The sequence below is a fragment of the Adiantum capillus-veneris genome, chromosome 4, assembly GCF_014529385.1.
Source record: "Adiantum capillus-veneris isolate H3 chromosome 4, ASM1452938v2, whole genome shotgun sequence".
Lineage (NCBI taxonomy): Eukaryota > Viridiplantae > Streptophyta > Polypodiopsida > Polypodiales > Pteridaceae > Adiantum > Adiantum capillus-veneris.
The window spans coordinates 2,760,335-2,904,513 of record NC_140934.1 but is presented as its reverse complement, the minus strand read 5'-3'; positions in this window follow the sequence as shown (position 1 = coordinate 2,904,513).

The following is a 144,179-nucleotide window of genomic DNA, read 5'->3' as shown; positions in this document are numbered from 1 at the left end:
AAATAAGAACACACATCAAAATTGAATCACTGTGAAAAGACTTTGGGGGGTCAAAGAAAATTAATCAGTCAGGCGATGATTTCATGAGAAATTCCTTTTATCACAGCTTAACTACAAGGTCTTCTAGGTATAGCCTCTAGTCAGCACTTGAACATGAAATACTTGGCTCTCGTGATTAAACAACTTAATTGACCAGAGAAAATTAAGAAGCTTACCCATGGTATTAATAGTCGATCTTTAGTGCCTTTCGACCGTTAAATTAGCGACCCCGGACTTGTTTAATTTTTTATCTTTACAACTGTTTTTGCATTTGATTATATTGCAATTTAATGTTTATTGCTGACAAATGGCTTAAATTCTGTTACCAATCAAATTGTCTGTCTACAATTGCATATGCTTTTTAATTGCTTATGAGAATGCAATTACTGTGCCAATGTTGTTTGATTTTGCAGTGACTGAAGGAGGCTAAGGACATTCATCTCAAAAGCTCTTCCACATCGACGAACACGCTTCAACTCAATAGCTTCCGAGGATGGAATCTACATCAGGAAGGGGGGCATGTTAACCCTCATGGCTCACGGACACCCTATCACCTATGACGGACGTTGTAACCTACGACGGACGTTGTATTATTTACTTGGTAGAGTCAGGTACCAGGCTTGTCAGTCCAATAGGAAAAGGGTAGAGTGATCGCCGATGAGAGGCGCACTCTAATTGGAACATTCAAGGGTTAGTTGGCTAAGCATGGGCGCCCTAGTGTGAATGGGGCGAGCTCATATAAAAGTCAACTAAACTTAAAATTCATTCATTCTCTCATTTGTGCAATTGAAGAGTGCTCTTGCTCCATCTTCTTCTTCTTCTTCATCATCTCTTTGTGTGTGTGTGTGTGTGTGTGTGTGTGAGAGAGAGAGAGAGAGAGAGAGAGAGTGAGTGAGAGAGGGAGAGAGAGGGAGTGTGTGGACGATCGAGAATTACGAAGGCACAACGGTGGAGAAGCGGTTGAGCACGGCACGACTGCAGCTTCTTCTTCATCGCGGCGAGGAATCCACCACGAAGGCGAGCGTAGAGCGGTGAGTGACACACCAACGCCATCTTTGAGCTTGCTAGTTTAGGCTTGTTGTGTGCTTGGAGCCATTTGTGGCTCGCACGCAGTATATCGGCAAGTTCCTTGCATTGACACGTGCGACAGACGCGCACAGAATGTTTTAGGCATAGAGAATCTTGCTCACTTAAACAACAAAAGACACTAGTGAGAATACCAAGGAAATGGAAGCAAAAAACATAAGTGCCACGAATGAAAAATATTACGCTAGAAGAGAAATCCTGGCTTGATTTGGTACTTCACTCACATGTATTTTCTATGGTACTAGAGCCCTAGAGGTTCCCAGTGTGGATGCTTTTCCTTGAGAAGCAAAAAGTCTCAGACATACAAAATACGCACACATGTCAAATGATTGTGAACCAAAGTAAAAGAAAAAAGGAAAAAAAAGACATTTAAAAGACTTCCATTGAGCTTACGGTTAAAATTTCAAGCTTTTGTTTGGAGTTGTGAGAGCTAGTTTGCTAATCAAAGCTGAAAAGCACAATTAGGGAATCTTGTATTTAGATCATCTTCTTAGCTTAGCTAGTACTAGAGTAATTGTTTTAACATTACTCATAGCTAACTTATTGATAAACTCACCCATAAGCCCAAAAATCTTGATTAATTAATTTCATCAAAGTGCACCTTTTATGTAGCCATGGGTCGGGCTTGTCGGACCCGCTAGTAGTGTATTATGTTATTGGTCGGGCTTGTTGGTCAGGTAGGAATGGTTAAGAGTGATCGCCGATGAGAGGTGCACTCTAAAACTGGAACCTATAATGTTTGAGTAAGATTGGCTAAGTGTGGGTGCCAAATGTAAACGGGCAAGCCCATATAAAAGTCAATCTAAACCTAAAATACCTCATTCTCTCATTTGTGCAATGCAAGAAGAGTGCTCTTTCTCCAACTCCTTCTCCGTATCCTTTGTGTACTAGTGTGTGTGTGTATGTGTGTGTGTGTGTGTGTGTGTGTGCGTGCTTGAGAGAGAGAGAGAGAGAGAGAGAGAGAGAGAGAGAGAGAGAGAGAGAGAGAGCATTGCGGCGGCACGATGGCGGTGAGGCGGTTGAGCGCGGCACAATGGCAACTCCCTCTTCTTTGCGGTGAGGAATCCTCCACGACAGTAAGTGTAGAGTTGTGAGTGACACACCATTGTCATCTTTGAGCTTACTAGTTTTAGCTAGTTGCATGGTTGGAGCCATTTGTGGCTTGCACATAGTGTTAGGCAAGTCCCTTGCTTTGATACGTGCGGCAGAAGCCCACACACATCGTGATTTGTTCACCTCTCTTGAGTTTGTCCCTCATGGTAATTCAGTTACTTGTGCCAACAATGCCTCTTATTCGATTCAAGGAGTTGGACAGATTGTGCTGATTGCAATAAATGACAGTTCTTTCACGCTTGTTGATGCACTTTATGTACCTGGGATCAAGAAGAATCTTTTGTATGTATCTGCACTTGCTAGACTTGGTTTTGTAGTCAAATTTGTGGATGACAGATGTACAATACATGATCTCAATTTTGGTGATGAAATTGTTGCATCTGGCATTTTATGATGTGGGTTGTATAAGCTCACTTTGTATGACAAGGGTAGGCAAAATTTTTCAAATGCAGTTTTGGATTCAAAGGCTATTTTAGATGCAAAACTTTGGCATGCATGTTTTGGTCATTTGAATTTTGCCAGTTTGCTGTGTTTGCAGAAATATGATATGGTTGCTTCTTTGCCGCCTCTTGCAGCACCTATCAAACACGTTTGTGAAGGCTATATTTTGGGTAAGATGCAGCGTTCTATGTTTCCAAAGGATGGTTTAGTTAGGGCCACATGCAGGTTGCAGCTTGTGCATAGTGATGTTTGTGGGCCCATGCAAACACCCTCCTTGGGATATTACCTTTACTTCGTGACTTTCATTGATGATTACTCTAGGCATGCATGGGTATTTCCGCTTAAAACGAAGTCCAAAGTTTTTATGTGCTTCAAACAATTTTTGGCTATGGCTGAAAATGTCTTGAAATGTACTATGGGCACCCTCTGTTCCGATCGAGGGGGGGGGGAGTATATGTCTCATGAATTTAATACATTTCTGGCTAGTTGTGGGATAAAACACCAATGTACAATTGCCTTATACGCCTCAGCAAAATGGTGTTGCTAAGAGGAAAAACAGGTCACTTACAAAAATGGCACGATGTATGGTCAAGAGTCAATCTTTGCCACATTCTTTTTGGCTTGAGACCATCATGTGTGCTTATGTACTAAATAGGTGTCCTATGAAAGCTTTGCAGTCTATTACTCCATATGAAGCATGGCATGATAGAAAGCCTTCTATTGAGCACATGCGTGTTTTTGGCTGTTTGGCATATGCTTTGGTGCCACAAACAGAGTGCAAAAAATTGGATGGGAAGGATGTCAAATGTATTTTTGTTGGTTATAGTGCTAAAAGCAAAGGTTACAGGTTGTATCATCCACAAACAAAGCGTATTCTGGTTTCACGGGATATTGTGTTTGTGGAAGATTTGTGTTCAGCCCTTGTTGTCATGTACTAGAGACAATAATGTAAGCTCACAGGACATTTATGACACTTTGTTGCCTCTTTTCAATAGGGGAAGTACGAATGTAAATTCCAATGAGGCAAATGTACAGCCTATGGGGGTTTCAAAAAATGTTACAAATCAGCCTATTACTGATGTAGATGCACATGATGTACTTGATGAGGAAAGGGGTGAAAACGAGCACGCTAGAGGTATGCCAAAATGGTTGGTGCATACATTGTGTGACAATAAATTGGATGCATCTTTTTCTAGTCGTACTCGTTCAAGTTCTTGCCATGCATCTTATGCATCAGATTGTTATGCTTTGGTTATGTCTATCCTACATGATGTTCAGGAGCCTCTATCTTTTGATGAAGCACATAATTCATTAAATTGGATGGATGCCATGCAATCAAAATATGTTGCACTTATAGAAAATGACACATGGACTTTATGTGATTTGCCTCCTAGAAAGAGGCCATTAGTATGAAGTGGGTTTACAAGTTGAAACGCAAGCCGGATGGTGAGATTGATCTCTATAAGGCTCAACTTGTTGCAAAGGGTTATGCACAACAAAAAGGCATAGATTATGAAGAGACTTTTGCTCCCACTTGTCGTATGACTACTATGCATTTTCTATGTGCATTGGCAACTCATTTTGGTTGGGATGTACATCAATCAAACATTGTTACTTCTTTCTTGAATGGTGACATATTTGAGGAAGTTTATGTAACGCAGCCTCGTAGTTTTGTCAGAGAAAGGACAAGAGGATAAGGTGTGCACATGTAACAAATCTTTATATGGGTTGAAGCAATCTGCTCGTGCTTTGGTATGAGAAGGATGGCACTCATTTGGTCAAACAAGGCTTTTGTAACAGTCCAATAGAAAGCACATTGTATGTAAAGCGTGAGGGTGATGTACTTCTCATTGTGGTTCTATATATGGATGATTTGTTGATCACTGGACCAAATGAGAGACATATTGTTGAATTTAAGGCTGATGTCAATGCTACTTTCAACATGAAATATTTGGGGCTGTTGCATCATTACTTGGGTATACACTTTAAGCAGTGTGATGGTGGTATTGCCTTGTGTCGGAAAAGTTACATAGAGACATTACTATGTAAGTTTTGACTTGAGGATTGCAAACCTATTGTCACTCTGTTAACCCTCGCGGCTCACGGACACCCTATCGCCTACGATGGATGCCGTATTATTTAATTGGTAGAGTCAGGTACCGGGCTTGTCGGTACAATAGGAAAAGGGTAGAGTGATCGTCGATGAGAGGTGCACTCTAACTGGAACATTCAAGGGTTAGTTGGCTAAGCATGGGCGCCCAAGTGTGAATGGGGCGAGCTCATATAAAAGTCAACTAAACCTAAAATTCATTCATTCTTTCATTTGTGCAATAGAAGAGTGCTCTTGCTCCATCTCCATCTTCATCTTCTTCTTCTTCACCTCCTTGTGTGTGTGTGTGTGTGTGTGTGTGTGTGTGTGTGTGTGTGAGAGAGAGAGAGAGAGAGAGAGAGAGAGAGGGAGGGAGATTGTGTGTGATCGAGCATTGCGACGACGGCACGGCGGCGGCGAAGCGGTTGAGCGCGGCACGACGACGGCTCCTTCTTCTTCGTGGCAAGGAATCCTCCACGAAGGCGAGCGTAGAGCGGTGAGTGACACACCCTTGCTCTCTTGAGCTTGCTAGATTAGTATGGTTGTGTGGCTGGAGCCATTTGTAGCTCGCACACAGTTTATTGGCAAGTCCCTTGCATTGACACGTGCGACAGACGCGCACCTTTTTTGCGCCGTTGTCGGGGAAATGCTATGCATTAAGCTCGAGTAGCACTCTGTGCTTCTCCGTAGTGCAATTTCAATTGTAGGAAAGGTAGGGAAGGAAGGTGTGTGTGTTGAGAAGAAGGATTTTATGTTGCTTCAGTGTATTTCTTTGTTAATGAAGTTTTGAAAGGTTAATGTGTTTTCTTTGTGCCAAGGTGTTAGTATTAAGGTTGTTAGATCGGTGTAATGTAAAGTAGAGTAAGTAGGAAGTAGATCTATGAGAGCTAATGAAGTGTGTTAGTGTGTAACAATATGTGTATTAGTTGTAAGTAGGTAGGGGGAGTGTGTGTGCGCTCGCGCGCAGGCCGCGGCGGCCTTATCCCTAAAAAAATAAATAAATAATAAAAATAAAAATTTTACAAAATTAAATTTTAAAGGTAGGACTGGAATTGGGAATATCTCCCAGACCCAAGTCCAAGCTCACGCTCAGGCTCAGGCCTCAGTCGCCCTTTAAAATTACGTATTTTAGCTTCACACGTAGCTAAAAATCGATTTTTTGAGGACCAACGGAGTTTTAGGTGACTAAACGTTGTGCTATAGAGCACACCACAACCCTCTGAGTGATACGCTCCTTTTGAGCTATCACACAATTTAATCAAAAAACTGATCATTAAAAAACATTAAAAAATATTAAAAAACGAGTAAAAATGGAGGCCTAAAAAAGTAAGCGGTTAACCTTCGAGGTTATTCGCCGTTGCTTGTAGGGTGTCAAAGGCACATGCATTTGCGCTCTGGTCGTGTGCTAGAGACGGAGCAACTAGAGAGAATTTCAACTTACGCGAGTTCTCATTATCCACCTACCTTAGGTTCCGGGTCCTCGGCGGGGACCCAAGGTAGTACAAACCAAGACCCGAACATAGCGGCTAGTGACTCTTCCTCTGACTACGAAATCATGGAGGGTTACCTAATGCCTAATCCTAATAGATCAAGCCAAGACATGCATGCCATGGGCCCACGGTCCGGGCCGAGCGTGCTTAGCCGCTTGAAGGAAACCTTTAGTAGAGCCACTCGCTCCGAACATGGAGCTAATGATGTAAATGAGGGGGGTGGGGAAGTAAATTTGCCATTACTGACCAACGTAGACCCTATGTCTTTAGAGAGTGTGCATGTGAATACTCCATTCACTGCACCTCCGGACTCTTCAGAGCTATTCCCCTCCAAGGTCATATTATTTGATGGTAGAAGCCTTGCCGAAGTGCAAGAGGTTGAGCGATATATCATTGTGGCTAGGAAAAAGGAAATTGAGAGCTTACGCAAGGCAAAGCAACGAAGAGAGTTAAAAGCGAAATCTCCTATGTCAATATCATTGGTAGGAGAGCAATCAAGTGCTCTTGAATTAGCGACCACTAAGGGTCAACCCATAGAGAGCCACATTGCATCTAGTTCAAAGGACACCCCTAGCACCTCTATCCTAGATGGAGCGTTCTTAAATGAGAACTGGGAGTACGAACTACAAATAGAAACTCTAACCAACCTATACACAGGTCACACCTATCACGTGGGTTGGTTAGATGTCCTACAATCCACAACGGGTGCTACTAGCGTGGAGGATCAACAACAAAGAATTTGTGAGGTCATCCATGGGGTTATTGAGTTAGAGAGGCAAAACCAGGGGATCCACATGCCTTCAACGGGTCTCATGAGATTCTTGGATACAGGGAAGGCTAAACAACCAACCTTATCGCAAATGGAGACTCCCTCGGTAAGTCCGATGGATCCCCCATATGTTGTTTCTACAGGGGTCTCGGTGCAATCTGAGCCCACAAGTGATAGATTTAGCTTTCCAAGTCTAGCTCATCTTTCCCTTGATGACACCACGATTACCATGCCTACCCCAATGATGGGCATGCTGAGAAACACGCCATGGAGATCATTTGTTAGTAAAGCACCACTACATGGTAGCACAATGCCTGCAAAAACAGTACCTACAAGTGTGTACCAATAGTATGCACCTATGGGTCCACATACTCATGTAGTCCCTACCCCTCCCATTGTTTCAACAACCTATGCTCCACAACCACAAAACCCAAGCTCTTATTTCCATGGGACCATACCGGCTAGCATTAGCATGTCATATCCAACGTCTGCTATGCCTAGGGCACATACGAACTTTGGGCAGCCACATGGCACAACACCGTACCAACCGTGGAACCCAAGGGCTTCCTATTCGCCAAGCCCAATGCCAATACCTACTCCACATGCAATCTCTGGAGCGCCTTCACCCATGGTTCTTGCTCACATAGGTGACTTGGCAACATTTGCTCAAGCTATCGGTCGATCTATTGCTGAGAATATGCGTAACACGCCTGATAGAGAGCCTAGAAGTAAGGCAGTACAAATAGCCAAGCTCACACAAAAATTTAGTGGACACGTGGATGTGCAAAATCATATCAAAGTGTTTGAACAAATATGTGATTCTCTAGGAGAACACAATGACTTGCATAAGAGTAATGCTTTAAGCCTAACCTTAAGTGGGAAGGCTGGGGATTGGTATAGAATCCTAAGGGTGGAAGAAAAAACGATTTACCCTACTTTCAAGAGACTGTTCTTGAAAAAATACATACGAGAGGGAGTGCTTTGGGGTGTAGCCTCTCAGCTCCAGAAAGCCCAACGAGAGGAAGGAGAATTGGTGAGAGACTTTATTAGTCGCTTAAAGCATTTGAATTTCCGTTGTAATCCAAATGAGTTCAATAATAATCAATTGCTTGATAGATTCATTAGGGGATTACAACACGAGGATATCTACAATGGCCTAGTCATTAGAGGTATCACCACTTGGGAAGCAGTCACCACCAATGCGATCCAATTGGAGGATGATTTAATGATTCAAGGAGAAAGAGTGTTTGTAGAGCCTAAATCTTTTAGCTCGCAAGCATCGGGGCATCAACCAATGACCCTAAAGCCTATTTCCAAGGAGCCAAAGATATCTGAGATGACTTTAGCAAATCTCACCAAGGCTATTCAAGAGAGTCTTAGAGACAATCGTGCTCCGCAAAACAATCACGTGTATCCAAGAAGGGAGAAGCAATGGTACTTGGTATGCTATGGTCGGCATAGTACCAGTGAATGCCCTACTTTTAGAGTGAAATTCAATGGGAATTGTAATGCCTGTGGGAGGTACGGTCATCAAGTTAAGGATTGCATAGTATTTAAGTACGCGATGGCCAATAGACCAACCTTAGCATGGACAGACACACCTCGAGTGCGTGCATTGATGCCGGCCCCACCTCTTGAGAAAACGTCACAACACATGGTCCATAGGGCCCAAAATGTTGTTCAAAAAACACCCTTACCACCTCTAGTGCTAGGACCGTAAGCACCACATCCGAGAATCACTTATGTGAATCAAGTGGGTTGTGAGTCATCTAGTGCTTGTTTGGAAGGTTGTGAGGAAGATATAGACCCTAATATTTCCTATGGGATGGATGCGCTTGAAGAAAGTCCACAATACTACATGGAGGACTATTGGGGACAAGTCAAGGGGACAAGTCAAACGTGTCTATCAAGTAGCTGCTCTTGCTGCAAGAGGCCAAAATGTCAATTACACTGCCAAGAGACCACCTCTTCAATGCTATGAGTGTGGAGGTCCACATCGTGTGGTCGAGTGTCCTATTAGGCTACAAAAGAACGCCACACTAATGCAAACCAATCAAGCAAGCACGTCTACAATGCCAATACTCATGTGTAATCGATGTGGCATACATCATTTGATTGCCCAATGTCTGAATAATCCAAATGCGCCAAAGATCACGCCATTAAACTTGATTGAGGTTACCGAGGAGCCATCACAAAGTACACATGTGGTACCAGTAAACGTACTCACACGATCGATGCTCCAAAAACAAAATTATATTCTTGAAGAAAGAGACATAGCATCAATTGCCCAATCTCAAAAAAAGAAGGAAACACGAAGGAAGAGATCGTAAAAAGCAGCAAAGTCAGACCCCACTTGAAAGACCAACATAGGAACTGGTGACGACCCCGTATATATGAATGACGCTGAAGAGGAATCTAATTCAGGTGAAACCATGGAGACCAAAACAACCACTAAGAAAGAAACCAACAAGGAAGATCGTCATGAGCCACAATGACCAGGATCCAAGAAAAAGATAGGAACTTATTCAAACCCTACAGAGGAGATCGAGCGAGTCAAGCAATTAAGGAGTTTGGTAGAAGATACCCAAAGGGATCTAGAGCCAGCACCTAGGCAGATCCAGATTACAGACACAATGTTCCCTATGCAACAACAACCTCAAAAAGCACAACTAAATTCTCTGGTCTCGTGAGCATGGTGGAGCTCATCCACGAAGGGGACACGTATTGTCTCTCGCTCAAAGCATGCCAACAACAAAACCGAGACTACACTTTCTCGAACCTCAGACACATGCATAGGATATACCAGGCCGTTGCAGGCTCCTCTGGCAATCACTAGTAGTGAATTTCAATGCATCTGGAAAGATTGCTCTCTAAGAAGTATCTAACAACCAAATTCTACTAACTGTCTCACTAAGATTAAGCTTTGTTTCAGCTGAGGAACATAGCGCACATGCTGTAGCGTGTATGATGCACCACTTGGCAAAGACAAAAGAATGTCTCATGCACCCTCTATGCCAAATTCCGAACCATCAACCAAGTGTAGACAACCAAAACTCCCACTAGAGAAGGTGCTAAACCGGTCACGATGTGGTGTGACATGGAAAACTGCATCCTTATCTAGCAACCAATGCAGAGAAGTGTCACTGCTCAAAGACATGTAATCAGGAGGAATGCTAAAAGAAAATGTGACATCACCATCACTGGCATATGAAACTACTGTTGTAGCATGTGTCAAAACCTCATGCACCATGCATAGATCTTTGTTGGTATCTCATACACCTGAAACAATGACACCTAATGTGCCCTGTGTGACCGCAATGCCAACAATACAAGTATCGACAAGAACGAGACGATCGTCTCTCAAAAGTCACTGTAATGGACTCTACATTGTCACACATATCTATAAGCATAAGTGAATGGCTAAGAACCAAAGTATGACGAGAAATTTGGGAAAAAATTGGCAGAGTTTCCCCTGTAAATTGAGCAAAACCTCAAGTATAATCTCAATCATATACCGTGCCAAACTAGCAACAAAGTGATAGGTAACTCGACCACTAAACAATGATTAAAAGCATGACCAATTGCATCGAAACGGACACACATATATGCATAAAACCAACTTCACAATTTTCAAACTCTGCAAGCATAAACTAGGACAAACTGCTCAATCGAGTGTAAAGCGCATAACCATATATGCAGGTAGAGAGAAAACTAGCACAAAACACATCCCACAAAAAAAACCTGTGAAATGTGTGACTGCGTGACTGTAGCCACACAAGCATACGCTAATCCTCACTCCTGCGAGAGTGGGTACAAGAACACCAAACTATGTCCAAATCGACAAAACCTATCAAAATCTGTCAAAGTGAGAGTAAACACTTGATCACTGTCAAAGTGGAAATATATCGACCACTATACCATCAGAGAGCAAACTTCGAATATGCATAAACCATGGCAAGAAATCTTGGGAAAAATCCGACAGAGTTTCCCCTAGAAACTGAGGAGAAACTCAAAAAAAGTCTCACCAAATTGCATAAAGAACAGACACATGGTGTCTCAGTAGAAAAATCCACAAATGGCATACATAGCACTACCAAAATCCTAGCAAAACAACTCACGCCTGACCGAGTGGCTCTTTGGATGTGTACCTGTGCAAAAAATCGCTGCAAACCTGTAAATCTACTACCTACAAGCTAACCACTCCCTATGTTGCAACAAACACAACCTTTATGAGTTGCGTCATATGTACTAAACCACTCCCTATGAGGAATTACATGAAAAGATGTACCTGAGTCAAGAACCCAATCCTGTAAAGCATAATCATCAGTGGCAACCAAAAATGTTGAACCCATGGCAAATGTGAGATAAATACCTCCATCGAAATCTTTAACAAAAACATTGCTGATCTCTTCAATCTTTATACTTCTTTCTTGAGTCTTACCTTCTTCCTGCTTCTTGTCTTTACCTTTCTCTTGTTTCCACTTTCGAGAGTCTTTCTTCATGTGACCCCTTTCGTGACAACGATAGCACTCAATTTCTTTTCGGCCACGTGATTTGCTACAAGATTTTCCTCTACGATTCTACTTGTTGCCCTTTTCCTATGATCGACCACAAACAAAGAGAGCATTCCTAGTGCCACAAAAAGCATCAAGATTCCTCTTGCTAACCTCTGTAATAAGAAATTTTCCTTCAACCACGGCACGTGTTAAACCATCAGGAGGTGTTGCGTTACTTATGGCTGTGCAAAAAGTATCCTAACTTTTTGGCAATGTAACTAGCAAAAACATTACTTTGATGGAATCGTCAAAATTCACTCCCTGCATAGAAAGGTGACTGAAAATTGTGTTGAACTCATTGAGATGGTTGCACATGGGTGTGCCATCATCCATCTTTAAATCAACTAACTTTTCCAGCCAATAAACGTGTGACGCTGCAATTTTATTCTCATATAGGTCACATAACTTTTTCCATAACTCATAGCTAATCTTCTCCATGTTTATATTGAAGTATACATTCTTTGACAAAGTCAGCATGATGGTGCAAAGCTCATCCAATGTCTTGCCAATCATACTCATCCATATCCTCAGGCTTTATCCCCTTCATCTTTATCAATCGGATCTGCTTTTTTTGTACTAAGACATTGTAAATGTGTTCCTTCTAAAATGGGAAGTTAGTGCCATCTAACTTCTCAATGTTGAACAAAGAGTTCTCCAACGATGAAGCCATCACTCAACAAGGAACAAAATTGGTAGATCCGTTGAACTAAACCTGTTTTTTTTTTTAGATTCTCCCCTTCAAAACTTACTTTTGAAACCAAAAACAAATGTATACAATGATTGAATTGCTTATCAAAGTGGATAAACTAGCAAGATAGAATCTCAAAAATTTATCATTGTCAGAGTCTCCGACTCTAGAAGGGTGTCTTTGACCAAATGAACACTATCAAACATACGCGCATAAACATGATAGCAATGCCAACAATGGTGGGTCAGCAGATGCACACCAACACTGTAGTAACCGCATAAACATACATCCTATGTTGATGCCAAAACTGTGGGGATGTCGAGGGCACGCTCCAAAACCTGTATTACCGAAAGGATCTTCACATTTGAGAGTCCCCCAACTCTAAAAAGCCTTACCACGACCCTAAAAAATAGGCTTTGCATATTTTTGTCAATACATAAACCACATAAGACCTTACATCAACAACAAAAACCCTTTTCTCTAACCGCTATAGCGATTTCTCATATTTAAGAGACCCTCAAGATCTTACATCCAATATGCATGTATAATAGAGATTGCAGAAAGAATCTGCAATGTAGACTTGTATGCAGAACAACTTGAAAAAGTAGACCACCTTATTGTTTGAAGTGAGTATCTCTGCAAAATTTGTAGAAATTTCCTTCTGCAAAATTTGCAGCCTGTTCTACACGACCTACAGGCAGTCTGGGCTGCGTAACTCAAAATTGGTGAGGTTTTCGAGAAAACTTTCTTCTACAAAGTTGAAGAGCACAAAAAATTGGTAACAAACGGAGAGAATCGGCATGAATGGAAACCTTTTTGACATACCAAAATAGATCTCTCCAAAACGTGATGAAGTTTTTGTTGCTTCCCTGCCCGCTTCCTTGTCGAGCTCCAATGGTGCTCTCCAATCCTCAAGCTTTGATACCAATTGAAGTGCATGAGCGAGAGAGAGAGAGAGAGAGAGAGAGAGAGTGCAACAATGGAGAGGGTAGAAGAAGAGAGGAGACACATGTTGTGTGGACTCCAAACACAATAGTGTCTGGGGTTTTGAGTCCTTATTGTTTTATGTAGAGTGAATGGTCAATGTTAGTTCTCCGTTAGTGTCCAGTCTCCCAACACTTAGGCACGACACATTGGGCTTTACCACCCCAACACTTGTAGCATCTACCCCCTTTCTATAGCAAAACAACTCCCACGGTAATCGTGCCTATCATCATGGCAACATAGAAATCATCCTCATGGTTGGGAGGAGGACAAACTATTGGAAACTAGCAAAGGATCTTCTTCACCCTGTCGTCAAAGGCTACTTGTGCATCTTCAGTCCATTGAAAACCATGAACGTGATGAATTATTTTTTGAAGAGGATACACATCATGTGAAATCATCAAACGGAACCTAGACAAAGACTTCAACTTGTGCACAAAGGAAGCCAGACCTATAGCATTTGTTAGAGGTTCCATCAACATCAAAGCATTCATCTTTTTAGGATCAGCCTATGTACCCTTTTGTGAGACCACATGCCCAAAAAAATGAGCTTATGGTTGAGCCAACTTGCACTTCTTGGGATTCAATTGACCACCTTCCTCATCCAATCTTTGAAAACATAGCTTCAACTTCGACAAATGATCGACTCTAGAGCTATAGCAACCTATGTCATCCATAAAAGCCCGGATAAACGTACCTAAATATGGCCCAAACACTCTGTTCATCCAATCCTAAAAAGTTGCATAAGCATTCACCAAACCAAAAGGCATCATGTTGTAAGAAAAGCAACCCCATGGAGAAATAAAGGTAGTCTTCAACTGGTCTTCCAAAGCAATAACAAATTGAAAATACTTGGAGAATGCATCCATGATCAAATACCTCTCATGGCCTACTACCTCATTCAAAATCTCGTCTTGAAACGACAAGGGAAAGAGGTTTTGCTTTGTAGCAGCTTTTGAGAATTTATAATCTACACACACTCTCCACTTTCCATTTTTCTTTAGTGTGGTGACAACAAGAAAATCCAGTCAAACTCTTGTATGGGATACACAATACCTCCCTCAATCAGCTTGTTGATTTCCTGGCACAAAGCCTCATTTTGAATTTGTCCAAGCTTTTTTGTCCTTGGCTTGTACCCATCTTCAATCAAATTTTGGTGTTCCGACCCTTTGGCTCCTCCTAGGTCTTTGTACTCCATAGAAAACAGACTAGGATACAATGCACACAACTTCACATAACCCTATTTTGTCTGCTTACTCAAATCTTCTCCCAACATACCCTCCACTTCTACTACATCTACACCAAAAATTTAGATTGCATACATTACTTGGAATGGGGATGGTCTATGGTGACTCCAAAAAAATCCGCATCAATCTTCAAAAGGCCATTGTTACTCTCCTCCTCTTCCATACATGTATAGCCTTCATCATACGCCAACTCAATTCGTACTCATAGCTTGTCATCGAGTCACTTCCATCACCTCTATCCATAGAATGAAAATGGCTTTCCCTGATCTTCAAATCTAACACTACTTACTTGCCTTTCTTCTTAGCAGGTTATTGCAACAAACATCTATAGCATAGCTATCTGGCACTAACATAATATATCAATACTCGTGGAAATGACTCAGATGGGGCACAAAGACTCTTTGAGGGTGTCAATCCACAAGAAGTAAACCTAGCAAGCAAACATATCAACTCAACAAGCTAACCATTACTCTCTGATAAAAAAAATATGCATATGCCCTATCTTGCCTCTCTAGGTCATTACACCATTTTGTTGACTAAACGAACTCAGACTATCACAAAACTTTAAGGGAAGCTATATTGGGCCTAAAGGCACAAGTCTACCAGGTGGCCATTTAACAAGGTACCAAAATCATGATCCATCATGTACCAGGTCATGAAAACTGCATTACAACGACAAAAAGATGTCTCCCTAAGGTCTATTAACACTCTCTTATGGGCACTCAAATCTACAGATAAAGCTTACATACGTGTAGTCACAAACCGCAACAAAAGTGGAAATTCTTATACTTAATTGAAAGATAAATAGATAAAGAACATGTCATAATAATCAATATATAATTCTCCTAAATGATTTTCTCATGTTAAACTGATCACTTAATATGGGGAAGTGCCAGGGGAGAAAAAGCTAGAATATTGGTTAAGTTAGTAGACTGGCCACATTAGGGATCCAAAGGAGGGAAAGTAGGGATCCAAAGGAGGGAAAGTAGGGATCCAAAGGGGGGGCCATCTGCAAAAGATCTATGTGCAACAATGGGCTTAAAAGACCCTAAGGTTCAACCCATTAAGACTTCCAAAATGCTAAGGTTCCAAAATTCAAAGGTTGTGTCCAAAGGTCAAACTTAGGAAAAATTGGATGCTTTGTGTGTGTCCCAAAAGTCTTTGTCAATCCCTACATAAGAGGGGGCGAGCCTTGCAAGTAGGGGATGAGAGAGAAACTCTCACACACACACACACAAGCTCCCTTTGTACACAAGGGGAAAGAGGGACCTAGCCCAGATGGCCACAAAGTGTACTCAAATCCTATTGGATGGCCTTGGAGGTGGACCAATGAGAATTAGGCTAGAGTAAATCTAGTTTAATTCATTTAAAAACACTTAATAAAAGAACCAATGAGAATTAAGCTCTCTAGAAGACTATTGGACAGTCTCCCAAGGGGACCAATGAGCATTCAACAGCCCAATGGCTTGCCTGATTCCTATTGGCCAGGAGGCAAAGGGTTCAAATGAGAGTTTAATTGCATTTATTAATTACCTAAAGCTCTCACAAAAGGGGAAAGGGGGACACATGTCAGAAGGCTATCATTTATAATGCTTAATTACCATTGGCTAGCTTTGGGGAGGTCCAATGAGGCTGCAACATGAGCAAATAGCAAGAGGGGTCGACCAAGAGAGAGAGGGGGCTGATTTTTCAAAGGCATTGTTGACTCACACACACACACACACAACTCATGTGTGGAAGTAAGAAGACTCTCTCTTTCTTCGCAAGCTTTAATGGAAAGCTTATCACCTACTCCAAGCTTGTGAGAAGGGAGGCCTACACCAACAACTCTTGGCTTTGTGATGCAAATCCAACCAAGATCCAAGCTTCAATGCATGCTCATCTCCTCTACCATGCTATTTACTAAGCTAAGCTATGCTAATATGAGTGATTATGTGAGGAGATGTACATCTTTCTCGTAAGAATAGTCCTTCTTCCTCTCAATCTACTCTCATACCCCGCTAGCTCTCACCATCTTCGAAGGTGTGTGAGGTCTTGGGTCTGAGACCGTGAGGGAATCGATGTTGTGTTTGATAAGTGTTTTGATTAGTGCATGGAGTTTCCATCTTCATTGCACTGGCTAGTCTTGAAGGAACATAAAGAATTGTATTGTACAATGTCTCTCTTGATGGGAGAAACCATAATACAAAGCCTTTTGGAGGGGGGACCGGCTCCATGCAAATCTGGTCCTCAACTATGGTTGATAGCTTAATTTCTCTCTCTTTTGAAAGTATTGTTCATGCTATCTAACTAGGTGTTATGCTTTTTGTTGCTCTCTCTCCACCCAAGCACTCTTGTTATTCTCATTAGGAATCTATTCTAATGAAATGCTCACTATGTTTATGCTAATTTCCGCTACACACAAGTTACTAGGCCATTAAATGCTACATTGGTATCAGAGCACAAGGTTTCTATTTTCTTGCTCAAGAAGGGAGGTCCTCAAGCTAGCTATAAATGGTTGGTATTATTAATTGCATGTGAGTAAGTAGAATATGGATTTTTCAGCCTTGCAGTGCACCTGTCTTCGTGTAGTTAACGGGGCATCATCGTTGAGAGCTATGGTCTTAATAGTGGAGTCCTACGGGGCTTGCATCTGGCTTAACCACTATTGAGCTATTAGAAGCTTGACATGAGCCGGTGTTGTTTTGGTGTTGAACGACCCTCTCTTCTATTCCTTGCAATTAATGGTATTCGAGCCACGGGTACAATAGCTTGAGTGCTTTTTCTAAATGGGTAAAGAGGAGTAGCAACTAGGGATTGAAGTGCCAAAGTACACCTAAAAGTTGTTAGAATGGCTGACAATAGTAAAGAGAGTGAATTTAATGTTGATAACTTTGATTTTGCTAATGAGCAAGCTACTAATGATGCCCCGATGCTTGTTAACTATCTTGTTTTTAGGCTTCAACAAGCCATGGGCAATCCATCTCTCCAAAGTGAAGTGCAATGGCAGCTCCCTGCTCATGGGATTCTCCAAGCTCCCCACCATGATGAGAGAACACCTAGGAAGCCTCCTTGTGAGACTTCCAAAAGAGATCTCTCTCCGATTCGGGAAGAAGAAGAGGATCCATACAAAGGGCTCAAGAATTTACTTCTTGATGATGTATCTCCTTCCCAAAGGAGAACTCAAGAGCCTCCACCGAAGGAACAAGAAAGAAGTGAGTCTCCCGCCACCTCGGCGTAGATGGCTCCACGAAGACGGCGGGCTAAACGCTCTCCATCACCTCCAAAACGAAGAAGACCATTGCACACTTCTCCACACCATAATTCAAAGAGGGATGACAAAAAGCAAGAGAAGAAAAAGGCGAGAAAGAGGACACTCTCTTCTCCATCTTCTTCATCCTCTTCCTCTTATGAAAGTGATGGTGAAGACAACAAAGATCAAGGTAAGAAAAAGGCAAGAAAGAGGTCACCCTCTTCTCCATCTTCCTCAAATTCTTCACCTTCTGAAGAAAGTGATGGTGCAACCTTTGATTCATAAAAAAGAAGAGGCCATAGGAAATCCTATGCCGCGTGGAAGAGGTCATCCAAGCTCAAGAAGTTCAAAGAGGGAGGGAAGAGCATCTCTTTCCTTACCTATGATGGCACCTTTGGTGCTACGGACAAAGTCTTGGCCTTTATCCAACAATTTGATGCAGCGTTCGGAGATGAGGGCTTCATGGAGTCCTCTAAGCTACTCCATGTAGCTATGCACTTTCAAAAGTCTGTCAGGCAATGGTGGTCTAGCCTACGGGCCAATGGTGAAGCTCCACAAACATGGAAAGCTTTAAGAGATTCCATTATGAAGCAGTTTTTGGCCACCGATGCCAAAGACAAAGTACTCACCGAGTGGCGAAGCTTGAAGCTCTCTCCCTGTGAATCCATCGACAAATATGTAGACAAGTTTTGGGACCTACAACTCAAAGCCACTGTCTTCAAAAAGTTGGATTTTGGAGAGCAAAAGCAACAATTTTGTGCGGGCTTAACCGAAGAAATGGCGGAGTATGTCAACTCCGAAAGGCCATGCACCATATCGGCGGTAATACACCATACTATGGTGGTCTCTCGAATCAATTTCCAAACGGGGGCTAAAAGAAATAATAAGCCCACGGAAAACAAGGGTTCCAACGAGCCTAAGGGGAAGGACAATGTCCAAAAGTCTCCTAAGGGTAACTCCAACAAAGCTAAAGACAAGGGAGTTTACAAAGGTAAAAACAAACTCTCTCCTGAAGAGCTTGAGCATTATCGCAAGGATAACCGGTGTTTCAAGTGCGGCAAACAAGGGCATGCGTACCGCGCTTGTCTCCAAAAGAACATCCATCATGATCCTCCTAGAGCTACCTTGGTCAAAATCCAAGAGGAGGAAACTCACCACAAAGGATCTCCTCTATGCCATGCTTGGGGAAAGGTAAGAGAACGTAATGCTTTTATTCTCTTTGACCCTGGTTCTACTCACAATTTTATATCTATAGAGTTGGCCACCAAGCTAGGCATACAAGCCTATGAGATGGGAGATGTTCTACCCGCAAACATTGCTTTCAAGGGGCAAGAAGCTTCAGTCACTCCCTTAATCGGGAAATTGAGGCTCCATGTCCAAAGCTATGTGGACAGAGAGGACTTCTTTATCTCTCCTCTCAAGCATGAGGATGTAATCCTAGGGACACCATGGTTTGATCGCCTGGCTGCCAATGTTAAATTCCCTAAAAGGAGAATCTCCTTTAAGTTCAGGGAAAAAGATATGTATATAGATGCTATGGAAATGGGTAACATTGTACCCATTGTACATACACCAGCTTTCAACAAGTCAATAAAGAGCTCTATTTTCGTGTACATGATTTTTATTAAAGATTCTCAAAATGAACCTAATGCTTTAGCAAAAGAAAATAAAAGCAACCAAAAGGAATTAGAGTTATCCAATTTTCTCAAGGGGTTTCAAGATGTCTTTATTGACGACATCCCTTGTGAGCTACCTCCTAAACGAGTTAATGATGACCATGCAATTGAACTTCTTCCAGGAAGTTCATCGCCTAACAAACCTCCTTATAGAGTTTCTTAAGCTCAACAAGAGGAGATTATGTGGCAAGTGCATGAGTTAGTTGAGAAGGGCATGGTTAGGCCTAGCTCATCTCCATTTTGTTCTCCTGTGCTATTAGTGCAAAAGAAAGACGGCACATATCGCATGTGTGTCGACTATAGAGCACTAAATAGGATCACTATCAAGAATAGGTTTCCTACTTAAGTAGGATTGACCTAAAAAGTGGCTATCATCAAATAAGGATAGTTGATCAAGACATTGTAAAGACTGAATTTCGCACCACGTTTGGTCTTTAAGAATACATTGTCATGCCTTTTGGCTTGACCAATTCACCAACCACATTCAACCACTTGATGGAGAAGTTGTTCAGGCCTCACCGAACCTTCACTGGAGTGTTCTTTGATGAGATTATCATCTACTCTAATTCATTAGACGAACACAAGCAACACCTCCAGGTAATATTTCAAGTTTTAAGAGAGAATAAAGTTTATGTTAATCGAAAGAAAAGTGTATTTTTCTTGCAAGAGATTCAATATTTAGGTCACATTATCTCTCAATATGGCATCCAAATGGATCCATCAAAGTTAGAGGTAATAAAAGGATGGCCTAAACCAAGGAATCTTCATGAACTAAGAAGCTTTATAGGTATGTGTGCATACCATAGACGCTTCATAGAAAAGTTCTCACAAATTGCGGGACCATTACATGACCTAACAAAGAAAAGCGTTAGGTATACATGGTCTGCTAAGGAGAACAATGCTTTCGAAAAGCTTATCTCTCCTCAACCTGTGCTTACACTACCGGATCTCTCAAAACCATTTGAGGTCCAATGTGATGCTTGTGGTGATTGCCTTGGAGCTGTTTTGCTTCAAGAAGGGCACGCCATACGCTATGAAAGTCGAAGGCTCGACCCTGTTGAGCAAGCTCTAGGCATATATGAAAAGGAACTCCTTGCAGTTCTACAGACTCATGGAAGCACTATTTATTGGGGACTCCTTTCATTCTGCGAATGGATCACCAAAGTCTTAAGTACTTCATGACGCAGACCAAGCTCTCCGACAAACAAATGAGGTGGGAAAATTTCCTTTCGCAATTTCTTTTTCATATTGCTCACATTGCTGGCAAGCATAATCAAGTAGCCGATGCACTCTCAAGACGGCCGAGAGTGAATGCGGTTTCCATAGCAACTCACAATGATCTATCTTCAATGATAGATGAGTATGCTATTGATCCCGATTTTAGAGATGTGATTTCAGCCCTTGCATTAGGGAAGAAAGAGGAACCATTTACTTTACAAGATGGTTATCTTCTCTATGGCAAAAGACTATGTGTTACTAATTCACTACGTGAGAAAGTAATATATGAATCTCATGCTCCTCCTTATGTGGGGCATAGAGGGATTCAGTCTACCCTAAAGGGAATTGAAACATATTTCTATTGGCCTACCATGAAAGCGAATATACAAGAGTATGTTTCTAAATGTGTGGTATGCCAAAAGACAAAATTTGATAGAGGGAAGCAACCTGGATTGCTTCAACCCTTGCCAATCCCTAATTCACCATGGGAGAGCATATCCATGGATTTTATCTTTGGATTGCCTAAGTCTATCCATGGGAATACGGGAATATGGACGATAGTAGAGAGGTTCAGTAAACAAGCTCATTTTATACATGTCAAAAAGACTATCAAAGCCCATCAAATGGCAACTCTCTTTATTTCACAAATTTTCAAGTACCATGGCTTGCCAATGTCCATAGTGTCGGATAGAGATCCTAGAATGACCAGTAATTTCTGGAAGGGTCTCTTTGAGAATTTAGGGACAAGGCTAAATTTCTCTTCGGCCTATCATCCACAAACGGATGGCCAAAGTGAAATAGCTAACCTAACAATTCTCGATCTACTAAAAGCCTATGTAATGGAAGTAGATCAAAGATCCCAATGGGAGAAGTACTTACCCTTAGTGGAGTATGCTTACAATAACACTGTACATACTTCCAAGGGAAAAACACCTTTTGAGGTAATTGAGGGAAGATCAAAAAGTCCCTTGCTACTTAAGGTACATGGGAAGATCTTCGCTACAGATGAGTATAGCCGAGACCTACAAGAATCTTTTCAAAAGATTAAGGATGCTATCTCTATCTCACAGCAAAGGCAAAAGGTTGCTACTGACAAGCACAGAAGAGCCCAAGCCTTTAAAGAAAATGATTGGGTCTTATTAAAATTTCCCAAGGCTCGATTAAGGCACACGATGGGCAAGAATCCTATGGGACACCAAAAGTACTATGCTAAACTAGCAAAAATGTACTATGGTCCCTTCTAGATTCTTAGGCCAATCAATGAGATGGCCTATCAACTCAAGTTGCCCAATCACTGGCTCATACACAATGCTTTCCATGTGAGGCTATTAAAGCCTTACAAAGGAGATCCACCTCAAGAACCAACTACTGAAGACCCACTGGAGATCGAGGACCAAGAAGAGGTGTTGCAGCCCGAGTCCATTCTCCGACATGAAGACAAGGTATTAAGAAGCGGTAAGACTATCCGACGATATCTTATTAAGTTTAAAAATTATCCTTTTGAAGATGCTAGATGGATGCAAGGCATACAATTAAAGGATAACCTAAACCTTGTCAATGCTTACAATGCTTCCCAAGAGTAAGCAAATGTACAAAATGCTAAAAATGAACAAAGTTTTTGTCTTATAAGACTCTCTTTTTCTTTATTGTGCACAAAAATGAAGTAGTATACATGCTTTAGATCATGTTTGCGGAGAAGACGCCTCCCGAACACCAAGTAGAGCTTGTCACTCTACTATGGAAGATTGATAGGACTAATGTGCAGACATGCTTGCGGCAACCTCAGGCTCTCAAGCGCCAAATGGACTAGTCATCCATTGTGAAACAATGTCGTAGGGTAACATAGGGATCCTCTACCTGCTAAGAAAAAGGACTCATGAATATGATTTATCTTCTCTACACCATAGGAATATGTAAGATTGATAGGACTAATGTGCAGACATGCTTGCGGCAGCCTCAGGCTCTCAAGCGCCAAATGGACTAGTCATCCATTGTGGAACGATGTCGTAGGGTAACATAGGGATCCTCTACCCGCTAAGAAAAAGGACTCATGAATATGATTTATCTTCTCTACACCATAGTCGAGGACGACTATGATTTCAAGAGAGAGGTAATGTTATAATAATCAATATCTAATTCTCCTAAATGATTTTATCATGTTAAACTGATCACTTCATATGGGGAAGTGCCAAGGGAGAAAAAGCTAGAATATTGGTTAAGTTAGTAGACCGGCCACAATAGGGATCCAAAGGGGGGGCCATCTGCAAAAGAGCTATGTGCAACAATGGGCTTAAAAGACCCTAAGGTTCAGCCCATTAAGACTTCCAAAATGCTAAGGTTCCAAAATTCAAAGGTTGTGTCCAAAGGTCAAACTTAGGAAAAATTGGATGCTTTGTGTGTGCCCCAAAAGTCTTTGTCAATCCCTACATAGGAGATGAGAGAGAAACTCACACACACACACACACACACACACACACACACACACACACACACACACACACACACACACAAGCTCCCTTTGTACACAAGGGGAAAGAGGGACACATGTCAACTCCCTAGCCTAGATGCCCACAAAGTGTACTCAAATCCTATTGGATGGCCTTGGAGGTGGACCAATGAGAATTAGGCTAGAGTAAATCTAGTTTAATTCATTTAAAAACACTTAATAAAAGAACCAACGAGAATTAAGCTCTCTAGAAGACTATTGGACAGTCTCCCAAGGGGACCAATGAGCATTCAACAGCCCAATGGCTTGCCTGATTCCTATTGTCTAGGAGGAAAAGGGGTCCAATGAGAGTTTAATTGCATTTATTAATTACCTAAAGCTCTCACAAAAGGGGAATGGGGACACATGTCAGAAGGCTATCACTTATACTGCTTAATTACCATTGGCTAGCTTTGGGGAGGTCCAATGAGGCTGCAGCATGAGAAAATAGGAAGAGGGGTCGACCAAGAGAGAGAGGGGGCTGATTTTTCAAAGGCATTGTTGACTCACACACACACACAACTCATGTGTGGAAGTAAGAAGACTCTCTCTCTCTTCTTAAGCTTTAATGGAAAGCTTATCACCTACTCCAAGCTTGTGAGAAGGGAGGCCTACACCAAAAACTCTTGGCTTTGTGATGCAAATCCAACCAAGAGCCAAGCTTCAATGCATGCTCATCTCCTCTACCATGCTAATTACTAAGCTAAGCTATGCTAATATGAGTTATTATGTGAGGAGATGTACATATTTCTTGTAAGAATACTCCTTCTTCCTCTCAATCTACTCTCATACCTCGCTAGCTCTCACCATCTTCGAAGGTGTGTGAGGTCTTGGGTCTGAGACCGTGAGGGAATTGATGTTGTGTTTGATATGTTTTTTGCTTAGTGCATGGAGTTTCCATCTTCATTGCACTAGCTAGTCTTGAAGGAACGCAAAGAATTGTATTGTACAATGTCTCTCTTGATGGGAGAAACCATAATACAAAGCCTTTTGGAGGGGGGACCGGCTCCATGCAAATCCGGTCCTCAACTATTGTTGATAGCTTAATTTCTCTCTCTTTTGAAAGTATTGTTCATGCTATCTAACTAGGTGTTATGCTTTTTGTTGCTCTCTCCACCCAAGCACTCTTGTAATTTTCATTAGGAATGTATTCTAATGAAATGCTCACTATGTTCATGCTAATTTCTGCTACACACAAGTTACTAGGCCATTAAATGTTACAGAACACAATGCACTTCTCTTGGAATTGAATTTGGATTACCAAATCAAGAGAAAAATAAGTTACAAGTTGTAGTTGAGTAGTTGCTTATAACCGTACAACAGAAGCTCTTCAAAAACTCAAAGATGAGATGTTACCAAGTTGTGTTCAGACTAAGGCTTTTGAGCTTTATACCTAGGGATTTCAAAATGGCCAATTGTTGGCTACTTGGGCTTTGGGCTCATGATAAAATAATATAGCTTAGAGTTTACAACCTTTTGGATCAAAATTGCATAAACTCATTAACAAGGCTTCCCAAGAAGAAGGATAAATTACATAAAAAATGGAGCTTGGATAAGGCGTAATCGACTAGGAGGGTGCTCGTCAACTGCATCGGCCAAATACTTTCCCCTTCCTACCTGTTGCACATCCCTTCTACTATATATGTGGTAGTGATGTGTGTGAACACAATTAGGACCATCGGGGCATTTTTCCCCTCAGTAGGAGGTTTTTTCCCTCGTGCATTGTATATATGCCCATCACCCTAGGGCTAACTTATCTTTCCATTGTGCACTAAGCACTATACTTTCTATTGTGTACCTTGAGATTCTTCATCTTCTCCAAGCTGTGTGTGTTTCCCTGCAAGCCTATTTCCAACAATTGGTATTAGAGTGAGTTGTGTCGTCACGAGCATAGTTGTTGGCATCACTGACACTCGCTTGCTCACTTTCTCCTATTTGGTTGAGCTTTGGTGAGCATCAACATGTCAACAAATCCTTTGGGTGTGCTCGTAGAGCTCAGTCTGCTCAAAATTTTCATTCAGGCTCATTTCGGCCTCCGTTTCCACTTTAAGCAATATTGCACATGAAATTTTGTCCTTTTGTGCAGAATTTTTTTTAGTGAAATTTTTGCAAAACAAGTCCCTTAAAAATCTTCTTTGGGTTGTTCTATATAGCAAGTGTTGGTCCTACTTCATTTTTTCCTCTTTTCGGGCAATTTTCACATCAGGTACAGTCACTCCCCCATGGCTAACAACAACACATATGTTTTCAAGATGTTTGATGGCTAAGGATAAACTAGATGTGGATAACTACCTGAGGTGGGCTTACATGATGCAACATGTTTTTGTGTCAAAGGGAATTTGGAATGTTGTGCAAGGCATTGATGTACATTCGCCTTCTGTGGATACAGACTCTATTGAGGATGTTGCTGGTTTTGGTGGCAGGACTATTGTTTCTAGAGTTGTTTTGCCTATGACTGAGCAATCTTGTTGGGATGTTAGAGATGTGCAATCTCATGCATTGATTGCATTATCTATGAAGCACACAATTATTCCTCACATTCGATCAGCTAAATCAACCAAACAGGCTTGGGATATTGAGTCTGGTCTTTCTGAGGCTAAAATTGCATTGATGCATTAAGAGCTAAAGTCAAAGATTATCCATGAGGAAGATGACATGGACACTTTCCTTGCTAGTATCAAGGATGTTAATGAGAAACTCATTTTTGTGGGTGAAGTCATTTTGACTATTCACCTGTGCAAACTTTTCTTGATTCATTGTCAGATTCTTACTAGATTTTTGCTAGTACTTGGAGACTTATGACCCAAGGAAATCTCGATGTTGTCAAGTTTGATGCATTATGCACACTGCTATTAGAAGAGTCACTTTCAAGAAAAAACATGACTAAACATTGTGCGGTTGAACACGCCTTTATTGCCGCTCAAAGAGAAGGCCGTAACAACAATGTAGCCACTTCTCGTGGTTCTTTAGCAAGTGGAAAATCGCATGTTCCTAATGCTTCTGCTAGCAACACCTCATCTAGCAATTCTGGTGAAAAGACAAGAAGAAGATGCATTGCCATTATTGCAAAGCTAATGATCACTTGATTAATTTATGTCCTAAATTGAAGGCAAAAGAGACCAAGAAGAAAGAGGCTGGTTCCCTATAAGTGCAGTTATTGAATCTTCTATGAAAGGAGATTGTGATATTGATGTAGATGTAGAGTGGGCATTTAGTGCAGAGCACACTTATGATCCTTCTGTCCATGATGCATGTATGTCAATTGCTATTGATTCACATGTGTGGTACTTTGCACATTACCTCACATCGTGACTTGTTTACATCTCTTGAGTCTATCCCTCATGGGAATATGGTCACTTGTGCCAACAATGCCTCTTATCTGATCAAGGGAGTTGGAAAGATTGTGTTGACTATTGTGAATGACAATTCTTTCACACTTGTTGATGCACTCTATGTACTTGGGATAAAAAAGAACCTTTTGTCTATATTTTCACTTGCAAGACTTGGTCTTGTTATCAAATTTATGAATGACAGATGCACAATTCATGATCTTATCTTTGGTGATAAAATGTGTTAAGTATGGAGCCTGATTTACCCTTGTAATTTTTTGTGGTAAAAGCGCACATTTGTAAGGCCCCCATTATGAGGAGAAGCCATCGTGCGTGAAGGAAAATCACTCACCGGAAACCAAAATTTTCACGGACAAGAATCAGGGGCAACTTTAGAGGCCTCGGGGGCGGAGGCCCCCGAGACTTTTTTTTCCCCGGAATATTATGGCCGGACGGCGGCCGGAAAGTGGTCGGAAAACAACTAGTCGGAAGTCAATGGCCGGTGGCCGAATTCAAAAGCGGACTTGTCTTCTCAAGGGCAGCCACACATGGGCGGATTGGAGAGTCCGATTTGGACTTATTCGCACAAGGGCGGCTACATATTGCTGTCTTTCATAAGAGAGGGCAGCCCTTTTGGCCTATAAAAGGAGGCCATTTCTACACACATTTCATTGTGTGAAGTTGATGCAACAAGGTAAGTGTGAGGTGGTGAGAGTGAAGCAAGGCGGGAGCTCCATTAAGGGTATAATCCCTTTGTAAACTACTTCTTGTTTTGAAGTACTAAAGCCATTGAGTGGCTGCTTTCCCGTTGACGTAGCCCACATTGGGTGAACCACGTATATCATGTGTACTCTCTCTCTCTCTCTCTCTCTCTCTCTCTCTCTCTCTCTACTCTATAATCTCGTGTATGTAAATCTGTCTCTCTCCATTAAGTAATCTACTCAATTATCTATTTAGCTACGTCTTATTTCCTAACAACTGGTATCAGAGCAAGGTTTTCTCGTAGTTAAATTATCTCAAGGAAAGGATTCCTTGAATTGAGTGGGAGTTATGGCGGAGGAAGGGAAGCTCAAGATTGAGAAGTTCAACGGCAAAAACTACCAACATTGGAAGATGCAAATTGAAGACTATCTCTACCAGAAGGACCTCTATTTGCCACTAGGCGGTCTTGCGAAGAAGCCCGCAACAATGGCAGATGAAGCATGGATTGTCCTTGATCGAAAGGCACTCAGAACAATCTGGTTAAGCTTGGCGTCAAAAGTGGCCTTGAATGTTTCGGAGATGAAGACCACGGAGGACTTGATGAAGTCACTTGACGACTTCTACGAGAAACCATCGGCATCCAATAAGGTATTTCTTATGAAGCGCTTGTTCAATCTAAAGATGGCAGAGAATGGTTCAGTTGCAGAACACCTAAATGACTTTAACACAAACATAAGTCAACTTCGATCAGTGAAAATCAATTTCGATGATGAAGTGCGAGCTCTCCTTATACTATCATCTCTACCGGATAGTTGGGACAGCCTTGTGATGGCTGTAAGTAATTCTATCTCTGGCACAAATACTCTTAAGTTTGATGATGTTGTGGGTGTTCTCCTAAGCGAGAAAATGCGAAGGAGAAGCACAGGAGAATCATCAAGTGTTGCACTATCAGTGGAAACAAAAGGAAGGCCTAAGGAGAGGTTCAAAAACCAAAAGGGTCATGATCGCTCAAGGCGGAGCAAGTCACGCACAAAGTCAATTCTTGAATGTTGGAACTGCGGCAAGAAGGGCCACATCAAGAAGGATTGCTGGTCCAAGAAGAAGAAGGAGACTGAGTCTCAAGACAACAAGCCAACATTGGAGGCCAATGTGGCAGGTAAAGTAGAGCAAGATGCTTTAATTCTCTCATTAGACAATGTGTCTAATTCCTGGATAGTAGATTATGGGGCTTCATTCCATGCGACACCACACAAGCAACATTTCCAAGACTACACCAAAGGTAATTTTGGGTATGTATACTTGGGAGATGATGAAGCTTGTGAGATTGTCGACAAAGGTACAGTTTTTGTCAAAACTGCTAACGGAAATGAATGGAAGCTTAAAGATGTTAGGCATGTTCCTTCTCTTCGCAAAAATTTGATCTCTACAGGACAATTGGACGACGAAGGTCACAACATTGCATTCGGAAACAAACGGTGGAAGATCTCAAAGGGATCTTTGGTGGTTGCCAAGGGAGCAAAAGTTGGTACACTTTACTTGTGTACTGTTAGCATGCAACCTTCAGCTTGTGCAGCAACTACAGAAGTTGACAGTGCGGTGTGGCACTACCGACTTGGGCATATAAGTGCCAAAGGAATGCAAATCCTTCAAACAAAGAAGCTTCTACCAGGTTTGAAAGAAGTGGAGTTAGAGTTCTGTGAAGATTGTGTTTATGGTAAACAAAACAGGGTAAAATTTCAAAAATCAGGAAATGAAAGAAAAAATAAAAAACTTGAGTTGGTTCATTCTGATGTTTGGGGTCCTGCAAGTACACCATCACTTGGTGGCTCATTGTACTATGTAACATTCATAGACGATGCGACTAGAAAAACATGGGTTTATGTCATGAAGAATAAATCCGATGTATTTTCCATATTTCAAAGGTGGAAAGCCTTTGTGGAGAATGAAACAGGTACCAAGGTTAAATGCCTCAAATCCGACAATGGAGGCGAATATTGCAGCCAAGCTTTTGAAAGATTTTGTGCTAGCAATGGCATTCGAAGGCAAAGGACAACCCCAAGGACACCTCAACAAAATGGGATTTCGGAAAGGATGAACAGGACAATCATGGAACGAGCACGAAGCATGCGGCTACATGCAGGCCTACCGCTTGAGCTTTGGGCAGAAGCTGTAAGTAGGTCTGTGTACTTAATCAATCGGTCACCCACAACGGCATTGGATGGGGGAGTTCTAGAAGAGGCATGGACAGGTAAACCAGTGAATTATGCATTTCTTAAAGTGTTTGGGTGTGAGGCTTTCATGCACATAGATAGAAGCCTAAGATTAAAGCTAGATGCAAAGTCCAAAAAGTGTTTCTTCATTGGCTATGGAGAAGGAGACTTTGGGTATCGCCTATGGAATCCTGAAGATGGTAAAATCTTAAGGAGTAGGGATGTAATTTTTAACGAACAAAATATGTACAAAGATTACAGAAAGAAAACAAACAAAAGAAACAGGTGATGAGTACATGGAGCTTGAGGACGGTGAAGTCTCAAGGACTGCAAACGGTGACAATGTGCAACAACGTCAACCAAATGAGGAGCCTCAACCTATTCCCCGAAGATCTACAAGAGCAAGTAGACCTCCAGAAAGGTTTTTTCCTTCCTTCAACCATCTCTTGATCTCAGATTCTGGAGAGCCGGAATCATACGAAGAAGCTATGCAACATGAATCCAAAGAAGAATGGACGAAGAGCATGCAAGTGGAGATGGACTCACTATATCGCAACCAAACATGGGAGTTGGTTGAGTTTCCTAAAGGTAAGCGGGCACTTCAAAACAAATGGGTGTACAAGCTGAAGGAAGAAGAAGGTGGGAAGAAAAGGTACAAGTCTAGGCTTGTGGTAAAAGGGTTTTCTCAAAAGAAAGATATTGACTTCAATGAAATATTTTCTCCTGTTGTAAAAATGAACTCAATTAGGCTTGTCTTAAGCCTTGTGGCTGCTCATGATTTAAATCTCGAGCAAATGGATGTAAATACGGCATTCCCTCACGGTGACTTAGAAAAGGAAATCTACATGCTTCAACCAAAGGGGTATGAAGTAAAAGGTAAGGAGAAAATGGTTTGCAGATTAAAGAAGAGCTTGTATGGTTTAAAGCAAGCATCAAGACAATGGTACTTGAAGTTTGATCGATGGATGTTGGATCATGGATTCACAAGATGCAACTCGGATCATTGCGTCTACACGAAGAATTTGGGAGATGGGAAGTTCATCATCTTAATGTTGTATGTTGATGACATGCTGATTGCAAGTGCTAACATGCAGGACATCAAAGACCTAAAAGAGGAGCTGTCTAAATCTTTTTCAATGAAAGATTTAGGTGCTGCAAAGAGGATACTTGGTATGAAAATATCAAGGGACAGGATGAAGAAGACAATAAAGATATCTCAAGAAGATTACATCAAGAAGGTACTTTTTGCATTTTGCAATGCAAAATGCAAAACCAGTTTCTACACCTTTGGCTGGTCATTTTAAACTAACGAAGGATATGTGTCCAAAGACACAAGAGGATATAGCCTATATGTCTAAAGTTCCATAGGCTGCAGCGGTAGGTTCTCTAATGTATGCTATGGTCTGGACAAGGCCAGACATTGCACATGCAGTGGGAGTTGTGAGTAGGTTCATGGACAACCCTGGTAAAGAGCATTGGCAAGCTGTGAAGTGGATACTTAGGTATCTAAAAGGGACAACAACAAATGCTTTGTATTTTGGAGGAACTGATATTTTTCTAGAAGGGTATGCTGATGCAAATATGGCAGGTGACAAAGATACTCGAAGGAGCACTACTGGTTATGTGTTCACGGTTGGAGGCACAACAGTAAGCTGGGCTTCAAAGCTGCAGAAAGTGGTTTCACTTTCTACCACGGAAGCAGAGTATGTAGCAATGACGGAGGCAAGCAAAGAAATTATGTGGCTTCACAGATTCTTAGAAGAGATTGGATTCAAACAAGACAATTGTGTCTTGTACAGTGATAGCCAAAGCGCTATCCATCTTGCGAAGAACTCAGCCTTTTATTCAAGGACAAAGCACATTGAGATGAGATATCACTTCATACGCACTCTTTTGGAAGAGGGACAGCTAAAGCTAGGAAAGGTGCATACAAGTGAATATCCTGCAGACATGTTTACAAAGGTGGTCAACAAGGAGAAGTTGAGCTTTTGCTCATCTTCAATCGGCATTCAAGGATAAGAAGCCAGAATGGAAAGCAGTCACAGGTTTGGTTTGGAGATCAGTCTCCAAGTGGAGATTGTTAAGTATGGAGCCTGATTTACCCTTGTAATTTTCTGTGGTAAAAGCGCACATTTGTAAGGCCCCCATTATGAGGAGAAGCCATCGTGCGTGAAGGAAAATCACTCACCGGAAACCAAAATTTTCACGGACAAGAATCAGGGGCAACTTTAGAGGCCTCGGGGGCCGAGGCCCCCAAGACTTTTTTTTCGCCGGAATATTATGGCCGGACGGCGGCCGGAAAGTGGTCGGAAAACAACCAGTCGGAACTCAATGGCCGGTGGCCGGTGGCCAAATTCAATGGCCGGTGGCCGAATTCAAAAGCGGACTTGTCTTCTCAAGGGCAGCCACACATGGGCGGATTGGAGAGTCCGATTTGGACTTATTCGCACAAGGGCGGCTACATATTGCTGTCTTTCATAAGAGAGGGCAGCCCTTTTGGCCTATAAAAGGAGGCCATTTCTACACACATTTCATTGTGTGAAGTTGATGCAACAAGGTAAGTGTGAGGTGGTGAGAGTGAAGCAAGGCGGGAGCTCCATTAAGGGTATAATCCCTTTGTAAACTACTTCTTGTTTTGAAGTACTAAAGCCATTGAGTGGCTGCTTTCCCGTTGACGTAGCCCACATTGGGTGAACCACGTATATCATGTGTACACTCTCTCTCTCTCTCTCTCTCTCTCTCTCTCTCTCTCTCTCTCTCTCTCTCTCTCTCTCTACTCTATAATCTCGTGTATGTAAATCTGTCTCTCTCCATTAAGTAATCTACTCAATTATCTATTTAGCTACGTCTTATTTCCTAACAAAATGTTTGTATCTAGCATTTTGTGTCGTGGGTTGTATAAACTTACTTTGTATGACAAGTATGGTCAGAATTTTGCAAATGCAATTGTGGATTCAAAGGTTGTTTCAGAGGAAAAAATTTGGCTTGCACATTTTGGACAACTAAATTTTACCAATTTACTGTGTTTACAAAATTTTGATATGGTTTCTTCTTTGCCACCTCTTGAAGCACCTTCGAAACATGTTTGTGAAAGTTGTATTTTGGGTAAGATGCAGCGTTCAAAGTTTCCAAAGGAGGGTTAAGGGCTATATGCAAATTGCAACTTACGCATAGTGATGTTTGTGGGCCTATGCAAACTCCGTCCTTAGGCAATTACCTATACTTTGTGATTTTCATTGATGATTACTTGAGGCATACATGGGTGTATCCACTTAATGCTAGGTTTAAAGTGTTTTTGTGCTTCAAGCAATTTTTAGCTATGGATGAAAATGTGTCTAAATGTACTATAGGCACCCTCCGTTTAGATCGAGGGGGGGAGCATATATCTCATGAGTTTAATGCAGTTCTGGCTAATCATGGGATAAAACAATGAGAATTAAGTCTCCTAGAAGACTATTGGGCAGTCTCCCAAGGGGTCCAATGAGCATTCAGGAGCCCCATGGCTTGCTGTTAAGGCGGTTACGCCGCTAGCGGAAGCTAAATAGCGAGAACTCAACCAACAACAGAATTTGTCAGACGAGGACGAAGCTTGACCCGCAGGCGCATGGAAACAACTAGGTGGGTGTCAAATCACCTACTCGACCTTCTAATGACAATCACTACTAAGGAAATCAAATCTAAGTTCTAAAATACGCAAGTGGCTGAAATCCGTACTATGAACGAATGCTATACGAAACAGGATCTAGAATCATTGAATCGATCTCAAACTCAAGGGGAATTCTATGCACTAGATAAGAACAACACCCTTAAGACTTGAACTGCAAAATCAACCTATAATCACTCCGTGCGGTAAACGCGTATGAAGACAGGCCGAAAAATACAGGTGACCGAAACTTGACCCCGATGGTACTAATGCGTAGCTCTACTCGTTGTGGTTCTATAGATATGCTGCACGCTCTATTTCGACACACGAGTTGGAAGAAAACTCACACCGAAGCTCGTAGGAACTTACCACACATAGAAGCCGATAGCGCGCACTCTTGGTATCAGTGCGTAGCTCTCGCCGTTGCTAACACAATGGCGGTGTCGCTTCTCCAATGGCGGCTCCGTAGCTCGCGTAGCAAGTAGATAAGACTCTCTCTCTCTCTCTCACTCTCTCTCAGACACAGTCACGGCGCTCCAAAAACTCACTTTGATTAATAATCTGAATCCCTTAGGTTACAAAAACTTTGGCTTATATACCTCAGCCTTGGAGGTGAGAACATCTCTAACTAATTACATCAGCAAGTGAAATTACTTCGGGATTACAAGCTGGAAACTCAATTGAGTCCCGTTACTTAATGAATGGCTCAATTCAAAATCAATGTCGGAAAGACATTTATTACAATCAATGGTTACAAAAATGATGAGTGTGAGCAAAAATGTGGGTGTGATCCTGTGCTGGCTCGCTCAACACTTCCCCCCTCCGCGTTCATGTCGTCCCTGACATGACCTTTATGCTTGGTCAATAAAGTCCTGTCGTCTTGAGCATCTGCAAATGTGATTCGTATCGCAGGTTGCCGATGGTCAAGGTTGGGCCGAATATTTTGCTTTCGTGGGTGAAAAATCCGGTGTAGAAAGTTCGAATGTTTGCATGTGGAAGCTAGGCAAAAACATAATCCTCTGGTATAGGAGGTCCAACACTTTTGGAGAAGGCTGCAATGAAAGGTCATTCATCATATCAGTCACTGTGTCGGCCGTCGATAGTAGACTCGAGGTCGTGGCTTTATCTGGCGCGAACACTTCAATGCAAGCTAAGAGAGTCGTGAAAATTTTCTTGAGCATCTGACACGAAAGGTCAGGAGAGCCAGTAAAGAGCTTGATGGTGCCCGTTAGGGTTTTCACCATGTAGGCTTTACCTATTCTCTCTCCTGCCTGTGGTCCTGGCATCCTTGGGTAATTAAGCCAATTTGGCTTCTTTTCTGCAATCCTGCCATGCTCTTTCCAGCTTCTGACTCTTGGCACCGGGCAGAAGGTTGCATCCTCCCGAATCTCCTTTGGTGCCTCTACCAAGTAGATGAGGTAGGCTGGGTATTTGTTCAGCCAACCTTTCCTCCATCTAGGCTGCGAATCTACAATCTTCTTTGATTGTTCCTCTTTTGTGATGTCGTCTTCGTAAAGAGCGGCATACTGCTCCTCCTCTATTCTCTTTTTCGTTTTTATCACTTCAAACTTCATCAAAGGGAAAGGTAGGCTGGGTTGCATCCACTCTTCATGGAGCACTTTTGTGTCTAATCCCTGAAGTCTAATGGAGATTAGGAGTCTCCTCTCCCATTCCATTTCCGCCTTGGCACTCTCCTCTGTTGACTTTTCTATTTGGTCATGGAGCATTTGTTCTTCTTCTTCAGAGATTCCTGAAGTTGAGGCCACCTCTTGAACTGGGGCTGGATCTTCAATTGTGGTTGCCTCTCCAGTTTCTGGTAGCTCTATGGCTGCTCCACCTGATCCTTCTTGTGGTGTCTCTGTCTCTCTTCTTTGTTGCTCTTGTAGATCTTGGAGCTGTTTGCGGAGGGTCTCATTCTCTGTTCTTAGTGTTTGATTTTCTAAAGTGAGCCTCTCCTCTGCTGCCAATGATCCCTCCGCCATGTGCAACCTTTGCACTTGCTCTAATCTTAGCTCTCTTTGTAAGCTTCGGACCTGGTCTTCCAGAGCTGGTACAAGAGCTCCCTCTTGTTCGGTTCCTGCTCTGCTAGCTCTAGGGGTAGTCCTGAGTCTAGTGATTGTTCTTTCTTGGAGCTCGACTCTTTCCCTTAGCTCAATGAGCTCATCTTTAGCCGCCTCCAAGTCGTCTTCCATCCGCTCCCTTGCTTCCTGTGCACTTGTTACTTCTCTTGAAGCATCGGCTAGCTGGAGTATCAAGCCATCTCTCTCGTTTTCCGCATCGTAGAGTGATGCTTTATGACTTTCAGATTCATTCATAGCATCCTCTAATTTCCTCTGCAACTCGGCTTCCCTTTGTTTGGCTGTCTCAATCTCCACTTCCTTTGCCTTGGATCTTTCTTTGATCTTGTTGAGCAGTTCATGCACCATGTGCATGTCTTTTTCATCTTCATCTGTCAACTCTAAAGCTTTTTTGGCCACCACCTCCACTGGCTTCGGCTCTTCTAGTACGTTCTGCTCTTCCAGTTTTTCATCACTTTCTTTTGTACTCTTTGTATTTTCCTCTGTCCCTCTCCGATCATCTTGTTTTTGTAGGGTGATCCCATAAACCGCCTCAAGGGCCTCTTCTTCAGTGTACCCTATCGCTACCAGATCCTCATAATCGTTTTTCTTTTGCTGAATTGGATCTATCTCCTTTTCCTTGGTCCCGGCCTCCGGCTTTTCCATACCAGCCGTGTCCATATCTACTGTGGTCTCTTCCACAATGATTTCCGTCTTCTTCGGGCTGGGTACATCAGTAAAGGAGGGCTGATTGTCCTCAGTCATCTTGGCTTTCCCTTTGTTTACTTGCCCGTCTTTCTCTTGAGGTTCAGTAGACTCATCTACTTTCTTCTTCCCCTTGTCGTCCTTTTGCAGCTCAGCTTTTAAAAGCTGTACTTCCTCTTCAGTGTATGGCTCGACATGTTGCTGCTCCAGTATAGCCTCTGACTCCTCATAAGCTCTAATATATTGATCATATTGATCAACATGTGGCCTGGCTGAGCTAGTTCCGACTTTAGTGGGGTCTGGAACCCACTTTTCTTCAAAGTCCCCCTTTAGAGCTCTTTCCGCTCTAAACAGCTCCACCAGTCTTTCCATTCTTGCCGCTTTCTAACTTTTGGTTTGCTTGGGAGCAACCTTCTTCTTTGCTTTCTTCAAAATCGGCTCATCCACATTCTCTTCAGGTTCTGAAACTATTTCTAGTTTCCTGCGTGCTCTTGTGGACGCCCTCTTGGATACTTCAGGCTGTTCTTCCTCCTCATCGGCTTCTCTAAGCCACTCATTCTGGGAGGGAACCTTTGGCCATTGATCTCTGGCTCCAATAGCTTCATAAGCTATTCTTGTCAAAACTTCAGCTCCTCCTATATACTTTGGCTTCTCGTTGTGCATGGCAATTACTTGCTCGTGGATGTGTTGAGCGTAATTCACCTCTTTTGGCATATTGCTCTTTAATGCCCATGTGATGGTGGTCGCAATGGCATGGGGCGGTGTCGTATACTTTTGCGGTCTTTTACTGCAAACATGGAGAAACTGGTTGTACAGTCGGCAAAGGGTTGCCGCTCTTTGGTCTGCCATATCTCCATAAGTTGCATTCTGTTTCTTGGACCCATAAACCTCTATAGCCTCCCTTCTTTCCCTGACAGAGCTCCCTTTGTTGTGCAGCTTCAATGCATCTGCAATGAGCTGTGGAGTGATATGTACCTCTACTTTCTCTCCATCTATTGCTGTCAATGTGGCTTTCCCATCCTTCTGAATGGAGGTTGCCAACTCATACACTCTTCTTGTATCTACACGTGATGGTCTCGAGGTGAAGAATCTGTGCAAGTCTGCCCTTTCCAGGTACCTGCTGATGTTCTCTGACCTGCTATAATCCACCAATTCTTGTGGGATCATCGGTATATCCACCGCTTGCCCTTGAGGATCTCTGAAAGTCCCCTGGTAGATCTTTATTCCCTCTTGTTCCAGTACTGCTTCCTCCACCCAAGTTTTGGTTAGCTTGAGGGTTTCTGCTGGAATGTCAAAGGGTTCCGCTTCTGCAAGAGCATCTTTGATTGTCGGTCTTTTTCTCTTCGTTGCCAATAACTTGGCGGAATCCATGGATCCTGTAACTCCAATTTCAGAAGTTAGCATCTTTTTAGTACTGAAGGCCGAAATGAAGCTTTTAACTATTCAAATGACTTGAAAATTGAAACATGAGCTATTCAGGGCCTAAGGATGCAGGGTAGGTGAAAAAATATGCAAACTGGGCTCAGAATCATGCTGGAGACATCATACGCGTATGATGTCTTTTGTAGCTGATAGTGTATACATGAGTATCATATGCTTGGATTTGAGTTTGGATCCCATTTGGTCAAGTTTTGGCCAGTTTAGTCCAGTTCAGGCTCTCGGCAAAATTTTGAAAGGGAAATGGATTTTATGATCCAAATTGGATAAAACTTGGTGGTTCACCTTCAAATGGCATGTAGATCACTTCTGTTTGGTGGTTGAAGCCCTGAGGTGCCAAAATCACATAGTGAGACATCATACGCGTATGATGTCTTTTAGTGTATTTTTGGACCAAATTTCTCTATAAGCTTGGATTTGGCTTTAGATAAGCTTATTCAATGGATTTATGAAGTTTGGATAGATTTTGGGCTAAAAATGGCTCTAAAGACATCATACGCGTATGATGTCTTTTTCATCAATTTTTCATGGGATTGGTTCTGTGGACTCCCCATGTACTAGTGAAGGACTGTCTCTACTCAAATCTTGGTTTGGACTTGAGTATGTTGGATTTTTGGGCTAAAATAGGCTTTGGATGAAGGATTTTCCCTCAATTGGGCTAATGGGGTGATCCACTTGACCAAATGGTTCCAAACTTCATATGTAGCATGTATTAGATATATATAATGGATGTATGATGTCAAATGAGCAGTTTTGCCTCTGTAAGTGCAAATAGACATCATACGCGTATGATGTCTTTTGTGTCAAAATGGTGCTTTTTGGTTCCAGATAGCTTGTAGATGTGTTCATCAACAATCCTACAAAGTTTCAATGAGTTTGGAGTTATTTTGACAAAATTAGGACCAAAAATCAATTTTATGGCCTACTTTGCGTCTTTTTGGTTTTCCTTGGGTTTTGTAACTCCAATTCTCATGATACTTGGTTCATAGGATGTGATTAACATGTGGAATGAGGCTATGCACTCAAATGTTGAAATGGATGTGAAAATCATGCTGTGAGACATCATACGCGTATGATGTCTTTTCTTGAAATGTTGGTCTTTTTGTGCAAAGAATGCTTTGTGCTAGTTCCCTAAGCCCTGCTAACTAGTTTTCAACTTAAAAAGTCATCAGTTTAGCTAAAAAGCCCCCTTATAGGCATTTCAGTCTCCGAAGTCGTCGTTTTGCCTTGGAGTTGAATTTCTTCAACTTTTCTTCTCGAGAGTTGCATTTCCAGCTCATTGGATATGTTGTGAAGCCACCTATTTGGTTGAGCTTGACTTTGGCTCCCCGTTCTCCATCTTTCTCCATTTGGTTGCCCGAAAGCTTCTTTTTCACCATCGGTAAGTGAATCAGCTTTCTTTTGGGTTTTGCTTGCAACATAAGTCATCCATGTACATTTGAAGCTGCTTGTGAAGTTTCATGTCATTTGGTCGTCAATTTTAGCCGCTATGCCAAAATGACGCTTTGTGTGTCCGCAGCCGAATCGGTTGTTCCGACCTACTTTTGGTGGTCCAAACCTGGAGATAATCCATGGTTGCATTTCCCTCGATGTTGTTAAGCTTCCTGAGAAGTTTTGTGTCGTTTCGACAACTTTTTCCTATTTGCCTCTTGCAGGCTCTGTTGACCTAGGGTTTTTCCAGTCGTTCTTTCTCGAGCTTTGAGTGTTAGCAACCCATCTTCTATGTTAGGGTAACCCACCTCTAAGTTCTTGCAAGGTTTGGTTAGGCGGTTGTGCCCCTACCTAGCGTTCTTCCCCATTCCCCGTCTGCTCTTGTTTCTTGGTTTTGGTCAGTTTTCGCGACAAAAGTTAACGATAAGCATCAAAAGCTTTTGGCAACGAGTCTACCTCTCATGTCTGGTGTCCTCTGAGCTCTCGTAGCAGTCGTAGAAGGCGGTAGAAGGTCGGATGCTCCTGTGTGCTCTTTGCTCTCTCCAAGAAGGTAATAGTGGAAATGAGCTTGAAAGTGAAGTGAAAAATACTTAACTTCGGACTTCCCGGATCACTTGTTACCAAATTTGACATGTGCTCCTATCTCGTCGTGAAATGCACTTTAGGATTTGAAATTTCTCAATTTGGACTCCGGTTGACCTGTTTCTGAAAAATCTGTCCACTTTGCCAAAATTCTGTCATTTCGGGCTTTCCGCAACTTTTTCAGAATTGTACCCAATTTTTACCATGGGTTGCCCTTGTCATTAGGATCATCACCGTCTATTCTTTTCTTTTTCCGATCTCATTTCACCTGTTTTTTTATTTTTCTTTTACTTTTATCAAGAAAATCATAAAAAATAAAGGAAAATAGCAAATTGAAGCCAAAAAATTCCAAACATACATGATAAATAGCTGATAACCCTGTGTATATGAATATACACTTATTTGTGATTTCTGGACTTGGATTACCACTTTTTAGCTCCAAAAACACTCTTATTTAGTGATATTTACACGTCTAGAGACCCAAATTCATCATTTGATCTCTTCTTGTTGCAAAACAAGGTATATAAGGGCATAAATATTATCAATATCGGCAATCAAACATAAAAATTGCAAAATCATGTAAGACACTGCCCTTGTAATATAATTTTTGTTTTTCTTTGTTTTTGGCACTTGTAGCTGCTTTGTAACTCCTGTATACCTGTATACCTCCCCCCCTCCTAGTCTGAGTCCTCCCGGACGACTATGAAGTGTCTGTGGGCGAAGCATTGTAGTTGTTTTGGTCATAAGTTCCCAATGCAATTGTAGAGCGATGATACAACAGTCTTTCCAATAAAGCTGCTCTTTGTTTGATTGAAGGATTGGTGGTTGGGTTTTGGGTTGGTTTTGGCACTTCGGTAGTAGAATCAGTTGATGGATTCTTCTTTACTTTGTTGTTCTCTTTCACAATCCAAATCTGCTTCCGCTTCACTTGTGCTTGCCACAAACTCTTTGCAACCCAAACCGGCCTTGTTCTTTGTGTTGATTTCCTAGACTTGAAATACCTAAGAGTGTCCGTTGATTGTACTGAAGGGAGTTCCTGTTTACAAATCTTTGGGATCCAAATTTGCTTGCTATAGCTTTGTGCCGTCATGAACTTCTTTGGAATCCAGATCTGTGTCACTGTCCTTGATTGTCTGGAATCACTCTGTTGTCTGGTATTGAAGACTCTGTTTTCCACCTTAGTGTTCTCTGGCACAACCTTTTTTGGTCTCCATACCAATTTTGACTCCGTTTTTTCCCAAGGTTGAGCTGTTATATTATTGCTTGTCTTCCTTATCCACTATTGAGAATTCCTCATCGAAGAGTAATCCGGTTGTATAGAAACTTTTGGTTGCCATTGCTTCTTCTTTTTCTCTGGTTGTTGTTTACCTTTGTTCTTGGATTCTTCCTTTGGAGTTGTCTCTGATCCTTTGGTGAACTTAACTGATTGACTTTCACCTTCGTATTTGATAAGCACTGATTTAGAACTCCAGTCAATCATTGCATTGTATTGCTTCTGCCATGGTTGTCCTAGCAATAATGGATGTTGTGTAGCTTGGTCTTCAACCACATAAAACATATGAGGATACACATAATGGTTAATCTGTATATGTAAAACTGTGCATCCAACAGTTTTAATTGAATTCTCAGAGTAACTCTTTAACGCTTGCTTGGCAGTTTGTAGTTTAGTGTCATTTGTCAATTGTCTATACAAACTGAGTGACAGTAGGTTAGCTTGAGCTCCTGAATCCAATAGTGCTCTGGCTTTGATTTGGTTGGTTCCTACTTTGCATTCAATGATGGGTTCTTCTTTGTCATTATCCATTTCTGTTATGCTGACTGCGTTTATTCGTATTGCTCCTTCATTGCGCTGTTTTTGACGCAGTAGTCTTCTTTTCTCCATTCTTTCCTTCGCCTCGGCTTGCGCTTCCTCCTCAATCTTTTTTTTTTTCTGGACACGCAGCTTTTCTTGATGTATTTTGAGAAGCATGTTTTGGGTTAGCGGCAAAAGATACTTTTTCACTCTGCATCCACTAATCCAATTGGGCATTTCTTCTCCGTCTAATGTAGCAAGCTTGACGGCTCCACTTGGTGATAGATCTTTAATCACCAGAGGTCCCATCCCTTGCTTTTTAAGCTTCTTAGCATGTTGTTTCAGAGTGTAAACTAGGACATAGTCCCCAACCTTAAACTCTTTAGTCCGCACATGCTTATCAAAAAATTCCTTTTGTCGCCTTTTTTGAGCGTAGATAGAAGCTATTGCTTTTAGGCGAAGCTCGTCTAGCTTTTCCAGGTCATCTATTCTATCAGAAAGCTCGTGCCCTGTCCACTCTAGATCCTTAGCCACCCTTAAGGTTGAAATCAAGAATTCTATTGGTAAGATAGCATTTAGCCCAAAAACCATGTTATATGGGGTCGTTCCTATTGATGTTTTATATGCTACCCTATATGCCCATAATGTTGAATGCAACTTCTGGTCCTAGTCAGTTCTCGACTCAGATACAATCTTCGTGAGGACCGTGCATATGGTTTTGTTTGTTGCTTCAGCTTGTCCGTTTGCTTGTGGATGATACGGGGCTGATTTCCTATGGATTACCATGAATTCATCTAGAAGGATCTTTATCACTTCATTTATAAAATGTGTTCCTCGATCACTCACAATTTCTATTGGCAATCCATATCGTACAAAGACGTATTCATATAGAAACTGTGCCGTGGTCCTGGCATCTGCTCTTTGAGTTGCCTTTGCTTCGACCCACTTTGTTAGATAGTCTGTAGCCACAATGATGTATTGTGCATGAGTCTTATATGCAGGAGGTGAAATGGGTCCGACATAATCAATCCCCCATTTTGCAAAATCCCTTGTCCCCATCATTGGTCTAAGCGGCATATCATCTCTTTTAAGTGGTACTTTGGTCCGCTGACAGTCATCGCACCGTTTAACGTATTCCTCAGCGTCCATATGTAATGTTGGCCACCATATTCCTGCGGCTAAGACAAGTTTTGCTGTCTTATCACCTGAGAAATGGCCTCCACCTACTCCTCCATGAGCTTGCTCTAGGATTATCACATACTCAGACTCTGATGCGCAAATCCTAAGCTGGTTGTCTTTACATCTCTTATAGAGTTGACCTCCTATTAAAGAGTAATCTCTAGCTTCTGTCTCTACAGATTTCTCACGAGCTTTTGACGTTCCTTCTGGGAAAGTTCTATTTGTGAGATATTCAACAATATACTGACTCCATTCTGGAGCGATCATTATCTGATATAATGTCGAATACTCTGTTGGCGGTTTTGATGAACATACAATACATACAGTGACATATTCATGTACGCTTTCTTTCATTCTTGGCCAATAGACTCCCAATTGTAACAAATTTCTATATGTGTTCCTTCTTGAACAATGAAATGCACATTCTTGAACATGTGCTTCGCACAAATATATATTATATTCCTCAGGATTGATGCATAGTCGTAAAACATGATCATTTCCCAATTGATACAACCTTCCTGCAACCAATTGAAGATTCTTGGATTGCTGAATAGCAATATGTTTCTGGTTGTATTCTCTTCTATCGAACTCTCCTCCATAGGTTAATAGGTTAACAACATTTTGAGACCACTTCGGTATCATTTCTATGTTGAACAAGTACGCGTCTGACATGTCGTCATCTACTCCTATAGGGTCTTCTCCATTCATCAATCGCGAAAGATGATCAGCTCTAAGATGTGTTTTTCCTTTCTTTACTACTACCGTGAAGTCGAATTCCAGTAAGATAATGAACCATCTCACTATTCTCCCGGTATTGCATGGTTTATTCACTAGGTAGAGCAAGGCTTGGTGATTCGTAAAAAACACAAACTTGTTGGCTAGAAGATAATGCCGAAATTTCTATTTCTTGAACGATTCCTCACACTCCTCTGTCCATTCAAAGTTCACTATGAGCCTGTAAAGTGGTTGGCCTATTATAGCGTACATGTAAATGAATCGTCTATAATATCCGCAATGTCCCATAAAGCTCTGTACTTGTTTCGCATTGGTTGGTCTAGGCATATCCACTATAACCTTTATCTTCTCTAAATCCGTGGATATTCCGTTTTGTGAAACAATATGTCCCAGAATTCTGCCCTGTCGGACCATAAACACACATTTCTCAGGATTGAGACAAATGCGATATGTCCTACATTTCTCAAATACTTTTCTTAGGTGTTCTAGATGCTCATCTCTCAGAAGAGAATGTACACATAAGTCATCCATGTATATTTCTAGAAACAACCTTAAGTATTCTTTGAAAGCATGCGTCATCAGCCTCTGGAAGGTTGCAGGAGCATTGGTTAGACCAAAAGGCATAACCCTATGAGCATAAATTCCCCACTCCGTTGCAAAAGCTGTTTTATGTTGATCTTCCAGTGCTATGGCTAGCTGGTTATATCCTGAAAAACCATCAAGAAAAGAGTATGCTGTTTTCCCTGATACACGCTCTAGAACATGATCAGTTATCGGCAAGGGATAATTGTCCCTGATTGTTGTAGCATTCACTTTCTTTAAGTTAACACACACTCGGAGTTTTCCGTTCTTCTTGGGTACCACCACAATTGGAGATACCCAATCGGTGTGTTCAATCTCGTATATGAATTCAGCTTCCATTAGCTTATCTATCTCTTCTTTGATTCTCTTAGCAAAAGTATCATTATATGTGTATGGTCTCTGTCTGCTAGGCTTTGCGTCTTGTTTCAGTGGGATTGTGTGTTGGCATATCGATGGGTCAACTCCCTTTAAGTCCTTATAAGACCATGCAAACACATCCCTATACTCTCTGAGAAGACTCAAAAGTCTCTCTTCCTCGCCTGGAGACAAATCTGTGGCTATGTACACCGGTCTAGGTGGCTCACCTGGAGCTGCTAAATCAACTTTTTTTGCATCCTCCGGTCCGTCATAAGATTCGTTCTCCTTCCTCTCTCGAATAGGTGGGGTTAATACCACCTTCCTATCCTCTATTGTGAATTTCCTATAGTGAGAGGGAACATCCATGTTTTCCTTGATTTTGGCGTTTTCGTCCTCTCCACTCTCAATTTCTGTCGTCCAAACTTCTTTCAGAGTTTTCTTGAGCTCTCTGTACTTGTTTCTACATTCTAACTTGGACTCCGTGTGTTCTCTGTTGCGCTTGTTCTTTTCTGATTTTTCTGTTTCTGTTTTCGTTCCATTCCTTTGAACTCGATTTCTTGAGCCTCTTTTGTCTTTTCGTAAGCTCTTTTGATCATTGCCTCTCATTCTTCCAGAAATCTTGTCCTTAACACAATCTTCCGCCCTTACTAGCATTAGGAATTGATTTTTTCCTCTTATTCTAGGCATCGGACTGGTTCTAACCCCCTTTGTTTTTCTCTTTGCTCTATAGCGTTTCTGGCGTTGTTTAGTTTGGTTCGGAAAATCATAAAATCGGACATCCGTTATAGTTTCTTCTTTTCCGCTTGAATTGTCCGTTGACTCGTTGTCTGCTTCATTTCCCCACTCAGGATGATCGGGAATGTCGTGAAACACCTCCTCTTCATCTTCCTTTTCCAGTGTATCGTTCTTTTCAGTTTCTTTTTCGAGTACAGTTCTCAACATGAAGTACGGAACCACGTCGTACCCGTCCTTGTCGCAAAATTTTGTTGTGGGACCATCCGGAATTGCACAAACATCTAGGGTTGCTAGAATGTGTGTCCATTCTAATGGTTCAAGCGTGTCCTCTGGAAAGGGTTCTCCTATATAAGTTTCGTCTTCGATAGCCCTTTCTAAAACACATTCTTCTCGTTTCATACTTCCACATTTCGAAGCTCCACACATCCATAACTCCTTGGGCTTACCTAACCAAGCTGGAAATTCGGATCCCGCCAAAGTAGCTGAATCAAACTCCTCCACCGGTGTTCGGTTCACATCTTTGTAGCTATGGTCTTTCAGGTTCACACGTGTAGTGGTTTCCATATTTCTCAGGTATATGTGATCGTAGCCCCAATCTTGGACCATTTTCAACTGTCTCATGAATGGTCTTCCCAATATGATATCATAGTTATTCTCCTTACCAAAATCGACAATATCAAAAGTATGTTCGTATTCAATGCCGCAAGAAGTCACTACGACTTTCTCTAATAACCCCATAGGTTTCTCCATGTGTCCATCTGCTAATTGGAGTTTCAACCTAGTCTTCCTTATTGCTGATTTCCCCCATTTTTTCCAGATTTCTTTTGTAGCAATGGCTACCCCAGCTCCGTTGTCTAGTATTGCCATCGTCTTCACTCCTTGGAATTCAACTAGTAAGGTTGTATTCCCCTCTTCACCTTCGCAATACTCTCCGACCTTGTTTAAGGGTACAGGCTTAACGTTCTTTTGTGGTTTACTCAGCTCTTGTATACCCTCTTGCAGTCTCGATGTTGGGTCTTTTATCCCGAATTTCTCCAAGCATTTTCCTACAGTGGTCCACATATGTGGTCTTAGCCTCAAAAGCTCAGCTAGAGTGATAGTGCATGTCACTGGTGTTGACAAGATCTCTATCAATCCTTGCGAGTCCATGACTTTTTCTGATGAGATTGTGAGGGAAGTGCTCTAATCTCGGATTTTGCTTCATACTCTCCTAAGTATGAAGGTAAGGTATTCAGTGAGTGAGGTTTGCTCTCCATTGTTCTAACAGAGCCCCCATCTCCCCAGTAAGATTGCAGATCCAAGTCCACTTGAGATCCTGCCTCAAATTCCACTATGGGAGGGTTCCTGATGTCCTTTTCCCAATTTGTCTGATTAGCTTGGCAACTTAGCTCGTTTGCAAAGTTTGCCTCTCTCACTTGTTTCCAAAATTCATTGTAATCCTCATCTCTTCCGTAAGACCTCTGTATGACTGGATGAAAACTCTCTATCTCCTGATCGGTTGTGTTCAATACTATGCGGTCATCCTTGTGTGTATTTTCAGGCTTTTGTGCACTGGGAGTCTTTTCATCTACCCGTGAAACGATAGTCTCTTGCTGAATTGGGTTTTCCGTTCCACAATTCATTGTTTCTTTTGGTGGTTCTAATAAGGCTTGTGCAGTCTCGATCATTCTCTGGCACATTTCAAGTCTCTGCTTTTCCAATTCCGCGTTTGGGTATGTCATCCACCTCTGTTCTTGTGTTTGGTTGTTCTTTAACCTAGCTTCGTAAGCTCTCATCAGTGCGTCCAATGGTTCGTGTACTTTGTCAACTAGCACTGATCCCCCTGAGCTTAAGCTCGTTGTTTCTTTGATACTCTTTTGTTTCGTTCTTTCCGGGCTCATCTCTCATTTCCCGTTTTGACTCTCAAGTTTTTCTAATCTATCTTTAGTTCGCTTTAGTTCCTCAGCTAGAATAGCGTCTTCACGTTCTTTTCTCAACTTCATGCGTGCTTTTCTAGCTTTCCATGTGTTTTTCTGACTCCGTGGTCCTGGACTAACCATTTCAGTCGCTAACTTTCCATTCTCATGTTCTCTAGTGGTTTTCTTAGCTTGAGCTCTAGTAACAACTTGCGTTGGTATCAGAGTTTCATTCTCAGACCCACTGCTGGTAGAAATAGTTTCTAGCATATTCAATGTCGTCTTTTGCACTTTGTTTGGATTCTTTGAACAATCCTCAATGAAGTGAGTAACCCCACACTCAGTGCAATAAGCGTTAATTCTAATGATTTCCGTATGTGGGCAAACATTCATCAGATGGTCACCTCCACACTTGTAACAGGGTCCTAGTGTTGGTCTTGGTCCCATTTGATTCGTCCTTTGTGGATAGGATGGTCTTTGTCCTGTTAACCCTCCATGAGCTATGAACATCAATGTTCTTGCGTCCAAATTGTATCTCTCTTCATCAGAAGCACTTGTAATTGTTGGTATTCCAACATTCCCAATCATGCCCCATGGTTCTGGTTGTTTGTGTTCTTCTGGTGGGTAATACACAGTTGGAGACATGTGTGCACCAGATTCTTCATAATAGGCTTGAACAGGCACTAGGGCTTGTTCTTCCTGATTCTCTAAGGTTGGTGCATATCTAATGCGTACTGGTCTTGCTCCTGGTAAAGGTGGTTGTTGTCCCAATACCGGTTGCGGTCTTTCTATCCCCATAGGTCCTGGTACATTTCCCGTTGGGTATCGAGGTACTGGATGTACTTGAGGTGGTGCTAATTGAGCAGGAGGTGCATACTGACGCTCCCTTACATACCCTTTGTTGTAATAGCACTCCTCTGTTGGATGGTTTGTCCATTTTTGTTCAATAGCACACCATTTCAGTGTTTTTGGCAATGGTTTTTGGTATGGTGCCATCCTTTTTAGAGCATCTTCTATCATTTGCTCTACATTTGGCATGGTTGTTGTTTGAACATTCTTTTTAGTGGTAGTCTCGCTCGCTATGGAGGAAGAGCTACTGGATGCGAAATCTGTATCCGTTGACACGTCTCCATAAACCGTATAGTTATCCACTAAGTACAATGCCTCTCTCATTACTTGCTCGAAACTTGTACAAGCTTTCAAGTGCAAGTCCTTCTTGAGAGTGTCGTTTCTCAGTCCCTCAATAAAGAGAACAGATAGTCTGTCATCGTGTGGTCGTTCACGTACTGGACATCTCTCAATGTATTGTTTGAAGCGAAGTGAAGCTTCCTTCACTTTTTTGTGTTCTCTCTGTTTAAAAGCATATATTTGTGAGACCGTATTGTGCTTAATCCCTCGTTTTGAGAATTCCTCAGCAAACTCTCTTAGCAAATGGTCAATGTCATGGAATCCCCCTATGTTCAGTGGTTGAAACCATGTCAATGCCGTACCTTCTAGAGTAAGACCAAATCCCTCGTATTGTGTATGGAAATCTGTTATCTGCTCAGCTCTTAAGACTTGCTTAAAGAGTGACACATGTGCATACGGATCTCCCGAACCACCATACTTCTTTGGCATACACTTGGCTACTTGAGATGGTCTCATGCGTCTATGGTCGGCTACCAATCTCATTGCTCCTGTGTCCCGGCTAAAGCCTTCTCTAGCATCATGGACTTCATGGGTTACCCTTGTCGGTTCCCCTGCCCTGAATCTACTACTAGGAGGTAAATGTGATGGTTCCGCTTCGAACCTTGGACCTGGAGTGGTATACGTGGGGATTGGAACTGCACTACCTCGATTCGTATCCATTGCTCTCTGGAATGTAATGATCACATTGGTCCGGGCTTCGAGTACTGAGGTTGACTGAAAGAGTCAGCAGCCTGAGTTCTTTGTCCTCCTGTCGTCATTGGGTTTTGCCCTCCATTTGTTGGTGCTGGTCTTTGTGAGCTAGAAGTAACATAATACTGATGTAGTGGTCCCCCAAAGTATGTATATCCTTCTAATTCTTTCTTGCCCATTGTTGAGTATTGCCTGCCATACTTGTCGTAAGCGGCAATTTTCACTTCCGATCCCTCTGTGTAGGTAAAGACAAAGTCTTTTTCGGTCTGTCAACTCTCCAGTGTAGGGTTCTTCACATCTATAATAGAGATCCTGCTCCCCATTATTATATTTGTATAGCCCCACATAGATGTTATCAGTGTTGATCCTTGTAGTTTCATTCTCTCTTCTTAACCTCGCATCAGGGAAGTTCATTATTGGTGCTTTCTCCTCAAGTTCTTCATCTACTTTGGCTTTGGTGCCCATCAATCCCCACTTTTCCACAATGTTAGGGTTTAGGACTACCAAGTACATGGTACCCTCGTCATCTAGATATCTATCTCCGCTATAGCTCACAGGCACTAAGTCCTTGAACTCACTAGGTCTCTCCTCTATCTTTACACAATAGCGGTCCATTCCATCTTTGTAGATCTTGGCACCTTGCTCATTGTCGTACTGATATTTTATGAACAATAGCTTCATTGGGGCGGAAGGGCTTGATGATCCTGCTGCCATATTTTTTCTGTTGTTCAGGTTCAGGTGTTCCAAGTGTTCGGTGAAAATCTCGTAAGATCTCTCCGAAGAAGTATCACAGACACTTCCTTCAAAGATCGGCTCTAATGGTTGCACCCAACTTTGGTTTACACTTCCCTCGGTTGATATGACACTTGCTGGTTCCCCTTGTTTTGGTTGGTTATTCTGGAGGTTCCTGCCCGATCTCAAATTCATCAATTCCCCTAAAGGACTTTAACTTTTCCGTCTCGGCAATTTGTTTTCCCAAGTTTTTGTGGTCAGAATTGATCCAAACTGATTGATACTTGGTCAATTGTTTAATCTTGTCAGTTGGACAACTTCTGTTTCATCAAGTGAGAATTTTGTTGCAGTTATGCTGAAAAAGACATTATACGCGTATGATGTCTTTTTTCACAGATTTGGACTATTTTGGTTATGCTCACTCTCAGTAGCCCCCTTATGCTCTGTCCACTCACAAAATTTAGTTTGAACTCTGTTTGAGCAAGTTATGGCTAATTTAGGCTTTTCTTGGCAATTTTCCGCTTTTGACTTGTTTTTTTGGGTCAATTGTGATCCAAATGGGATGAAACTTGAAATATAACCTCTAGACAGCTATTACAATGGATCTGTGTTGGCAAAGTATCAAAATATGTCCAAAATTAGGTCAAAGACATCATACGCGTATGATGTCTTTTTCATCAATTTGGGTCAAAACTTGATATTTATGCTTCCTACAGTGCTTGTAACAATCTTGTCAGGTCAGATATCAAAAATAAGCAGTGGATGTGCCAAAAGACATTATACGCGTATGATGTCTTTTGTCCCAGATTTGGACTATTCTTGGTTTTAAGCCTTCTCCAATGTTTATAATTGAGTTTCAAGTGTTTTTGTCAGGTTTGAATGTAAAAACAAGATCTGAATCCAAAATTTCCTATTCTTTGCATTTCTTGGACTCCGACTTGTCTTTTCGGGTTTCTTTGAGTGTTAATGCTCTTGTTTTAAGTTGAAATTAGGGTATAACCTCCCTCCTGAACACTCTGGTAAAGTCAAAATTTTTGTTTTGGTCTCTGTTTGGTCATTTAGACATCATACGCGTATGATGTCTAAAGTTGCAGATTTCCAGTTTTTTGGCACAGAATCCTTCCTAAAGCTTTCTCAAGTGCTCAGCAACTCCCAGATACACAGAAAATTTCTCTGACTTTTGTTTATTGCAAGTTTCACCACTAACTCGACGGTTTAGTGATCTAACATGCAATCAACCACATCAAGCAAATACTCCAATGATTATTAGCTCTAGATCAGGATCAAATGAAGTCCTACCTAAGCTATTCCTAATCATAAAATGGGTTTGGTAATTGTGACTTTAAAGATATCCACTGTCACTCACGGACTAGCAAATTCTTCTTCTATCAACAACTACTCAACACCAACAAAACAACAAACAAATCTAAGCTAAACTAAAAATACTGTCAACACGAAAGACCCAGGAATACCCCACTTCCTAGTATCTCTCGAGATCTTCGGAGTCCACCACTCCTAGATCTTTTCTAACTAAAGTATACAAAGTAATTTATACGACTCACCTCGTAGGATTAGTCGAAGGTCACCTACTTAGGGCTCTCGTCCCCGGCAGCGGCGCCAAATGTTAAGGCGGTTACGCCGCTAGCGGAAGCTAAATAGCGAGAACTCAACCAACAACAGAATTTGTCAGACGAGGATGAAGCTTGACCCGCAGGCGCATGGAAACAACTAGGTGGGTGTCAAATCACCTACTCGACCTTCTAATGACAATCACTACTAAGGAAATCAAATCTAAGTTCTAAAATACGCAAGTGACTGAAATCCGTACTACGAACGAATGCTATACGAAACAGGATCTAGAATCATTGAATCGATCTCAAACTCAAGGGGAAGTCTATGCACTAGGTAAGAACAACACCCTTAAGACTTGAACTTCAAAATCAACCTATAATCACTCCGTGCGGTAAACGCGTATGAAGACAGGCCGAAAAATACAGGTGACCGACACTTGACCCCGATGGTACTAATGCGTAGCTCTAATCGTTGTGGTTCTATAGATATGCTGCACGCTCTATTCCGACACATGAGTTGGAAGAAAACTCACACCGAAGCTCATAGGAACTTACCACACATAGAAGCCGATAGCGCGCACTCTTGGTATCAATGCGTAGCTCTCGCCGTTGCTAACACAATGGCGGTGTCGCTTCTCCAATGGCGGCTCCGTAGCTCGCGTAGCAAGTAGATAAGACTCTCTCTCTCTCACTCACTCTCTCTCAGACACAGTCACGGCGCTCCAAAAACTCACTTTGATTAATAATCTGAATCCCTTAGGTTACAAAAACTTTGGCTTATATACCTCAGCTTTGGAGGTGAGAACATCTCTAACTAATTACATCAGCAAGTGAAATTACTTCGGGATTACAAGCTGGAAACTCAATTGAGTCCCGTTACTTAATGAATGGCTCAATTCAAAATCAATGTCGGAAAGACATTTATTACAATCAATGGTTACAAAAATGATGAGTGTGAGCAAAAATGTGGGTGTGATCCTGTGCTGGCTCGCTCAACACTTGCCTGATTCCTATTGGCCAGGAGGCAAAGGGGTCCAATGAGAGTTTAGTTTAATTATTTAATTACCTAAAGCTCTCACAAAAGGGGAAAGGGGGACACATGTCAGAAGGCTATCACTTATGCTGCTTAATTGTAATTGGCTTGACTTGGGGAGGGCCAATGAGGCTTCAGCAAGAGCAATTATCAAGAGGGCTCTCCCAAGAGAGAGAGAGGGGGCTGATTTTTGGAAGGCATTATCACACACACACACACACACACTCACACAATCTCATGTGTGAAGAAAGAGAAGACTATCTCTTCCCAAGCTTTAATGGAGAACTCATCACCTACTCCAAGCTTGTGAGATAGAAGCCTACATCAACACTCTCTTGGCATGTGGATGCAAATCCAACCAAGAGCCAAGCTTCAATGCATGCTCATCTCCTCTACCAAGCTAATTACTAAGCTAAGCTATGCTACATATGAGTGATTATGTGAGGAGATGTACATCTTTCTCGTAAGATACTCCTTCTTCCTCTCAATCTACTCTCATACCCTGCTAGCTCTCACCATCTTCGAAGGTGTGTGAGGTCTTGGGTCTGAGAACGGGGATAATTCAAGTTGTGTTTGTTAAGTGTTTTGCTCAGTGCATGAAGTTTCCATCTTCATTGCACTAGCTAGTCTTGAAGGAACACAAAGAATTGTATTGTACAATGTCTCTCTTGATGGGAGAAACCATAATACAAAGCCTTTTGGAGGGGCTCCATGAAAATCCGGTCCTCAACTGTTGTCAATAGCTTAATTTCTCTCTCTTTTGAAAGTACTGTCGATGCTATCTAACTAGGTGTTATGCTTTTTGTTGCTCTCTCCACCCAAGCACTCTTGTAATTCTCATTAGGAATCTATTCTAATGAAATTCCCACTATGTTCATGCTAATTTCCGCTACACATAAGTTATTAGGCCATTAAATGTTACAAGGGCACTATTGGTTATGTATTTGTGGATAAAAATGGCATTGAGTGCTGGTTTGGAAGCCAAGAAGTGGATGTAAAGAGTAATAATGAGGCTGAGTATGCAAGCCTCTCTTTGGGCTTGGAAGAATGTGTCAAAAGACATGTAAGGAGGCTTTTAATCAAAGGTGATTCTATGTTGATTGTGCGGCAAGTTCAAGGTACCTAGAAGGTAAATCAAGAAGGCATGAAGGGCTGGTTTTTCAAAGTGAGGAAGTTGTTAAAGTCTTTTACTTCCTTTTAAATATGGCATGTACCACGAAATATGAATGTAAGGGCTTATGAGTTGGCGGAACAGGTGTTCACAAAGGATGTGCATGCGGTGATAATTAGAGAGCCAAGGTATCTTGGAAGGGAATCCCTCCATGAGGAAGAACATGTGTTGCAAATGGGTTTTTCAAGAAAGGGATTGGCTTCTCAACAAAGGCATGCAATCACACGAAGAGCTATGAGGTATGTCTTGATTGGAGAGCAAATGTATCACAAGGGGGCTGATGGTGTCATGAGAAGAGTTCTCTACCATGATGAAATTTTTGATTGCTTAAAAGCATGTCATGAGGAAGGATGTGGAGGCCATTTTGGAGTGGAAATTACAAGAAGGAAAGTATTGAATGCTCAACTTATGTGGCCAAGTATGAATAGGGATGTTGTGCATTGGTGTAGAAGCTATCACGAGTGCCAAATATATCAAAAGAGAAAGCTGATGCCCGAGCCTTTGAGACACATTGTAAGCTATGGGCCTTTTGAGAAGTGGGGTGTGGATGTAATTGGTCCTCTTCCAGGCACTAGAAATGGGAAGCACTACATACTTAGTGCAGTGGATTATATGACAAAATGGCCATAAGCAAAGGCTAGTAGAGGGGCTACAAGCAAAGATTTATGTAGCTTTATCTTTGATTGCATATGTTGTAGATTTGGAGTGCCGTTGGAGCTTGTAAGTGATCAAGGGAAAGAGTTTAGGAATGATCTTATCACTGAATTGGTGGAGAAATTGGAGATCAAACATAGGTATGCTACTTCTTATCATCCACAATGCAATGGGTTGGTGGAGGCATTCAATGGAGTTTTACAGAAGATATTGTTCAAGCTTGTGGAAGAACATCCAAAAGATTGGGATATGTATTTGGAGAGGGCATTGTGGGCATGTAGAGTGACTCAAAAATCATCCACGGGATTCACTCCATTTCATTTGGTGTATGGAGAAGAGTGTGTTATGCCAATTAATGTGATGCTTCCTTCATTGGAGTTCATTTTGAAGCATAGTTTGGTTGAGGAAGAGCATGTAAAAGAGAGACTGGCATCTATGCATAGCCTCTTGTTGGATAGAGAAAGTGCCATTTGATACTATGAAGACTTGGGAAGAAGAAGGGCTGATGTATTCAATGAGAAGATAAAGGAAAAAGGGCTATGTGAAGGCCAGTGTTGGTTATGAGGTATAATAGTGCTTTGGACAATACCTTTCAAACAAAGTTCAAGGCAAAGTGGGAAGGTCCTTTTGTGGTGCATAAGGTGTATGATAATGGAAGCTATCAGCTCAAGGACTTGGATGGAAAGATGCATAAGGCAAGAGTCAATGGGATCCGAATCAGGCCTTATGTGACCAGAATCATGTGATGAAGTAAGAAATGTACATGAAACACTTGAAAGTGTTCCATGCTTGTTGGGGGGGCAATATGTGACGTGTTTTTACGGAATGATGCAAGCCACCCCAAGGAATTTGGAAAGGGTTTTTTAATGCTTTTGGGTCCCTTATATGTAAATAAAGCATGCTTGTACAAAGTGTACAAAGGCGGTGTGTGCCAGCTGTCTCTACGCATGCGGGCCAGTTGTGCGGGGTGCATAGTTTTGCTGTTTTTGTACATAGACGTGTCGAGACTTGAAAGAGTCACTTAGTACTTGAAAAATATGAACAAAACTGATTTTTAATCAGCTTGAGGTCGTGAGTGAGTGGGGGATTTTTGACAGAGGAAGATCTAGCAGCAAGAAGCCCTGATTGCCGTGAGGGATAGAGGCGTTTGGGAGTAGAGCAGCCTGTCTTGCTAGTCGAGGGCCCGATGTGGTGAGTTGAGAGTGTGTCTCTACTCAATGGGCTGATGAAAGTGGGTTATTAGCTCTGCATATTGACCTCTCTTCATCTTGTTTTGAGGTATGGTGGCTATGGTGTGTGCAGCTCCTTGTGGTGCAGCTAGTCGAGGGTAAACTATGTGCTGCAATGCCTTGCTTGTACATATATCAAAGGGCAAGGTTTCCCCAAGTTTTCCATCACTTTTTTTTATTTTTTTTGCTGAACTTTTTGGGTTTTCAAATTAAGCTTGATTTGAGTGGGTTTTGGTCAAGCTATGTGTATATATGGAAGCCCTACTAGCACATGAAAGGGCGTTTGAAAAAGTGAAGCTCTTTGAGTTATGGTCAAAAGTGCAGAGATTTCCATGGTTTTTTTTTCACTTTTTTCCTTGATTTTATTGCTTCCTTGGTGTCTTTGAGTGCAATGGAGTGTAGTGGGAATTGTAGCGGTGTAGAGGGAAGCCAATCGGAGCTAGTCGAGGCTAGTCGAGGTTGAGTGTGTGTCAAATTGAGAAAATTAGTGAGAGAAGATCAGCCCATATTATCTCGAGAGAGCTATACTCTTCATCCTCTTTTCTTGGTGTTGGTTTGAGGTGTTGTAGAGGCCAGCCCCCCAATCCTTCACAACGTGCAACAAGCTTGTGATGAGGCTGGAATCGGCACCAAAGCCTATCAGGCTTCCACTAAGGGAATTCCCTCTAACCCTTCTTCACTATCATATACTATGATTTTTGGTTTGTCATATCAATTAAAGGTTCCGTTGGTTCTTTATTTTCTTTTGTCTTCATTGGTCCCTCAAAATTTGTAGGATTTCCTAATATTTCCTCTTGTGGTTTCTATGCTTCAAGCATGGATTGAGAGGTTCTCACTAGATTTTGGTGGGCTTCCAAATTAGCTATCTCCATATTAGGGGTTCAATAATTTTTCCATTTAGTTTCCATGGTTTGACTCCCTTTCAGCCCTTCTTGGAATGCTTCCAAGGATACATTGATAGACTCATAGATTCTATCCACAAGTACTAACCCGCTTGATCTTGGTTTGGTTCTTTGAACTTTACCGAAGTTGACTTAGTTCTATTGTGGAATAATTCTTAAACTTTTTCCTTGATTTGTTTTATTTGTTTTTGTTTCCTAAGCCATTAGCATTGATGTCTCCTTCTCTCGGATGCTCCTGAGGATCTCTTACTGCTTCTTGACTTATCTACACTATTTTGTTTGTGCTTTTTTGCTTGTGCTCTCGTGAAAACTTTCATTGAAACTATTAGTTCACTATCAGAGGAACTAGCAGGTAAGACATTGACTATGTGTACTTCCATTTTTCCTTTGTTTGACATTGGATTGTTAGGATGATCCTCTGAATAATGACTCCCTGTTTTGTCACATTGCATGCAATAAGCTTCAATTGGTTTGTCGTTTTATTAGGTTTTGGTCAATCATTTTTCCAATGATCCTTTAATCCACAATTATTACAATTTTTCATTCAAGATTTTGGGATAGGTTTCACCATGGGATTTCTAGCCCCTTGATTCTCATTTAAGTACATGGGTGTTGCTGAGAAATTGGTTCAACCATGGAAGGTGTGTTAAAGTTTTGGCATCTCAAGTGAACTGCCCAATGTGATCCCATTATTTAGTTTGGCTTTTAGGTATTTATTTTACTTATTTGTCAAAGTCTTGGGTAGGGAAATTTATTGGGATTGCTATATAAGTAACCCCTTGCCTCCATTGTATACACATTCAATTATTCCTTGCCAAGGTCTCTCTCTCTCTCTCTCTCTCTCTCTCTCTCTCTCTCTCTCTCTCTCTCTCTCTCTCTCTCTCTCCCCTCTTGGTCTCTATGCTTCCGTATCGTAGACTTTGACATGGTATCAAAGCTTAGTGCTTGAAGCCTTGGCGAGGAGGAGCAGCCGTGCAAAGCTTGAGAAGAGAACTGTTTCCCGTGGGTCGTCGACGTCCTTTTAAAGCTCACAACATTATAAAGCGTTGGACGTTTTTGGCTCCTTCATCGACGTTTGAAAGTTTTGCTTGTTGTTGCAGCATTTTAAAACACTGGCAGCACTGTTGACCGCTGGGTCAACAACACAACATAACTCAAGTTTCGTACCAAAGTCTTATCTTTTGCGAGTTATGAAATGCTGCGGATTATGGATATAAACGTCATTTGTAATGAGTAGTTATTCTAGTTTCAGAAGCCGGGGTGCAATGGCACTTCCAGATTGTAAATACAAAGCCATTTAACCCTTTCAACCCCATTTTTGGTTAAACCTAAGGTAGCCTTAGTATAAAAGGTACCTAGGTCATTTTGTAAAGAAGACTTTTATCATAATCAAACTTTAGCGTTGCCGTCTACTGTGTGTGAGAGAGAAAGAGAGTGAGCGTGAGCTTCATCCTCTCGCTATGTCCGGCTCGCTCAACGCATTGGAGATCCGACTGCACCATTGCTGTAGGCTCGAGGAGAGCTACGCGACAACGCCAAGCATTCCACGCGAGACGAAGCGCACACGCCGACGCATCTACGAGCTATTTGTGGCCGTAAGTGTATCAAACGATGTTTGTTTTCTGCGTGCCAGTAGTCTATAGAATCGTGGCGACATAAGCTACGCATAGGTATTCATAAATTTCAGTTTCGGGCACTTTCAGAATTTTGATCTGTCATCCTACGCGTTTTTCGCAGACGGGTTTAGAGTGAGGGTTTTGAGTATAGAAGCTTAGGGACAGGTGTATCCTAGTGAGGGGATGGTGTTCCTTAAGTTTCGTACGAATCTGGCATGATTAGGTGAGTTACCTTTTGTATGTGTGTATGTGGCTAGGTGGTGTAGTTGAGAGCAGTGAGGTTCTTGATTGTGGTTTAGTTGGCCTTCCTGAGTGTTGTATGTGTAGGATGGTCTCAGCTTTACAAGCTAAAGAGATTTTCTCCATGTGCCTATCGTGTCATTTGTGTCCTCGATTGACATTATGTTGATCTAGGTAGTGTTTGCATGCACTTCATGGGTGTGTGAGACTTCCCGTCCAACATTGGCGCCGCTGCCGGGGACACAAGGACTTAAGTAGGTTTCCTACTAACACTCGTGTGATGGTTGCTTGATTTAGTTTCGGCTAAAGAAAGCGTTTTTCTTAAGTGGATCCGGAAGAGGTATTCCGTGATCAAGTGGATAGCCAGGAAGCGTGTGTCTTGCCGAGGGTCTGCGACTAGATAGGTTTAGTTAGGATATGTGGATTAGAGTAGTTATTGGTGGTCGAGTGATTTGTGAGGTGATAAAAGCGTTTACTAGTCCGTGTGTGGCAGTGAAGCGTTTTTCTACTCATAGATGCAAAACCTCATATGGTTTGTAGGAGTAGCTTTAGGTAAGTGATTCGATTCTGATCTAGAGCTATTCATCATTGAATTATTTGCTAAAGTGCTTGATTGCATTTGAAATCACGGAAAAGTGTGCTTTTGAGGGTAAAAATGCATTAAACAAGCTTTTGTGGATATTTTTGTATGACTGACTGATGTTGTGCATAAAAAAGAGCATTTGCAAGGGTTTTGTGAAGAAAACCTGCAATTCTGTAAAGTTAGACATACTACGCGTAGGATGTCTCAAGGGGGTTCTGAAGACCAAATTTGAAAATTCTGACTGCACTAGTGGGTTCAGAGGGTAGGTTTTATCCTAGTAACATATTGACTTGCGTGTTTTTCCCTAATTTTGTTGACCAAAAGCCAAAAGGCGGAGTCAAAAAACGCAAAATTTCAGAAAAGGCTTAAATTGAGTGATTTTTGCATGTTTTTGCAATTGTGAAGCATACTTGCACTTGCTGAGAGCATAAGGAAGCATCAGGGACACTTCAATCTCAAAAAACTAGCAGTAGACATCCTACGCGTAGGATGTCTACAGGGTGATCTGGGCACTTTTTTGAAAATCTGAGTTTACCAGTGTGTTTAGAAGGTAGGCTTTACCCTATTTTCACCTGGAAAGTGGAAATTTGACCAAATTTTGACAGATCAAAGCCAAAAGACGAGAATTGCCAGACATCCTACCCAAATTGTGCCCAAGGCATAATTTTTGAGACCAAACCATAGGATGACTCCATAGGCATGTTCTAAATGATGTTTTGAGTGCATGTGAGAGTTTTAAGCTCATTTGGGTGAGAAAATTGGGTTCAAAGCAGACTTTAGCACTTCTGACTGACAAAAAGCAAGAACAGCTAAAATTTGGGACTTTTGAAATCCAAACCAAAATCTAAGCATACCACTGGGTTACTGACATCAAGGGGAAGCTGTGGGACAAGTCTGGGGTCAAACAGACCAAAAAGACATCCTACGCGTAGGATGTCATATGTGTGATTTTGCACTCCAAACTTAATTTTGAGCATACCACTGTGATCAGCACATCAAGGAGAAGCTAGGGTGAAAATTTCAAGCCATTTTGAGCAAAAAGACATCCTACGCGTAGGATGTCTCAAGGCCATTTTTAAATCCAAATGAAAATTTGAGCATACCATTGTGTTGCTGGACTTAAGGGGAGTCTATGAACCAAATTTTGTTAAATTCTGAGAATATAGACATACTACGAGTAGGATGTCTCTAGGCTAGTTTTAGGGTCCAACTGTACTTTTGACCATACAGAAGTGTTCACAGTGTCACAAAGATCCCAAATATTTTTTCAAAATTGAATTTGGACTCATTTTGACCAGTCCAAACTGCATTTCACTGTTTTGGCCATAACTTTCACAAACGGTATCGGATCGGAAAAGTTTTTATATCAAAACGTAGCCTGAGAGCGGCCCTATAGATCTTAGAGCAAAACCTTGAACTAAATGTATGCCTACGGCAGCCTACGACAACCATTTAGTTCAACTTTGAAAAAAAACATCGTTTGAGGCCTCAAAATTCATCCGGAAGTCAGGGGTGTCTAAAAGCGACAATTTGCAAGAATTGTGATGAAACGGTTGCGGTTTTGGACATAGTTTCGACTTTTCCCTAACCAAAGCACTTGAACACAGTGGACTAAGTCTACTTGAACCAAGCAAAAGCTCTTAAGCCCAGAAATCATGTCTACCCTAGATTCAAACGTAGCTTACACGACTTGGAGATCCCGACGATAGAGGAATATCCTCCCACAATGGATCTTCCAAACTTGCAATTGATAAAGACCCATCTTGTTGAGAGAGTTTGGATGATTGGTCATGAGAGTGAAGGACTATATAGATACATTGACGACAATGAGGTCAATCTTTATAGGTGCTCAGATCCATACCTAGAAGAGATAACGGATTACAAGCTCTTATATGTCTACACATACGGAGTCGACTATCAATGGAGATCTATAATTGTCGACAAGTATGGACGAGAATACAGAGTTGTAGAAAGCACAAATCCACAAACTGTTCTAGAAAGAGGTGGATATTTGGTCAATGAAGGACCACAAATGCCTCCACCAAACACGAGAATTCCTATAGGAGTTCCAAGAAGAGAGCCACCAGGATTCCCTTCAAGAGCGATAACGAAAGAAGGATTGGGAGAGTCTCTGGTTAGACTTGTAGACAATGGACGAGTTAGACCATCCCAAGTCCAGAAATGGGTAAACAAAAAATACTCCGGAGATAAAGATCCGAGAGATCACGTAGCGGCTTTTAGAAGAGTGATTAGAGCAGAGGAAGTTTCAGATTTTGCGACACAGTTTGCGGGATTTGGATTGACTCTAGAAGATGATGCAGCTACTTGGTTTGACTCGGTGGAAAAATGGGATTTTGAGACCCTAGATGAGCTGTTTGAGGAGTTTATTGAAGAATTCTCGCCAAAAGGCATTGCTCACAACACGGTCTCGCAAATCCATAGATTCAAACAAAAAGAGGATGAATCAGTACGCAAAGCATCATTACGACTCAAGAGATATGTTAAGCTCTGTCCGAGAGCGGAATTACCTATGCAAGCACGACTGATGCTGATATTTATCCAGGGAATGAGAGATGAGGGCCTTCAGAAGGATCTGCATATGATAAGGAGGATGACGCTAAACGAGTTGATCAAAGAAGCTCTTTATCTAGTGGATAACTGTGAGGCATACAAAGAAAAGGACTTAAAGAGTCAAGGAGATGACACATCCTCTCAGCACAGTGTTTCACAGATAAGTGAGTCCATTACCAAGCCAATGGCACCTATTGATCAAGAAAAGTTTATTGACGACTTGGTCAAGAGGTTGATTCCTCTTGTAAGGTCTGATTCGGGAGAGCTGAAGTGGTGTGAAATTGAGAGAAAATGGACGAACCATACGGGGGAAGAGTGTTATTATAGCATGGAAAATGCTAGGGAGAGGTATGTACAACCTGTTCCAGAAGCACCTACTCCACCTAGATACATTACGGGGAATGCTCCAGGACCAGTAGGAGTTTTAAGGCCACAGCTTCTCCGCTGCCAGGTGCTAGAATGCCGGTAGACATGAGATACATGCCAATGATGGAAGCATCAAATAAACCAACTCCAGTACCAGCTACAATGTGGTATAGCAACCAAAGTGAGTACTACCCTTCGGAGCAACAAAATGTGAGAGAAACACATGGAGTGGTGAGGCCGGTACAACCTCCACCTCCTGGGTTTCAGTCGAAAGAAAGAAGGTATGAAATGGACGAAAGGACATTGCGATTCATTGCAAATAATGGCTTATCTAGGTCAAAGCTTGCTTATAGTCAACAAGAAATGCTAAAAGAATCTCCTCAACCAAAGACAGATTGTCACAAAAGTCGTGACAACCACTTGGTCAAACAATGTCCTCATTCGGAGATCACTGAAGTAAATGCCTATTGTCTTGAGTGTGGCATCACTCACTTGATCCCCGATTGCCCGAAAAAACCAAACCAAATCAGGAAAAGCACGACAAATGTATTAGGGATTGTTCAGCTACCTAGTAGCTCAGAAAATGAAAATGTCGTACCAGTTCAAGTGGTTACGAGAGCACAAGCCCAAAAGAAAGCTGATGAGAATCCAGAGACAAAAAACACGGAAAGTGACACGAGTCCAAAGACAGATGATGGACCAAAGACCGACGCACCTAGTCAAAAAACCAAGGGCAAACGAAATAGTTGGAAAGCTAGAAAGACTAGGATGAAAGCACACAGGGAACGAGAGCAAAAATCCCTAGCTGAGAAGCTTACCGAAGCTGAGGAGAAGATAAAACAACATGAGGAAAAGGAGGCACCTTCTCTTACACAGATGGTTAAACCTCTAGAAGAACCATCCACAGATGAGAAACCAAGAAGTGCTAGTTCAGGAGGATCTGTGTTGGTAGAGAAGGTTAATGAGACATTAGATGCCCTCTTGAAAGCCTATAATGCGAGGCTCAAAAACAACCAAACCCAAGAACAGAGGTGGATGACATATCCCTATGCGGAATTAGAAAAGCAAAGGTTGGAAATGTGCAGGAAAATGATTCAAACAGCCCAATCTTTACTAGAACCACCAGTTGCAAAACCTAAGGATGTGATCCGCGTCATGCCTACACAAGTAATCCCACCAAACCAGGAACTAAAAGATCCAGATTCTAGTCATGAGCATAGAACAAACCTCAAAGACCCAACATTAGAACCAAGGATAGTACTGAATACCACGGATAACTCTTCCAAGGGATTTCACCAAGCTATACCTGAGGATTGTAAAGAGATAGATGGTCTTGACGAATTGTGGAAACAAGTCAGAGAGGCCAATGAAGCCGATGACCTAAGAAGACGAGTAGACAAGACTGGTGATGAACGAGAAGTGTTTCTACCACCAATAGAGGAATTTGAGACTGGATCTCAAATGAATCTAGACGTGCGATCGTGTTGGGGCGACAAAGGATCTGTACAATCTATGGATAGTCAACCCCATTCGCTAAGAACACTACCATCCTATATGGGAGAGTATGAGACCAAGTTAGATGTGGTTGCAGTCCCATCACAGAGACTGTCTCCCAACAAGGCCATCGATTCAAAGGGGCTAGTAGATATTCTATCTACCCCAGTCACCTGTACAATAATGTTAGCCGAGTTGCTCAGAATAAGACCAAACATGTGGGCTAATGTGGGTAAATGTCTAGAGAAATTTGGTGTAAAAACCCCAATGACTCAAATCGAGGAAGGCATCAAAGAGCTTGAAATGCCTCAACTAAATACTAGGCCAGTGCCATTAAACAAGGTAGGCGAGTATTACGAGGGAGAAGATGAAAACACCACCCTTCCTGTGGAATTCAATGGTGTACAAACCATGGCAATCCTTGACAGTGGAGCTGGTGTGGCCATTGCAACCAAAGAGGTTTGGAAAAAATGGGAAAAACCTGCTTTGATATCCACACGAATGACCCTGCAGCTTGCAGACGGACACAAGGAAAAGCCCATAGGACTGCTAGAAAAAGTACTTGTTACTTCTTGTGGCATTGAATATGAACACACTTTTGCTGTTGTTGACTTTGGCAAGAAGAACAACTATGACATCATTCTGGGAAGACCGTTCATGCGACAATTGAAAATGGTCCAAGATTGGGGTTATGACCATATATACCTGAGACATATGGAAACCATAACAAAGATAAACTTGAGGGACCATAGCTATAGGGATGTGACGAGAACACCGGTAGAGGAGTTTGATTCCACCACAGTTGCAGGATCAGAACTTCCAGCTTGGTTAGGTAAGCCTAAAGAACTGTGGATGTGTGGAGCTTCACAATGTGGTAGCTTGAAACGTGAGGAATGTATCCTAGAGCGACCTATGGAGGATAGGGACTATATCCCAGAACCATTTCCTGAAGAAGAGTTAGAGCCTTTTGGATGGGAACACATCTTGGCTACTCTGGACGTGTGCATCGTGGAGGATGCTCCCACAACAAAGTTTTGTGATGAAAATGGCTATGATGTCGTTCCTTATTTTGCAGTGAGTGTAATCCAGGAAAACGAAGAAATCCAGACATTAACAAGCTCTCGAAATAAGGAGCAAACAAATAAATGTGGAGAATCAAAAGATGAAGAAGACGACGAGTTCTATGACTCCGTAGAACACTTCGAGCTTCAAGAAGATCAATGACCCTGGAATCAATGTCATCGCTACATGAATAAAGTGCATCAAAAGTGGATTCCAAAGTCCTCCAAGAAACTACCACCCACGAGCAAACAGACAGTAACTTTCCAATACCAGCCAAAAAATCAAGGGAAAGTACAAGAAGTCAACCTTGCTGAGGATAGTAGCGATAGTGATGAATCTTACGACATCCCCTATCATCAACTCAGGCCATCACTATCACCAACCCCTTCAACAACAACCATGACAGGTCAAAAGAACAGGACAACAAGTCAAAGCCAAAAAGCTCGACAAATCTGGATACCAAAAAGCCAGATCGGCAAAAAACAGATATGGATCAAGAAGACAAAGATCTCTAATGACAAATCACAAGATCCAACACCAAAACAAAAACAAGGAAAGCGTGCACGAACGGGTAAGAATATCACAAATTCGCAAGCTTTCACAATTCAGGTTTGGGCTCCAAAGAAGTTGATTCATGCACAAAAAAATCAAGAATTCATTTGGATTCCAAAACAACCACAGTATCAACTTTCAAAGCCTAAATACCGTCCCCAACCCAACGTACAAGGGCTGAAGCAAAGACCACAGGTGACTCACACAACAAGGTGGATCCCAAAGTATTCCCTTCAAACACAAACGAAGCACGGGCAAGTATGGGTTCCCAAACGAGAGCCAGCAACAAAAGAGCCAATAATCACCAAGAAATGGGTCCCAAAGAAGAACAACAAAACTGTTGTCAGTGCATCGCCGCTTGAATTCTTATAATTCTTCCTACGATTACAATACAGCTAGAAGAGACAAGTCGCTTCAATCAAGCAACGATACAAGAGCTTCAAAGACCATTACATTGCTTAGAATAGGAAGCGTCGCCAACAAATGCCAAAAAGCAAATTGCTTATACCCACATCTTGCACAACATAAATATTTTCCATGCATTGACTGTGTATGCATAATAGGGCTACATTACAAGGCCTGCATAGGCACAACTTTTAATTGCCCAAGCACAACACATACCCTTTGCGATACCCTGTCGTAAAGGATGACTCCAAATAGGAAGGGGGGAGGCATTCTGAATGCGGACCTAACATTATGACTATTAGAGGGCAATGTTTTGTGAGATGCATTGAATTTTTGCGTTTTATTGTGATAATTTTTTGACAAAATTTAGAGTATATGCCCTCATAGTAGTGTTACAGAGGAGTATGGGGACAAAATCCATATATGAGCCCCTAGGGACATGTGTATAGTGTACATAGCATTTAGATTTCTATTTGAATGATTTTTCTTTTGTTGAGTTGTTTTTAGATTTTCCTTGTTTATTATTAAGAAAAAATTTAAAAAATCCATAAACCACATAAAGAAAAGACTGACGAGAGGCCTAAGCACTACAAAGAGAAGAAGGTACATGAAAACGATGAAACTTCACAAAGTATGTCTCAGCAGCCACTACAACAGTCGAAGAACTTGTCACAAAGCAGTGTCAACATGCAACCGACAAGTCATACAAGTCAGAGTCGAGTAGCTACGCCACAAAATGAGTGATTTGTTAGTCCCAAAGCTTCAAGTAATATTCTCTGTGGTCTAAGCGTCTTAGCTATTCTAGGTACTGCTCAAGCTGGAAGAGTTGAGCATATTTACGTTGTGTCGCTCATGCTGGTATAGGTGAGCAAAAGAGTCGAAGTCTAAGTAATTAAGTCTGGTGAAGTGAAGGAGAAGGTCCAAAAGACACTCACATACTGAGCACACTCAGATACGAGTGGAGAAACTTCTACATCGAAAACCCTTCTTGGAAAGGTGGAAGCTATTGAGACATCTTTTGATGTCACATGTGCTACATTTATTCCTCGAAACACCCATCATCTCCTTCTTTCACATTGCATGCTTTTGTTGACAAATTTCTCATATGCATATAGAGTGTCCCATAATTGGCACTTGCATCAGGCACTCTTTCCGTGTTTCACCCAAGCACTCGCCTTTCATGAACATGTACTTCGCGTTCAACTACTCGACTCCAATAAGAGCGTATAGCAAAGGCATTTTTTTTCCCACCGGGTTTTTTCCCTTTGGTCATCCAGGTTTTAGACCCTAATCTAAAGACACCTATCACCATCCTCTTGTACATATTCCTTCTACATCAACAATAAGGAAATGCTACTCAAATCAATTGACAAATGAATTGGAGCACCAATTTCTGATCATAGCATACTTCTCCTCAATGGCGAGTTGAAGAATGGCCTACAATGGCAAAGCTGCAGACAACACTAACAACATGATTGCACAGGAACAAAGAAGTCCCCAATGAAGAAGAGCAGACATAAAAGTAATCAGAGGATCTCAAAAGATGAATGGTTATGATGAAAGATGTCTGCTCTAATGGATCATAGTTCTTGTTGTGGTTCGACAAAGATACAAGCAGTGCAACAGATGAAGCCAAAACAACAGCAAAGTGTTGACCGCTTGGTCAACATCACAACATAAATCATACAAAGTTGTCATTGCCTCACAAGATCAGAAAGCCAATCACTCAATTCTACAGATTGTAGAAGTTGTTTCTGAGAATCACAAATACTCCGAATTGATAGATTTGTTGGAGCAAGTGATGGATAGAACTTTCTCTATCCATGATGATAAGAGTCAAGTTAAACGACATTGGGTTCTTTTGAATTTAGATCTGGCAGTAGACCTATAATGACAGAAACAGATGTTGCAGCTCGGAGCGTGGATGTGAAAGACATAAAGTTCGTCATCAATTATGATTTTCCTGAATCATGTGAAGACTATGTACATCGGATTGGACGAACAAGACAAGCTACTGCAAAGGATATAGTCTATACTTTCTTTACAGCAACAAAACGACAGCCAACACCACATCGCCATCGACAATCAGGTCATGTCGGGGACGACATGAACGCGGAAGGGGGGAATGTTGACCGCTGGGTCAACAACACAACATAACTCAAGTTTCGTACCAAAGTCTTATCTTTTGCGAGTTATGAAATGCTGCGGATTATGGATATAAACGTCATTTGTAATGAGTAGTTATTCTAGTTTCAGAAGCCGGGGTGCAATGGCACTTCCAGATTGTAAATACAAAGCCATTTAACCCTTTCAACCCCATTTTTGGTTAAACCTAAGGTAGCCTTAGTATAAAAGGTACCTAGGTCATTTTGTAAAGAAGACTTTTATCATAATCAAACTTTAGCGTTGCCGTCTACTGTGTGTGAGAGAAAGAGAGTGAGCGTGAGCTTCATCCTCTCGCTATGTCCGGCTCGCTCAACGCATTGGAGATCCGACTGCACCATTGCTGTAGGCTCGAGGAGAGCTACGCGACAACGCCAAGCATTCCACGCGAGACGAAGCGCACACGCCGACGCATCTACGAGCTATTTGTGGCCGTAAGTGTATCAAACGATGTTTGTTTTGTGCGTGCTAGTAGTCTATAGAATCGTGGCGACATAAGCTACGCATAGGTATTCATAAATTTCAATTTCGGGCACTTTCAGAATTCTGCTCTGTCATCCTACACGTTTTCCGCAGACGGGTTTAGAGTGAGGGTTTTGAGTATAGAAGCTTAGGGACAGGTGTATCCTAGTGAGGGGATGGTGTTCCTTAAGTTTCGTATGAATCTGGCATGATTAGGTGAGTTACCTTTCGTATATGTGTATGTGGCTAGGTGGTGTAGTTGAGAGCAGTGAGGTTCTTGATTGTGGTTTAGTTGGCCTTCCTGAGTGTTGTATGTGTAGGATGGTCTCAGCTTGACAAGCTAAAGAGATTTCCTCCGTGTGCCTATCGTGTCATCTGTGTCCTCGATTGACATTATGTTGATCTAGGTAGTGTTTGCATGCACTTCATGGGTGTGTGAGACTTCCCGTCCAACAAGCACAGGCAACAAACTCCCCTGGCAATGCCCCCTCTCGTCCGTGTTTTGAGACACCTCAGGCGTTCACCCCATGCCAAAGCGCCTCCTCCTCCCACCCCGGGTGCGTTTTGAAATGCCACTTGCGATAGCTTGTCTCTCCCCCTGTCCCTTGCATTTTGAAACATTGCTAAGTAGACAATGCCCCTGCCCGCCAGGTCTAACGACCCCAAGGCCTGCGTTTTGAGATCTCTAGTTGGGTAGCCCCTTGGACAACCACAGCCCCCTAGTCGCTAACCCAAGTGCCCCCTCCTCTCTTGTCACATACCAACGTTTTAAAACACTGAGAGAAAGCGAGTGTGGAGGGCACCTTTGGATAGCTAACGAAGGGATCTGGTGGCCTCACTTGGGAGAGCCTTGTAAGGTGGATCACAGAGCCTAAGTGGCTTGTACGAGGGAGTAAAGAAGCGGGTTGGACGGCAAAGTAGCAGGGATTTGAGAGCGGCCTTGCAATGGCAATGAGGTTTTGGAAGATTGGAGCTTGAGAGAGGGTATGGAGTGTCTTTGGAGTACCAGAGGAATTGCTTGGGGATTTTGTGCAGCATGGATGGAATTCTTCGCCATTGCTATGCACAGTTTATTGTGGATCTTTGGATTTGTTTGAGACCTACCACAGGGAAATCGTGTGGAGCGGATATCGTCAATAGAGTTTGGGATTTCAGAGAATGATAGCAGATTGTGTGGAGCCATTGCATGTGGAATTCCCTTTGCGGTGGAGTTGAAGCGGTTTGGATCTTTTTCGGCTTGGTTTGTACGACCATTTTTTGGAGTGCGAGAAGGTACCCAATTACCAAATCTTGCAACCTCAATATGTCCCTACCTTGCTTGAGGCGTGACAAAATCGACCAAAAGCTATGGATAACAGATCATCAACCATCCATTTAGCGGCCTATGCATCGACACAGTTCTGAACAAGGAACCTGGCAATTTATTTGGCTCAAGTTTGTGAAGTCAAAAGCAAATGGCAGAGTTTGCTAGAGAACAATGACAAAGGTCAGTTGGACAAGGATGGCAGTACCAATACTCAGTTAGCTACCTCGGTACTCCGGAGGTAGGACCGCAGTCATGATTTTCCTATTGAGGATGAAAACAAGTTTGGAGCTCGGAATCTTGGTGAACTATCTTGATTTGCTTGCCGATATGATGACTGTCTTTCGTTTTCTAACATGCAACAATGTAGACATTGAAGTATATTGGGTTTGAGTGTGTTTTCCAAGAGATTGGCAGCTCTTGTAGCCTCCATGCACTAGTTGTGTTAGCTACGCCCCACAGATTGACAATGATGTTTGTGGTTCTCACTATTTCTACCATAAGATAGAGTGAGGGTTGGCAGCCCACCAACATCTTCTCCATCTTCACATGCATTCCCGTAGTTGTATTTCCAATAGTTTTTTGATTAATTATAACAAATTCTCAAGGGAGCATCAGAAACCTGAATTTTTATGCGAGATGTTTTCCTTTTCTAACCATGCATTTTGAGGATCACGAGATTGTTGCCAAACCCGAGGTTGTATGATTAGGTAGTCGGATCGATACCTCAAATCTTGATTTGCTTGCCGATATGATGACTATTTTTTGTTGTCTAACATGCAACAAAGTGTATCCATTGAAGTATATTGTGTTTGAGTGTGTTTTCCAAGAAATTTGTAGCCTCTTGTAACCCCATGCACTAGTTATATTAGCTACACCCCATGTTTTGACAATGAAGTTTGTGGTTCTCATTATTTTTGCAATAAGATAGAGTGAGGGTTGGTAGCCCACCAACATCTTCTTCATCTCCACATGCATTCCTGTAGCTATATTTCCAATACTTTTCTAATTAATTCTAACAAAACCTCGAGGGAGCATCAGAAACCTGAATTTGATGCGAGATGTTGTCCTTTTCTAACCATGCATTTTGAGGATCACGAGATTGTTTCCAAACCTGAGGTTGTATGATTAGGTAGCCGGATCAATACCTCAAATCAATACCCAAGGTTCTCGAGCTCACCATTTATTTCTTTGAATTTTTTTCTACAAAAAATGCAAATTTCACAAGGGAGAATGTGTGTAAGCACCCCTTCACACAATCTTGCGCAAATTCGTGCAGGCCAAGACCTTGAGGGAGGATGTGTGTAAGCACCCCTTCACACAGTCTTCCCCAATCCTCTCCCTGCTTCTCCAAGAATAAGAACCACAAATGTGCCATGCAAGCTTAATTAAGAAGGAATTAAGTTGCGTGTTGTGATTTTGACACCTTGCAACTCCAAATCGACTTGCATGCATGAAAATTAACCATAAGTAAGAAGCAATTAAGAATAAATTGAAGAAGAAACATCAATCATTGTCGTCATTGAGGACATGCCATTGACTACAGACCTCCTCTTACCTTTGCAAAGGCATGTATCGAGCCCATGTTGCTCTTTCATCCTCTTCTTCCTTCCTGAAAGTGCAAGAGAGAGAGAGAGCCTTGAGCTTTGAAAGGCCAATAGAATCTAACACATGCTCTTCTCCTCCCAACCTCTCTCTACATAACCCTTGGCCTAAAGACCCTTGAACTGAATGCTTAGCCTAGGGCCTTGCGCCACTGGTCCTTCCATTTCCCTTATAGTGAGGTAGTTCTCAATTTGATGTGTGTCTTGCCAATCGTGCAGAAAACAAATGACCATGTTAGTTGCCACTGTCCTAGACTAAGTATTACTATTTGAATTTGCCAATTCTTAATATGTTTGATCCCTTTATTAAGCTTTTGATTCTTTTATATGCATCGTACAAAGTTTCTCACAAGAGGACAAAAATTGCTTCTACAGTGTTGTTTGCTTTAAAATAGAGATAAAAACGAGCATGCTAGAGATGCCGAAGCTTATTTTGGTACCAACTGTTGTTGGGGTAAAGGCGTTCCACCTTTTGCCCGGTCGGACGTCTAGTGTCCGACCGCCCGCCCACATGTGTACATACCCTTATTCTTCATATACATGAGAATAAGGAGCTCCTCACTACTACTTCCTGAGGCTGCTCCACCCACACCATCTTGTGCTCTTTCCCCTTCCCTGCACACACCGCACCGTGCACATGCGCACATACAAGTGGTATCAAAGCTTTGGTTTGGTAGCAAAGGAGCTCGGTCATGGCTCGGAGCTTCACGGCCTCGGATTGGGTTGATTTGGCGGCGGATTCGGCACGGATCAGAGAGATTGGGCGAGGTCGATGGTTCCTAGCTACCCGACGTGCGCAGCCCCTCTCAAGTGTGAAGGGGATCTTGGAGATTCTTAGGAATCGGAGCACGAAAGCTTGGATATGCAGACAGATAGTCGAATTTTCATGGTGAGCAAGAGATCCAAAGGGATCTGTAGGGAAATTGAAGCCCAACGAACCACAACTCTATCAAGATGAGTAGGAGAGCATAAGAAGCTAGCCATTTAAAGGCATGCAAGCTTAGGAAATTACAAGAAAATCAGGACAGTGAGAAGAAAAGGGGGAATGGAGGACGGGGCATAATCGGGTGAAATTTTGGGGCAACATCGAGCTTGCAACTCTCGACATTGGAAGGCTGATCGGCAGAGAGGGAGCTCAGAATTGGGGGGAATGAGTGTGTGGTGAAACCAACACACACACACACACACAGTCTGATAGCGAGCTTGCAAGGTAGCAACACTTGGGCAACCAGTCAATAGTGCAGCGCACTAGTAGTAGCAAATTGGAGCAGCTAGACAAGTGCAATTGAGTAGGCCAAATTCAAGGCAATTTAGGCAGGGCCAGCATAGCGCACTAACAAAAGTAGTGAGCAATGGCCGGGCAACAACGTGAGCTTGCACACACCCACCCCCTCAAGCTCGTCATTTTTTGACAATCTGGTAGTGCAGAGAAGAGAACCAATTAGTGAGAGAGAGTGAGCTAGAGAGCTAGCCATCTCACACACACACACACACACACACACAGAGTGCGAGCAAGCAAGTGAGAGATAGAGATATAGAGCGAGCGAGCGAGTGAGAGGTAGAGATTGAGTTTGCCTCTTTTGGTGTGCGCTCATACACATATGTAGATGTGTACAGGTACCGGTGAGTAAGCCGGACATCACCCGGCATCGGTTCGATATCGCCGCCCGTTTTTGATGATTTTTCTCTTTCTTCTCGACGTCGGATTTCGACGACCTAACATCGGTTTCGACATTGATTTTGGCTTTTTTTCTCGGCATCTTGACGTTCTTCGCTACGGTTTTGCGTTTATGGCTCGGTGCATTGATTTTGGCACCAATTTGTGGCTATTTGACTAGCGCGCTTTTGGCGACAGCAGAAGCCGTCATTGAGAGTTTTCTCGACTTTGAGCACAGGCGGCCATAGCATTGGCACTTCCACCCGATGGCGAAAGACGGCTCCGACATCCATCGCGACTTTTCGACTTCAACAATGTTCTCTAGTATCCGGCTTCGGCAGCACATACCGATATATACGACTCTAACATACCATTCCAGAGCATGTTTTTCCTTGAGCTCATAGCTCTCGAACAGTGTTTTTGATCGACGTGTTTATCAATCGATGAGGTAGTAGTTGCTAGTTTTTCGGCAGTTTTGCTCACAAGTTGCAGTGCAGCTTATGTGGAGCACTAGAGAGAAGTTTTTGCACGCTCTTGTGCAGTTTCATGCTATGTATGCATATGTGGACACAACTTGAGAAGGCGATGGAATGGGAAATCCGACTTCTCCATTCCATCAATTTGTAGCTCCTCAAGCTAACAACCATGAATGAAGATTGATATACCCACTCTCTCCTCTTCCCTTTGATAAAATATGAATTTGCAGCTCCTCAAGCTAACAACCATGAATGAAGATTGATATACCCACTCTCTCCTCTTCCCTTTGATAAAATCTGAATGCCTTCAAAGGAAAATTTCCATTGAGCAAAATGCTAGAAGCTCTTACTTCATGTTCATCCCAAGTGGAGGATGGCATGGCTGGAGGAACATCCAGAGTTTGGACTCATATGATGCGGGCGCCCACTTCTCTTAAAAAGGTGGTTACTTTTTGCCCCGTGCCACGAGTGAGGATGTGAATTTAGCACAAAACAATAAAAATTGACACCGCAATTGGCTGAACTATCTAGCACTACCATGACCCTAGGACAAGATGAAATATACATGCTCAACACTCTACAAGCAACAATTAAAATGTATGAAGGACTTTCGGATTTGTCTTGTCAGATGTCGAGGAAGATTTGCATAATGATGGCAACATGTATCACTATGTATCATAAACCCTAGATTTCAAAAACACCATGGATGTCATTTCTGGAAGGAAATACATAATTGGTTTATGTTCTCAATCAGCAACCGCATGAAATAACCTTACATGCTTCTTTGTACGGCTGATGTGGTGTGATTTGCATGGCGGTGTCCCTATATTTCTCCTACGGCACTAGGGTTGAGTAATCCAAGTAGCTTTAAAACATCATCTACATGCAAATTGCAAATGATAAATCAATTTCAAGTAGGTTTTGACTTGCCGTTGATTCTGATAATCTCCATTTCCATGATTGTTTTGCAAAACCAAGAACGTATCCCATGCTCCAATACCATTGCAATAGGCGATAGCATGGAGTGCTTGCAAAATACACAATAAAGCATGCTATAGACAATAACACCAATAGATTTGCAAACCCAAAAGATCGTATATATGTGTAAAAGAAGTATACATTTGAATGCATCCAAAACAACTTCTATTTCCAATATCAAAGTAAGAAACATATGTTTCATCCATTCTCCTCTTGAGCATGGTGACCTCTCAACTAAGACTACATATGGAGACTTGTCCATCTCAACATCATGCATGTAAAGATTGAGCATCTCATCTAAGAAAAACTTATCTTTATTCTCATGCATATCCATATCTTTCTCCCCACTCTTCATTAAGTATCCATCCAATTTAACCACACCATGCTTGATGGGTAAGACATATTCTACACACACCTTAGGCTCCTTAACAAGAGCATCAAGCAAGGTAGAATCATATGGGCTCAAGAAATCTTCTCGTGCTTGGTATGAGAAAGTTGACACTCATGAAAGCACTTTGTATGTCAACGTGAGAGTGATGTTTATCTCATCATCGTTTTGTATGTAGATGATTTGTTGATTACTTGTTCAAAAGAGACACACATTGCTGAATTTAAGGTTGAATTGAATGCTAGCTTCAAGATGAAAGGCTTGGGGATTTTGCATCATTTCTTAAGTATACAATTTAAGTAGTGTAATGGAGGTATTTCTTTGTGTCAAGAAAGATACATAGAGACATTACTATGTAAGTTTGGATTTGAGGATTGCAAATTTATTGCTGCTTTTATGAAAACATGTTCAAAATTGAGTCTTCATGATGAAGGAGATCTTGTAGATGTCATTGTTTATGAGACTAATATTGGATGCTTTATTTATGTATGCAATATGAGGTTGGATATTCAAATTTTTAGTCTTACAGGTCAAGAGATTATGCATAGCTTAGGGTCTAATCATTGACAGGCCGTAAAAAGGATCTTTTGGCCACCACTCAACACACCCCATTCAAGTTAGCATTCAGTACTTTAAATTCAACTCAAGACCCCCTTGCGCAGGTATAATTTATTCAAAAAGAGGCCTTCAATCTTTTTATCTTGTGTGACTTTGCTTGAGAAAACTAGATTGTTAGCCACCCGAGCACTTCAGTCAGAAAAATTCAAAAGAAAGCATGGCATGGTCATTATTTTCAAAAGCCAAAGTTTGAGAAAGGGTTTGTGGTGCTGTTCTATCAGTCAGAATACTAGAGAAAATCTAAGAAGCTAATTTCGTTTTCGCAAGGCCGGGAGATCTTACTCCAAGGCATCGTGCAACTGGTCACCTTGGATGGCCAATTGCTTGAGGCTTAAGCTTTGCAATATTCATGTTGGAGACTCCCTCACTTCCACTTGTAGGTTTGGAAAAAAGGAACACTACATGTGTGAATGTAACAAGCCTTCCTTTTCAACCTGGAAGAAACTGTTGAGGAGAGTTACAAAACTCACCGTGTGGAGGCACTCGTATTAATTTATCAATCTATTATTTAGTAGTAAAGTTCTCTATCTTGGGTTTTGTTTTCATTATGAAATTTGTTTTCATTATGAAATTCTCAATGCATAGCAATTGACTTGCCCTCATGTCTATAAGCTTCCAGTTAGCCTTGCTACCTTGCCCTCTGTCTCTCTCTCTTTGTTTCTTCAAGTCAAAATCTTTGCTCTTCTCTCTCTACTCCAAGTTGCCCCAATCTGTTTCTACATGTCATCCCCAGCTATCCTCCCCACCTACACATGTAGCTCACCACGGGACAACAACTCATCCACCAAGGGCTACATTGTTGCTAGCACCGGACTAGGTAGCATTTACAATTGGTCTCGGGTTCACACTTTGAGGCCATGCACCTTATATTTAATTGATAGATCCTCATCTTCTTCTTACCTTGAGCATTTAGATCTATTTGATGTGTGTATATTTGTAAGTATAATAAACAATTAATCTCCAATCCAAAGGGATTTAATTTTTTCCAAGAGTGAATTTACTTCTGTGTAATTTAAATTTCACTAAAGAGAATCTTTCCATTGGGAAGATATCCATGATCCTAAGGTATGGCTTGCAAAGAGAATCTAGAGCATTTGATCTATTCAATGTGTATATATTTGTAAGTATAGTAAACCTTTAGTCTCCAATCCAAAGGGATTTAATTTGTGCCAAGAGTGAATCTACTTGTGTGTGATTTAATTTTTGCTCAAAGAGAATCTTTCCACTGGGGAGATATCCATGATCCTAGACCCTATTGGTTGTCCAGTAAGTGGACTAGGCCCAATAGACTTGTAGCGAAAAACCTTAGAGTTCTAGAGCACGATAGACATCAACTCGTTAATGAAATGGTTGCTTTAATCACTTATGATTTCCAAAGGGCAACTGAACTTGTAGAAGATATTTTCATACAAGAACTTTGCCACTGTGGCTGCAACGTAAAACTGCAGTAGCCGCTACTCTTGCCCATTTGGTTGCATGGGCAACCAGTAGGTATCTTTTATTCCTTGGTTGTGCTGTTGGATCACACCAATAATCAATTGGTTGCATAATTGTGGGAAATCAACATGTATCTTTTATTCCTTGGTTGTGCTGCTGGACTATTCACACCAAAAATACAACCCCCACCTTTCAAAGGGTAGCCAAGCCATTGATACCTGGAGAGAGCAGTTAGCATCTTTGCCATACATCACATTCTTTGCTATAGGCAATGGTATCTCTAAACAGATACCACCATAGCCCACTCTGTAAAATCTTCTACAATGTAATGTAACTAGGGTAGTGCCCACTTGACAAACCATTGTGAGCTTCTTCCAGAATACTTGGGACTTCATGAGGGGAGACACACCTACGTAAAACACCATTTGGACCAGACATGTATAAATGTCTTTCAATCAGCACGAATGGCTTGGAATTCACAAAAAATATGTGCATTGCAATGAAAAATCATTTTCAGTGTACATGCCAATGGACAACAAAAGGAGAATGTCACCATACCATTCATGAGTCTTGTCAACCTTGGACCAACAAATAAAGTCATCCTCAATGACCACTGCTTCCTCACTTGTTTCTACTTTAGAGATGTTATCTACCATGAAATGATGCTTACCTGGCCAAAGAACCACCTCAAAGTCAAACTTTTGAAATAACAGTAACCACCGCCACACTCGACCGATCACTCAAGGTTTATTAAGCAAATAACGAAGAGCATGATGATCATTGATCACAATGAGATGCCACGCAACAAGTAATGGTGAGACTTTTGCAAAGCATAGACAATAGCTAAACATTCCTCTTCAATGGTGCTCTAGTTGCATTTAGCCTTTGTAAGCAATCAGCTAGCATAGTGGACGGAACGGTCCAAATTGAACTCTTTGCTGGGTTGGGCGAGGACAACACCTACAACAATCAAACTAGCATCAATGTGCATATGAAATGTTATGGGCAACTAATATAGGGGCCACATCAAGGTGCTTTTTTAGATAGTAAGCAAAAGTACGAGCTTCAGCCTGAGACCACTCAAAATCTACAAAAGTAGTAGTCAACTTGGTAAGAGATTGAGCCACATCATCATACATCCTTATAAAGCAAAGATGATACTGAGTATGGCCAACAAAGCTTTGTAACCCCTTAGGGTTAATTGGTAGAGAGAACTTTAAAATGGTAACTATCTTATCACAATCAAGTGCTAAACCTTTAGCATACACATCATGGCCCAAAAGCATACCTTGCGTGACTAGAAAATGACATTCGAGTGGATTTAGTTTGAGGCATGCTTCTTGACACTTTTGGAATACTGGAGAGAGCTCGACTAGGTGTTCCTCCAATATCTCTAGAAGCTAGAAGTGTAGAGCATTGTGCACTAGAGAAGGTTGAAAAACCATCCATGAAAATGCCGAGGTGATCTGTGAGCAGTGGGCAAAAATTGAGATCGATTGTGCGGTTGAATGAAGCAGAGGCATTTTTGAGTTTGAATGCCATTTTCTTGTAGATAAAAGTATCCCATGGGATCACAAATGCTATTTTAAATTTTTCATAAGGGTGCCCATCTGATTGTATCCACTGAAACCATCCATGAAATTATACATGGCATACCCAACCACATCCTTGAGCCCCTCTCTGTGAATGGGGTTGTATAGTTTCCTTATTGAGAGCATGTAAATCAATACAAGCATGGATTTTGTTAGATTTTTTGTGGGAGCTATCAGCATAGGGGATAGCCACTTGAATATGCTCCACTAGTACTATGAAGCCTGCCTCCTACATCTTCTGTTTGACTACCACTGCATACTTGGGATTCATCTTGTAGCTCGATCTCTAACTAGCTTAGCCCCACTGACCAGAGGAATAGTATGGACCCCTAACACAAGGGGTATTCCTTCCAAATCTAGATAGGTCCAAGGAAAAAATTCTTCAAATGAGCACATAAACAAAACTACCTACTGGTCGGTAATCCCATAGCCATGGCATATTCTTCTTGTACCCAACCACACGGGAGCTCCTCAAAGGGTATTCTCTTATACACGGAAGATGTTTGGCCTTGGTTGTAGGTCTAGATGCAGGAAAGAGGTACCGATTGAGGTGACTACATGCAAAGGTGAATTCTTTCCTCTCATGTGATCTTTCATAGGTTGTCTCCACAGAAGTTGCTGCATCAGGTTCGGGGTCAGCCTCTAGGTTAGGAGCATCAAGCTCATAGTTAGGTTGGTAAACACATATTAACCCCTGCATTGAAGGGGTCAAGAGGAGTATTTCTAGGTTTAGATTGAATGGAAACTACGAAGCATGTCATGGACTTTGTAGTAGCCAACCATTCTAGAAGGTCTTCTTTATGTCCATTTGACGGTGGATGTTGCTCTGGTGGGAAAGTTGACTTTACCGACAATGACCTAAGGTGTGCCTCGTCACTGTTTGACACCCTATTTTTTAAGAGGGGATCAATGGTTGTAAAGTGGCATCGCGAGCACACACAATGGCAACCATCGGATCAATTTGTACAACCACGACTATGCATAGACACGATTGTTCAACCCATGCACAAAGTCGTCCCGGAGTACGCCATCTAGGAGGGGTGGAAGAGTACTAAGTAATTAAGGGCAATGTTTGAAGAGGGAGGAAAAAGTTGATGTTAACGTGTGATTTTTTTTTGCAAAATTATCTAATAATGCCCTTATAAATCATCAACAAGGGGAATTTAACTGATGATATCTTCCTGATGAGTGTAAATAGTGTATATACTATCTTTCCCTCCTTCTCACTCTCCCATTCAAATTCATTTTGGAGAGGTGGTGGGAGCCATTCCTTGTGAGATCCAACATGGAGACTATAGGTACGTTCATTTTTTGGAGTTTCTTATTGTGAACTTATTGTAAACCTAGAGGGCAGTGGTATTCTCGTAAAGTTGATGTGAACTAACTGTAAACTTGGTGTAAACCAAATTTTTCTAGCTTTGTTGTGAACTTAGTGTGAACCACATTATCTATGGCTTTGTTGTGAACATAATGTGAACTTAGAGTAAACTATTGCATTCCTGGTTTTTTTTTGTGATCACTAGGTGAACTTGGTGTAAACATAGTGTAAAATTAATCATAGTCTTAACCATTAAATCCCAGACTTTTGTGTGAACTTTTTGTGAAATTATTGTAAACTTGGTGTGAACATTGAAATGGATAGTCTTTTTGTAAACTATGGGTGAACTAAAAGGACTACCTTTTCACTATGCATGCTTATGAACATTGACTTTCATAATGGTAGGTTTTACAGAGTTAATGGGTATTGAAGAAGAAGATGACGAGAAATTCATATCTTCAAATGGAAGTTCAAATGAATATTCTATTGATTACAACACCATGGACATGGATTATGCCTCCCAAAGTATGAGGACAATAGCGATCTCCCAAACACAATCCCACCAAGTCAGGATCATGGGGCTTTTGAGCAACCAAGTAGCCCACAAATTTTCTCTCAGATTGATCTGTACAATTATGTCTCAAGGACATTCTATTCATTTGATGAGACCACTCACACTCTTATGAAGGATGCACTACAAACTGGTGAAACAATGACTTTGAAGAGGTTGAAGACATGTGATAGTAACAACATGCTTGATTTTTCAAGGTGGAGGAAGATGAACCTTAGCAAAATATTTATGAACAAATAACTATGCATGTCTATGGATTGGAGTTGTGGCAAAGGTAAAACCTCACAAATATAGGACCTCAATACACAACCAAAACGTGAGCACCATTCATGACGTGAGGAAGAAAACAACATTTCCTCCATGTGGAGATCACATGCTTGTAAACAATCCAAATCTTATAATTTAAGTGTAATCAAATGAATATTTAAGCTACACCTAATTCACTGAACATGCATAAAATCTTAAAGGTTTAGCATCTAAGTGAAAAGGAAAGCAAAGGAGAAATAGCAAGACTCAATTGTTCATCAACATGGTCTGGTCCATCGATCAAGAGTGTCCAACAAGTGTGAACCCAAGACCAACTGTAACCGTTTTAAGATCTCACATGTCTGCCCATTGCCTAGCCGAACATGATCTTTAGTGGTCACATAAGAGGTAAACCACTCCTTGTTTGGAGACACATGAAGTGATGCCCCTTAGTCTATAATCCAGTCACTCAGTGCATGTCCATTAGGTGTTGTAAGAAGAGCTGAGTCCATTGTATTCTTCAAGAAGTAGATGTCTCCTGACACTAGACTGTCATCCTCTGCAACAGTGTTTGTCACATTTATTTCTTGAATCTTCAATGAGGACTTGTTCTTCTCACCATGGTCTTCAGCTTTCTCTTTGCCTTTTTCTGCTTTCCATTCTCTGCAGTCTCTTTTCATGTGACCCTTGTTGCCACAATGGTAGCATTCTATGTCACTCTTGCCTTTAGCACTGCGGGACTTGCTACGAGACTGATTCCTCTTTCAACCTTTGTCCTTTTCTTTGGTCGTTCCCCTGACAAATAAGGCTGTTCCTTTGCCTTTTTCCATTGTCTTTCTGTTGGTTTATTCAGTAAGAAGACTGCCTTCTACACCTGCTATGGTCAAACCATCTGGAGGTGCAGAATTACTCAAAGTTGTGCGAAAAGTGTCCCAACTTTCTGGCAATGTGATCAACAAGAACATAGCTCTAACACGTTCATCAAACTTGACACCTTGAGTTGACAACTGACTGTAGATAGTGTTGAATTCATTCAAATGATTGGACATAGGTGTCCCTTCTTTCATCTTCAAGTCAATAAGCTTCTTAAGCCAGTATACCTGTGAAGTTGCACTCTGCTTCTCATAAAGATCACTCAGCTTTGTCCATGCTTCATAAGCCGACATCTCGTCTGCTACATTGAAGTAAACTCTTTCTGCCAAAGTCAGCATAATGGTAGAAAGTGCCAATTCATCCATTTCACTCCATTCATCTTCGTCCATATCTTCTGGTTTTATCCCCTTGAGCTTTATAGGTTTTATCTGCTTCTTTTGTACCAACACGTGCTGGTTCCATCCAGCTTCTTGATATTGTAAAGAGCAGTGTCCTGTGATCCAGCCATAGCTACGCTTCACAATAGTTTACTTTCCTGGGAAAAATTCGGCAGAGTTTCCCCTATAAACTGACCTCTGAACCAATATCAACCTGTCAAATGAACCAAGAAAGCTTCAGATTCTGCAGAAATTTTGGCAGAGTCTCCTTTGTAAAATGGCTCTGGTGTACTCAAAAACAGAACAAAAACAGCTCAAAAAACACTATCTCTCTAACACTATAAGCTGCGGGTAAACGTGTCCTGCACATGTACTATCTCTCACTGTCCTGTAAGCATAGACTGCGACAATGCCTCAAAGGAAGTAAAGAAAAGATGCAATCCCAACTGTCTAACTCACAGTCAATACATCCTAGTTGCCTATCTAAGGGTGCTCGAGGGATCGCTCCAAGACCTGTATCACCGAAAGGATCTCAACATTCGAGAATCCCCCAGCTCAATAAAACCTCACTCGACCCTCAACAAAGGCTGTAGTAAATCTGACAGTACATAGACTTCCCACAAAGTCATACATCCACAAATTTCCCACTGTATGCTGTAACCACTGCGGCGGTTGTTTGCTACGTGACTCACAGCTAGCAAACCCTCAACAGACATACATCATCTCTGACAATACATCCCATGTGGTAGTACTTGCAATTTCAGGATGAAATTTGGAATATCAAGTAGAAAACACAAGCTACGTGATGAACTAGTGGATGTCGCCTACAGTCTGTGGGTAGGTGCGCCCATGTCATATGTGACACGCCTCCAAGAACTGTGAGCCATCCTTCGTTGTGTAGACAGCCACAAATCAGCACTCTGGAAGTGCAGATATCCTCAGCACTTGCAGTCATAGGACGAAACCCCAAATTTGCAGAGTCGGATCTGCACCGGCCAAGACCACGTAGTCGAAAATGGCCTGCGCAGAACTTTGTCGAAGTCGAACAGTGGCCGAGATGACCTCAAAATGAAATTCTGAGAACACCGAGCCCGATGGGCTCACCCACAGGATTTGGGGCCGTGTCTTCGCCTATCAAATCTCACTCCAATCTGAGCAGGTGACTTTGGCTTCTTGTAATGCTGCCCCGAGCCTCAATCTGAGCTCTGATACCAGTTGAAGGAGTACGAGTGGAAGTGCGATGCGAGAGAGAGTGTGAGAATAAGAGCACGACGATATGGTGAACTCGCTCTACTGTAATGTATAGAGCATAGTGAGTTCTTATTAGGTTTTAACAAAAGAATATGTGTACATGCCTGGCGGCCCGCCCACTTACCTGGGCGACCACATTGGGCTTTATACCCCAACACCTTCTTCTTCTTCTCTTCCTTTGCCTACCTCTCTTCCTCCCCTTTACTTGTGCCTTTGTCTCTTTCTTTCTTTATAATGGACTTATTGCAGCTAACAAGTGCAAAAACATAAGTGGATTATGGTCTATGCAAAAGACTAGCAAGTTTATGGATATTTTATTATTAAAGAGCTCTTTATGAACAATGGTCATTTTATGTTTGAGCGGATAGTTTGTAATCATTTTGAGCATTGAATAAATATATAAATAAATAAGTGCAAGAGGAAAATGCCCACTCTTGCATGGGGGGAGGTTGCACCCAGTGTCCTATGTTCCTCTTCTCTCTTCTCACCTCTCCTCTCTCCATGCCTATGTATCACTCCGCTCTAGGAGGTGCACTTATATGTGCTCTCTCTCTCTCTCTCTCTCTCTCTCTCTCTCTCTCTCTCTCTCTCTCTCTCTCTCTCTCTCTCTCTCTCAAATCAGTGTTGCTTTGGATTATGTGTGTATGTTATATGGTCTTTTGATCCAGGTGGACATAACATTTATGCTACTACTGAGCATGAATTCTCTAGCAGACTGGGGTTTTGACAAACTATGTTGCATCCATTTTGGACACCCCATTTTTTGTGAATTTTTAAATATGGACATGAATCCGTGTGTAAAAGGGTGTGCGGATTTATTTTTGTGTATTTTCTACCTTGATTTAGCAAGGACATGTACATACAATGCAAGTCACTTGACTACCGTTAGCTGGCGGGTTACCTGACGAGTTTTTTGAAGTATCACTTGAGGAAGTAAAACCATAAGAAAGTTCAACCAAATATAAAAAAAATTCAGGTATTTTCTCATTGTGCCTCCTTCATGATTTTTGAAACAAATTTTCACCCTTGACCAGCCTTTCCTATGTGTAGTTGTGCCATGGCAGCTTGTTGTTCACACCAATTTTTCACATAGAGGTGCATAGATTTGAAATTTAAGGTCCTTAAAGCTTTTGTTGTAGTGAATGCAAAGAAATTTTGAGGCTTGAAAGCATCCCTTCTAGAGTTGTGGTTTGGAAGATACAATCGATTTTCTTCGGGGTACAAGACATGGCAGCCCATAAGTAGTTTGGTGTAGAGTAAGTTGTGGAAGCTCGTATATTTTGTGGTGTATATACGCTTTGAAACTATGGTTGTAAAGAGGATTTGGTAAAGGGGGTTCTAAATTTGTGTCTTGAGCGCTATTGAGAGATATTGCTATAGAGGTGCCCCTTGCTCTTGTTTTCCCAACAATGTCTAGTCGATCGATGCCTTCTTCTAGCATATTGAGCGGGTGGCACTATTGGAGGTGTCATGTTCTTTTGTTTCTATGGCGTAATGTAAGAAATTTTGATTAAAGGTAGAGAACCACTATCGGATTGCACTAGCGTTGGGCCTCTGGCTATGGTCGAAGAATAGTGTAGGCTACTACGAAGGTTATAGGGTGTAGATGATATATATTTAGTGCTAATAAGGGAATATACTAAAGGGTAGTGACTAATCATGAGATAAAATTGAGATTTAGAACATAGATTAAAGCTGATAGCAAGAAGAATCAAGGAAGTGACACCAAATTTATTGGCAAACAATAGAACTTCCAATTAAGAGCATCAATATCCCTATTACAATTCATCACATGCACCATGGTTGGTATGCACCTCGATCAACAAATCCCTTCACTTTTTGAGCTTTCTTGAAGCTTTTCTCCCTCTTGAGATTCTCCTCTTTTCCTGTTCAACATGCTACCTCGAGAAAATAGAAGAGCACAAAAACTTGAATATCTATCAACAATTGTGGAATTAGTGAGATATAAAAATGTTCTAAAGAGCCTATTCCTTGTTCCTAGTACACTATTTTTACAAAAAATTTATTTTGTAATTTTTTTACAAAATGGCACTTTTTGGCCTCCCTCATGCAGTAAGCTTAGTCTCTCACCCATTTTCTCTCAGCCACTTTCCTCTTAATCACTGGCCAAATGGTCTCAACCTATTCAACTTGCCTTGCATGTTCTAAGATGCTTTTCAAATGAAAACCATTTTAAAAAAAACATCAAGCCCTTGCACTTGGCTTTCATACCGGCCTTGACATTCTGACATAATCATAGAATAACTAAAATCCCACAATGCATTCAAATATTGATTCTTTCACTACGTCGCACAAAGCGACACGACATTCACCTCCTTCAAACCTGCACATCCTCTGACATGTGCCAACTTTTAGAAGTCATCTCAGTTAGCATCTTCATCTAATAAAGCATCTTCGTCATCCCAATATTGGTCCTCACGCACCTTCAATTCTTCATCTTGTATTTGAAATTTTGCATCGCGCTTTTTATACAATTTGACACGCTTACCTACAATTAGAACCTTTAGTTATGTGCCATCCATTTCACATAACTCGTAGGCACCATTAGGAAAAGCATGCTTAACCACATATGGGCCAAACCACCGCTTGACCATCTTGCACATAATTGTATATTGGTTTTCCGCTTGTTAAAAGCATCCTTGTTTCTCAAACGAGCATGCTTCAGTTTTTTCTTTGTAATTTCAATATCTTTTCTTCTCTTTTCTAGCAAGTGAATCCTTGAAGCAAGCAAATCGTCTTTGCTCAACTTTGTATCCCATGACAATAGACTCCATGTAGGCATTGCCTCCTCTATAGACATAATAGGCTTCTGCCCATACATGAGCTCTGATGTCATGAATACTATAAACTGTGATGTGGATAGTGTGATCCACCCACAAAGCATGTGGTAGTAATCGAGGCCAATCACCAATATGACCTTTGCATACTTTAGCTAATTCCTTGATAATGGGAGGATGCCCCCTTTCACTCTTACCATTCCCTTCTGGGTTGTATGCAGTAGTAAGGGCTAGCTTGATACCCATATGAGCAAAAAAGTCTCTTGCTTCATCGGCATCGAGTTCTTCCCTGTATACACCAACACAGTCATACCACCTGCATATTACATCTTCAAGAAAAAACTTGCATACCACACTTGTAGATTTGTTTTGCAAAGCCCTTTCTTCTTGATTTTGTCAAATCTTCTTTGGCAAGTACAATGTACCTCATTTTCCATAGATCTGTAGGCATAGTAACCAAATTGACAACCCAATTGAAATGCATAGACAATGGATACATTGGATGTAATCCATCATGATGCTTCACATTTGAGTACATTTGGCATGAAACACAAGTTTTAACAAATTCCACCACATATTTGTACATACCTTTCCACCAATACCGATCTTTGATTTTGGCAAATGCAACCCAAACACCCCTATGACCTGCCCATAGTGACTCATGAAATTGTTTAAGTACATGTCGCTATGTTTCCTAGTCGCAAACCACTCATTGAGGAGTACCCCTTTGCTTCTTTGGATGCTTCCACATGAAACCATCTTGTAGGAAATACCCATAAGCCTTCTTTTGGATGCGCTTAATGTTACAATATATGTGGTAGTGATGTGTGTGAACACACTTAGGACTGTCATGGCATTTTTTTCCTCGCTATGAGGTTTTTCCCCCGTGCATTGTATATACACCCATCATTCTAGGGCTAACTTATCTTTCTATTGTGCACTAAGCAATACACTCTTTGTTGTGTGCCTTGAGCTTCTTCATATTCTCTAAACTGTGTGTGCATCCATGCAACCCTAATTCCAACAATTGGTATCAGAGCAAGTTGCATCCTCCCGAGCCTAGTTGCGAGAGCCATTAGCACCTGCCTGCTTACTTTGTCTGATTTGGGTGAACTTTGGTGAGCATTAACATGTTGTTTAATACTTCAAGAAAGCTCAAAGAGCTTAGTGTGCTTTTTTTTTTTGAGTCGGACTGATTTTGGCCTCCATTTCCACTACAAGTAGTACTGCACATCACTACAAGTAGTACTGCACATGTAATTTCGTCCTTTTGTGTAGAATTTTGGTCAGTGTAATTTTTTGTTGAATACGTCCCTTCCATTCCTCTTTGGGTTTTGATATATATCAAGTGTTAGACCTACTTTGTTTTTCCTCTTTCCTGGCAATTTTCACATCGGGTGTAGTCAATCGCCATGGTTGACAACAACACAGATGTTTTCAAGATGTTTACTGAGAATAAACTGGATGTGATAATTACCCAATGTGGGCTTACATGATGGTGCATGTTCTTGTGTCAAAGGGACTTTGGAATGTTGTGCAAGGCATTAATGTACGTCCATCTATTGCTGCTAGAGTTCTTTTGCCTACAACTGAGTAGTCTCGTTGGGATGTTAGAGATGCGCAAGCTCATGCTTTGATTGAATTACCTATGAAGCGTTCTATTACTCCTCATGTTTGCTTGACAAGATCAGCAAAACAAGCTTGGGATACTCTGATTGATCTTTATGCAAATTGCAATGAGGCAAAAATTGCATTACTACGTAAATTTTTTCCCTTTTGGTCCCAAGCCTTGACCGGTTGGTCCATTAGCACTTAATCAATTTTACTTCTTCTTTGTTTATTTTCCCTAGACTTAAGTGGCCAATATAAGTTGGAAAATACTTTAAGACGGTTAGAAATTAATATTCATGAAAATTTGCCTCTTGGAAGTCCACTTTTCACACCTTGAAGACCATGAAATAGACATTATTGTGGGTAGTGAACCACCTTGTAGAGTACCTTATCTAGTAAACCCTAATGCACATCAAACATTTACTTAAACAGAGACTCATAAGACATAATAGTTTACTGCATAGGGATCTAGTACTTCTTGTCAAAAAGAAAAATGAAACTTTTCATATGTGTATAGACTATAGGGCTTTGAACAAGATTACTATTAAGAATAGGTTTCCTATTATTATAGTTGGTGATCTATTAGACAAACCAAAAGGGATATTTTTTTTCATTAAAGTTGAGCTTTATTATGGGTACCATCAAGTTAGAATGTTTAAAGAGGATGTCTAAGACTACATTTAGGATGCAAATTGGGCATTATGAGTTTCTTGTTTGTCATTTGGTCTTACAAATGCACCAGGCACCTTTACACGCAATGACAAACAAGATTTTAATCGATCATCAAGATTTTGTCATTGTGTTTAGAAAATCTGAAAAAGAGTATAAATAACACTTGACACATATATTTGACTTGCTTAAACAAAACCACTTATATTTGAATTTCTCAAAAAGCTTGTTCTTTCAAGCTGAAACTAATATTTGTGACATATTGTCTCAAGAAAGGAAGTTCATATCGATCCAAAGAAAATTGAATCCCATGGATTTTGCCTCAAATTTTTCATGAGCTACATTCGTTTATTGGTCTTTACAATAATGACAATAAGTTTGCTTCAAAATCCTCATTATTTGACTACCTTGTTGAAGAAAAACACTCCTTATGAATGGAATGATCTACAATAAATGGTTTAGCAAAATCAAACAATTATAAGATAGGCGTGTTTTTTAAAGCATTCTTTAGTGAAAAACACTCCTTAATGATCAATTCACTAAAGAATGCTTTAAAAAACACGCCTATCTTATAATTGTTTGATTTTGCTAAACCATTTTTTGTTGTCAGTACTAGCGCTAGTGAAAAAGGTATTGATACAGTTCTTATGCAAGATGATCATCCATCAACATTTAAAAGTTATAAATTTAAACATTTTAAATGCAAATTCAATATGTATGACAAAAATTAAATGGTGTTATTTATACTTAAAATATTTGGAAGCACTATTCAATGGGGTGTCAATTTGATAATAAAAATTTATCAACAAAGCATTAAGTATTTATTGTCTCAACCCTTAATTGATGACATACATATTAAATGGGTTGTATTTATTCAAAGTTTCCACCTCAACATTCAATACCAACCCAAGAGAATTTTATAGCTGACTAATTGAGTAGAAGATCGTCTCCTTTTTAATAATCTATAAACCATTACAGATACTTTGTTTGAATCTATGCTTGATACTTATATATATATTGATGATTGTAAGACCACATGGTTGCATATGCTTGAAAATTATTCTTACACATTTTTGGAGTACACAATTGAAGAAAATTTATTTACTTCAAGTATAAATTGTGTGTCACATAACCTTTTCGTCATTTGATTATTGAAGAGTTTCACAAACCACCTTATGCTGGAGAAAAAGGTTTTGCAACTACATTTCAAGCTATAGGTAATTCTTCAATCGAGATTGTGTCTGGTCATTCTCTTCCTACTCCAACTTCATGGCTTTTTGATGTTATGCTCGATGTTGAGAATTTCACTATTGATTTTCATGACATATACCAACATTGCAAGGCACTTGTTTTTAAGAATGGTGATTATATTATACTTTGCATTGAAAAATGAAAGATTAAAACTGCTAACACCAATGTTTTTGTAAATCTTACTACATGTTTTTATGTCCCTTTTAAGATATTTGTTGTCATTAATAATGTTTCTTCTTGTTTCGAGTTACTATCACATTGATATATTTGCAACGCATTCCATATAAGTTTTTAAAGACTTTTTTGAGGACCCATAAGTCCATACCCTATTTATGAGGATCCGCCTTCACTTATTGACCAAGAAAAGCGATTCATTTTTGCAAAAATAGTTTGTCATCATAATTTAATCTTAGGAATTTTAGTCTTTACCAAAGCCTTTCTTTCTCTAAAAATGACCATGCTAAAGACAGAAAGCACATGTAAAAGGACAATGAGGCATGCAAGGAACTTCAATCATATCTAAATAAGTGCAAAAAGATGAATGCCACTTTATAAGTACATGGAAGATTCTCTTAAGATCTCACAAGAATTCTACGAGACTCAAAATGACAAAATATGGCATATGGTGGGTGGGAACGAGAGGCAAACTGGGTAGAAGGGCATACTAGCTCGGAAAAATAATAGAGTAAAAATTCATTAATAGTGTGGTCTCTCTCTCTCTCTCTCTCTCTCTCTCTCTCTCTCTCTCTCTCTCTCTCTCTCTCTCTCTCTCTCTCTCTCTCTCTCTCTCTCTCTCTCTCTCTCTCTTTCTTTCTCTGCAAGCAACATTGTTAGCATGTCATCGTGACGGATGTTTGTAGCATATCTATCTAGCACTAACATAATATGTCAATACTCAGGGAAGTGACACGGATGGGGAACGAAGACTCTTTGATATTGTCAATCCTCAAGAAGTGAACCAAAAAAGCAAATGCATTGACTCAACAAGAAAATCACCACTCAATAATAAGAAAATCTGCTTATGTGTCCTTTCTCACCGCTCAAGGCCATCACACATTTTGTCGACTAAATGGACTTGGATTGTCACAAAAAATTAAGGGAAGTTGTGCTAGGCCTAAAGGGACAAGTCTACAAAGCCTAACAACATTCTGACAAGGTACATGGATCGCAATCCATCATGACCCAAGTCACAAAAACTGCAACAGAACAGCTCATACAAGTCACCCTAAGGTCTAATAACACTCTCTTATGGTCAAAACGTCAAAAATAGTGATGTAAGCACTCAAATTTGAAGATTAGGCTTGTAGACGTGTAGCCACAAACCACAACAAAATTTGCAATGCTTACACTTAATTGAAAGAGCAAGGACAACGGAACACAATGCAAGTTTTGGAATTGAAATCTGATTACCCAATCATTAGATACGATGATTATTACAAATCTGAGTTGAGAAGCCCCTTGAGTGTACATACAACAAAGCTCCTTCTTTTTCCAAAACATAAGCACCACACACGACTAGAGTGCTCATCAGCTTTTGCTCACATCCAAACTTGCTTCCCTAACATTCTTAGCCATGAGTTAGACCTACGTATTTCCATTCCTAGCAAGAGTGTCACCATAAACTTGGAACATCAAGAATCGCTTATTAGTCCCATACATGGCAAATCACATGCATCTATGGTCCCATAAATCATATTTGACCTCCCTTGATGATTATAAAATCTATCTATCTATCTCCATAGCTATGTGTGCATGCGTGCAAGTGAGTTTGTGTGTGTGTGAAGCGAAAGATAAGAAGCTTTTTTTTTTCATGTCTACAAGATCATTTTATGAATTGAATCTTCTACTAAAGATGGGGATGCACTTTTCTTCTGTACTCATGTTGAAAGATGAAAAGACAACATCCACAAACCCACACATGTAAGTGCCTCACACTATGCTAGGGTTTTATCCTTGTCCTTTGAGCTTGAGTAGTTGGTTGGTTTCAACTCTAAATATTGGTGGGGGGAATATATAAATTTTGTTAATGAAAATTGATCAAGATTTAGCTAGTATACTTTTACTAATAACCTTGATCTCTCACTCATTAACACATGTATATAGAAAAAACATATCTCTTTCCATATCCTATAATATGAATATGTTTTGGAACACCACTATCAAGTTCTCTATCCTTAAGTACTTAAGATTCTTGTCTAACTAATTCTAAATGGACAAAACACACTTTTTAGTGCAAAACTCATTGTAAATGTACAAAAACCACTTTTTAATGATACAAAATGCAACATCTTTATGCTTTAATGGAATTAAAAAACCTTACGAGTTGCATCATCTAGAGAGTACAATAAAGTAGGAAACACCACCTAGTGACTTCAAAGTCATAGGCTCATACAAATCTTATGTAATCTTCTGTCAATCCCCATTTTATAGGACCCAATTGAATAGGAGCACCCAATGCTACTAGAATCTTCATGTGTATTAAACCAACATGGACACGATAAAGAAAAAGAGCTACCTTAGAGTACCTCTCCCACAAAAAGTTATCAACCTTTGCATCAAGAGATTCCCAATTTTGTAATTGGACACTCAAGTGTCGTGAGACACTAAAGTCTCCTGCTTTTCTAGCAACTTGTCATAATTATTTGGTAAAGCTAGAAACAAGATTTATAGGTCATATTTATGTTTTTAAGTCAAGGGAAATGATTAGTACAAAAACAACTCAGTCTTAGAATTATCTTTCTACATGGTATATAGGAATGAGGCCTCATTCTAGTATACAATGACTGTAACCCATTAAAGAAGTACTTCCCAAGTAGTATGAGCCAGTGTAAACATGGAGAGACATTTGCTTCAAGCTAAAAAATTCCAAGAAAGGATAGAGACCTCACCTTCATCCATTCAATCAAGACAACATATACGTTAGTCTTGAATACGTTTACAGGTGTCAATGGACAATATCAGATGTTATCCATGTCCAACTTACAACTTTTTTACTTTAAACAAATGTCCAAAGTGTAAATGTATTTCAATTTGTAGAAAAATAATTAAAACTTGTAAAAAACCATCATCCCTTTGAATTATGGTATCTATTATAAATATGGTTTCTATATAACCCAGTTTTTAATATTCCTTAAATAGTTATTTACATATGTATCATTTTGATCAGAAGGCCACCATCCCTTCTGATCATATGTAAATAGTTATTTACATATGTATCATTTTGATCAGAAGGCCACCACCCCTTCTGATCAAGTGACTTAATACCACCATTAGTGCAGAGTTTATTTTGTGTCTACTTCTCAATCATTTTCTATCAAGATTTTACATAGCATTTATGTTATTCTTTTATTTAGTTAGACAACTTTCCTAAAACTAATCAAGTAAATGCGGTATATCTCTTTTGCACTTCCATCTCTAAAACCGTTAGTCAAAACATAGTAATTTCTGTTTTCAGCTTTAGATAAATCCCTCAAAACAAAAACCTCGTTGTACGCTTTTAAACAGTTTGTCAGTTGCTTGGCTTAGACAAAAAATCACTCAGAAAACAAATCACCTTCTCTACATTGGTTTTGAGTAAAAATTCAGAAATTTGTACAATCTAGTGTAGATAAGCCATGCCTTAAGTGAAAAAAGCCATGAAATCCAGATTGTTTTATTCACGGAAATTCCATGTAATGTAACTCAAAATATATAGCACACTTTTGTGACACCATGATTATGCTAGTAGCTCCTCAAATTAACTTGTCATTAAAATGCAATCCCAAGTTTTTCGGATGTAACATTTAATGGCCTAGTAGCTTGTGTGTAGCGGAAATTAGCATGAACAGAGTGATCATTTCATTAGAATAGGTTTCTAATGAGAATAACAAGAGTGCTTGGGTGGAGAGAGCAATGAAAAGCATAACACCTAGTTAGATAGCATGAACAATACTTCAAAAGAGAGAGAAATTAAGCTATTGACAACAATTGAGGACCGGATTTACATGGAGCCGGTCCCCCCTCCAAAAGGCTTTGTATTATAGTTTCTCCCATCAAGAGAGACATTTTACAATACAATTCTTTGTGTTCCTTCAATACTAGCTAGTGCAATGAAGATGGAAACTTCATGCACTAAGCAAAACACTTATCAAACACAACATCAATTCCCTCAATGTGTCAAACCCAAGACCTCACACACCTTTGAAGATGGTGAGAGCTAGTGGGGTATGAGAGTAGATTGAGAGGAAGAAGGAGTATTCTTAGGAGAAAGATGTACATCTCCTCACATAATCACTCATATTAGCATAGCTTAGCTTAGTAATTTGCATGGTAGAGGAGATGAGCATGCATTGAAGCTTGGCTCTTGGTTGGATTTGCATCACAAAGCCAAGAGTTGTTGGTCAAGCTTGGAGTAGGTGATAAGCTTTCCATTAAAGCTTGAGAAGAGAGAGAGAGAGAGAGAGAGAGAGAGAGAGAGAGAGAGAGAGAGTCTTCTTACTCCACACATGAGCTAGTGTGAGTGTGTAGGTGATAATGCCTTTGAAAAATCACCCCCCTCTCTCTCTTGGTCGACCCCCCTTGCTAATTGCTCTTGCTAGCATCTCATTGGCTTCGACAATGGCAATTAAGCAGCATAAGTGATAGCCTTCTGTCATGTGTCCTCCTTTCCCCTTTTGTGAGAGATTTAGGTAATTAATAAATAAAACTAAACTCTCATTGGACCCCTTTGCCTCCTGGCCAATAGGAATCAGGCAAGCCATTGGGCTGCTGAATGCTCATTGGACCCATTGGGAGACTATCCAATAGTCTTCTAGAGAGCTTAATTCCCATTGGTTCTTTTATTAAGTGTTTTTAAATTAATTAAACTAGATTTACTCTAGCCTAATTCTCATTGGTCCACCTCCAAGTCCATCCAATAGGATTTGAGTACACCTTGTGGGCATCTGGGCTAGGGAGCTGACATGTGTCCCTCATTCCCTTTGTGTAAAGGGAGCTTGTGTGTGTGTGTGTGTGTGTGTGTGTGTGTGTGTGTGTGTGTGTGTGTGTGTGTGTGTGTGTGTGATTTTCTCTCTCATCCCCTACTTTCAAGGCTCGCCCCCTCCTATATAGGGATGCATGAAGACTTTTGGGACACACACAAAGCAACCAATTTCCCTAATGTTTGACCTTTGGACACAACATTTGAATTTTGGAACCTTAGCATTTTGGAAGTCTTAATGGGCTGAACCTTAGGGTCTTTTAAGCCCATTATTGCACATTGTTCTTTTGCAGATGGCCCCCTCCCCCCCTTTGGAACCCTATTTTCCCTCCTTTGGATCCCAACTATGGCCGGTCTACAACTTAACCAATATTCTAGCTTTTTCTCCCCTGGCACTTCCCCATATTAAATGATCAGTTTAGCATGAGAAAATCATTTAGGAGAATTAGAAATTGATTATTATGACATTGAACTTAGCCCCTCTTTTTTTAATAGTTATCACAACATTCCCAGTAAGTATGTAGCAATACCCTAAGTGTATATTGCCTTTCATTGGCATAAGCGGCCTAACCCCGCAACAAAAATCCTAATCATTTTGAGTCAGTACGTGGAGTACCGAGCACAAAACCAAGGCCATGTGCATATTGCCATGCCTGTACACGATGTAAACAGTTAATATCTAATGCTAGTCCACCCCAAACCAAAGGAGATGGCAAATTTTTTCCCCCCAAAAATGCTAGTCCATGCCTTCGTGTATGGCGACCTATAACAGTGTAATCATACAATATGCCTGGCATGTGAAAAAGGCTCATCATAAATCCAAAAAAACCTTTTTTTAAGTATCCTTTATGCTTAACAACAAAACTGAGTCAATTACTGTGAAAATATTACCCACGTTTCAAAAAAACCAGAGATACAACGGACATGTTTTTAATATATGGTTGCTAAATATCAAGCCAAAGTGTTTTTTCTGTAGATAATATGAAAACCAGAACGCCTGTTGCAAAAAAAACCAGTAAAAAAGATTTTATATATATATACAAAGTACGGAGCTAAGAAGCGCCCTCTTTTGCCACAAGCTCCATGGTTAGACAATATGCAAGCTTCCAAAACAAACTCTCAATCTCTCTTTATACCAACACAAACACCACGCAAGGAGACTAATTGAGGGGTTCAAGGACAACCTCACCTTTATATAGAGGTTAAATGGTGATGTAGACCAACATTATTTGGAACCGGCTCCTTTCCCAAAGTGTAGGGCTTCACATAGCAGCCGCCTTGGCCCCATAGGGGGACTAAGAGGAGATGAAGAACATTATAATGTAGCATGTGGGTACATAAAGCTTCGATGTGTGGTCTATATTGTATGTGATAGGCGTCAACAACTCAATAGGACTTCCAACGGCAGCCGCCTTGGCCCCATAGGGGGGCTGAGTGGGAGAGAGGGGAGGTGAAGAGAATCATCATGTAGCATGTGTGTGCATAGAGCTCCCAAGTGTGGTATACACTATAAGCGACAAGCGTGAACACCTTGATAGACTCAAGACCATTTACTACAATATGTAGTGCTGTCTGCCAGTGTATTATTGGGTATAGTTTTACTTTCAATGCGCCTTTGAAAGGCAGTTGTCCAATTATGCTTTAAGGGGCCATTCCCATATAGGAAGACAATTGGGGGGGGGGGGGGGGGGGGGGGAGCCATTTTATTTATTTATATATATTTTTAAGGGTTTGTGGTAAAGAAGTCCTAAACCTGTTAAAAAGAGTCGGGTGGTTTTTAATTGGGATTAAATATTAGATGTAAGATTACTTAAATGTGTGTGTGTGTGTGTGTGTGTGTGTGTGTGTGTGTGTGTGTGCACATGTCAAACATAGGGTACGGGGGGTGGGGATGTGACCAAAGCTAACCTCAATATACTCCACTCCTTGTGATCGAGATTTTGGCAATGCTATCACGTCCTCACTTTGTTGCACCGCGGCTCCAACGAATGATCGTTGAAAAATGAACCTCCAAAACTTTAGGGTTTGTGTGTGTGTGTGTGTGTGTGTGTGTGTGTGTGTGTGTGTGTGTGTGTGTGTGACAGAGAGAGAGAGAGAGAGAGAGAGAGAGAGGATAAGGGGGAAGGAGATGGCGCTATTGCAAATGCGATGGGGGATGAAAACTTGAGCAAGGTATGCCAAAAATGCAACATATCTTACTTTGTTTCTTTTTTAATACACCAGTCATACTACAGATATTACCGTGCACATTACATACATTATCGCATTTTGATTTTTTAAAACATTGGGGTGATTTTTCAACCTCCACTCTAACCAACAGTCCTTTTTATACAAATTTTATTTTTTCCGCTCTATCTTTTGCTACTTATTAGATTTTTTAATTGTTTCTTTATTAACCAAGTTGGTTAAGCAATTAAGAAGGGCAGCAAAAGCTAAGTGAGGGTTGAGTGGTGATAAGGGATATGATTCAATCCTTTGTTTAGTAGTGCACGAATCTCACGATCCTCGCAAACTTCTAAGTTTGAAGTACAAATGTGTGAGCCAAATTTCTCAAATTGTGATGTATAGTCAATATAATCAACACAATTATAGGTAGGGGTGTAGTGTAATCTTATAAATTCAATATTGTATAACCAATTTTTTAGTGGATATGTGTATTTCCATCCAAAAAAATTTGAATCAAGTAGAGAAGTATTACCAAAGTGTTGATGAAATATTTCCATAAAAATGGACTCAAGTGTAATTGATGTCTACCTCGAGCCCCTCATTAAGGAATTCGAGGAGTTATTGAAGAACATCCCCATTGTTGATGTTTCACTTCCAAAAGAGAGGAGAGAGGCCATTGTGAGAGGTATCCTTATGTACCATGCATGACTATTCTGGCCTTGGAGAGATTTCTAGTATGTTATGTTCACTCCTCTCTCTTTACCATTTGAAGTTTGAAGCGTTTCTCTAACGATATGATATGAGTGCAGGGTTGTCCACATTGGGTCACAATGCATGTCCTACTTGTGGACCATCATTGGTGACGGAGCTGCCAGATGCATTACACATAGTAATCTATCCAAAAGACCATCATTTCCTGCCTCAAAGTCACATCAGATACAAGGCTCCAACAAATGGGAAGACACCAGGAAAAAGATTACAATGGTTGATTGGGAAACCATTTGGGAAGAGCCCTACAATAGTGATCTACCTCCATCTATGTGGGACGTGTGTCTAACCTCACTATCCTATCTTATTGCAGTTTTAGCGAGAACCATGATTAAATTGTCAATACATGGGATGAAGCTAACTTGATTAGTGCATAGAGGCTACAAGAGGGTGTCAATCTCTCGGAAAACAATTAACAACTCGCATCTAACTAAAGCTACACTCGAGTGACTGAAATCACCAAAAGCCAATCGCTCATCGGCAAACAAATCACATTCGTTACAACATCAAATGACATCCAAATGTAACGAAACTTCTAGGACAAGTTTATAAGACCTAAGCACACATGCTTATGGTCTCAAATCCCACTTTAGGTCAAGTGCCCAAAATCGCAATTATTAAAAGTAGTGGATTTTTGACCTAGTCGTTTTCGACCCAGAATGCATCTAAATGCTTAGCAATGATGCCCCAATACCCGCATATGCTTAGTTTTTTATTTTGAAGTGTAAATTCCTACTTATGATGAAATTAGGCCGCGGGTCCGGCGACGCCAAAAGCTACGAAATACTGTGATGTGTTTACGTTGTCAGGAGTTTTTTGGAGCAAGGGATTGCGCATATGTACATATACATGCATGGTGCATCGAATAAAGGATTGCCCATTTTCCATAGCCAGGTGGTTACGTGGGGCCCACATGTGTACAGGTAGGACAGGGTATACATAGTGCATCGATTTTCACTATTACCAGTACCACTATGTTTCTTCTATAATAAAGAGGAGTTGTTAGCGCGTAAAACTTCTCAAGGAAGCTATCCGCGGGCCGACGACATGAGGTAAGCAGGTGCGTCCGATGGCATCTAGTGGCGTCAGGAAGCCGAACGGGGTCAAGACTTGCACGTGGATAAGTACGGACACGACGTGGATGTTTTCTTGTGATACTTATGCAGAAAGGTCATCATGAGGACCACTTTTTGGGGCCACTTCACACGGTGGCGGGATGCATTATTGGAAAAAGTTGAGTGCCAGGTGTGCGGATGATGTAAAAAGGTGACAGCTATGCACTGCGAGGTCAGTTTTTTGCCTGTTCGGGGTCCGTTTGAGGTCATCTAAAAGGCCAAGGGTGCCCAAGTGATAAAGCTAAGTGTGGGAATTGAAAAAACAGAGAGAAGACCAGAAAAAACGTGGAGAAGAGAGGAGGAACAGCCGTAGGTGTGTTTTTGGGGTTTTTGGAGCCTGTTTTGGCCGGAAACTGCTCATCCGAGGTCGGATTTGAGCACTTTGACATTGTAGACTGGGGTTTTGGGCCGTTTCGGACGCGATGGCTCTGTCCATTTTGCCAAATTCCTCACTCTTTTTTTGTTGTTTTTGCTGTGTAAGTTTCTCTTATGAGCAAAGTTTCTGCTCTAGTTTGTGATTGTATCTAGCATATTTTACCCATATTGTGTGAGCTGTTTGCCCCATTGGTGTTGGCCCAAGCTCATTTGTATCTAATTATCAAAAATTCTCCTCTTTTGAGCTGAGTTTTTGGGGATGTGTGTGTGTGTGTGTGTGTGTGTGTGTGTGTGTGTGTGTGTGTGGAGTGGGCAAGTGGATAGTCTCTCTCCTCTCACTCCATAGGTGTGTTCCCTGTCTCGGCCAGGTGGATTGTGTAAGCCGAGTGGTGCCCCATAGTGTGTGTGTGTGTGTGTGTGTGTGTGTGTGTGTGTGTGTGTGTGTGTGTGTGTGTGTGTGTGTGTGTGTGTGTGTGTGTGTGTGTGTGTGTGTGTGTGTGTGTGTGTGTGTGTGTGTGTATCTTCCCAAGAGTGTGTGTCGGGTCGTTATAGAGGCGCTGTGTGTGTTTTCATCCCGCTCACATTCTTTTGGTGCCCCCACTGAGGATCTTCTTCGAGTACCTTCTGCTTCGAGCTTCGAGCTTCGAGATTCGGGATTACAGGTTGCAGGTTGTAGATTAGAGGTTACAGGTTACAAGGACAGGTACAGGTGATTCACACAGGTACAGGTAGCTGGAGTACAGTGATATACTGACAGTGGAGTCACTTGCAATTGTTGTGGGTATGCATCACTTAGCGCCTGTTTAAGCGCATTGTCTGCTGGATTGTACGTTACTTGTGGAAACTGCTATTGTACACCTTTGTGGATCCATACTTGGTTTTATTTGGCAGTCCCAGCCATTTCTGAGACTTGGTCTGGAAGATAGTCATTTCTGAGACTTAACTATACGCGATTTGCATTAGCCTTCGTGTGAGGGTCGATAGCGTGAGGTTTTATTGAGCTGGGGGATTCTCAAATGTGGAGATCCTTTCGGTGATACAGGTAGCTGGAGCACCCTTTTCGTGACCTCGCCATAGGCTATGTACTAGTGAGTCCTATTTGATGCTCGGGTTCTATGGTTGACAGTTTATGCATACATATACAGCCTATATTTTGGATTCCTACTGCTCTACTTCTGGGGAAACTCTGTCAAAATTTTCCCAAGTTATGATGGCTGGTTTTTTGGTCTTTTGAGCCATTTATGCTGTTATGCTGCTGAAATTTTGGCAAAATCAGAGGATAAGTCAGGTGTGCTTTCTTGGGAGCTGCATGGTTAGCTTTAATGGATGATCAAAATGGCCCTCAATTCACTCCATTTCATTTAACTCAAAGAATCCAGATAAATGTTCATGTGTCCAGGAAGATTTTTTTCCAGCAGCGCATAGTCTTTATGTTCGGGCCAAGAAGATTAAGAGAGATCCTGGAATGCCCTTTGCCTATTGTAATTCCGATGATCAACTATGAAAACTCATTTGATGTGCATGTGTTTGTCCTTATCTAAAGTCAAGCTCCATTGAAGTTTCTGGGGATTGGGTAGTGAAAAGTTTTGGGTTCTTGCACGTGTGTTCGAAGGGGTTCTCAAAGCATTAAACTTGGGTAGCCATGGCTTTCTCTTATCCGGAATTTCATGGAAGAAGTGGTGAAGATGCGGAAGACTTTCTGGAGCAAGTCGAGGTGGCATGCATAAGCAACAATATGTGTGATGAGGAGAAGATTTTGAGGCTATTTGGATTTCTTTTGAAAGATGAGGCCCGTGTTTGGTTCATGGATTTGGAAGCTAAAGAAGCAGTGGCTTCTTCTTATGGTTTGAGTCTTGACAAGTTTATAGAAGCTTTTTTAGAGCGTTTCAAGGTTTTTGAAGATGCAAATGCAGTATGGAATGAGGTCAATGCTCTTAAGCAAGGTTCTTGTCAAGGTGTTGATGCCTATGTACAAGGTTTTATAGATTTATGGACTCGTTGGTGTGTTGCTCTTACGAATGAGACCCCCCCTTGTTCATTGAAGAAAAGTTTTTTTGTTGATGGTTTGTCACCTTGGTTGCGGTTCGAGGTTGAGTTGAAGAGGCCCGAGTCTTTTGAAGATGCGGTATGCATTGCAAAGCACAAGGAATGGAAGTTTAAGCGTCTTGAGGAACATGGTATTAGTACAGGTATGCATGTGCAAGATGGATTTGACATGGAAGATGAAGTTAAGCCTAAGCAGGTGAAAAGTAGCCTATCCTATGATGTTTCTCGTTTCTTCCCAAGGTCTATTGTGAAGCGTAAAGAGGTCTTGCAGGTTGACAGGCTTCTGGAAGAGCCTAAAGAGGTGAGTAATGCTTTGGATACAAGATTGAAAAGTCTTGAAAAGGATTCATTGGCTACTTGTGTACCTTGTGATTCTGGGTGTGAGTGTGAGGTTGAGGTTATTGATGATGAGCACGTATCTTTGGATACTAGTTCCTTGGAAATTAGGGAAGAGGGCAAGGTTGAGAGCCATTTTGTGGATTTGTTGGATGTGGAACCTGTTTTGAAGCCATATTTTGATGCATGTGCAGTGATTGAACCGATTTGTGAGCATGGTTGTGGTTTAGAGTAGGGATCTGTATTCTTGGAGACTGATGAACCCATGCTAGAAGCTATGGATAGTGGTGCTAGCCATGATTATGATGTGGATAAAGTTATATGTGATGATGAGTATGCTTATGATGATGAGAAGGGGTTTGGCATATATGAGTCCAATCTCAGCTATGTGGATGCCTATGCTAGGGATATGTGTGCTGCAGGGATACTTTTGTGCTTTGGATATCAACAACTTTACCTTCACACAATGCTTATAGCTACTTGGGTGCATGATTTGCATGTTGTTGCTATGGCTAGTGAAGCCAAGATTCCAGGTGATGAGTCACTTGAGTTGTCTCTATCGGTTGGGTTGAATGTGGCATGCAATATTTATGCTTTTGGAACTCCAGACAGGGCGGATGTGTTAGTTAGATATGCCTATGGTGCATTTTGGTTGATTGTTGACAAATGTAGGTGTGGTGTTATGATGCTTCTTCTGAATCAGGCGATATGCCTTTGGCCTTTTGATCCAGGTGGAATGAGCATCTACTAGTATTGCTGCTGCTGAGCATGAATGCTCTAGCAGGCTAGGGGGTCGGCAAATTATGTCAGGAGTTTTTTGGAGCAAGGGATTGCGCATATATACATATACATGCATGGTGCATCGAATAAAGGATTGCCCATTTTCCATAGCCATGTGGTTACGTGGGGCCCACATGTGTACAGGTAGGACAGGGTGTACATAGTGCATCAATTTTCACTATTACCAGTACCACTGTGTTTTTTCTATAATAAAGAGGAGTTGTTAGCGCGTAAAACTTCTCGAGGAAGCTATCCGCGGGCCGACGACATGAGGTAAACAGGTGCGTCCGATGGCATCTAGTGGCGTCAGGAAGCCGAACGGGGTCAACACTTACACGTGGATAAGTACGGACATGACGTGGATGTTTTCTTGTGATACTTATGCAGAATCCCATCATGAGGACCACTTTTTGGGGCCACTTCACATGGTGGCGGGATGCATTATTGGAAAAAGTTGAGTGCCAGGTGTGTGGATGATGTAAAAAGGTGACAGCTATGCACTGCGAGGTCAGTTTTTAACCTGTTCGGGGTCCGTTTGAGGTCATCTAAAAGGCCAAGGGTGCCCAAGTGATAAAGCTAAGTGTGGGAACTGAAAAAACAGAGAGAAGACCAGAAAAAACGTGGAGAAGAGAGGAGGAACAGCCGTAGGTGTGTTTTTGGGGTTTTCGGAGCCTGTTTTGGCCGTAAACTGCTCATCCGAGGTCGGATTTGAGCACTTTGACATTGTAGACTGGGGTTTTAGGCCGTTCCGGACGTGATGGCGCCGTCCATTTTGCCAAATTACTCATTTTTTTTCTGCTGTTTTTGCTGTGTAAGTTTCTCCTATGAGCGAAGTTTCTGCTCTAGTTTGTGATTGTATCTGGCATATTTTACCCATATTGTGTGAGCTGTTTGCCCCATTGGTGTTGGCCCAAGATCATTTGTATCTAATTATCAGAAATTCTCCTCTTTTGAGCTAAGTTTTTGGGTGTGTGTGTGTGTGTGTGTCTGTGTGTGGAGTGGGCAAGTGGATAGTCTCTCTCCTCTCACTCCATAGGTGTGTTCCCTGTCTCGGCCAGGTGGATTGTGTAAGCCGAGTGGTGCCCCATAGTGTGTGTGTGTGTGTGTATCTTCCCAAGAGTGTGTGTCGGGTTGTTATAGAGGCGATGTGTGTGTTTTCATCCCGCTCACAACGTCAATGCATAGAGCTCTTACGTATGGTTGTAATGCAACAAATGCGACTGCAATGTGACAACCGAGGAGGGAGTAGGAAGCGCGAAAAGGAGAGAAGTGAGCACCGTTAGCTCACGCTGTGTATTTCATTATCCACAACTTAATAATAACTTACAAAAATTGGTTTTTATACCTTAGCCAAGGTTTATGTTAGTCAAAACTAATAATTTGGGAGCTCTAACTAAAGATAGGTAATGACAGGTTGATACAATCTAGAAGCTTGCAGCCCCGGCTCATCAATTACAAGGTTTATCCAAAAAATAGGAGTTACAATATTCTCGATTTATAAAAAATAATAAGTGTTTTTACAATGAGAGCTCTGAAAAATGGTATCCGTGTTACCTAGCTGCTAACATTCCCCCCCTCCTCGCCTGTGTCGTCCCTTGACATAGCTTTATGGACTGAAGTAGTCTTCAAGTTGACGACTGGCGAGGCGGTCTTTAAGCGCATTTAGTGCCTTTTGGTATCTGAGTTTCCTCTCTTTATCTGGCACTTGCAAGAACTGCATAGTGACTCTGTTTTTCAGCTCCAGTACTGAGTAGCCTACAAAGCATGATGTCAGGTTGCTGATCACTAGCCCAAATATTTTCATTCGCCAAGTGAAGAACCCTGTGTAGAATGCTTCCTCAAATTCCAGCATATTGTGAGAAGGTAAAAACATACACCTGGCGTAGAAGCCATAGAGGACTTCTTCAAAAGGTTGGCCACTAAGATCATAGCACAAACCTTTGTTACCCTCGAGGAATGACATCCAAGGGGAACCTACTTGCTCTGGCTCATGGAATACTTCGATGCAGGTGAGCAGCATTCAGCATATTTTCTATAGCATAGCACAAGATAAATCTGGTAGAATTTTGAAGAAGGACATGGCGCCCGTTAGGGTTTTCACCATGTACTCTTTCGTCGATGGTCCCGTTTCTGGAGCTGGAAATATGGGGTAATTCAGGCAAGTTGGCCACTTCTTTGTTAGTGCCTCATGTGCTATCCATGTCCTTACTCTTGGTACAGGACATAAAGTAGGATCCTTTTGCAGGGCCGCAGGTGCTCTTGTGAACAAAATCAAATACCTTGGATTCTTGTTCAACTAGCTCAGCCTCCACTTCGGGTGGTCTTGATCTGCGCCTTTGACTTGCATGTCTATGTAAAGACTTTCTTTCACTTGTAGAAACTCCACTTTAATCAGAGGACAGGGTAGGGATTGTTGATGCCATTGTGCATTGATTTGATTGGGAGTGAGTTGTGTGATGTTGATGGAGTGAAGTACTCTCAGCTCCCAATCCATTGATGCCTTCCACTGCTCATCTAACTCTTGTGTAATTTTTTCTTTCATTTCATCTTCCTCAGCCTTTGAGAGCTAGACCATTGGCACCGTGTCTGCTTCGTTAATGTGTACTTGAAACCCTTCCTCGCCACTTAGCTCTTTGATTGGCCGTGTCTCCATCTCAGCAAATGAAACTGAGGGGATCTCTATTTGTGGCTGCTGTGAAGTACCTACCTCTTCTCAATAGCTGGTTGATTCTTTTAAGTTATTCTATTTCTTTCAGCAGCTCGTCTTCTCTTTGGACCCGCATCAAAGCCAGGTCTCTGCGCTCAGACTGCTCCAATTTAAGCTCCAGCTCTAGGTCTTTATTCTTCTTCTCTAATGCCTTGTAGACCTCGTATGTTCCTTTGATCGAGGCCACTATGGTATTTTCTCTGATTTGCCATTGGAAAAATTGCATGATCATTTATTCTTTGCTCTGAGTACTGTAGGGAGGCATTGGCTACATCTAACTATACCTGAATCTTTTGAGCTGACAGAGTTGAAGTTAGAAGTTCATTGGTAACCTCTGTCAACTGGTCATCTTTTGCTTTGCATGCATATGAAAATTCTGTAAGCAAATCACCAAGCTCCTCAATCTCTTTTTGTTGCTTATCCCTTGCGAGCTGATGTTGTTCAGCTTTTGCTTTCAACTCCTGCACTTGCCTTTGTAGATCGGTGATGACGTTGAGTCGGTCGTCTAACTCCCCTTGGAGTGCATCAATAACCATCTAATTCTTTGGCCCTTGTGCTACAGTTAAGTGCTGCTGAGCGAAGTCGTTCAATCATGTCCTGCATTTGCTTAGCATACTCATTAACTTGGTGGATGACCTCGTCATTTGATTGCCAATCTTTGTTTCATGCCAGCTGACTTGATGTTTCTGCAGATTCTTGTGTATCCTTTGGCAGCGTCATGGCGGTTGGTTGTTGTTGCCCTTGTGGCTATGGCTGATCCTCTTCCACTTTGTCATCTTGAGGCTTCGTGGATGCCTCGACCTTCTCTTGCTGTGTTGATGTAGAGGGTGTTTCCTCGGCCTCTTGTTCTCTTGGATGTTCAAACCCTGTGGTGTCCTTTGGTGCAGGACTTGTTGCCCTTGTCAGCTCTGGCTCTTGCTCTTTGCGTGGCTCTTGTGTAATAGTTGCTTGTTATGCAAATTCCGCTGCTTCTTGCTGTTCAGGCTCTGTCTCTTTTGTTAGCTCAATTGTTGTGGTTCTAACTGCTAGTGATGGTGGTGGGCTTGACATGGGGTGATCATGCTATTTAGAAACAGGTGACGAAGGGCGGGTAGACACATCACCCTGATCATGTTGTGCTTCTCCTTGTTTCTTTGCTTCCTCTGCTTGATTTTGCTATTCTGTCGCTTCTTTAGCTTTTCGTTCTGCATCTTGGGCTTCTTTCAGCTTAAAAGCTTCTGCTTCTTGATACATCTTCTCTAGTAATTTTGTGGGACCTTCTGCTTGTTTCTTGGTATGATGTTTAGTTCTTGGGCCTTTAAGCTCACTGGTACCCACCTTGTTGGGTCTTTGCCTTGTGCTTGGCAGCTACATTCGTACGATTGCTTTTCTATTTCAAATCTAGCTTGCTTTTGTACATGTTACTCCTGGTGTGCTGCCACGACTTTTCTCTTCATTTCTTCAATTTGATCTCTGATTCCTCGTTATCCGAGCTTTCATGGTTGTGCCGTTCCGGCGAGCTCTCAGTAGACTCTTCATCAGACTTGTGTGATCTCTTGGCAGATCTTGTAGCTCGAGGAGAAGGTTGTGTTAACACTATCCAGGTGTTCTAGTCTGGGGCAGCAAGTTGTCAGCCATGCCTATGGCATGTTAAGTAATCTTGGTCAAAACCTCTGGTGCACCCATATATTTGATTTTTCCTTCCTTTTTTTCAAAAGATCTCTCCCGGTGTTCATCTCTTGGAATGGTTTCTGGTCCTTGGCCCAATATCCAATCCCTTATGGAATATCCGTGGTATTTGGTTTGTTTTGCCTCCTCAGGAGATCATAACAAAGTTATTGTTATAACAATCCCTAAACAAGTAGGTTGGTAGGTCTATTGATCCCTTATCCTTGATCTTGAAGATATAGATAATCTTCATGGCTGTCAGTTGTCCTGATTTGGCATGCAAAGTCCATAAAAGATCTTTTACATTTCTATCCTCCTAACAATAGACTCCAATCCTAGGATTTCCGTACTAAGCCGTTTCAAGGGGCTCAAATCTACTTGATCGTATCCCTCAAATTCAAAATTTGGTGGTCCTTCTTTTGCTGACATATCTAGGATTATGGTGTTTACTTCTAATCCCCATTCGTCTATCACATCAGGGTTTTTGACTTGTAAATACTGAGTTCCGTTTCTGTCCATGTACATTTTTTCTTATTTGTTTGCCCTGATTTCTTCTTCAAAATCAATACCATGGTCATCAATGCGAATAACATACTCTTCGTTAGGTTCCAGGTAAACCTGAGCTCCATGGCGATTAGTCTTATAAAATGAGAGTATATGCTTATAGCGCACTGTCGTTCCGGTCTCTGAGTGAGCCGAATAGGAAGACATTTCAGAGGTTGAATATGAAAAAGTGTCTGAGACTTCTTCAGGGATAGTGTGCAGGGGATTTCCTTGATTCACTCTTTCTTCTGTGCATACTCTACTGGAGGTTTCTCCAAATATGCCTTGATTTACTAGTACACGACCAAATCTAAGGTTCATAAAGACTTGTGAAGCCCTGGATAGAGTACTTACCTTTGGATTGACTTGTTGTCAACTTCTACTTGACTTGATTGCAATTTTTGTCAAGCTGCCGATTCCTCGTCTGCAACCTAATGCCTGTACAAATTTGATCAAGTTAGCTATTCTTTCACAATGACATTATAATTTTTGCAAACTATTGTGATTGATCTATGTGTATCACTTCAGATCGAGCTATTTTAGTCAACAATTGCAATTTTCAAACTTGACTTTGGCAAAAATTAAAGGATTAATCTGCAACCTGGAAACTGAGTGAACATGTATCAATTTGGATCCGATTTAACACAAACTTTCCCGGTGGCCTTGTATTATGTTGGTCTAACATTGTACAAGCTCAAAAGTCAAAATGGGTGGCTCTGTGTAGCAGTAGTAAATAATTGCAATTATTTACTTTTGTTAGTTTTTTGGACTTTTTGGATTGGTTTGCCAAATGTACAATCTGTTAAGGTCCTTGGACAAGTTTCACTAAGTTTGGACAAAATCTGTTCAAGTTTATCAACTGTTTTGTGTCCGCAGACTTTGATTTCAAGGATCTGGCTTGAGTCTCTCTTTTGTGATCCAAATTTCACCCAAATTGATTTGTGTGGTCTACTTGATATGAAATACCACACATGTGAATCTGCAGCAACTGACAAGCATGCATCATGGACAACATGATTGTAAGTGCACTCTGCACTAAAAGCCCATTGTGCATCAACATCAACATTACAATCTCCTTTGACAAAAGACTCAACAATGGCTGCATTTGTAGTGGAACCAGCATTTGCAGTGGAACCACCCTCTTTCTTCTTAGCCTCTTTGGCCTTCTTCACGAAAATAGGAGAAACGGAGCAGGAACAACACGTGCTATATAGCACAAACCGTAGAAGACTCCAAGGCACCTGTTATGCAGAAAACGGCACTAACAAAAAATATGCACAAAATGACAAAATTGCATGTGCAGACCTACTTGTAGTGGAAACGGAGGCCGAAATGAGCCCGAATCAGAAATTTGAGCTGACTAAGCTCTAAGAGTTTTACCCGAATATTTGTCGACCTATGAACACTCGCCAAACCTCACTGTAATTGGAGAAAGTGAGCAGGCGTGTGCTGGAGCAGCTGGCGACTAAGCCCGGGAGAACGTAACCTGCTCTGATACCAATTGTTGGAATTAGGGTTGTAGAGAAACACACACAACTTGGAGAAGGCGAGGGAAGCTCAAGGCACATAGTAGAGAGTATTACTTAGTGTGCAATGGAAAGATAGATAGCCCTAGAGTGATGGACGTATATACAATGCACGGGGAAAAAACCTCCTAAAGAGGGAAAAAATGCCTCGACGGTCCTAGTGTGTTCACACACATCACTACCACATGTATATGGTAACACAAATATGCAAAATTGTCAATTTTTGAAGTAGATGAAAATAATTGCAATAATCGCGATTATTTACTCCAGCTATGTTTTTGCAAGTTTTTGTCCCAACGTTGACATAGATATGTTAAGCACTTCAAGTTAAGGTCCCTAGTCAAGTTTCATCAAGTTTGGACAATTTTTTGTCAAATGGTTATCAGTTTTCTGTTCGCAGACTAACTTTGCAATTTTGGTCACAATTTTAAATCCAAAGATCCAAATCTTACCACATTTGGCTTGTGGGCTTATTACAACATGGTAAAGCTAGTGGTATACTAACGTGGTCAGAAAAGTTGAAAAATGGGACAGATGTAAATAATTGCGATTATTTACAGATGACATCTTTCTGGTCAACTGAGCATGTACACATGTTTATCACATCAATACAAGCCTATGAATCAAATTTCATAAAGTTTGGACTAATTTTTTCCCAATTTACACTCAAGTCTTCAAAAGTCAGTACAAACTTTAGTTTTTACCCATTTTTTGTCAATTTGGTGATCCAAATCTTTTGGGCCTTTACAAAAGTTGTTTGTACACATGCAATGAGTCATTGGTGTGAACCTTGGTCAAATTTGAGCTGAAAGATAATAATCACGATTATTTACTTTATGCCCAAAATGAACACTTTTTTTCAATTTTTCAATGGACAGTCTTTTCAGGAGCTATTTTAAGCCTATGAATCAAGTCAAAACTTAATTTGGCCTAAAATATCAAGAAAAAGTAAATAATCTGAGTTTTGACCAACTCTTGAAATTTTTACCTGAATGTGTCCTTGAACTTACCCACTGGTTCATACAACTTTTAAGCTTACTCTCCATTCGGATTAAGTGGTTTGGAGTCTTTTCGTGCTATTTTTAGCCGTAGACCTGAAATTTTGCAACTTCCAATAACAACTCACACTTGATTCATTCAGAGAGAGAAATGTTCTGAAATCCACCTCGGATCCTACTTACCCTACTCCTAGGTTCTCATGCAATGGGGTTGTGGAAAGTGTCCACAAACACTCATTTTCTTGTTTTTTATGGTTTTCTGAGCTTTGATCTTAAGACTTGTCTCGTCTATCAATCATTCTAAAAATCCTAATCTAGTTCTACAATCCTACAATCCTAAAGGCACTCAGCAAGTACGATTACCTCCAAGCTACCTCTACACAGCAAAAAACGACAATCTCAGGCTATACGGTTTCTAAAAGAAATTTTTCAACTCTAGGAGATCCTAGAGAAAATTAAAGGATAACTTCACAAGAAGCTCATGTTTTTCCCTAGTTTAGGCCTCTTCGATCCCCGACAACGGCGCCAAATGTGGGACGTGTGTCTAATCTCACTATCCTATCTTATTGCAGTTTTAGCGAGAACCACGATTAAATTGTCAATCCATGGGATGAAGCTGACTCGACTAGTGCATAGAGGCTACAAGAGGTGTCAATCTCTCAAAAAACAACTAACAACTTGCATCTAACTCAAGCTACACTCAAGTGACTGAAATCACCAAAAGCCAATCGCTCATCGACAAATAAATCACATCCGTTACAGCATCAAATGACATCCAAACGTAACAAAACTTTTAGGACAAGTCTATAAGACCTAAGCACACATGCTTATGGTCTCAAATCCCACTTTTGGTCAGCTACCCAAAATCACGATTATTAATAGCATTGGATTTTTTACCTAGTCGTTTTAGACCCAGAATGCACCTAAATGCTTAGCAATGATGCCCCAATACCCCGCCTATGCTTAGTTTTTTATTTTGAAGTGTAAATTCCTACCTATGATGAAATTAGGCCGTGGGTCGGTGACGCCAAAAGCAATGAAATACTGTGATGTGTTTACGTCAATGCGTAGAGCTCTTACGTTTGGTTTCAATGCAACAAACATGACTGCAATGTGACAACTGGGGAGGGAGTAGGAAGCGCGAAAAGGAGAGAAGTGAGCGCCATTAGCTCATGCCGTGTATTTCATTATCCAAAACTTAATAATAACTTAAAAAAATTGGTTTTTATACCTTAGCCAAGGTTTTTGGTGGTCAAAACTAATAATTTGGGAGCTCTAACTAAAGATAGGTAATGACAAGTTGATACAATCTGGAAGCTTGCAGCCCCGACTCATCAATTACAAGGTTTATCCAAAAAATAGGAGTTACAATATTCCGTGGTATCCGTGTTAGCTAGCTGCTAACAATCTACTCCACCAAAAGGTATGTCAAGGTACTCCATATTTGAAACGCTTCCATATTGGAAGGACTTAAAGATAAAACATCTCTTGTATCCCATGCACATATTCAAGAATGTTTCTCACACCCTATGGAACCACATTACGGGAAAAAAGGACTCTTTGGGGTCTAGGGAGGATTTGAGGGCCTTGAAGTGTCCCCACCTTTTCCACTCTATGTAGAGCCCCAAATGGAAAGATTGTGCTTCCTGAAGCCCCATGGATTCTAACCAAAGATGAGCTAGATTGAGTGAAGGGTTCCATTGCAGCTATTTGCACACCCACGGGGTACATGAGGTCACTAAAGGGAGCTTTCAAAAAGGCAAATAAATTTAGAAGCGTTCAATTGTATGGTTGAAGACCCATGATTGGCACCAAGATGTTACACGTAATTCTTTCTTTCCTCTCTATCCTCTTCCTTGTTTTGTTTAGATATTGAATTTTGTGCATGACTTAAATCATATGGTATTTTAATTGTTTGACATTGTGGTTCATTTTGCCGATGAGTATGTGCATATGCCAAGATAAGAAAGCGAGGGAAGCTATTTTCAAACTCAGGGAGTTAGTAAGGTACCTCATATCTCTACTCAACTAAACTTTTCATTATACACTATATTTGCTAGTGTGTTATCTTGGTGTTCTTTTCTGTGCTATCTTGTAGGTTGTGAGCTCCAAAGAAATTGAAATGATGACATCCTTGATGCTCAATCACTTGCCATGGAAACTGTGTGCTCCATTGATGATGCATTTCCTTGATCCGTTCTTCTTAGTCAAGTCCACCTTTTAGTTCAAGTGGTTGAGGAGATCTCTATATGTGGAGTAGTGCATGCACAATGGATGTTCTTTCTATAAATTTTTTTAAAGACTCTCAAAGATTTTGTGAGACTATGGGCCACAGCCAGAGGCATACATAACCAAAGGATGGATCATGCAAGAGGCACTTGTTAACATTTTAGAATATTTGGCACAACTTGATCCCTCAATGCCTCGCATGTGGTCATATGAGGAGGATGCAAGGATGACTTCACACTTGCCAACTAGAAAGGGAAAATTATTTAACATGGATAGGATATGGATCTATGCAGAGTTGTCAACAACTTTTGCACCCTCAAAGAAAAGGTTATCACCAAGTGGGTGGACTTGTAAACAATGACAAAGGCAAGACAGCTACAAGAGAGGGAAGCATGGAAGCAAGCTCATGGAGGAAGGAGGGCACCCCCAGTTCCTCAACAACTTGCATGTTTCCCAAATCTCATTAGTGCCGAGTGGATCCATGAGAGAATGACAAAACTAAAGGCACATGGAGAGGACATCACCAACAAAGAATGGGAGTATGCATGAGGTTGCATGCCAATGGTATAGTACTCATACACTTACACCATATTGCATAGTTTTTTCACGATTATCTCTCTCTCTCTCTCTCTCTCTCTCTCTCTCTCTCTCTCTCTTTGTGTAATTGATTGTATAATTTTTTCTTTAATATAATGTCTTTCCTTTAGCTCTATGTGGTCAAAGGGTCAAAACTTATGTACACGCTACATTGATGAGCGAAGAACCACCATTGATTGCTACATCATGGGAAACTTTGACACAAATGGTAATGAATCCATGTTTTGTGGGACTATTGAAAGCATACTAAGGACAATTTTAGAACCTTTCACACCTTCATCTTTGAGTGAAATGGTATACAAATGTGTCTAGACAACATGAGAATGGGCTCTACATGGTGGAATCTAGTGTGTATCACACGGGGAGGTATGACAACTTAGTCTTGCCATGGAATTGTGAGCAGGTGAGTGTATACCTTCTTTACCCTTATTTTCTTGTAACATAATACCCATTTCATTCACTTTGAACTTATCTTCTAAAGGTCATCTATATCCCATCAATCCATCAACCAAAACTTTTGTTCATAGTTTTCGTAACACCATTTGGAAGAACCATTTTTGCCACTAATGGAGACCGTCTTCGACCCTCTTCCACCTATTACTTTGGATGAGGGGGAGACACGGGAGGGAGAGATCGATGATTCAAGTCCCATCACTGTCAATCTCAGCGAGGATGATTTTCATGATGCGGATAATGAGTTCAAAGATGATGAAGCCATCACATCCACAAATGACAACTTAAGTTCCCTCTTTATTGATTTAGGAGCAATGGATTTAGAATTAGATCAAGCTACTTGTAGAGGTCTTTTGGAAAATTATTTATAAACATTTTGTATATTTTATTCTATAAAAAGTTTTTTTCGTGTTGCTCATTCATCGTTCTCTCTCTCTCTCTCTCTCTCTCTCTCTCTCTCTCTCTCTCTCTCTCTCTCTCTCTCTCTCTCTCTCTAATCTTGTCAAGCATGATAATTTATGTTAATCAAGTGGGTGTGATTAATTTAATGATAAAATATCAATCATTTTTTGGTAGAATTTTTCATGAAAAATAAAAAATGCAAGCTTTGTAAGATTTTAAGGAAAATAGATTGAAGTACTCAAATTTGCATATTTTAGCTCTAAATGGCTGTGCAATAATGCTAGAGGCAATAATGGCGGTTGTAAGATCTCTCTGCTTTTCTAACATCGACCTTCACACATTTTCGTCCGTTGTTGTTCTAAAGAGTTAAGGGTGCAAGTAGCATTTTGTGTTGCGCACAATGAGAGAGTGCTTTAGCTATTGAAAATTGCTTTGAAGATGAACTCCTTTATTGTGCTCCTTGCTCAACATCTCTTCATAGCAAGAGAGCTCATTGCCACCACTAAAGACCATATCAGCTATTTTGGTAAGAATATCACATTATGGGAATTTCCAAATTGACCACATTCATGTTATTTGGGAATTATCCACCTAAAGTGGGAAAATACGAGGAAAATGTGCTGATTTATGGTTGGTAAATAGAGTGCGAATCGTAATGGATTGTGGTGTTGACAAATACCAAAATTCAAGAGGATGCACTACACATGAACTCTTATAGATATTCCAAATTACATAAAACAAATGAAGATACAAATAAAGATCTTGTTTAGAAAATTGACTTGTAAAGTCACAATAGAAGCTCCAAATAAATTTACTCCACATTTGATACCACATCTACACTTTGATCCAAGTGTGGTTGATGTGCACGCATGAGGCCTTCTTTGGATTTTTTAGCATGCATTTTTGAAATCTTAATTCTAAAAAATGGTCCTTCTTTGTTAGGTCTCCAAGACCAAACAATTGCATCTACAGTTTCCCACACTTGGGGATCTTTATAGTTGACAACCCAAAATTTCTTCCAACAATTGTCGTAATCTTGAGCATCTGTCATCCCACTCTTTCTTGCACAAGGTGCCCAATATTGGATCAACATTCTTTTGTAGTTTAGTGATGTAGGCTCATTATCAATGTCAGATAGAGCCACTACAAGACAAACTGGATAGATTTCTATTTCATTTGGAACTAGCATAACAAAGTCACTTTGATGCACATGACACATAGGGTCAAACTCTTCCCTTGGTCTATTTTGTTGAGGCCCACAAAAATGGTCATTCAACTCCTCAAGGCCTAGGAATTTTTCTGCTCCTTGTTGTAAACTCCTTGTGGGTTACCAAATTCTTGAGTTTTTGGCCAAAACATTTCATACAAGACTCCCTCTCATATGATTGGTTTTCCAATCTCTTCAATTACCTTGCTCCAATAAGCTATCATGGGTCTATAATACCGCGGTACATTTGATCCATTTCCTAATTTTTTCCAGAACTTTATATAGCTCTTCAACCCTGAAATCTCCTCTTCACGAGCCTTGATATATTCAGCCATTGGTACACAAGGTGGATCTCCATGCGGTAGCATTGGCTTTCCTTCTGTGTCTGTTTTCCAAAGGCAAATACTTCCACTCCAACTTGAAACAACTACATATTGCATCATTCGTGTCTCATCCTACATAAAGAACCTAAATTGAAGTGGCTTGGAATGTCCAACAAGCATGTCTTGTCCATCACAAAGATAGCCATCACAATACTACTTGAAATCGGGGATCCTTGTGAGCAAAAATGGAGCCGGAGATGAAGATGAACTGTTTCATAATGTATCCATCAAATGTGGCAGAGTATAGGTTCGTGTAACTCTCAACTTGTCTAAAAACCTACTGAACATAATATCTATGTCCTCATGTGTATGCCCAACCATTAAAAATCTTAGCTGGATGGTTTTGAATGGGATATTTTCCATCACTCAAGTTGTGGTAGTCCAAAGCTTCCCTTGAGTTCAAAGCATTTAGTAGTGAAACAGTGACCCTCGGAAGTCCATTTGTTACTAGATCACCAAGAAGGTGCTCATCTTTCCTCTCTAGGTTATGTAAGCAATTAGCACTTGATCCAATTGTAAGATTTGGATCAGCTTGCCACAAACCATTCAAGACAAAGTGGCCATAATGACCTCCATGAGTGATCATGCCTATCAATGCCACCTGTAAATTGTATTCTGAATCCACATCGTTAGGAACAATGCGTAATCTCAGAATGGCGGTCTGCTTTTGATCCATCTTATCATGGATTATGCATACATGTTTTTGTGGTTCAGTTTCAGAATATGTGCTCCATGCATAAGATAGACTCCTACAACTCTTTTGTTGTGCCATGTGAACTTCTCTCTCCCTCAAGAGAAGAGATCTCTCCTCAAGAGAGGGTTTAGCTTCGAACCTTGTTTTAATTGAGCTATAGATATTGCAGTTAGAGAACTCACTTGTCTTTGTTAAACTGACATGTGGGTACTCTTTGTTCCCAAATTCTACCAAAAGAAGACTAGGATAGCTTCTTCTCATAGCCCATTTGGCTGAGTGTTCTGTTTATTTCACTTAAAATATCCACTTGTTTGTACATTGATGGAATCACTAAATGAGTCTCCCTTGAGCCATCTAGTAGTGTTCTACTTCTATGTGGCATCTTCTCTGAGTTGTTATCCATAAACTCATTTAGTAATGCTTGTGCTAAACTAGTATGTTGAAGTCCTCTTCTCAATGGCGTACACCATTTTGAACTTTTCCTTGTAGTGGTAAAATGATGTCTTTGGTATTACATGTAGCTCATACCATGCTCTACAACAAACAATGGAGCCATATACCCTAAATTGGTATTGTATCTTCTCATCTTTCTGATAGCATATAGAAAGAACATCATAAACATAATTAGTGCGTGCTTTTTGAAACTCTCCCCAAATTTCTTGTTGTAACCTTGTCACAATATCACGATCTGCAACTTGGCAACATCTTTTTGCACAATAATCAATGCATGAAACCCTTTGAATTGATTCATTTGATAGATAACAAGTAGAAGTTGGTGCTGCTCTTGTTTTTTGAATCCTATTGATGAGAGTGTATCGTCTCTTCCTTGACAAATGGACATTACTCCCATAAAGGTTTCTCCCAGCATTGTTGTGCGCGTCTGTCACACGTGTCAATGCAAGGAACTTTTCGATACACTGTGTGCGAGCCACAAATGGCTCCAAGCACGCAACTAGATTAATCTAGCAAACTCAAGAGAGCAAGGGTGTGTCACTCACCGCTCTACACTCACCTTCGTGGAGGATTCCTCGCTACAAAGAAGAAGGAGCCGCCGTCGTGCCGCGCTCAACCGCTTCACCGACGCCGTGCCGTTGTCGCAATGCTTGATCACACACACACTCTCTCTCTCTCTCTCTCTCTCTCTCTCTCTCTCTCTCTCTCTCTCTCTCTCTCTCTCTCTCTCTCTCTCTCTCTCTCTCACACACACACACACACACACACATACACACACACAAGGAGGTGAAGAAGAAGAAGATGGAGATGGAGATGGAGCAAGAGCACTCTTCTATTGCACAAATGAAAGAATGAATGAATTTTAGGTTTAGTTGACTTTTATATGAGCTTGCCCCATTCACACTTGGGCGCCCATGCTGAGCCAACTAACCCTTGAATGTTTCAGTTAGAGTGCGCCTCTCATCGGCGATCACTCTACCCTTTTCCTATTGGACCGACAATGCCGGTACCTGACTCTACCAAATAAATAATACAACATCCATCGTAGGGGATAGGGTGTCCGTGAGCCGCGAGGGTTAACATGCCCCACTTTATGATGTAGATTCCATCCTCGGAAGCTATTGAGTTGAAGCTCGTTCGTCGAGGTGGAAGAGCATTTGAGATGAATGTCCTTAGCCTTCTTCAGTCGCTGCAAAATCAAACAACATTGGCACAACAATTGCATTCTCATATACAGTTAAAAAGCATATGTAGTTGTAGACAGACAAATTGATTGGTAACAAAATTTTAAACCATTTGTCAGCAATAAACATTAAACTATAATATAATCAAATGCATAAACAATTATAAAGGTAAAAAACTAAACAAGTATGGGGTCGCTAATTTAATGGTCAAAAGACACTAGAGGTCAACTATTAATACCATGGGCAAGCTTCTCAATTTTCTTTGGTTAATTAGGTTGTTTAATCGCGAGAGCTAAGTATTTCATGTCCGAGGGCTGACTAGAGGCTATACGTAGAAGACCTTGTAGTTAATCTACGATAAAAGGAATTTCTCATGAAATCATCGCCTGACTTATTTCCTTTTCTTTGACCCCCCAAAGTCTTTTCAGAGTGATTCAATTTTGATGTGTGTGCTTATGTTGTATGCCTTGGGTTTTTTGCTTTTTAAGGAAAAGCGCCCACATTGGGAACCTCTAGGGCTCTAGTACCATAGGCGATACATGTGAGTGGAGTACCAAATCAAGCTGAGGTTTCTCTTCCAGCTTAAGATTTTACATTGTGGCACTTTGATTTTTTGTTTGTTTGTTTTCAACATTTTAATTTTGTAACTTTGGGGGGTCATATAACACTGTTACCCTCCCCAGGCTCATCACACTAGTAAACTCCTTTATAATACTTAAGCTAAAGGTCAATAGGGACTAAGTCCACTAGAAAGCCCTTGTACATTTCACACAATGCTGCCTAAATTGGATGAAGAACCTAAGTAGCCATTGATTATTAGGAAGGCATTCCCCATGGTATTAATTAAGAGAACTCTAACGCCTAGCTTGGTCAAACAATCTTAGTTGGCCTGTTTGATTTTTACACCTAGACAAGTGATTACGACAAAAAATTACATTGAATTTAATGTTTGATACTAAGAAAATGTGGTGAATATTATGCTACCAATTACAATTAAAGCCGACAAACATGGATGCAAAAAGATAAGGGGCAATGCTAATGGACAAGAAACACCTGTTTGTGTTGATGGTTGTGCTTGATTTGTGCAACACGTTCCTGTATACATTAGGAAACACAAAGAATACCTCTAGGAGGCACATCACTGGAAAAAAGAACTTTGCTAATCACCAAACTCTAAAATAGAAACACTCCTATTGTATTAATCCTACCTACCCTCCATCACTTGAGTGATGAGGATCAAAGGTGTTTTATGACATAGGTTTCTGTTTCAGTGCACTGGATGTGAATGTGTAGGTCTGGTCAATGTTTTGACTTTTATTGTGCATACTCGTTTGCTAATTGCTCTTGCTCTTTATTATTTTTGTTTTTTGTGAGTATAAGGCTTTATATATACATTCCCTAAGATTGGGAGATTGAGAGGTCAAGGAGGAAGGTTGAGAGGGAAGCAAGTGAATGATGGATGTCAGCCAACACTCCCCCCTTCCTTGGGTAGATCATACAGTTTGAAATGAGCTTGTCACCCTTTGAAACCAATTTTTCCAGTTGGTAATAGGTGAGGATTTTTGCCAATATTTTTCTATTACCTTAGGTGCCTCATCGAGTTGCAAGGGTGATAAGGTACTCTCCCAAGATCAAATTGAAGTGGTTCATCAGGTGATTCTTGAACACTGGGAGGTGTGGATTGCTTTGTAGCTTCATGGAGGTCCACTATTGTAGGTGGAGGCCATGGAGAAGCTTTTACCTCTATGGATGCATTATATGAGGAGCTAGAAGCTTCATGGGACTCCCCCCTTCCTGAGCTAGGTGGAACAAATCGTTCTTTCTTTGGTACCCAAACTAACTCTGGAGCGGGTTTGTAGCATTCTGTGATTTTTTTCTTTGCGCAATCGTCAATTCGTTTTGGAGCTACAGGATTGAGCTCACATGGGCCCGGTGACAAGTAAGAACACAATTTACGTTTTGGCACCCAAATTTGATCATTTCCTTTATATTAAGCTTGGGCTTCCAATAGTCGTTTAGGAATCCATCGCCACGTTTCTTGGAGCGCGTGGAACATTTCTTACAAGGCTTCTATTTTTTAGCACTAGCTATGGTCGCTAAAGAAGCTTTAGGGACCCACTTGTATGTTTTCTTCATTATATTAGGATGAGTCTTGTCAAAAGCTATATGCATTGCTTGTAGCATATTTAAGGGTACGGGCATTTAATCCCCCTCAGGTGTTACCCAGGTCGTCCCCCTGTTTCCCCAAGTGTCTATGGTTGCTGCTAGGTGGACCTAATCCACATTGTCCGACTCAGTCATCCCAGGTAGTATATCCATATAAGGAGAATCTTCCCCAACATCAGTGTCCGCTTTACACGTGTAGCAATATTTCAATGGAGCCAAGTGAACTGTGGTGTAAGATCTATGATCAATTATAAACCTGTTTCCTAGAGGATGTGCTCGACCAATTACAAGATCTACTCGAATAACAGAATCTTGGAACTGCAAGCAAACATGATTTTTAGATTAGTCATGCACCATTTTTGCTTCCCTCATGAAAGGACATCCTAAGATCATCTCAGATGCCATAGTGTGCTTGAAGAAATCCATAACAATGAAGGTAATTCGTATTTTATGTTCAAAGACCTTGATCTTAAGATCTTCTAGCATCCCAATAGGTTTAACAATAGATCCATTGGCCATCTTTACTACTATGGTTGTGGTCGCAAGGTGAGGTCTTCCCATAGTTTCCCAACAATTTTTAGTCACAATGCTAACCCCAACGCCACCATCAAGGATTCCCTTCACAGTTAATCCCTTGGTAGTGATTGGTATGATTGCATTGGATTCATTGCCCTCAAAGTATTGTCCCAACTTGTTAAGAGGTATTTCTACAACAGGGTTCTCATCTAGGTTGGGTTGTGGATCTAAGTGTCCCTCCTCTACTCGCATCTCCCTAGCTCCATCCATTTGTGCTTCATTGAGAAAAGCTCGAAGAGCTAAGAATAGCTCAGGGTCTCCATATAGTTTGGACATGATGGTGGTTCTAACTTTGGAAGCCATGAAATCCATCAATTTGGCAATATTTAACGACACCTTTTGGGCTTCAGTCCCTTGACGTGGGGAAGATGGGATCTCCATTTCTTGGATAGGGTCAGGTAGTCCCTCTGTAAACATTCTTTCCAACAAGAAGTGAGTACGCCCACTTTCCCATGACTTTAAGTCACTTTCTTCTTGGATGACACTAGGTATGGCTAAGGGTCTATGGACTTTCTGAGGTTGTTGTTGTGTAGGGAACATTGTGTGTGTAATTTGGATCTGCCTAGGTGCTGGCTCTAGATCCCTTTGGGTATCTTCTACCAAACTCCTTAATTTCTTGACTCGCTCGATCTCCTCTGTAGGGTTTGGGTAAGTCCTATCTTTTTCTTGGATCCTGGCCATTGTGGCTCATAACGATCTTCCTTGTTGGTTTCTTTCTTAGTGGTCATTTTGGTCTCCATGGTTTCACGTGAATCAAAATCCTCTTCAGCGTCGTTCATATATACGGGGCCATCACCAGTTCCTATGTTGGTCTTTGAGCTGGGGTCAAACTTCGCTGCTTTTTGCGATCTCTTCCTTTGTGTTTTCTTCTTCTTCTGAGATTGGGCAATTGATGATGTGTCTCTTTCTTCAAGAATATAATTTTGTGTTTGGAGCATTGATCGTGGGAGTACGTTCACTGGTACCACAGGTGTACTTTGTGATGGCTCCTCGGTAACCTCAATCAAGTTTAATGGCGTAATCTTCGGCGCATTTGGATTATTCGGACATTGGGCAATCAAATGATCTATGCCACATCGATTACACATGAGTATTGGCATTGTAGACGTGATCGCTTGATTGGTTTGCATTAGTGTGGTGTTCTTTTGTAGCCTAATAGGACACTCAACTACACGATGTGGACCTGCACACTCATAGCATTGAAGAGGTGGCCTCTTGGTAGTGTAATTGATATTTTGGTCTCTCGCAGCAAGAGCAGCTACTTGATAGACAGGTTTGACTTGTCCCCAATATTCCTCCATGTAGTATTGTGGACTTTCTTCAAGCGCATCCATCCCATAGGCAATATTAGGGTCTATATCTTCCTCACAGCCTCCCAAACAAGCAATAGATGACTCACAACCCACTTGATTCACAAAAGTGATTCTCGGATGTGGTGGTTGCGATCGTAGCACTAGAGGTGGTAAGGGTGTTGTTTGAACAAAATTTTGGGCCCTAGGGACCATATGTTGTGATGTTTTTTCAAGAGGTGGGGCCGGCATTAATGCAGGCACTCGAGGTGTGTGTGTCCATGCTAGGGTTGGTCTATTGGCCATCGCGCGCTTAAATACTATGCAATCCTTAGCTTGATGACCATACCTCCCACAGGCATTGCGATTCCCATTGAAGTTCACTCTAAAAGTAGGGCATTCACTGGTACTATGCAGACCATAGCATACTGAACATCATTGCTGCTCCCTTCTTATATGTGTGATTGTTTTGCGGAGCACGATTGTCTCTAAGACTCTCTTGAATAGCCTTGGTGAGATCTGCTAAAGTCATCTCAGATATTTTTGGCTCCTTAGCAATAGGCTTTAGGGTCATTGGTTGATGCCCCGATGCTTGCGAGCTAAAAGATTTAGGCTCAACAGACACTCTTTCTCCTTGAATCATTAAATTATCCTCCAATTGGATTGCATTGGTGGTGACTGCTTCCCAAGTGGTGATACCTCTAATGACTAGGCCATTGTAGATATCCTCATGTCATAATCCCCTAATGAATCTATCAAGCAATTGATTATTATTGAAGCGCTCATTTGGATTACAACGAGAATTCAAATGCTTTAAGTGACTAATAAAGTCTCTCACCGACTCTCCTTCTTCTCATTGGGCTTTCTGGACCTGAGAGGCTACACCCTAAAGCACTCCCTCTTGTATGTATTCTTTCAAAAACAATCTCCTAAGAGTAGGGTCAATCGTTTTTTCTTCCACCCTTAGGGTTCTATACCAATCCCTTGCGTTCCCACTTAAGGTTAGGCTTAAAGCATTACTCTTATGCAGTTCAATGTGTTCTCCTAGAGAATCACATATTTGTTCAAACACTTCGATATGCTTTCATACATCCCCGTCTCCACTAAATTTTTGTGTAAGCTTGGCTATTTGTACTGCCTTATTTCTAGGCTCTCTATCAGGTGTGTTACGCATATTCTCAGCAATAGATCAACCGATAGCTTGAGAAAATGTTGACAAGTCGCCTAATTGAGCAGACACTGTGGGTGGAGGTGCTCGAGGGACTACATGTGGAGTAGGTATTGGCATTGGGCTTGGCACAAAGGAAGCCCTTGGGTTCCACGGTTGGTATGGTGTTGTGCCATGTGGCAGCCCAAAGTTCATATGTGTGGCTCTGGCATGGTAGCCATGGTGTCATCAAGGGAAAGATGAGCTAGACTTGGAAAAGTAAAGCTATCACTTGTAGGCTCAGATTGCACCGAGACCCCTGGCGATACAACATATGGGGAACTTACCGAGGGAGTCTCCATTTGTGATAAGGTCGGTTGTTTAGCCTTCCCTGTATCCAAGAATCTCATGAGACGCGTTGAAGGCATGTGGATCCCCTGGTTCTGTCTCTCTAACTGAATAACCCTATGGATGACCTCACAAACTCTTTGTTGTTGATCCTCCATGCTAGTAGCACCCTTCGTTGATTGTAGGACATCTAACCAACCCACGTGATATGTGTGACATGTGTATAGGTCGGTTAGAGTTTCCGTTTGTAGTTCGTACTCCCAGTTCTCATTTAAGAACGCTCCATCTAGGATAGAGGTGCTAGGGGTGTCCCCGGTAACGGCGCCAAAAATGTACACGTCTGTCGCACGTGTCAATGCAAGGAACTTACCGATACACTGTGTGCAAGCCACAAATGGCTCCAAGCACGCAACTAGACTAATCTAGCAAACTCACTAGAGCAAGGGTGTGTCACTTGAACTAGATGCAATGTGGCTCTCTATGGGTCGACCCTTAGTGGTTGCTAATTTAGGAGCACTTGATTGCTCTCCTAGCAATGATATTGGCATAGGAGCTTTTTCTTTTAGCTCTGCCTTGCGTAAGCTCTCAATTTCCTTTTCCCTAGCCGCAATGATATATCGCTCAACCTCTTGCATTTTGGCAAGGATTCTACCATCGGGTAATATGACCTCGGACGGGAATAGCTCTGAAGAGTCCGGAGGTGCAATGAATGGAGTATTCACATGCACACTCTCTAAAGGCATAGGCTCTATGTTGGTCATGAATGGCAAATTTACTTCCACACCCCCCTCATTTACATCATTAGCTCCATGTTCGGAGCGAGTGGCTCTACTAAATATTTCCTTCAAGCGGCTAAGCACACTCAGCCCGGACTATGGGCCCATGGCATGCATGTCTTGGCTTGAGCTATCAGGATTAGGCATTGGGTAACCCTCCATGATGTCGTAGTCAGAGGAAGAGTCACTAGCCGCTATGTTTGGGTCTTGGTTTGTACTACCTTGGGTCCCCACCGAGGGCCCGAAACCTAAGGTAGGTGTATATTGAGAACTCATGTAAGTTGAAATGCTCTCTAGTTGCTCGGCCTCTAGAACATGCTTGTAGGGTGCCTTGAGCACCCTACAAGCATCGACAAATAACCTCGAAGGTTAACCGCTTACTTTTTATTAGGCATTCGTTTTCACTCGTTTTTTTATGTTTTTTTAAGATCGGTTTTTTGATTAAAGTGCGTGATACCTCAAAACGAGTGTATCACTCAAAGGGTCGTGGTGTGTTTTACAACACAACGTTCGGTCACCAGAAACTCCGTTGGTCCTCAAAAAATCAATTTTTAGCTACGTGTGAAGCTAAAATACGTAATTTTAAAGGGCGACTGAGGCCTGAGCCTGAGCGTGAGCTTGGGCTTGGGTCTTGGAGATATTCCCGATCCCGATCCTAATTTTTTTTATTTTTTTTGGGATAAGGTAGCCGCGGCTACGCGCGAGCACACACACACACTCTACCTACCTACTTACAACTAATACACCTACTGTTACACACTAACACACTTCATTAGCTCTCAGAGATCTACTTCCTACTTATTGTACTTTACATTACACAGAACTAACAACCTTAATACTAACACCTTAGCACAGAGAAAACACAGTAACCTTTCAAAACTTCATTAACAAAGAAATACACAGTAACAACACAAAATCCTTCTTCTCAACACACACACCTTCCTTCCCTACCTTTCCTACAATTGAAATTGCACCACGGAGAAGCACAGAGTGCTACTCAAGCTTAATGCATGGCATTTCCCCACCAACGGCACTAAAAATGTGCGCGTCTGTCGCACGTGTCAATGCAAGGAACTTGCCGATACACTGTGTGCGAGCCACAAATGGCTCCAAGCATGCAACTAGACTAATCTAGCAAACTCAAGAGAGCAAGGGTGTGTCACTCACCGCTCTACACTCACCTTCGTGGAGGATTCCTCACTGCGAAGAAGAAGGAGCCGTCGCCGTGCCGAGCTCAACCGCTTCACCGCCGCCGTGCCGTCGTCACAATGCTCGATCACTCTCTCTCTCTCTCTCTCTCTCTCTCTCTCTCTCTCTCTCTCTCTCTCTCTCTCTCTCTCTCTCTCTCTCTCTCTCTCTCACACACACACACACACACACACACACAAGGAGGTGAAGAAGAAGAAGATGGAGATGGAGATGGAGCAAGAGCACTCTTCTATTGCATAAATGAAAGAATGAATGAATTTTAGGTTTAGTTGACTTTTATATGAGCTTGCCCCATTCACACTTGGGCGCCCATGCTTAGCCAAGTAACCCTTGAATGTTCCAGTTAGAGTGCGCCTCTCATCGGCAATCACTCTACCCTTTTCCTATTGGACCGACAAGCACGGTACCTGACTCTATCAAATAAATTATACGGCATCCGTCGTAGGCGATAGGGTGTCCGTGAGCCGCGAGGGTTAACAATTGTCATCATTGGACACATCCTCACGTCTTGCATGCATACCATCAATTGGAACAAAGAGTTGTAAGGGGATCCCATTCAAGAGTGTTGTCTGCTTGATGGGCCACTGTATTAAAGTGAAGCTACCCACTTCTGTCACATCCTCAATGGTTACATTTTCCCTTTCAATACCCACACCCACACCCACACAATCATAACCAAGTTCTTGAAAGTTGACATAATCATGTGGAAATACATATAAGATGGTCCCTTCATTCATAGTTTTCATCATTGTATTGTCCTTTAAAAGGACCCTCTGATGTCTCCAAGATTCTCAGATTGATGTTTCCAATTCTGGGCTTGTTACAGGTATTGTATCTGTAACTAGAGGATTAGAATGATCCCCTTCTTCATCATTATTGTAGCTTTCATTTGTGTCAATCAATTTGTCATTTATTATAGAAGATTGCAAAAGAAGCTTTGGCCACCAAACGGCACTCCATAATGATCCTTGGAGAGATGAAGTATCCATTTTAGGAAATGGTAGGACCACATCCTTCAAGAATTCCTCTACTAGTATGGATACATTTCTTTGCCCTATTTTTGTATCACCACGAGTGGAATCTGGATCTGTTCTACACATGCAACCAATTCCAATAGTTTCATTGTCAAGGATCATATGCACTTTCTCCCGAGATTCAAAGTACATCCTATAAGTGAGAAAGATGACCTTGTTACATCCACTGTCACATATAAATTACCTTTGATCAAAATTTACATTCTCCATTACAAAAAATACATGAGGATATGAATACTATACCACCATAGCCAATGGGATGAATGCCAATCAAGTCTACACTAAACAATTGGCCACTCTTGTTCCTCAATTGTCTCAATTTAATGGGGCTTGACTTGGATGGGTGGAGGACCTCAAGTACTAATCCCCCATGCTAAAACATGCACAATATTTTCATAGGTTGGACAAGTGGTGGACTTTGAGATAAACAACCCATGGTGCAACAATGGATTGAAAGCTAGCAATCTTGTATCAATGCTCAATACCTTATTTTAAGAAGTGATAGCCCTCGCTCTTTTGAAGGAGTCAATATTGGACAAGCGATGGACGAGCTTGTGCTTACAGAAAAGAGAATCCCCTTGCTATATTAGAGCAAGTATTGTACCTATTTTTAATGCCCATTGCCACCAATAAACTATTGTAGGACCTGTTACTCAATGTCCAAGTAGCCCTTGAGGCTTTGAATGTAAGCAAGGCTAGAGAAGTCATAGGTCTTGGAACCAAAACCCCCTTGATGTATTAAAGCATAACTTGGACAAATGGTGGAACTTTGTGTAATGACCAATGTCCAAGGTGGACTATTGTATGACCTTGCTTTCCAAAGCAAGGTTGGACAAGTGGTGGACCAAGTTTTGAATCTTAAGACAAAAAATCGCTTGATGTATCAGAGCAAGTGTTGGGTCTTGAGACCAAAAGATCCTTGATGTTTTAGACCATAGGTTGGACAAGTGGTGCACCTAGTTCAAATGGCCAATCTCCAAGGTTAGGTGGACTACTACAAATTTGGACTACTATATTAGAGCATAGCTTGGACAAGTGGTGGACCTAGTTGTAATGACTAATGTCCAAGGTGAACTATTGTAGGACCTTCCTTCTCCAAGCAAGGGTTGGACAAGTGATAAACCAAGTGTTGGATATCTAGAGCATAGGTTGGACAAGTGGTGGACCTAGATCTAATGGCCAATGGTAAAGTAGGTGAACTACTATAGGAGTTTTCCAAAGAAAGGCTTGACAAACGACGGACCAAGTGATGGATCTTGATACAAGAACCCCCTTGATATATTGTTTTTCCACATTTCAATAGAGCTTAGGTTGGACAAGTGGTGGACCTAGTTCAAATGGCCAATCTCCAAGGTTAGGTGGACTACTACAAATTTGGACTAATATATTAGAGCATAGCTTGGACAAGTGGTGGACCTAGTTGTAATGACTAATGTCCAAGGTGAACTATTGTAGGACCTTCCTTTCTCAAAGCAAGGGTTGCAGAAGAGAAAAACCAAGTGTTGGATATCTAGTGCATAGGTTGGACAAGTGGTGGACCTAGATCTGATGGCAAATGGTAAAGTAAGTGAACTACTACAGGAGTTTTCCAAAGCAAGGCTTGAAAAGTGATGGATCTGGATACAAGAACCCCCTTGATCTAGTGGACCTAGTTGTAATGGCCAATGTTAATTGTTAAATATTGAAGAATCTATAAAACCCAAGAACATAGCTTGGACAAGTGGTGGACCTAGTTGTAATGGCCGATATCCAAGGTGAAGTATTTGTCTTTTTGTGTGTATTTTTTTTCTTATTTTTGTTTGTTATTTTTATGTTTTTTCTCTTATTTTATGGTCACAATTCAAAATTAGAGCATGCAGTAGCTCAAAAAAAAGTATAGTTTGAGAAGATCTTGGCACACTTTGCAACACAATGTTTGACCTCCAAAATAAGCAATTTTCATCTAGGCCAAAATAAGCTACTCTCATATATCAAAGACGAAGATCAAGATATAGATCAAGGCCAAGGCCAATTGGGGCTCTTTGTTTCTCACAATTCAATTTACCTTCGGTTATTTTCTCAAAATAATCCATTTTGGGTTTTTCTTCAAAAAATAGATTTTTATGCATATTTTTTAATTTATTTTTTTTAAATTCATTTCTAATCATTTTAAATTTAAGTTTTAATTCCTTAATAAAATTTTAAATTTAATAATTTAAATATTTATATTTATATTTATATGTTTTAAATTTTAATTATAATAGTTCCTAAAATAAGAATAAAATTTTTTGACTCAATGACATGCATGGACATGGTGTTTCATGATGTGTTTTAGGTCATTTAGAACCATTTGTCAAGGGGTGGCAGCCTCTTATCACCTCCCAGCACGATTGCCGGGCGGGGTCTGCGGCAATGTCCCGAGCAGGGTCAAGGGCCCCCCTCTTTATAGCCAAATTGCATTAATTTTGGCCCCCCGCTGTTTAAAAAAAAGGCACTTCTTACATTAGAATTACACATGGCGTGGCCTCTTCGTAGCCAAATTGTATTAATTTTGATCGCCTGTGAATCGATGTCTCATACTAAATTATGGTTTTAATTGCTTACGCGGCATGTATCTAAACCTAGTAGACAGAAAGAGCATAAGCGTATCACACACCACGCACATAGGAAGGAAAAAACCACGCGAGCATCGTACACATGCAGGAACACTCATAGGCAAGAACGCTCACAAGAAGCATCACACATAGGCAGCATCGCGCACACAGGCAACATCACACGCGAGCATCACACACAGGTGGAATCGCATACAAGCAGTATCGCACACACAGACATCGCACACATGCATCTCACATGCAGGAATCACACACACATGTACAACATTTGCGTGCACAATTTTCCCATCAAAATCTATCCAAGGTACAAAGGCGACATCACACACGGGTGTCTACAGAACCGTGACATCCTGCATACGACAGGCGTGTAACATCGGGTCTGTCTCTCCATCTCTCTCCCTCCCTCTCTGTCTCTATGTTTCTATGTGTTTCTCCCTACCTCTCTGTCTCATTGTACTTTTGTGTGTTTCTCTTGCGCGCTCACACACAATAATTTCTCTTCAAGATACAAGAAAACGCATACCAAATTTGTCATCCATGCTCTCTGGACTCTTCTCTCATTGTGTGGATTCACCGATTTACACGTATTTGCCAATATTACATGCACATATCACGTAATTTATGCTTGTGTATGTGTGTTATTTCATTCTCAGATTCATGCTTGCATATAATGTAGATACATGATAAGATGCACAAAAAGCATACATGCATAAGCAAAGATAATTAAACCATTGAAATGCTTGTAAACTTGAATAAGTGACTTACTTGTGTGATCTTTTAAAGTTGTTTCTTGCACTTACTTGGTGGATCTTTGCTGAGTTTCTTTTCCTCTAATCTACTTGTAAATTTGATTGCAACTTTTGCTTCTCAACAAAAGTAGTGTAGTCTACATCTATGCCTATTGGACATAACTGGTTGAAATGTGGGCAAACAAAGAATAATACATGTAAGCAAAAATGGCATCCTATTGGGATATAAATAAATGGTTCAGTTTTTTTGAATGAATATATACACTAGAAGTTTCTCTCTCTTTGATAATCTAGGCTAAAGATGTTGGGACATTTTTCTATGGGATATAGCTTGTGCAAGTAGTGGCTCTTGTGTAGGTTGGACAAATGGTGGACCTTTAGGCAAGTAGATTATAAGGATCTCAAAACAACACCTTGTATATTCAATCCTTCTTTGTGTATAGGTTGGACAAGTGGTGATTTGAGGTGAGTTAATTTGAATTTAGGCGGGATAGATACATTGAACAAAGCTAGCTTCTAGATATTTTGAATTTAGGCGGGATAGTTACAGTAAATACAGTTCAAATCTAGGTGGAAAATTTTGAATTAAAGAGGGATAATCCAAGAATGTTGGGCGTTATATTTTAAATTTCAGCGGTAAAATTTAAAATTGGGTGGAAATTTTTGAAATAAAGGGGGAGAATTTGAATTGAAGCGGGAAACTTTTGAGTTGAAGGTTGGATTGGACAAGTGGTGGACCTTGATGTACAACATATGATGTACAATATATGTTTCACATGAGCCTAGCTTGGACTCTGGGGAACCTAGCTTAGATAGGTGATTTTCTATGTTCCAATCGAGCCTAGCTTAGAAACATGGTGGAGCCTAGCTTGGATACATGGTGGATCTTGCTTCTATCCCATGTTTCAATAGAGTTAGTTCGGACAAGTGGTGGACCTAGTTTGGACAAGTAGCGGGCCTAGTTTATACATCCAGTACACCTTGCATCTCTAAAGGTTGAGCTAACCACACATTGTTTATGTAGCCTAGCTTGCCCAAGCGGTGAACCTTTGCTTCCCTCCATGTTTAAAGGTAGCCTCGATTGGACAAGTGGTTTTCCAAGTTCCAATGGAGCCTAGCTTGGACACTTGGTGGAGCTTTCTTCTACCTTATATCTCAGTAGAACTAGCTTGGACAAGTGGTGGAGCTTGGAACTAAAACCCCCAATGTACAACATACCATGGATTCTCCAAGTGGTGAGAAATAATATTGTAGCTTGGAAAAGTGGTGGACCTCGTTACAAAATTATCCATGTACAAGCACATCAAGGGTTTCCCAATTGGTGAGAAAAAATATCATTATCCCTACCTTCAACAAGTGGTGGAGTTCTAGCTTAGGCAAGTGGTTTCCCATGTTGCAATGGTGCCTAGCTTGGACACATGGTGGAGCTTTCTTCTATCCCATGTTTCAAGAGAGTTACCTTGGACAAGTGGTTTCCCATGTTGCAATGGTGCCTAGCTTGGACACACGGTGGAGCTTTCTTCTATCCCATGTTTCAAGAGAGTTACCTTGGACAAGTGGTTTCCCGTGTTGCAATGGTGCCTAGCTTGGACACATGGTGGATCTTTCTTCTATCCCATGTTTCAATAGAGTTAGCTTGGACAAGTGGTGGAGCTTGGAGAAGAACTCTCCATGTACAACATATCATGGGTTTTTCCAATGATGAGAAACAATATCGTAGCTTGGAGGTAGCTTGGACAAGGAGCGAGCCTTTAAACAAAAATTTTCATGTAAAATACACCATGATTTTTTAATTGGTGAGAAGAAATATTGTTCAAGGTTATCTGTATCTTGGACAAGTTCTCGATCTCTACTTCTACCCATGTTTCAAGGGAACCTAGCTTGCACAAGTGGTTTCCCATGTCCTAATGGATCCTAGGTTGGACACATGGTGGAGCTTGCTTCTATCCCTTGTCAATAGAGTTAGCTTGGACAAGTGGTGGAGCTTGGAACTAAATTCCCAATGTACAAAATATCATGGGATTTTAAATCATGAAAAACAATAGTGTAGCTTAGAGGCAACTTGGACAGGAGATGGATTTTGTTAAAACATTATTCACATGCAACATATTATGGGTTTTCCAATTGGTAAGAACATGTCATCCCTAGCTTGGACAAGTGGTGGAGCTTTGTTTCTCTCCATGTTTAAAGGGAGCCTAGCTTGGACACATGGTGGAGCTTGCTACTAAAGAAAATAGGCTACACAAATGGTGGATCTTCTGGTATTTTCTCATGCCTAGTTTATACATCTGGTACACCTTGTATCTCTAAAGGTTGAGCAAGTGGCGGCCATTTGGATTTAACCACACATTGTTTATGTAGCCTAGCTTGCACAAGTGGTGAACCTTTGCTTCCCTCAATGTTTCAAGGTAGTCTCGATTGGACAAATGGTTTTCCAAGTTCCAATGGAGGCTAGCTTGGACACTTGGTGGAGCTTGCTTCTATCTTATATTTCAATAGAACTATCTTGGACAAGTGGTGGATCTTGGAACAAAACCCCCCATGTACAACATACCTTGGATTTTCCAAATGGTGAGAAATATTATTGTATCTTGGAGGTATCTTGGACAAGTGGTGGCCCTTGTAAAAAAATTCTCAATATACAAACACATCAAGGGTTTCCCAATTGATGAGAAACAATATCATTTATGGTTGTACCTACCTTCAACTGATGGTGGAGGTTTTCTTATGCTAAAGTTTCAAGGGATCCTAGCTTAGACAAGTGGTTTCCCATATTTCAATGTTGCCTGGCTTAGAGACATGGTGGAAATTTCTTTTATACCATGTTTAATAGATTTATCTTGGACAAGTGGTGGATCTTGGAGCAAAACTCTCCATGTTCAACATATCATGGGTTTTTCCAATGATGAGAAACAATATCGTAGCTTGGAGAAAGCTTTGACAAGTAGTAGCGGGCCTTGTAATAAATTTTTTCATGTAAAACACACCATTATTTTCCAATTGGTGAGAAGCGATATTGTTCAAGGTTGTCCGTATGTTGGACAAGTGGTGGATCTCTGCTTCTACCCATGTTTCAAGGGAGCCTAGCTTGGACAAGTGGTTTCTCATGTCCTAATGGAGCCTAGCTTGGACACATGGTGGAGCTTGCTTCTATCCCTTGTCAATAGGGTTAGCTTGGACAAGTGGTGCATTGCATCACTTTTCCCAGTTTCCAGTTTCTCAGGTTCAATAGAGCCTAGCTAGGATAAGTGGTGGACCTTGAAACAAAACTGCCCTTGTACAACATATATTTGGGTTTTCATGTTTCAATGGAGCTTAGCTTGAAAAAATGGTGCATCTTTCTTCTCTCCATGTCTCAATAGAGCCTAGCTTGGACAAGTGGTGGTCCTTAGATGCTTCCATTGCTATAGCCGGGAGCGTAGCGTCCCTGCAAAATACCTCGAATAGCATGATGGAAACAACAAAACACCGCAATTACGCATACCTGATAAAGCCTGTGAGTATATGATCAAGTCGTACACGAACAGAGAGAGATAGAGAGCGGGAGAGAGCGAAAGAACATGTGCATGCGCACCTCCTAGAGCGAAGTGCTACGCCGGCACGGCGAGAGAGAAGAGAGGAGAGAACAAGACACAAGAACTGGGTACAATCTCCCCCCGTGCAAGAGTGACCATTTCCCTCTTGCACGTATTTGTTATATAGATTTCTTGAATGGTCAAATTGGTTACAAATTGGCCGGCCGGTCATAATTGGCCAAAGCTCATAAAAGAGCACTTGAATAATAAAATGTACATGATATACAAATACATTTGCATAGGCCAAGCTAGGTCTAGTCTTTTCCACCTGTCAGCTGCAATAAATAATAAAATGTGAATTCTATAACATACCTCTCCGTTGGAAAGCAACTGTCCTCAGTTGCGAAGATAAAAATCTGCAACAATACTTGTCAAAAACAATGATTAGAAAATCTGTATCAAATAGTTAAAAAATCCATAAAACTAGACAACATTGCTTATGCCTGTCGTCATCCACATACTACCTATTCTAGTGTCCCATACCACTAGAATAAGCAGTATATGTCATACCCTGATGAATCAGGATATCATTGGTCACACTCATCATCAATCTCATAATGTCAAGTCTCATTCCATAAGCACTGCCGTGATACGATAATCACCAGATACCAAATCCCAATCCAATTCCAATTCCACAATATAAGTCCAAATCACTTTCATTATGTACCCGGGTAACAAAATCATACCAGTTTTAGTGGTGGCCAGTCACTGTAGCATGATTTTGTGATCGGTGTTGCCTAAACCGGTGAATCTACACCTGATGTGCTGCCTAAATCGGCGAATCTGCATTTGATATTGTTTAAAAATCATGAAACTATAATGTTCAATGTGCTGCCTAAATCGACGGATTTGCACCAAGATGAGTATCTACACACTGCCTAAATCGGCGAATCTATGTGCTTATGACCAATGGACCAGATAAGGCATAAAAAACAAAACATCTACTACCTGTTTGACACAAAATTCGAGTATGCTTATGTGACAAAGTACTTCAAACATTTTTCTAGTATCCCAAAGCACCTTAGCTCGCATGAGTAGCTGCATAGCTTATGGACAAGTGAGCTCAGTAAAAATTTCCTCTTTCAATACCATTAGAAGTCATGTTTGAGTATGCAGCTTAGAACACAATGCCGAGAAATGAAATATGAAAAGAGGAATGTATTTCATGTACATACAAGGAGTGTATAGTGTTTTTGAACATATATATACCAGTGTGTGTGGGGGGGGAATAGGCACAAATAATAGAAAGTTGCACTGGCATTGAAATAATGTTTCAAGAGGGGTATTAATCAGAATGCATTCAGGAGTGTCATACTTGGATTTTGATATGAGACCATTATAGTTAGATTTATCTGCATAACTTTTTTTTAAAAAAACAAAGCACTAAAAACAATTGAAAATGTTGAGATCTGCAAATAAAGATGAGAGAGACATTTTTGTGTTTATACTTGATAATTGGTGACAATGTAGGGCAGGATAGTATCAAAATAAGTTAAGAGGCACATGACTCATGAGAAGTAAATTATTGTTTACATTGAGCCGGGTAGAGTTTAAAATTCACAAGCCACTGAAGTATGGAACATCGATATTCATGAGAAACTCTAGAAATATGCAAGCGGTTAAGTACCACTAACTTCATGGTCTATTACCTTTCTCTTAGGAAGGCAATTAGTTGGTAGCTTATCGTGCTTTTCTGGAAAGATTTTTATGAACAATGGCACCATCATATGTGCTAGAGAGCATTCATTACAAGAAAAAGAAAATGAATATATCTATATATTATTATACAGCTATGTTTTCAAACCAAATTTTGTTCAAGAGTTATGGGCTACACGAGCCATTGGGTTCAAGTGCGAAGGGAAATTTGAATTATTTATGTCTTCTAATTCCGGTTTCGTATTTTGAGCTTTAAGGGAAAATTTGATTTAGCAGGGCAACCTTTATGCCAAATAAAGAGAATGTGAAGAAAACCCTTATTGAAAAACAACATATATCAGAGATATTGGTCACATTATAGAGATATTTCATTAGCCATAGTAGCCATAGCCTAAAGTTGTGATGAAAAGCAATATTGTCGTTGACAATGTGTGTGGGTCTCCGAAATTGGAGAAAGTATTGCCGTGGGCGTCGAAGAGCATCCTCAATGTCTATCGTCGGAAGGAGTCATAGTGGGAGGGGGAAGAGGATAGAAAAAATGAAATGTTATATCACGCATCTTCAAAGTCCTATGAGACCAAGCTCAGACAACCTTTATGGATTTAATACAATTTCTAGATACAAAATAAAATGAAGTAAAGTAAAAAAATAAAATAAGAAATTTTAAAAAAAAATCTTCAGGTTGAAATCATCGTCGTCGTCGTCGTCGTCGTCGTCACTGCCCGAGGATGCCCGATAGCGGCCTGTTGTCGCTGAGAGTCTGGAAAAGCTTCGTCGAGGTCCGCTTCTGTACCAAGTCAACGAGAGAGAGAGAGAGAGAGAGAGAGAGAGAGAGAGAGAGAGAGAGAGAGAGAGAGAGAGAGAGAGAGAGAGAGAGAGAGAGAGAGAGAGAGAGAGAGAGATGAAATGAAATGTTAGATTAGACTTTGTCCAATGGTCTAGGGGACGAAATTGACTAAAACTAAAAGTCTGAAAGGCGTGATTACAATCATCATCACGATCATGGTATGTTGAAGGATACGCGGCAAATGGCATCATGCGAGAAAGTGTTTCACTAGGCGCGGAAAAGCTGTGTGAACGTTTGCCTCTGTAGGGAGTCATAGGGGGAAAGGGAGAGAGAGATAAATGAAATGAAATGCTATATTAACAGCACACATATGATGCCAAATTGATACAATTCGTGTGAATCTGATCCAATGCATGGGTACAAATTAAAATGAAGCAAAGTTAAAAAATACAAAATTCATCATCAGCATTGTTAATGTTCTGACGGCGTCTGAGAAAATATTGCAACAGTCGCTGTAGAGCATCGCCCATGTTCGCTATTGTAAGCAATCGACGTCTTGGGGGGGGGGGGGGGGGGGGGGAGAGAGAGAGAGAGAGAGAGAGAGAGAGAGAGAGAGAGAGAGAGAGAGAGAGAGAGAGAGAGAGAGAGAGAGAGAGAGAGAGAGAACTCTCCATGTTCTAAACGGGCGAAAATCCGCAGCATGCAATCAATAGGAATCAAACTCCAACAGGGTCAATGACAATCGACCTTTTTTTTTGGGGAAATTAATTAATAAATTGCTATGTGTACTTGTTACCTCCATTTGGTGTGATAGAGGTAGAAGTGTGGGTTAGGCATGATAATTTAGAAAAATAAAAAAATAAAAAATAAAAAATAAAAATCTTGACGCCGTAGATAGTGCCACTTTTGCATGCTCAAGGTGGGTGAGAGGCATGCAGGGCTCCTGTGCGTGGTTGGCAACACCGTTGTTGGTGGTGGTGCAGAAAGTTGGGGCAATCCACCGACATTGTCAGTAGTTCGGCTTGTGCAACAACTCCTCCCATTCACAACAGTCGTAGGGTTGTCCATGGCAGGTGTTGTCACTACATCTGCCGATATCCCGTGTTATGAGTCGGCCCTTAGCGGCTCCTACCTGCTGACTTCCACTGTTGTAACCTTATTGAGAGGCATCAATACCTCCTCTTATTACTGCCGTAGGCTCAGTTAGTTAACAACGGATGTGCCACCGCTCCTTTTGTTAAGTGGCGAGGGGTGCTGAGGTGGATAGTGACAAGGTTGGGGGCGGGGTCGGCACAGGGCAAGCCGAGGAGAGAATTGCAGAGTGGGGTGCTATGGCCAGTACAAAGTGGCTGGGGTTCTCATCAATTGCTATGGCCTCTTGCAGGGGGGTAAAGGAGTGACATCATAGACGGCTCGTTACGTTAGTGGGTTCTCAGCTGTGCCCCCCCTAAGCTTGGCCGATTGGAACCAAACAGCAATCACTGGGCCATAGCAGTTTCATGTCTGACTGTGTTGAGCTTGAGTATGGAGTCCGAACTGGGTGTGTGTGCACTTTGTGTAGTAAACGAGGGGCAGAGAGAGAGATAGAGAGTTGCATGCAGCTGACGTGGGGTGGAGAAAAAGCGATGCGGTGGAGGCCGAAGGGAGAGCCAGACTTGCAGAAGGAGGGAAAAGGGAAGGCCGAGATCTGCACACCAAGAGTGACGAGTTGCAAAGAAGGGGCCGTGAAGTTGCATGAGCTGCTGGGGTTGGTTTGCAGTGGTTGACATTTGAAGGGCTGGGGGTCGACGCGGGTAGCTTCAAAAAGATCAGCACCACTGGTGTTTGAGAGAAAGGGTTGTTAGAAAGGTGATCGAACTGCAGAGAGAGAGAGAGAGAGAGAGAGAGGGTCTGCTTGCACGACACGGAAAGGTGGGCTAGTGCAGTAGAAGGCGGAGACTGCAACTTCTACTAGCGTCATCATCTGCAAGTGCCTGCCTACCTCAAAAATGCATCACCCTACGTGGCACTAGGTAGAAGGCTGGGAGGTGATCATGGCATGCAAGCATGCAGGTAGCTGTGAGGAGTGACGAGATTGGGAAAGAAAAACTTTGATAGCTGCTCTTAGCTTTAGTGATGGCGCATGTGAGCCAGCTCAAGGAGGCCGCCAGATGGCTTGGCCAAAATAGCTGGGTTGGTGATGATTCAAGGAAAGTGAACTGCGGCCACCGGTCCACTTTTGAACAGTTTTTTTTTTTTGTTTATTGTGCTGGCTATTGGTGTTCCCAAAAAAAAAAAACTACCGGGGGATGGCCCGTGCTCTCCTAACGTTCCTATTGCTGCCGTTGCCGCTGCCACTGCTGCTGCTATCCTCAACTTTAACACATTTCCGTTCTCTTTTTATGAACCAGCTCCACTATGCCCCCTCTTGTCGTCTTACCACCTGTGTAACTACTCGCATCTTCACCAGTCCGATAATCGCTTGTGCGACACAACTGTTGTCCTTCGACATCGGCATCACCCCCAATACTCATTTTCATTTGAGGCTTTGTGTTAATTAGGATCCCCCCATAATTTATTGAGCATCTTCATTTAATTTCCATAATTAATTCCATATATAGTAAGAGCATGGAAAGATTTTCCTCTATGCACAGCGTGCTTGCTGGAAGTATGATTATAACTCTCAATTTATATATTAATATGGATAAAACTTGATGGCCCTATTCCATAACATCCCATTGGGGTTAACAGATCTCATAAACTTGCTATGTAATTAAACTTCAAATCTTTACTTAGCTTTGCATGCGTAGTATCCTGTGGATTGCGTGTCTACTCGTCATGTCGCATGTCTCCTTGTCGCCATGCCCAACAAGGCTTCTCGTCTTCATGTTAGTCACGACGTTCCTTTGTGTATGTAAACTTCTCGGTGTGAGGTTGACAACTTGCTCTTTGTCTCTCCCTGTTCGTGTACAACTTGGATTATGCGCTGTGTGATTCGAGGTATGCAGATTTGTTCGTTTCACGGCTTGTAGTATATTGTTTTTGCTATTTTGCAGGGACGCTACGCTCCCGGCTGTAGCAGTCGTATCAGAGCAAGGTGCTACGCTCCCAGACTGAACAATCTGAGAAGCAACAGCTAAGTGGTTTTTCTTTCTTATGTTTGCATATTTTGCTAATTGCTTCACTTAATGTTGCTTGCATGATGCAATTAATGTTTTTTTGGTTGAAATTTAAGAGAGTCCTTTCTTTATCGCCATAATTTAGTGCTTGTTAATTTAAATATTGTGTTAATTAAACACAGAAAACATGGATTAAACTAAAAATCATGTCGATATGATTAGTTACGACAAAGAGGAGAAATGCATAGCATTTAGTAGGTCGATATTAAGCAGAGCAGAATCTTACTTGAGAGGGCTTAGTGACAGTTTACATTATAGGATTACGAGGAGAAATTTTAAGGTCGTAGAAAAGTTGAACGCAGACAAGAATAGAAGCAAAGGAAGATTAAAGATCCCGAGTGAACCTTTGAGATGCACTCAAACTTGATCGTGGAGTGGATTATGGCGAGGAGATAAGCACAATCGTTAGCACCGATGCCGCTTGCCAAGGGGCAGGCATGAGTATTATACCGTCCTCCGAATTCACGATGAGATAGTTCTCAAGGGAAAAAGCCCTTGAGCTTCCCTTTACTAACAAGCGACAATGGCAGCATACTCCACAATAGGTGATGCAAGAGAACAAGACACAAGCACTGGGTACAATCTCCCCCCGTGCAAGAGTGACCATTTCCCTCTTGCACGTATTTGTTATATAGATTTCTTGAATGGTCAAATTGGTTACAAATTGGCCGGCCGGTCATAATTGGCCAAAGCTCATAAAAGAGCACTTGAATAATAAAATGTACATGATATACAAATACATTTGCATAGGCCAAGCTGGGTCTAGTCTTTTCCACCTGTCAGCTGCAATAAATAATAAAATGTGAATTCTATAACATCCATGATTCAATTGAAATTGAGTTAGCTTGGACAAGTGGCGGACCTTGAAAAAGACCCCAGTTTGGACAACTGGTGGAGCTTCCTTCTCTCCATCTTTCAATTGATCCAAGCATGGACAAGTGGTGGAACTTATCTTCTTTTATGTCTCAGTGATTCTTGAGAAAAAAAATCTCCATTCCTAGATTAGATAGCTATCTTTCCTTCCACCTCTCTCTAGAGGTTAGGCAAGCGTTAGATCTTTGAGCTAAATAAACTACTATTTATGAATCTTAAGTTGGACATGTGGTGGAGCTTTTATTCACACCATGTTTCAATAGAGCTTATCTTAAACAAGTGGTGGATCTTTAAACAAAACTCCCCATGTACAACATACATCTAGTTTAGGGTTGATTCAATAGATCCTAGCTTGGACAAGTGGTGAAACTTGACACAAAACTCCTCATGTACAACATATATATGGTTTAGGGTTTGTGGGATGCATGTCTAACCTCACCATCATATCTTATTGAAGTATTAGAGAGAACCACGATTAATTTGTCAAACCATGGGACGAATCTTACTCGACTAGTGCATAGAGGCTACAAGAGGTTGTCAATCTCTTGGAAAACAACTAACAACTCGCATCTAACTCAAGCTACACTCAATATGCTTAGTTTTCATTTTAAAAGTGTAAATTCTTATTTATGATGAAATTAGGCCACAGGTCGGCGATGCCAAAAGCTACAAAATACTGTGAATGGCTTACGTCAGTGCGTAGAGCTCTTACCAGTAGTTGCAATGCAACAAACGCAATCGCAATGTGACAACCGGAGAGGGAGTAGGAAACGCGAGAAGGAGAGAAGTGAGCGCCGTTAGCTCACGCTGTGTATTTCTTATCCAAAAACTTAATAAAAACTTACAAAAACTGGCTTTTATACATTAGCCAAGGTTTTGGGCGGTCAAAACTAATAATCTGGAGTTCTATCAAAGCTAGGTAATGACTGGCTGATACAATTTGGAAGTTTGTAGCCCTGGCTCATTAATTACAAAGTTTATCCGAGAAAATAGGAGTTATAATATTCTCAATTTATCAAAATAATAAATGTTTTACAAAGAGAACTCCGAAAAATGTTGTCCGTGTTAGCTTGCTGCTAACATTCCCCCCCTCCTTGCCTGTGTCGTCCCTTGACACAGCTTTATGGGCTAAAATGGTCTTTGGGTTGACGGCTGGCGAGGCAATCTTTTAGCGTGTCCAGTGCCTTCTGGTATCTGATTCTTCTTTCTTTGTCTGACACTTGCAAAAATTGCATTGTTATTTTATTCTTGAGCTCTACCGCTGAGTATTCTACAAACCTGGATGTCAGGTTGCTGATTACCGGTGCAAATATCTTCGTTCGCCAAGTGAAGAATCCAGTGTAGAAAGCTTCTTCAAAGGCCAACATATTATTTGATGGTATGAACATGCATCTGACATAGAATCTGTAAAGGACTTCTTCTAAAGGCTGCCCACTCAGATCGTAGCATAAGCCTTTATTTCCTTCCAAGAATGATAGCCATGGGGCCCCTGTTTGCTCAGGCTCATTAAAAACTTGTATACATGTTAGTAGCATTCTACAGATTTTATACATGGCACAGGAGAGATCTGGCATACTCTTGAAGAAATACATGGTGCCTGTTAGGGTTTTCACCATGTATTCCTCTATTGCTTCACCTCTCTCTGGAGCTGGCAACCTGGGGAAGTTAATCCAAGTTGGCCTCTTCTTTTGTAGTGCTTCATGTGCTTGCCATGTCCTTACTCTGGGTACAAGACAAAATGTTGGATCTCTTTGAAGGGTTGCAGGTGCTCTTGTGAACAGAATCAGGTATCTAGGATTCTTGTTCAGCCAGCATAACCTCCACTTCGGGTGGTCTTTATCTGCACCATCTTCTTGCATATCCTTGTACAGCCTTTCTTTCACCTGTAATAGTTCCACTTTGATGAGAGGGTACAACAGGGATTGTTGGTGTCATTGAGCATTGATCTGATTGGGAGTGAGTTGAGTGATATTGATAGAGTGTAAAACTCTCAACTCCCAATCCATAGCGAGTTTCCACTGTTTGTCCACCTCCAAGGTGATATTCTCCTTCAGTGCGTACTCATTTTCATTTGCACAAAGATGCAAATGTTGAACTTTACCTCTCCGATACAATTGGTTTCCAATAACATCATAGTCTCTTGCTTCCATTTCAATTGCCCTTTGACAGCGTTTACGCATATTCTCTGGAAATGTTTGGCTCGATAAGTAAGTAACCAGATAATTACTCTACTTAGGAACATGTGACATTTGAAACAATGTTACATGAGGAATGGGTGTTTGTTTTTGACATTGAGGGAAATCCTTTACAAAAGATCGAACATCCCTCCTCATAGTCAGCCAAAATACTCCAAGTCTCAAGATTCCTTGCATAGTTTGGTCTTCCTCAAAGTGAAGTCCTACTATGGTAACATGTGCTTGACTTAGGTACTATTGTTTATCTTCAGGGTTAATGCATAAGAGCAATACCCCGTCTCTATTTCTTTTGTATAGCCTTCCAACTAATAATTGATACATAGCCGATTTCTCGATTAATCCGATTGTGATAGGAAGTGGTATTTGTGAATCCACTTGAGCTATTGTCATTAGTGACACAATGTTTTCAGACCATCTAGGTATCATTTCCATAGAGAACAAATAGGCATCTGGTAGATCATCATCTACCTCTTTAGGTGATTCCCTTGAAACAATCCTTGACAAATGATATGCTCGTTGATGAGTAGTGTCATTTTTTACAACCACAGTGAAATCAAATTCTAAAAGAATGATGAACCATCTCACTATTATCCCTGTGTTACATGGCTTGTTGACCAAATACAAAAAAGCTTGGTGGTCCACAAAGAACACAAACTTGTTGGCTAATAGGTAATGTCTATACTTTTTAACGACATAGATCATTCCTAGTCCTTCTCTTTCGATGGTGGTGTAATTCTTTTTTGCCATGTTCAATTGTCGGCTAGCATAAGAAATAGGAAAGTCAATTTTTCCATCTCTTGGTTGAGCTAGTATACAACCGATAGAAAAATTAGAAGCATCTACATGTACGTGGAATTACCTTATCCCAATTTGGTGCTTTCAATATTGGAGCTGAAATGAGAGCTTGCTTAAGCTTCATGAAGGATTCTTCACATGCCTCAGTCCATTGCGTAATCAAGTTATACATGGGTTTTGCAATTATAGCGTGCATGTAGATGAACCTTTGGTAATATCCACAATGCCCCATGAAGGCTTGTACCCCCTTGACTGTTGTTGGTCTATGCAAATTAGCAATGACATGAATCTTCTCAATATCACTATCTATGCCATTTTTAGACACTATATGTCCAAGAATTTTTCCTTGTCTCCCCATGAATGTGCATTTTTCAAGATTTAAGAAAATCCTATAAAGTCTATATTTTTTGAATACCTTTTTGAGGTGTTCAAAATGATCAACCTGGATTGATGAATGTATGCATAGATCATCCATATATACTTCTAAGAATTTACAAAGATATTCTTTGAAAGCATGGCTCATCAACCTTTGAAACGTGGCTGGAGCATTAGTTAACCCAAACGGCATAACCTGATAGGCAAATATACCCCACTCTGTTGCAAAAGCAGTTTCATGCTGATCTTTTGGGTCAACCAAAAGTTGATTGTATCCCGAAAAGCCGTCTAAGAAGCTATAAGCTTCTTTTCCTGCAACTCCTTCTAATACATACTCAGTGATCGGAAGAGGAAAATTGTCTCTGATGGTAGCCGCATTCACCTTTTTAAGATTAACACACACTCATAATTTTCCATTCTTCTTGGGTACTACCACAATTGGAGACATCCAATCTGTGTGTTCGATTTCGTAAATGAATTCATATTTCTTTAGTTTTTCAATCTCTTCTTTTATCTTCCTAGAAAATGTTTCGTTATACGTGTATGGTCTGTGTCTACTTGGTTTCGCATCATCTCTCATGGGTATGGTATGTTGATAGATTTCTGGATCAACACCCTTGAGATCCTTATAAGACCAAGCGAAGATATCTCGGTATTCCTTTAACAAGCTCAACAAAAGCTTTTCTTCTTCTTCTGTTAGGTCATTCGCAATGTAAGCAGGCTTAGGTTATTCCCCTGGTTCAGCCAAGTCTATCTTTTTAGTGTTTTCAGGCCCTTCGTAAGACTCGCCCGTTTTTCGGAGTTCTCTAACAGGTTGTTCAACTATGATTTTCCGATCTTGGAGAGTATACTTTTTTTAATGGGATGGAACATGCATTACATCCTTACCATCCTCTTCCGTGGTTTCCATTTCGGTTGTGTATATCTCTTTTAGAGATTTTTTCAACTCTTGATATTTCTTTTCCGCTCAACTCTGGTCATGAGTGGTTTCTTATCCTGTGATTTTTCTTGAGTATCCTTCTTTGTTTTTCTTGATGTTTGAGACATTTTTGAGTTTTGGTTTGAAGGATATCTGCCAGTTAACTTGTCCTTGATGCAATCATTAGCATCTATCTGTATCAAGAATTGTGTTTTACTGGAAATTGATGGCATAGGTTGTGTTTTAACAATTTTGGTGTCTCTCTTTTGTCCATACCATTTTGTCTTCTTGACTTCTTGTTAGGAAAGTCAAAAAACTTTTCCCCCCCTCCTTTTAAGAGTAACTTAGCTCTTGTATGCTCTTTTTCTGACCCTGAATCTTCTGAGGTAGCTAAGTGTTTGTCTAACTCATCAGCTGCATCGTAATAGAGGTCTGAAAAGACTTGTTGAGCTTTCATTAAGTCCTTGGGTTCTTCATCTTTGTTTTCAATGCTGAGGATTGAAATCATTTGGATGGGAATTATGTCGTAGACATCGTCATTGCAAAATTGAGTAGACATAGACGTATTCAAACATATATCCATTGTCGCTAAAATTTGAGTCCACTCGAATGGCTCAAATAAATGCTCTGGAAAGGGTTTAGGTACGTAGGCTTCGTCAGTGCAGTCACTTTCTAGGATACATTCTTCTCTTCTTAAGCTCCTGTTTTCTGAAGCTCCACACATCCAAATAGGAGTGTCTTTGTTTAACCAGGATGGGAGTCTAGTTTCAACCGAAGAGACTGAATCAAACTATTGGATGGGTGTTTTCAAGACATCTCTATAAGTTTGATCTTTTAGATTGACTCTTGTTATAGATCCCACTTGCTTCAAGTACAGATAGATGTTCCCCCAATCTTGGATAAGTTGTACCTGCCGCATGAAAGGTCTTCCCAATATGATTTCATAGTTGAGTTTTTTCCCAAAGTCTACTATGGCAAAAGTGTGTTGATATTCAATCCCACAGGAATTGACTATCACTTTTTCAAGCAGCCCTAATGGTCTCTCAATGTGTCCGTCAGCCAGCTGCAATTTCATTCGAGTTTGTCTAATGGCTAGCTATCCCCAGGATTCCCATATTGCTTTAGTGGCAATGGCTATGCCAGCTCCACTATCCAGTATCGCCATGGTTTCAATGTCATTATATTTCACTGGGAGGGTGGTGTTTCCTTCTTCCCCTTTCGTAATATTCTCCGACCTTGTTCATAGGAACTGATCGAATCTCTTTGTTTTCTATTTTATTTTTCCATTTTTCCAAATTCTTCGAGATTAACCCCGTTATCCCCACCTTCTCAAGGGTTTTCTGTAACTCATTCCATAAGTATGGTCTGAGTTTTAATAGTTCTTCCAAGGTAAGAGTGCATTGGATGGGTGTAGACATGATTGAATGGATGTTGTCTACTTCTAGGGTCTGTTCAACTCTTTTTACTTGAGTGGTCTTGCACACGATGGATTCATCTTTGTTATCTCCCAAGTAAGAAGGTAATGTTTTTAATGTCAATGGTTTCGACATTCCTGAAGATTCCGATCCGCAATCCTCGTATAAGGATTGTACATCCATGTTCATATCAGAAGGCAGGTTATCCAACCAGACTTCTTCTATAGGAGCCAACTTCAGAGTTAGGCTCCCATCATCGATCTCTCTCACTTTTTCCCATAAGTGTCCTGGCCAGTCTTCCTCTATGAATGGAATTTCGTCTATGGCATCTTCGCTGTCAGGCACTATAAGCTTTGGTTCGTTTGTTTCTAGGTGGGGTTCTACCACCACATTAGGTTTTTCTTTCGTTTCTTTTACCACAAGCTCTTCAGGTTTTACAATATTTTCAAGCTTGGGTTTTTGTTTTTCCAGCATTTCTTGCGTGATTCTTACCAAATTTTGATAAGCTTCCAGCTTAGCTGCTTCCATGTCTGGAGATGGATAGTTCTTTCATTTGCTTTCCATGTTTTGGCCTGCCTTAAGTCCTGCTTGGTAGGCTTCCAAGGCGGCATTAATAGGCTCAAAAATTTTATCAACCAGAATGGACCCTCCCGATTTCATGGTTGTTTCCTTGAATTCACTGCCAGTTTCTTTCAACTTGTCCTGGACTAGCTTCTTTGCTTTCTGTTTGATTTCCACCCCCGTTGTTTTTGTTTTCTCATCTCATATCTTTTGCTTCTGCTCCTTTTGATTCT